The sequence below is a fragment of the Ptychodera flava genome, chromosome 9 (assembly GCF_041260155.1).
Source record: "Ptychodera flava strain L36383 chromosome 9, AS_Pfla_20210202, whole genome shotgun sequence".
Lineage (NCBI taxonomy): Eukaryota > Metazoa > Hemichordata > Enteropneusta > Ptychoderidae > Ptychodera > Ptychodera flava.
This window is the reverse complement of record NC_091936.1, coordinates 36,830,771-36,974,949: the sequence shown is the minus strand read 5'-3', so window position 1 is coordinate 36,974,949 and position 144,179 is coordinate 36,830,771. Positions and strand designations below refer to the sequence as shown.

At 37.4% G+C, this 144,179-nt stretch overlaps 1 protein-coding gene and 2 long non-coding RNA genes across 5 annotated transcripts in view; 2 read left to right on the top strand and 1 right to left on the bottom strand.

Moving 5' to 3' along the window:
- LOC139140868 (uncharacterized) overlaps positions 1–2,595 on the top strand; it is a 4,973-nt gene extending 2,378 nt beyond the window's left edge. For both annotated transcript variants that reach the window (XR_011554085.1, XR_011554084.1), the window contains exon 3: positions 1,366–2,595. This is a non-coding gene — a long non-coding RNA (uncharacterized lncRNA). The remainder of the gene's footprint in view (positions 1–1,365) is intronic.
- Positions 2,596–25,962: 23,367 nt separating this feature from the next.
- LOC139139709 (zinc finger protein 432-like) lies at positions 25,963–27,866 on the top strand. The gene is made up of 2 exons (XM_070708569.1): positions 25,963–26,980; positions 27,146–27,866. The coding sequence occupies exons 1-2, from the start codon at positions 25,963–25,965 to the stop codon at positions 27,388–27,390; spliced, it is 1,263 nt and encodes a 420-aa protein (XP_070564670.1). The 3' UTR covers positions 27,391–27,866.
- Positions 27,867–66,268: 38,402 nt separating this feature from the next.
- LOC139140896 (uncharacterized) lies at positions 66,269–117,748 on the bottom strand. Of its 2 annotated transcripts, XR_011554090.1 has the most exons (4): positions 117,629–117,748; positions 108,726–108,844; positions 72,187–72,343; positions 66,269–70,997 (listed from the first exon to the last, which is right to left on the bottom strand). It is a non-coding gene; the product is annotated as an uncharacterized lncRNA (long non-coding RNA). The 2 variants fall into 2 exon arrangements; XR_011554091.1 differs by lacking the exon at positions 72,187–72,343.
- Between the last annotated feature and the right edge of the window lie 26,431 nt (positions 117,749–144,179).

Below are 144,179 nucleotides of genomic sequence, written 5' to 3'. Positions count from 1 at the left end.
CACCCTCTGTTGAAGCATAGACATCAGAGGGGTCTTCCCCTCTACTGTCTATGGTTTAAATCCCGGCTCGATGAGGCCCGGGATCCAGATTAACTAAGGTGTTAAGAAGATTATGAGGTGTTTTTGTCTTTTGTTCTCCTTTGAAATTGCAATCGTTACATAAATATGTTGCTAGATTTTTGGATTAAGTCCGCACTGGGATGTTACATTGCCGGCTGGCATCAGAGCCACACGTTCGTCAAGGCAATTAAAATAAATCCATCCATAGTGTTGGATGACCCTTGAGTTAATTAAGCTAGGATTGGCAAAGCACAGTACAAAATAATAAAAACAAACCGACCGACCAGAATTAGAGCCAGTTATGTGTAATATGATCTGATTAAATTCACAATACATCGGTCCCACCAAGAACGTTTACTTTACATGCGCAAACCCTACATTAGCATCAACAACTTTACACAAACCGTACATTAGCATTAACAATTTCAATAAATCAACCAATTATAAACCCGCATTTGGTTGTTCAGTTTCTTTTCTCCGTCCATCTTGTTGAATGGGTCCGTCTAGGCAATTATGTAACGTTAGAGACTGTAGTATTTTGGCTTCCATTGTGGCCTAAAATGAAATGATTAATCTAAGGGCCTTCTACCAAATCGTGAGTGACGATGATTATGATGGCAATGGTGACAACGACGGTTAGGAAGTGATGGTGATACTAGCGGTGAAGTGACTTTGATTTTGACGATGATGACGACGACGACGACGACGACGACGACGATGATGATGATGGTGATGATAATGATGATGATGATGATGATGATGACGACGACGACGATGATGATGATGATGATGATGATGATGATGATGATGATGACGACGATACGACTATAATGATGACGATGATAATGATATTTATGATTACTTTAACGACGATTAAGATGTTGTTGTTGCTTTTGTTGTTGTCTTGTCGTCATCGTTGTTTTTGTTATGATAGTGATGGTAGTGGTAACAATGATGATGATAATGATGATAGTGAGATAACTTTAATGATAACAATGATAATGATATTTATGATTACGACAACGACGATTACGATGCTGATGTTGTTGTTGTTGTTGTTGTTGTCGTCGTCGTCGTCATCATCGTAGCCGTTGTTGTTGCTATGGTGATGGTGGTGGTGGTGGTGACGATGATTATGATGGTAATGAGGACGTCGACAGTTACTTCAAGTGATTGTGTCGTTTTGTCTTGCAACTTGGAGGTACTTTGCGGCTCTTTTCCTGTTAGGTACTTATTTTAACCGATCAATTCTAGCATCACCCTTGTTGACACGGTTGCCCGTTTTCCTATTTTTGTCGTTCACAGATAACAGAAGAACCATGGGTAATGTTTTGTGGACAATCCTATGGCTGTTGTGTCTCATTTTTGTGTCGTGGCCGGTGGCGATTTTCGTAGCCTGGTTCTACATCATCTGTCTGCCTTTCGGAGTCTGCATAGAGTTCTGCAAGCGACTCTGTGACCTGCTTCTCAAGGTTGTCCAGTTCCCGGAATGGACAGCACAGAAGATGGTGAAAGGAGAGGGCTGCTAGACTTTTGCTGTCGTTTCGTATCCGAATAATTACCCGTAATTAAGTATTTAATATCATGTATTTGTATGAGTTAGTTGAATACCCCAAAAAGAAGAACCTGCATGCTTGTAATACTGCATCGTCCCTTCCGCACAGCTGACTATTATCGGCTTTGTATACTCTCCCTAACCAAGCCTTGGGTGAACATCCTTCAGTTTCGTGTGTAGCATTTCGTCGATGGAGATCAATTCGAAGAATTCGGATGTGGTGATACAACTAGTTCTGTCTTGGTTGGTTCGGTATTACGCGAAGAAACTTGCTACTTTCAATTCTGCTTGTATCAAAGGATTTATTAAAATCGACTGTTGGCCTACTACCCTATTCTGATTGGATGCAAAAATTCTAAATACGCTCTTCCACAGAGTCATAGGCAGGCCCTGTGGGCGTTGCCATCTTAAAGCACGGAGTAGTTGCATGCTTGGCTTCTTTGTGGCCATTTAGGCGCATATTAATCACACGAATTGCTGATCCGTTCCCCCAAAGATTGTTTTGATTGAACGTCCCTGCCGAATAATCACCGTTTGGCCGACATGGTAGTACAGCGAAACTGACGTAGACATATTGTAGTCATCTATCTAGTGTTCCTGGCCCGATTTTACCGAAAGAGTCATATTTCTGGTATTGAGGTGACTGTCGGGTTGCAGGACAAGCATCCTGACGTTAAAACCTGGAAATAGCAAGGTGGTTGACGTCTATACGTGTTGTCACAATATTATCGATCAAACGGTGAACTGAAGAGGCAATAAAGCAATATCGCAAAAACAAGGAATCCAACAGTTACCATTGGACGCCGAGTCAATGCCGACCTTCTCGCCGAGATCGACTGCACCATTCTGTGCCCCATGGAACAATTGCAACCTATTTTACCCCCTTTCAACGATACTTTTTGTATTTTATTCTTGTTAGGTACAAATCTTCGACCTGAAATATTCCAATAAAATAATTGATTTTTTGAATTTTCTCTTAATTTTTAGCTTTTGCAATACTTCAATCATAAAAAGCATATTTCTTTTTCAGAGTGTTCTATCTGCTTGTGGTCTCGATTTTACTTTCTGATCGTTGAGGGCGTATTTGTGCATGACGTGATATAAACTCTGGAAGCGACAGACTGGCAAAATCTTAAAAAAACTCTAGAAGCATCACAGCTTAAAGATACAGTAGAGTACGACAGTTTGAAGTCTGGTGCCCTGACTCATTTCTATCCCTGGCTGCGCTGCTAACGAGAATTTTGTCAGCTATGGGCTATTGTAATCATTGGCCGAAAGTACGAGTGCAGTGGTTGTGTTGTATTTATTTCAAACTTAGATTTACCTTCGAATTTAGATTTCGTATGCCCATGGAGTCATTTTAAATCCATAGTTCCTGAACCAAGCATCCTGTGTCGATATTGAATGCCAAAGGTCACAATGGTCACCAGGTCAGGTCTGAGGAAAAAAAATCATAGACGATAATCGCCCGGTGGTGGCAGTCCCCGGTTGGTGGGTACCCAAGCGCGTTACCAAATTCACGGAAAAGGGGGTGTTTTTCTTCAGTCATCTCGGAGATTCTAGGTCCGTGAAATCGAGAAAAAGGGGTACTTTTTCAGAGTAACCTCCGAGATTTAAAGGGGTAGTCACTAAAAGAATTTGTGAAAAACATAAATGCAAAATCCAGAAAAAAGACTGACAATGTGAAGAATAAGCAAAGAATCCTAGAAACACTAGGGACAGTAGATGATGGGAGGTGTATTTTCACACAGGAGCCAGCAGAGAACTCCAGATCCAAACGGATAAGGAAGATGATTGTGTATGAATGTGACTAAAATCAGGTGAGGACAAACATTTGTGATGTATGTACATGTATACAAAGTCAACCTCCAGGGTCAACCCTGGAAGTCAACATATACTAACCTCCCAGATTTCGAAATTAAGGGTATGTTTTTTAACAGCTAATTTCTCCCAGATTTGCCACAAATAGGGGGTGTTTTTCTCAGAAATATTCTAGGAAAGGGGGTACTTTTCAAACTTGGGTTACAAGCATGGGTACCCACCAACCCGGGGACTGCCACCGCCGGGGATAATCGTCATTTCACCACTAAATGGCATCATAGAAGAACAGAGTCGGAGACTTAAAAATGAAGCTGTGCAAACAACTTCAACGTTAGATGTTTCGTCACCTAATTTCAGCTGTACAGGTGTGCTGATCACATGATCTTGCCAGGTGACTGTGCTCATTAATATGTAGTCAAAATTCTGATTGAAACATTGCATAAGCCCATACCTGACCTATTTTCGTTAGCAGCGCAGCGAGCGGTAGAAATGGGTCACGGAATTAGACTGGCGACTTTGATCTCAGCATACTTTCCACACGTTGAGGGCGTATCTCAAAATGTGTTCTTGCAAAAAATGGGAAATTATCACAGATAGCAGACGTGTTTATTTACAATCTTTAATTCCGTTCCTTCTGTGGTTGGATGTTTGCAAAAGCAGCTTAGAAGGTAGAAGATTTTACAAAGGCAAAATCTTAACACCCCCAAAATTAAGTGGTCCACCCCTTTTATGACTCTGCCATCTAGTGTACTGGTGGCCAATTTTTGTTATTTTCTCGACTTTGATTTCTGCAAAAATAGTGGAAGACTTGTATCCCATCGGAGGGGGTACATTTAGTGAAAATAATTTGGAATGATTTGGAAATAAATATACCATGGGATCGCCTATCTCTTTGACTGAAAAATCGAAACGCAAATTAGTCGGAAAATTGTTGAAGAAGATCAATCAACGAAACCCAAATACTGAATGAAAGTGTTGTTTGGTTGCAATCGCCCTTTGTAATTAGCAGGAATTAATCAAAATACTTACCGCAGTCAGTATATCTTTCCCATCAAACACAGTGTGAACTATTAGGACGACGACTAGACTTCTAGATTGTCCCTATGCAACCAACTACCCTTTGCCCCTCAAAAAGTCAAGAAAATTACCCTGAACAACAACATAGGACTTCACGACTTCTCACACTGGTCCATGTTCTCCGCCGTGACTTACGGTGGAGCTGCACGTTGCAAACAGTCTTTTTTCAAAGAATATTTTTTCATCTAAGATGAAAAGGAAACCCCCTTATACTATAGATTTTCAAAAAGCAGGGAATCTAAAGTTTAGTATGGTGGCAATGGTTTACTCGAATGATGAAGGGAGTGTATATTTGGGATTAAAAGTCACCTTTGTATTAATGACAAAAATTAATAAAGTTAAATACTTGACGCTGTTTTCTGAAATGTAATATTTCACTTGACACAAAAGTATCTATAGAAATAAATGACTATTTTATATTTCTATCCTCATTTTAAAAGGCATGGGTTAAAAGACTAAAAAAATTGATTAAAAACATAATCAGCAAAAAAATGCCTCCTATTCAAAATGTAAGACTGTTGCCAAACAAATATTTTTTTGTTATATACCATTTACAGAACATTATGTGAAAATTTCAGAAAATTTGACCCAGCCAGAGTGGAGTTAAATTCTTTGGAAATCTTGAAATTGGGAGAAAAGAGAAGCCAGGAAATCTAGTGATTTGCATATATTTGCATAAATTAACTGCTTGACAAGCTAAAAGGTGAACCCAACAATGTTTTAATCTTTGGTTAACAAATTAATTAAAATTGAATGAATATTAGTCAAAAAAGTTATTTTGAGCAAAATACGCTGTGTTGGGTGCAGGGCTCCCTAAAATCACAGATGGAGAAGAAAACGGAAAGTACATTGCTACTCTAATGAGGGTGATGTGTGTTATAGGAATTCTTTAGAATGACAGCAGCAGTGAAACTGACAACTCAGAAAGCATCTCCGCTTACAGTAACAGTGACACTAAACATTTACGAGGACAGCTCGACAGATTACATTCAATTTGACAAATTGCAGGATTAAAAGGCAGTTTTGGTTTTTGTAATTCCACCCTAATTTCTCATGTGCTAAATTGATGTCCTCCCTGAAACTCCTGCCCGGTCAAATCTGAACACTCCCTAATGGCGTTAGTGCGCTGACCTCCGTATGCCTTGGCGACCTACTTTCATTTCGACGACATTAGCATACAGTCTGGGTCATGTACTTCTAAAGGAGATCTAGAGGGCACAGGTTACGAACCAGCGTCTCAATCACTAAACGCGTTGTAGGCCTAACTGCAAAAACAACCCGGGGCTGGACGACATCCTGACATGCCGTGGTTGACCTTTAATCATCTCGAGGCTATTAGTATTAGAATAGAGGCTGGGTCATACAGAGCCACGGGAGATAAGGGATGGACAAGCATTTGATATCCTGTGGAACTGCAAGAGCTTATAAAAAAATATTCTGAGACGCTGCCCCTGGAAAAAAAGCCGAGTCGGACCAAGAATAGCTGAACAATATAAAAAGATTGCCACCAGACATGAAGTAAAAAAATCATTCACCGATCGAAAGTTACTTTTTAGGGGCCCCTAAGTGTGTTCCCAATCTTAAGCCCCACTAGCTTTATCTTTTAGCATTATTTTTATGATTTTACTTTCAAACTAAAATAAGTTGGTGACAATGTAGTCATTTAGGTCAGTGTACATATTTATAACTACCTGCCGGGGCTATATATGCAATTTGAACAAGATAAAGATTACACTGCGATTAAATGTTCGCCCAAACATTAAATCACAGCCCCATGCAGAAAAGTTAAAACCTTGATACTATGCATATCTGCACTGAAATCTTCATATAAACTGCACAGAGTAGTCCAAATTGTAATGCACAAGGGTGAATGTTTTTCAACTATTACATTGTATGTTCTGATTCCTTTTAATATTACCAATTTTTGAAAATGGCGGGAAATCAAAATGACCGTTAAAATTTTTATTTACACGTGAAATGTTTCTGAAAGGAATGTTTTCCTAATGCAGTAAATGTTCATATCTCTTCACAGGGTGGAATTCAGAGAGGAGAGAATAGGTAGATAATTTGAGGTCAACAAATTTCAAGAGTTACAGCTAGTTGGGCTTTAACGATGCATTACTTTATTTCACCCCTAAATTGACTGATCCTTAGCTTTGCTTTACATAGAAAGAGCCTGGCAACATGTTCAATATAAGTCAATTAAGTTTGTAGGGGGGATGGGGGGGGGGGGTTTGGGGAGAAACTAAGGGAATTAAGTTTTTTTATCCTACATTGAACTTTTGACGTCGCCCCTAACCATCCTCAATATTGAATGTTTCTAAAACCTTCATTTTAAGTTCCCAACGACTTTGGGCACAACATCTGCAATGCAATTTGATCAGGGTTAGACAAGCGTGCAAGTATTTGCCCCAAAATTAGACCTGCGTGTATGTCTTAATATGTTTATTAAATAATTTATTTTAGCCAAATAGAAGCTCCGTCAGAAAAGGAAAAACCTTACCCTGAATTTGAACCAATATTAGAAATCCCAAGCATTTTCGCAGTATATATATGCCGAAACGGCATTTTAGCTTCTTTGCATTAAAAAACAGTGTTGAAAAGGCTAAAGGGCACAGGTTACGAACTAGCGTCTCAATCACTGGACGCGTTGTATGTTTAACTGCAAAAAGCAACCCGAGGCTGGACGACATCCTGACATAGCGTTGGTTGACCTTTGCTCGAGGCTATCAGAATTTAGCATACATTCTGGGTCATGCATAGCAATGCATGCATAAGGGGTGGATCATTTGATATTCTGTGGTCCTGCAAGAGTTTTACCCATCCTCAATATTGAGTGTTTCCACAACTCTTCATTTTAAGTTTCCAACAACTTTGAGCACAATATCTGCAATGCAATTTGATCAGGGTTAGACAAGCGTGCAAGTATTTGCCCTCAAAATAGACCTACTTGCATGTCTTAATATGCTTATTCAATTATTTATTTTATCTTTCAAAGCATGTTATGGATATACCTGTTAATAGCCAAATATAATTTGAACCAATGTAACATTAGAAATCTCAAGCATTTTCGCAGTATAAATTATATGCATAACGGCATTTTAGTTTCTTTGCGTTAACAAAGAGTGTTGAAAAGGCTGCCTTATTCAAGCTGCAGTGCCAAAAAGGAATATTTCCTATTGGGATATTCGCCTGTCTTTGTTGACAAGGTAATAATGGGAAATCATTTTCTGTCTACTATGATTGTAGTTTTGATGAAAACTATGTTTAAAATACTCAAAATGCCCACTACCTAGAACAAGCTTATTCTCTAAACAGTAGTTGTGGGGGCTTTTGACAGACGAGTCAACGATGTTTTGTTTCAGTCCTCCATCAGTAATCCAGCTGCAGTACAGGTTGCTTCACTATTCTCGCTCCAACTTTCCAGCATTGTGGAGCAGATGTTTGCTTTCAGTTCTATGTCAACTTAAGCTGCTGATCATGAACACTTGTCATTGTCATGTCATGTGAAGGAAAATATCTTCACGAAGATAGCGTTGAACGTTGGCATATAACTCCTCTGAGACATGAAATGAATAAAAAATTATCAGGATTCACACAGTTGAAAAAATATTCTGAGTGAAGCAGGGAGAAAAATGCTCCAAAGTAAATCTTACAGAACCGCGCCCCGAATACCAAATGGTCCACCCTAAAGGGCATAGTTTACGAACTTGCATCTCATCACTGACCGCGTTGCAGACCTGACTGCAAAATCTACCCTGGGCTGGACGACAGCGCAATAGGACGTAGTTGACGTGAGGTGGAAGACATGCATAGCTGATAACCATTCTGACTCCCGACTTTGTTGCATTCACGGTGGGTATAAACGATTCTAGCCACGTGTTAGACCGAAAAGTAATGAACCTATTATAGCGGCTGAAGGCCTAGCATTTTTCTTTCCACATTGTAAAGATCAAATTTAGGTCATTTATTTACCTGGCAAACTCCGTCGAGCTTGCATTATGTTATACATAAACATCGACAGTGATCTTTGACCAAACTACTTTATATGAACTTAAATAGTCCATACAATATCAAAGATGGTTTACAGCTCATAATAGTACTTTTTAAAACTGAATGGGGGCATTAGGGACTGGTCAGTTTCTTCAGCCTGGGGTGGATCCATGGGGGTCAACCTCTTTTTGATTAGGTTATAGGGAATCATTGTGTTTTTGAATTAAGACACGTGGCTCATACTCGCTTAAAATACATCGTACCAGCCACGAATTACCTCATTCAGTCGCAGTTTAGCAGTGCTTTTACGGTTTCAGGGATAAAGAAAAGTCCTCTCAGACACTGTGAACATCAGATTTGGTCACAACTGGTAAAAATAGCTCTCTAGGGCTTTTCAGGACATGTTATGGAAACAAGCAAACACCCATTTTTCTTTGCTTTCGTACATTGTTTTGTATGGCGTGATTGTACTTTGTTACATATAATATTATTGGTAGTGATAGATTCCTGTATAAAATTCTGAGCCTGTCATTAAAAAGGTGACACGAAAAGCCAAAATTCATATTCAATATCTTGGAAGGTAGTACAAGGACAATTTTAAGGTAGAGTTTCAGAGAATTACAATACTGCAATGTTACTGAAAATAAACTTTTATACCTAAATGAAAACACAGAGTTAAATTTAGTTCTCCTTTAAGGAAGAGTAGTATAATTACTTTGTTATTCTTATTCTGTATATCAACCACAGGGTCATCACTCTCTGAACCTTTTCACTCCCATTTTCCTCTGTAGAGGTCCACCGTGATGTAGGTTAAAAGTATACATTGCAATGCCCAGTGTTAAGTTTGTCGCGTCGAAATAGCCTGCAAAAAGGGGAATGTATTAGTCCAAACCAAAATTTGTTTACCTTGAATGATATTTATTTAATTTATTTACCTTGAATGATACTGATTATTGGACCTATGTGTATGTTTTATCCATATATATATGCTATGTTGACAAACTGAAGTCTGGACATATCTGTCGTTAATATACAGAATAACCACTAAAATTGTCAAAAGATACAGCTAACTGTCCCTTTAAAATGTTAATCTTTACCCGTCAATGGGGAAAACCAGTTTTAGTGAGCAAAGCATGGGTTCATTGATACTTAACATGATGGGACGGAAGCCACTTACCCACTGAAGTATTTGATTTACTGCTGTTCTCTCTTGGATATTAGTGATTGACATCAATTTATGTAAAACAGTTCTTGACATCTTGTATGCATAGGAAGTGCTAAAGACATTCACATCTTTGTTAAATACTGTGTCCATACTTAGAAATTGAACAACTGAAATTCCTATACTACAAGCATCTCACCAATTTCACCAGAACAGAATGACTGTACATATAATATATATATATATATATATATATATATATATATATATATATATATATATATATATATATATATATATATATATATATATACATATGTACATATGTACATATATATATATACAATATATATATATATATAATATATATATATATATATATATATATATATATATATATATATATATATATATATATATATTGTCACCCTATTTTCGAAAGTTGGAATAGGAGGTCAGCCACTTTTTGATGTCTGCAAAAAATTTCCATCGCCCGCCCCAGGCTGAAGAAACTGACCAGTGCCTTATTGTGTGTGTGTTTTTCACCCTTCTGTACGCATTTTTATGCAACTATACGAGTCCATATGTGTTGCAGTTGTATCGTTGCACATATGCTATATAAAAAATGGAATGGACGCGTTTGTGACGTCGACCTTATTGCACTTGGCACCTATATTAAGAAATGTTATTTTACTCATTTCCTGCATTTCAATGTGAGCCATCTGTAGTATTGCTATCAGTTAACATCGTGGCAGAGTTCTGGGTCATGTAGGGCAGGTTGAAAAATCAAGACCTCCGCAGATTTTTATCAATCTAGACTAGATCGCTGTGCAGCCAACAGTGTGATTAGTCATTGTAGTTGGGCTAAATTCACTATTTCCCTCGATGAGTCCCTTCAAAATAGTCGGGATATTCTAAGTTATCATACCTGGTATTAGAGATTTGATGCAAAACTAGCTCTTTAAGAGCTAATATTTTAAAAATTAGATTCAGAGACATACAGGCTCCTTTAACCTTTCAAAGTACAGACTCCCATCGTTATAGGGCAAATGACACATTGACACTGGGCTGATTATATAAGAAGACACATACATAGACGATTTAAAACGATTGGAATTAATGTACGATAATTGAAAGGTTAAGAAAGGTCGTTTTAATCTGCAAATGTAAGCCCTTTGCTTTTCTTTTTTACTTATACACTTGCTTTTATGAGTATTTTGTAATATTGCAGCATTCAGCTATAGGGAACCTAACAGTTTTGAAAAATTTGAAAAAATGTGAAGAATTATCCCAAATAAGTTTCAATCGTGTCATCTGTTATTATCGTCTTAGGGCGAAAATATTATGTTGTCAGATATCCACAGGTCATTTAATTGAGCTCGTCATATCTTGAGATTTAAATACAGTAAGTAAAATAGTCGACATAACTTAATAGGGAGGGTATTTGTGCGCATGTATGTTGAGGTAAGGGTCTGACACTTTTATCATTTTAGCGTAGGTAAGGATCAAATTTTAGAAAGTTCTAATCGAAACTACTTTTAAGTCGGCGGCAATATATTTCTCATTGTGTACAAACAAATGTTTTGCAAATCTTTGTGTAACCCCAGTGAATGTGACAGTGCTTTAATTTGTTCAGAAGAGAAGTGGATTTTGTGACGATGTCTTTCCGAGAGTAAGCTTCAGACTTAAGATTGATGATTCCTCTTCCATACGAGCTTGTTATGCTGACCGGGAGAGTGCTATGCAATGGCTTGCCATGAAATCTACCACAGCAAGCAGAACGCGATATGAAAAAGCGTTAGAACAGGCTACAGTTCCCTATGACTGTATGGCTCCGATTACATGCTCTTCGAAAATAGCGTAGTCAAGATTTTTTTTTGAATTTGGCAATTTTTTTTATTTCTTGATTCTTATGTTTTACAGTTATTCAAGAAATATGAAGCGATGAATAGTTATGTCATAAAACGTTTTAAGTTTGGGTAGTGTGGTAATATCACATACTTGTGGCAGCAAGACTAGTTTATGTTGGTGTGTGCATGAAATTTGAACTGGCTAATCGCAATTCTTCTTGAAGAAACTGATATGTTTCTTTATGACCACGTCCAGGATTTAATAGATAAAACTATGATTCACTCATGATCACATACATGTAAATAAGAATTAACGAAATTTCTTCTCATCAACAACCGTATTCGTCCAAACATGAACCCTTGGTCTTAGTATAAGCCCCTTCCCTACATTGAGAAGTGATGATGAACACCAAAAGCAGTTTGGTCAAATCACAGAAAACATCTACAAATTAATCGGACTTGACAAATTGTGGTACTTGTAGTATATTTCTCATTTGCTTCCAATATCCCATGCTCAAACATCACCTTCTTATTTCGCATGTTGTTCTTTAACAGCGGATACAATGGCAGAGGGTCAGGACTATGAAGTGTGTCAAGATGGTTGGCAAATTTCCCCCGAGTCCGGAACTACTAACAGAAGAAAAGGTCCCCGCTGTGCCACCAGAGGGGGCTCTTGTCGAGGTTTGAGACTGTTTGAGAAAATAACATTTCATTGCGACCAATTTTGGTCAACTTCAAGAGTGAAAGTCTATTTGTGAGATAAATCTAGGTGTCTGTATGTAAAGCGACTTTCAACATTACGCGAACATAGTAAGATGCCAACTATTCATCGCTGTTTCCCAGGGAATATTTTCACAAAATGCTTCCGTAAAGTGGGAAGAAAAAACGTAAAAACACGATGACATAATCATTTTGAATTGGATTACTTATGAAACGTTTTTGAATCGAAATTTCGTTGAATTCAGAAGGCAAAACGTAACGGTGACAATTCAATTGCTCCTGATGGAACAACCATATTGGCTGCTACTAAGGTCGGAATACCTCATGGGATATTTTATATACCTCACTCCTTCAGGTATTGTTCGCCGGAATGTGTCATAGCGACGCGCTAGTCTGGGAAAAAGCGCCCGTTTTGCCGATAAACCTTGGTAAGATTTGTTATTATTTTCGATCGCATAGCATGACCTACACATTGCTTGTCCTGGTATCAGAACGATAGGTGGGAATCACACTCATGCTATAAGCAATCACGAGACGTAGAAACTAAATTGTGCAAAAACTGTAACACAGTTGTCATGGTCATTTAATTTCTGGAATTTCTCGATAATTTTTTCATTTCCCATATGATATGACATCCAAAGAATCTATCACACACGTTACCACAGCCTGCGTTCAAAAATGCATACTATAGTTAGTGAAATTTTGCATTTTTAATTTCGTGAGTCAATTTCCTGGTTCCTTCATGCCCCAGTGCTCTTTAGATTTATTAAAAAACTTTACGACCAGTAAAATATATTCTGTTTGAAAGGATTTTATAAAATTTCGGACGGACACTTTTTTGTCTGTTCAAGTTTGGACAAAAAGAATGAGTTAGCATATGTAACGTAGGTCTTTGCAGACCATGTGTACGCTGTAAGTGTGCATTTCATTTGTATATTACATATTACAAGTGGTGGATGGGAGGCCGGTAACACACAGACCTGCCATGCTACTGTCGCTTGTGGTTCGAATCAATGTATGTACAGTTAAAACATAACAGATTTCCTGGACCCAGGGCGATTGGCTGCATTTCTAATGCTACTCAAACCATAGCTGCAGTACAGTAGCTCTAGGTTTTGCCTGGGTATTTGGGTCGGACGGCAAAACCATAGCTCTGCATGGCAGGGCTGTGTTTTACCGGCGTTATACGGCCTCCCACCACAGCCCTGCAGACTGATATAGAAAAAACCGCTGGTCCTCCTGCAGAAATACGGCAGGCAGTTTCTCCGCCGAAAAACAGCCGATTTTGAATCCAAAACTTGCATTGATCTTCGTTTTCGAGCACACCCACCTCGCCTAGGTACACGATGTGCCCAGCCGCGCTTGTAAACTTACGCAAAGCCTACTTTTCTCTCTCTATGCGAGGGAAGCGTTCGTATCCGCCGCCATTGTTAATCTCATTCAACCCATGAGCACTCGGGCGAAAACCAGCCTTGCTAACAAAAGAGCATCGCGCGATATAGAGCTTCTAAAGTCGACGTTCTGAGAGGAGTGGAACAAGAGAAAATTGTGAAATATATAAAACTCCTGAAGAGAAAAAAAGAAAATTATTTTGTCAACAGAAAATGATCATCGTAGATTGTACATAGCTGAGTGGTGGTTAGAAATTGTATTTATTTCAGAGTGCAACATCGCGATGCTCTTTTGTCAGCATGGCTGGTTTCGCCCGAGTGCTCATGGGTTGAATGAGATTAACGATGGCGGCGAATACGAAGGTTTCCTTCGTATAGAGAGAGAAAAGTAGGCTTTGCGTAAGTTTACAAGCGCGGCTGGGCACATCGTGTACCTAGGCGAGGTGGGTGTGCTCGAAAACGAAGATCAATGCAAGTTTTGGATTCAAAATCGGTTTTCGGCGGAGAAACTGCCTGCCGTATTTCTGCAGGAGGACCAGCAGTTTTTCTATATCAGTCTGCAGGACTGTGGTGGGAGGCCGTATAACGCCGGTAACACACAGCCCTGCCATGCAGAGCTAGCAAAACCAGTGCCATCCGACCCAAATCAGGCAAAACCTCGAGCCACTGTACTGCAGCTACTCAAACCATAGAGGAACATGCCATGGTGTGTAGATGTTGTTGCTTGTATTGCTTTTTATATTTATATTAGTAATGTTGTTGCTGTCTTTGACCAGTAAAATTCAACGAATGTAACTATGTTTGTTCATGCTGTTTCTAAAGTGTTGTTTCTTAAGTAATGTAGATGTCATAAGAAACACTACAACAAGGACAGATCAATGTTTGACTCAATGAAATTCTCCCAACATACATGTTACACTCTTTTGCTGTGTACGTTGGGAGAGAGTTGCATTTATAGGAGTCGAGAGAGCATAACGTTGGGAGAGTTGGTCAGATTCAATCATCCTTCTAGTCTACTCTAGGGGTAATTCTTATGACATCTACATTACTTTTGAAACAACAACAACGACAACAATAGTTATGTTCGTGGAATTTTATTGGTCACCACCACCACCAACAATAACACGACCAGTGTAAGCATAAAACAATTAAACAACAATCAGATTTCTGGGTCCCCTTACAGTGCTCTGTCCTTGCGTCCGTGCAGATTTCTTGGAGATGCCTAGAGCAATTATTTCATTCAAATTTGGTAGAAGGATTACTCCCTATACAATACATATGCACTCAGCAGGATGATATGTTTTGTGATATGATCCAATATGGCTGCGTGGTACCCATTTTGTTTCTTGTATTTGATGTCCATGTGTCCATTCACTCAAATTTCACAGGATGTTTTGAGCGATTTCATTAAAACTTTGTACAAGGATTACTCCCTATATCATCAAGCAAGCTGGTAGATAAATACAATATCTCTCTTTCGACAAATGATCGCTGATGGCATCGGTGACATTGGGCCTTAGTTAGCGACCACTACCTATCTGACTTATAGATTGATATATGGCGGGTGCCACATGTGGGGCAGGATGCGCTTACTATTTTTGAAACACCTGAAATCACTTCTTGGTCTTTTGGCCAGAGGTCCATATATCTTTCTTTCATGAATTTGACTTTGTTTGTGTACCGTCTATTTACTGTCTGTTCTGTGCTGTTTTGTGTCTATGTTTACAACTATTGTCTTACAAATTTTGACCTAGTGTTATTGGATTATGGATTGGTATGATTGCGATTATTATACATATGCACATTGATTGGTTTTGTGATAGCCCATTCAATATGACCCCGTGTTGGCCGTTTATTTCCTCAGTTTGATATTTGTACACAATAGCTGTCTGTTGAACAGCCCCTCTTGAGTGATCTAGTGAGCACATGATATGCTGGCAGCTCTATATAAATTGGTTGGGTATTTGTTTGCCACAACACTTTTAGTCACATTTTGTGAACATGGGGACCTCTACAGTGAACCCTGGTGCACTGAACATAAGTGTTTAAAAGATATAAAAACAGCTAAAAACTCAGAAACCAACAATTACAAGTAAAAGTTATTAAAAAGTAGGGTCTTCAAACAACACTTAAAAGATGTTACATTTCTTGCGCTACAAATTTCTGAAGGCAGTGCATTCCACAGCAAAGGAGTACATACTGAAAACGCTCTCTGGCTGTAGGACTCATTAAAATAGCCACAATGAGGAGTTACACGCAATTTCTCAGAAAATCGCAGATTTCTTATAGGTACATACAGATCAATTAAATTGGTCAGATAAAGTAGTGCATCGTCTTTCACAGGTAACAGTGTAAATCAATGAAAACCGGAGTTATGTGGTCATTACGCGTGTACCTGTGACGAGACGGGCTGCTGCATTCTGAACAGACTGCAAACGGTTCGGTTGTCGTTTGAAATGCCATAGAACAGGACTGTTACAATAGTCGATTCTAGAGGTAACAAATGCATGGATGAGTTTCTCAGCAGTGGGGTTGTTGAGTAATTTACAAATTTTACCTATTTTTGAGAAAGAGAAGTATGCGTTCCTACAAAGCTGAATGATATGTTCACACATGAAACCACATCCCTGTTGAGAATGTTCACTACGACTCCAAACGAAAGGAGAGGAGTGATATTAAGTTCACCAATCCTGAGGCTATTCAGTTCTGCCATATCCTCTGTGTTAAGCATGATGAAAAGTGAATAACTTACGTCTTGTTATCGTTCAGCACCAGCATGTTACCTCTCATCCATATATATATATATATATATATATATATATATATATATATATATATATATATATATATATATATATATATATATATATATATATATATATATATATATATATATATATTATATATATATATATATATGCACGTACACAGAATGAAAAGCCCCATCTAAGAGTCAGGACCGCTCACATTGAGCCGACTGATCATTAGCTCAGTGGTAGACTGCAGGGTCGCACTAGCGCTCGCCACATTCGCAAATGTGACAGAAAGTGCTGGGTGGCGAATAAAATGTCTTCTTGGTTCGCCACGCTCATGAAAGTGTGGCGAACTGGCCTCAAACTCAAAGACCCCCGTCAAATGTTCACGGTGAACAATGCGGTACTATCAGGTGATGAAATCAATGTGAGTGACTATACTCTCGCTCTCAGCGCCCACGTCAGTGCAGTGGTTGCGTACTATGAGTTCTGTCCAGCTACGCATTGCCGAACTCGGCAAGCCATAAAGCTTTTTCTTTTCCCTTTGAAGCCAGTTTAGTACCTTATAAGGACTAAAATAATGACACATCCACGCTAACAATAGAGAGTTCCGGTAATTTATGCGAACTTTCCGGAAGGGGTCAGTGGTTTACGTGAATATTTAATTAGGTCGGCTGCCCCGCTGCCGTGCACTCAACGAGAGTCGAGAGACCTTATGATTACCGTGGCCGAAAACGACACAAACCTCTTCAGTTTGTAATTGCGTCGTTCTTTGAGCTGCGTCGTTCTGTTTTGATCTGCGCTCTTCAGTTTGTAATTGCGTCGTTCTGTTTGAGCTGCGTCGTTCTGTTTTGATCTGCACTCTTCAGTTTGTAATTGCGTAGTTCTGTTTGAGTTGCGTCGTTCTGTTTGATCTGCAATCTTCAGTTTGTAATTGCGTCGTTCTGTTTGAGTTGCGTCGTTCTGTTTTGATCTGCGCTCTTCAGTTTGTAATTGCGTCGTTCTGTTTGAGCTGCGTCGTTCTGTTTTGATCTGCGCTCTTCAGTTTGTAATTGCGTCGTTCTGTTTGAGCTGCGTCGTTCTGTTTTGATCTGCACTCTTCAGTTTGTAATTGCGTCGTTCTGTTTGAGTTGCGTCGTTCTGTTTTGACCTGCGCTCTTCAGTTTGTAATTGCGTCGTTCTGTTTGAGCTGCGCCGTTCTGTATGACTCTACGCTCTTCAGTTTGTTTTGAGCATAACACGGAAGTACTGGAGCAAACATTTTGCAACAAACATTGAACGGTCCTTTGGAGAATACCATAGCAACATGGCATCTTGCGCCTGGAGTCATAGTTAGGGGAGAACCATTTGATTTTTTTTTGGGGGGGGGTATGGAGGAAATGGGTATGGGAGCAAATTTTTTTTTTCCTGTCACAGTGACAGCAATTTTTTTTTTCTACTGTCAGAGCTGCATCAATTTTTTTCTTCAAATGGAGTAGCAATGCAATTTTTTTCATTGTCATCAAGTTTGTGATGCGTTGTATAAGGGAGTCGTCATTATTTACGGCCTGAAACTCAGAAATTTCGAGTGACACCCCCCGTAACCATGATGAATTTGAGTAACTCCCCTCTCTAACTCTGAAATTTTGACTGATCCCCCACTTAGAAAAGTTAAATACAAATACATGTATTTGTAAAATTTACAAAATACAGCAACAGTAAAGACCTTTGAAATCCTGATGTACTCTGCTAGACTATCATCAGTTATCTCATGATGGTTCAAAAAAGGTGAACCCATCAAAATAAAATTGCAAGTCACAATAAAATAAAGATATAAATTGTTTAATTTGGATGGGTATTATGACAGGGTTTTCACTAGGATATCTGACCGGGCAGAATTTGAAAGTACAGAGGGAGAACACGCGAGAGGCTTAGGGGGAAAGTGTCACAGGGGCTTTGCCCTATCTTGCATGGAAATTTTAAGATATTGATGTGTGCAATGGTGCAGTCTGGTGCAATCTGAGAGGTGTTTTTTAATTTTTTTATTAAGTGAAACTGTTAGAACACCCCAAGGGGGAGAGCACGAGAGGGGGTTTCCCCCTCTCGTATTGGAAATTTTGGGAAATTGATGTGTTTAATGGTGCAATCTGAGAGGAGTTTCAGGATAATTTTGCATCCGGTATGACTGTTTGAAAATGACATTGAACACTGCAATATTTTTACATTTTATGCATGATCAGTGTTTGTGTCACAATATTCAACAACCAAACAATGACAATACAATTTGTGAAAAACAGTTCTGTTTGCCAGAGACTGAAGATAAATAAATATACAGGAACGGAAAATCTGTGACCTTCTTGTGTCATTTCTCCAGCTGCCAGCTTCTAATGAAAAGCATGAATATGGTATGTTTAACTGTCAAAATGGTCATTGAACTGAGGTAAATGAAAACATATTTCTGTGATATAAAGGATGAATTCACAACAGTTCAGTTTTGTCCTAGATCCTGTGAAAATTTTGAGAAATTGATGTGCGCCACGGTGCAGTGTAGTGCAATCCGATAGGTATTTTAAATTTGTCTTTTACCAGTAAAACTGTTAGAAGACCCAGGGGGGAGAGCACGAGAGGGGGTGCCCCCCTCTCTCATTTAAAATTTCGAGAAATGGATGTGTGCAATGGTGCAATCTGAGATGTGTTTCAATTTATTTCGCCAAAAAAAATTGAGTAACCCCATCCCCTTCTTGACCCTCCTCTCCACATTTTGAGTAACGCCCCCCTGAAGTTTTCAATTTTTTTAGTGACCCCCTCCCTTGTATTTCATTATATTTGTTGTTCCTCAATTTTTCATTGTCAACTTGTACATCTTCCTAATATATTTATATTGAGAGAATAATATATTGATTTTAACACTAGTTTATTGACTCCTGTCTTGTGTTTTAAAACTTTCACAATTTACAGAAGTCAAAAAGTCCCCCAATAGATAATGCCTATGCCATTGAGATATTGCAACAGAAATCCTGAAATATGATTTCTTGGGTCAGAAAAGGGAAGGAAAACATCGAGTACACTGAGGTGTAAAGTAGTGAATGCTTATATCGTAAGTGCTGGGAAAAAAACATAAGAATTGCTGTGGCAAAAACATTTGCGCCGCCTATGGCGGCGCGCCGGCAAAGAATACATGAGAATAGGGTTTCCAAATTTTGCTAATTTCTGGTGCATTGTGACAATTTTTTTTTTCACTTCTGTCTGTTATGACAATTTTTTTCTCAGGCCATGACAGGATCAATTTTTTCTTTCTTCTATCTCACCTGGCGACAATTTTTTTTTCTCAAAATCCTCCATAAACCCCCCCCCCCCGAAATCAAATGGTGTTCCCCTTAGTAGAGGGAGAGCGACTCCACACATCGTTCATACAGGCCTATTGGTTGTTTGCTTTTAATTCAGTATTGTGTATTTTTTGTTTCACTGTCTTGTGTACAGAACTAAATTGGTACGGCGAGACATAGCCCGGCGTAGAGGTCTGTGTGTTCCCGGCATTATACGGCCTCCACCACAGGAGGCCGTATAACACCGGGAACACACGGACCGGTACGCAGGGCTAGGCGAGACACAGCTGTATTAGGAATGTCAGTGCAGTCTGCACTACAGAGTGGAGAGACTGCGTATGACACAACTATCTTTTAACGCTATATTTCGAAAGTTTGCCAGACTTTCTTCATCAGTCGCCTAAAGTTCAGGTTCAGTGGATAAATTGCGAGGTATAATGGCATATTGTAGGCCTACATATTTCTATGTTGTCCCACGGGAAGTTTGCTCTTTCATTCTGGAAGTTAGGACGTCTAATTTTGTTCCATTGTGTTCATGGTGGTGTTCGTATTGTATTCAATACTAGATTGAGAGATATATATATTATATATATATATATATATATATATATATATATATATATATATATATATATATATATATATATATATATATATATTATTTACATACAAGAGAAAAAGGTAAAAAACGACAAAGAACAAGGATGGTACTTACATAAAAAGAGACATTCTCAATCTCTGATTCAAAGTACATTACCAGAGTATTCCAGCTACTCCTATACTTTACAGTTGTACTATTTTTGTAGGCAATATTTCTCTCAACTTTGTGTTTTTGTTTGACCTCCGTTATAAATAAATAGAACGGAAGAAATTTCTCTTTTCGTCTACACTTAGAAAGAAACTGATGTGCAGAGTAACAACATGTTTTTACTGTAATTTAATAACAGGGAGAGAGGTTATGCCTCCACTGTTACACTTGGACGAGGCTACCTTGTGGTCGTCATCATCACTTGCCGTACGTGGTAGAGCAGACAGTTTACATCCTGAGCATTTTTTAGCCATTTTATATACATGAAAGAGAAGGCAACTTCACACATCGTTTCTACTTTGTTAAATGATGCGGTACATTGAGTCGATTAATGTGTGTATATACAATCTCTCTTACTAACTATCCAAAGTGCTTCACTCTTTTCCTTGTTCATCTTCTGGCCAGGGATGTTGCCGAATGAGTCAACCATTCTGAGAAATTCTTCATATTCATCATACTAATAAGATTCCTATTATAATAAAAAGCTTATCCATTCTCGTGGTTTGTAGCATATATATTGAAATGAAAAAGACCGACTCACTCAATCTGTTCGGATAATTTCAAACTCGCCATCAATATGATTTTAGCAAGTATCAAAACACCTCGGCTGTTACTGGTTCCATGACGATGCATTATACATCGAAACGACAAGAATCAAACAAGACGTAATAGAAAGCTGGAGTGAACTTGAAAAAGATGAAACACTAAAAAACATGTTCCAAAGGCAAACAATAATCGCATACAGAAGGAACAGAAGTATGCGATACACTTATAAATGCCAGACTTCACAAAAGCTACAATAGCTCGCATTCTGACACATGTGCATACACAAACACAGCAAGACCAAACAGTAGAAGTAGCTTCCGTACTTGAACCACAAACTTTAGTGGAACAACATATTAACACATACAGTCATTCAACACGTCTCATCAATAAAAAATGAATTTTAAGCAAATGATGAAGAAAACTCTGTTTTCGAAACGTAATTTCAAAGGATCGCAAGGGTAACGTTAGTCTCTCCGCTCCAATGCGGATTAACAGCAAGACACGTAAATTACGGGTACGTCTCGCCATGGCTAATCAACCATTCACATAAAACAGCTAAATATGATACACACATACACAAAATCATACACAAAACGCAAACAATTCAGGTATGAACGATGTGTGGAGCTGCTTTCCCTTTATTACTTTCGCCATGGCTAATCAACACTTTACATAAAACAAAATCAAACATGATACACACTCACAAGATACACAATATATATCATACTGAAAACGCAAAAAACTCAGATATGAACAATGTGTAGAGCCTTGCTTTCCCTTTATTACATCAAAGCAAACTGAAGAGCGACGACCAAACAGAACAATGCAGTTCAAACAGAACGACGCAATTACAAAATGAAGAGCGTAGAGTCAAACAGAACGACGCAGCTCAAACAGAACGACGCAATTACAAACTGAAGAGCGCAGTCAAAACAGAACGACGCAGCTCAAACAGAACGACGCAATTACAAACTGAAGAGCGCAGATCAAAACAGAACGACGCAGCTCAAACAGAACGACGCAATCACAAACTGAAGAGCGCAGAGTCAAACAGAACGACGCAGCTCAAACAGAACGACGCAATCACAAACTGAAGAGCGCAGATCAAAACAGAACGACGCAGCTCAAACAGAACGACGCAATTACAAACTGAAGAGGGTTGGTGTCGTTTTCGGCCACGGTATATGTATGATAGCTTTCCGCAACTCAGACACAGAAGACGATCATATCATGTACAGCCATTGCTCTCTGAGTGATAGAAACGGTAGATTTTACCACTTTTTGATGATATTCTATGGAAAAAGGTGCGATTTGCTAGCCAAGTTGATTGCAATTGAACGTAGCGTTGGATGGCGCTTGGCCATCATTGCGTGACGCTGAACGCTCCAGATGGTCCCCGTGGTTTAGGTTTTCTTTCAATGTGCATGATGAAGAAATATGTACGATTTTAGTTAAACTGAAATGTATTGATTTTCAAGCGACTTACAATCGATAAAGCTCATGCAAACTGTTGATATCGTGGCCTTATCCAGCCTGTAGCGAGAGAGCCATGATGGTCGACCTAGTTTGTTTACAAATTTATGTGTTGTTACTGTTAACATCGTGACATATTTCCTACATCGCGTCGCGTCTGACATTTGTCTGTTGCATCTCCACAAGGTGACTGGAAACCGTATTTTGTGAGTTCGAAGCCAACTGAAAACACTGAATTTTTCAACTGAAATATACCGGGCATTAAACTTTTATCTCAGTACTTTGTGATTTCTTTCTATAAAGACCGCTTTTGGTATGCTAGTCAAAATACGCGATCCAACTTTGAAAACAGAAACACAGTATTACTACGAGACCGGATTTAATCAAGGCACAGAAATGAACTGCACCCGTCTTTGTAAAGAAGTGTAACAAGCAGGTTGCATTCAAAAAGTCCTTGTCTGAGAAGAGGGGGGGGGGGGGGGTAGGGGTGGATTGCATGTGAAGTCTATGGCACTTCAAACAAGATGCACATTATTAAAATATTTTTAAAAATATTTGGTTTTGATTGTATTGTATTGTACAAAATTTTGTGTGGCTAAAGAAAGTTGTGTGTGGCTAACAAGATGTATGATCCATTTCGCTGAATGAGACTTCATTCGTGTTCGGACTGTAGTTGACCGCCACACGTTGTTGTTACGTCTGAATTTGGCCAATCACGACGCAAAATGGGTCGATTTGGCCAGAAATGTGCTCGTTTTGTAAAGGTTAGTACATGTCACATGAGTATTAATTTGATCGCCAACATTCGACGTGGTGGCAAACAGGTAGTTCCAGAGACGCTATTCAGTGCAGTGTTTGTCCTGATATTACGTTCGGCGATTTGTTCAACAAGATCGTGACAGCAGATGGACGGTGCATCCGATTGAATGAAAATTGCATCGAAAGTAAAAAATTTACGGCAATGATAACACACATGGTTGCGTCGATGTTAAAGTACGATTGAATGATGACTATAACTTCACTCCGATCACAGTACAGTGTTGTTAGAACATGTATCTATGTAAAATGTGTTATATAGACAGTAGTAAGAGGCCAAAACATGGGGCCAAAGTAAATGAAAAAACTCAGATGCTAGGTCCCACCAGGACAATATTAAAGGACAATACTGAATTGTTGAATTTCAGTGATTTGCTGTACATTCAGTTTTATTCTGAGAGAATGTTGAAATGCTCAGAATATGTTGTGCAAACACTAACTGTGAATGTAAATGGCCTATGTTATTGTTGGGAAATATAGGATTGAATGCAGTTACCAGTATCAATGTTTCTTGTCTGAGATATTTCTGGTAAAAGGGAAACAATTATCTTCCTTGTCTGCATCTGTGCAAAAATTCCACCGCGTTTACCTTCGGCCTAAAAAAAAAAAAAAAAAAAAAAAAAAAAAAAAAAAAAAAAAAAAAAAAAAAAAAAAAAAAATTTCGTTCGCCGCTCCTGGGACTTGGTCCAAAAAAATCGATGAAAAGATTTGTTTTGTTCTCTGGGCCTAATGTGCGTTTTTTTCAAATGGGAATTTTGAATACCTACATATGAATAGTCCAAAACTGGGAAAAAAAGATGGGGTCACCGCGCTTATTTTTTTAACAAAATGACTTTAAAAATTCACGGTTTTTCACAAAATCACTAAAAATCAATAAAAACAGGTCATCATTTTCATATTTATATCATGATTGCATTTTTCACGTTTACACTGTAAAAGAATAAAGAAATTATAAACCTAAGCTACTTTGAAGATTTTACTTACATTAAAATTGAGTTAAAAAGTCATGATATTTATTTTTTAACCAAAATTGCAACAAATATGCCCCAAATTTTAGGAATGGGAGAGGGTAATTTATTAATTATTGATAGTTTCTACTAATGTCAATTTTCTTTGCTAAATAATAGCTCTTTTTGTGAATTTTTCAAAAACACATTTTGTTTAGTAGGTCACCGAGCTCGATTTTTCACAATTTTGCAAAATCTAACTAGGATTTACAGGTTCTGGCGATAAACCATGCTCTCCCGGGTTCGTCGCACGAGGGCGCTCTTCAAATGCTGCTGACCTGCAGTGGCTACCTGCAGTGGCCTTGTCCAGGCATGGTCATGATTCAAGCCTACCTGTAAACTTTAATGAGAGGGAAATGACAGAACAAAGCAAAGACTTTTAGGTTCTTCTACTTTTTAGAGTCTATATATTAATACAGCATACAAAAAATCACGTAATATTTATTGCCGTGACGCTTATCGGTGGGGATTAGGTTGACTTCGCTGCAGGCTAAGTTGTCACACACTACGTGGAGCCGCTGCCGAGGCCGTGAACTTGGCGTTTCTCCAATACACGATGACAATCGTAAAGGCAAGCCCGCAACTGACACAAGTGTCAAGATTTTCGGCTAGTTCACTCAAATCGACAATGCGACGGCCATTCTTCCATTCTCCGGTAGGTCTACTAGCGACACTATCATTGGAATTATAACCACGACCTGCTCTTGTATAGCGAATCAGACGGTAGACGTCACACTTCTGACTTACGCTGTACAGGCTACGGTCATGTTGCATTTTTTATCTCTTTGCTGAATTCTCGTACCTTCCAGCGTGTTTTGAGGGCACGCTGAACATTTTCTCGACGCGATTTCCTTTACTGCAGACGACATTTTGTACAACGCAAAACGTTCGGAACGTCACTATGCGCGCGTGGTTACTATGGATACATCTCTGCGCGGAAATCGGCGCAGTCGCTTATATTTTCCGATCGTACAGCCTTAGTAGCTATAGCAGATTGTCCATCGCCATCCGTCGTTGGTGGTAGTGCCCCTTAACTTTACCATTCCAAGCTTCTTCTCCTAAACAACTGGTACGATTACTTACAGGCACATAGGGTGATTAACTCAGATTTATTAAAATTGTGTAAAATGTTGCACATTTGTACTTTTGGGGAATTTTTCCATTTTCAGTCTAGCATTGTTCTCTGAAACTTTGTTCATTTGCTTTCAGGTATTGCACTGAGAAGTTAATGTAATATTGCAGCAGAAACTGACAGAGACCATAGGTGTAGCAAAAATATACCATATGAAGATGAGACCATTCACTGGCAAAATACGTGGAAAGAGTTTCACAAGGCAGGATCATCAACAAAAGCATCTAGGGATTCACACGGAGAAAAACACCAACTTTTCATAAAGTATGCAGTAAGAGTTTTACAGAGGATGAAAATGTGCATTGTCACATCAACACACATCAAGATCAAAGGCCTTTTGTCTGCAAAGTGTGTGGCAAGGGTTCAAATGATAATGGACATCTACAAGTTCATGAAAGAAAACATACAGATGAGAAACCTTTTCTGTGCAAAGTGTATGGCAAGGGTTTAACATGTGAAAGATATCTAAAAGATCATATGTGGACACATACAGATGAGAAGCCTTTTGTTTGCAAAGTGTGTGGCAAGGGAGTTCACACGTAATGGAAATCTCAAAGATCATAGTCGGATACATGCAAGTGAAAAACCATTCATCTGCAAAGTCTGTGGCAAGGGGTTCCCACGTAATGAAGCTTTGAAAGTTCATATGATGACACATACAGATGAGGCACCTTTTGTCTGCAATGTGTGTGGCAAGGGATTCAGGCAAAAGGTACATCTGAAATATCATACGTGGACACATACAAGTGAGAAGCCTTTTGTCTGTAAAGTGTGCGGCAAGGTTTCACACGCAGCGACGTTTCTGAAAGATCACAGTAGCATACATGCAAACGATAAATCATTTGTCTGCACAGTCTGTGGCAGGGGTTTCACCCGTAAAAGAGATGTGAAAGTTCATATGTTGACGCATACAGATGAGAAAGCTTTTGTGTGCAATGTGTGTGGCAAGGGTTTCACCGGTATAAGAGATGTGAAAGATCATATGTGGACACATACAGATGAGAAGCCTTTTGTCTGCAAAGTGTGTGGCAAGGGGTTCACACGTAATGCACATCTCACAGATCATAGTTGGATACATACAGATGAGAGGCCTTTTGTTTGCAAAGTGTGTGACAAGGGGTTCAAATCTACCAGAAATCTGAAACAACATATGTTGACACATACAGATGAGAAGTGTTTTATCTGCAAAGTGTGTGGCAAGGGGTTCACACGTAATGGAGATCTGCAACTTCATGAAAGAAAACATACAGATGAGAAAACATTTGTCTGCAAAGTGTGTGGGAAGGGTTTAACATGTGAAAGATATCTGAAAGATCATATGTTGACACATACAGATGAGAAGCCTTTTGTCTGCAAAGTGTGCGGCAAGGGATTCACACGTAATGGAAATCTCAAAGATCATAGTCTGATACATGCAAGTGAAAAACCATTCATCTGCAAAGTCTGTGGCAAGGGGTTCCCACGTAATGAAGCTTTGAAAGTTCATATGATGACACATACAGATGAGGCACCTTTTGTTTGCAAAGTGTGCGGCAAGGGGTTCAAATCTAACGGAAATCTTAAAAACATATGTCAACACATACAGATGAGAAGTGTTTTGTCTGCAAAGTGTGTGCAAGGGGTTCACACATAAAGGAACTCTGCAGTGTCATGAAAGAACACATACAGATGAGAACCTTTTGTCTGCAAAGTGTGCGGCAAGGATTTCAAATCTAACGGAAATCTTAAACAACATATGTCAACACATACAGATGAGAAGTGTTTTGTCTGCAAAGTGTGTGGCAAGGGGTTCACACGTAAAGGAACTCTGCAGTGTCATGAAAGAACACATACAGATGAGAAACCTTTTGTCTGCAAAGTGTGTGGCAAGGGTTTCAAATCTAACGGAAATCTTAAACAACATATGTCAACATACAGATGAGAAGTGTTTTGTCTGCAAAGTGTGCGGCAAGGGGTTCACACTAAAGAACTCTGCAACGTCATGAAAGAACACATACAGATGAGAAACCTTTTGTCTGCAAAGTGTGTGGCAAGGGTTTAACATGTAATAGAAATCTGAAACAACATATGTGGACACATACAGATGAGAAGCCTTTTATCTGCAAAGTGTGTGGCAAGGGGTTCACATGTAATAGAAATCTGCAAGCTCATGAAAGAAAACATACAGATGAGAAGCCTTTTGTCTGCAAAGTGTGTGGCGAGGGTTTCACATCTAACAGAAATCTGAAAAAACATATGTCGACACATACAGTTTACAGATGAGAACATTGGTCCCTCTAAGGTTTTTAGTGGTTGAGCAACTTGTTGTTGACTGTATTGTGAAATTTTCAGCAAATCAAAATGCCTGAATTGGAAAAATACTGTTACTGTCACTTTTGGAGAGGTAAAAGCGCTACATTGTTTTATTTTGAAATATTCGGCACAATAACAACTGTGCGGCAATCTTCACATCCTCCAAACAACTTTTATGTTACAGTCAAGAATTTTGTGTATGCCAAACAATGAAACTCTAAACTCAAATGACAAGTGCTGTCATCATTCTGTAGGAATGCAATGTCATGTGTGTCTAGTATTGAGTATATCTGTTGAATGGGAGCACAGTGTCATTGACACTATTTTTAGTGTCCAATACACAAAAAATACAAATATGTATGTCCTTTAGCATACAGCATCAACAGATTTTGTTTTCACTAGACCTACAATCAATTTAATAATAATATTAACATAAATGTGTATTTGATGATTTATTTTCTTTAAAATAGTTGCATGTTGTCTGCTGCAGGGGTAACAAGGTAATTTATAACACACAGAAATCCACTGGAGAATACAGTACTCTTTGCATTGAGAGAGTATGCGAAGGTAGTGCAAGGCTCAAACTGTTGCTGTCTCACCTATATGGGCATTGCTAGAAGTGTGGATCACAGTATTTGTCACCAACTGCCATTAAGGTAGTATGCTCCATGAAATTGAACAACTGTAAACTTTTGCCTAGACTCTCCTTAATAAAACATTCAACCATCCTCTTCACAAATCAAGAATAGCAATGAGGAGTCACGGTGCAAAATTTGTTTCAGAGAACAAATTGTCTAACATTTACCAATGTTAGAAATGAAAAATAGCCACATCCCTGTGTTAACTCTATGGGGAAAATAAAATTTTGATTTTCAAGAAACCAATATTGTGAGTTTTTTATGACAAGAGATTTTAAATGAGCCCCTTAAACATGTACAAGTGGTAGATCAGAAAAGAATTGTAAAAATGTAGGTTAGAATCTGTTCCTGAGGTGTGTTTGCCTTACTACGCCTGCAGCAGACAATATGTAACTATTTTTTTCATGTCCTTTAGGATAAGTGTATTGATTAAAATGTCAGCTACTGTATAATATGTGTGAATGTTGTCCAAGAGAGGGAGTGAGTGAGAGGAAAACTATACAGTGTATTGTTCTATTTACCATGTTGTTTGTTTTTCTTGATTAGAGAGAAACATGAAATCATGACTAACTTTATTAGCTTTTTTCGTAGTGAAAACACTAGAAAATATAGCATGGTTCCAAGACAGTGCATGCGATCTTTACACAGTATTCAGCAGACACTAGAACGTTTACATGTTGATTTCATAGATGGAATGTCAAGTCTAATATGGAGACATTATGAACCTGCCTTTTACACAGGTTGCTTAATGGTGGTTTTTTCTATAAATAGTACCTTTATACAGATAGATTCTTTTATGAATCATTACAATGTGACGACTTCTTAAAATTTGGTATAGCTTGTGTCTTTTTACCTACATTCTTTTGACCTATGAATATTCAATTTGAATAAATTGCATGCATGTTTATTGGACGAAAGTGTGCCCCTTTGTGATGGTGTTTTGTTTCTTCCCATTAGTTACATGTACAGATACCAGTCGTTGAGACGTGATGAAAATGTGAAAGAAAAGTTGAATCTTGACGTACATATATTTGATTTTCGATTTGCATACAATCTTAATATACCTTTAATTAAGAACAAAACTCTTGGTTTTTGAACATTCACTATACTTTCAAGTCTCTGCGCTCCCCCACTGAGTTCTTGATAGTTTGTTCGAGACAACACAAGCTGCGGTACATATTCAGCTAATGTACAATCACAAAAAGAATGCTGAGTATGAAGTTGTGTACCATATTGTGGATCTTGGTGCTCGCCCGGTGGTTTAAGACATTTTGATGCACGTTTAGATCACTTCACATTCAACTAAGGATAAGACCTTTATTGTAGAAAGGGTACTTCCAGAAGTAGGAGATAGTGTATCTTTTAAGATATCAATATAATGGGAGATCACTTAGGCTATACGTGTTTTATAACACGCCACATGCTCCATCTTGTATCGTTATATAGTTTTTAATGTGTTTGATATTTTGTACCACAACAATCCATTGTGACAAGTTTACTGGGCGATGTTTCCACAGCGGTTTTCAGTTGTACGTGGTACCACTTTCTTTCAAAAATATTCTAAGCATACCTTGCGACATCCTTAGTTGCACTTCAATCTTTTCCCGTCGATGAGCTGTTCAAGTTCCTACGCTGTTGGAATGTTGGAAAACGTCGGAAAATCTGTTTTAGAGAATGTGTCGTAACCATCCCGGACGCACATCACGTTCAAGTCACTCGCCATTTTTTCAAAGCTGCAGACAACACACACGGTCACGTGACCGTGCAATTTTTCCAAACTTGGTCAAATCTATTCCCTAGGGAAATAGCTTTTCAAAAAATACCCTCTGACGTCACTTTTGTCAACCCCGGTGGGGACTAGACGTATCTATGTTCTCGTCACGTGACGTATTCTGTCCAATCGCGACACGGAATAAGCATGTGGCGTTTTATAATATTAAATGCTGAACTATAGTCAATGAATAAAAGCCGACAATAATTTGGAATTTTCTTATCCAGGAACTGATAAACTTTGAAAAGTGCCCAAGATACAGCATCATCAACCGATCTATTTGTTTAAAAGGGAACTGATATGGATCTAAAGATGCAGGAATATTCGACTGAATGTATTTCCTAACAATTGTTTCTAGATATTTCAGTAGATGTAAGAACTATTGGACGATAATAGTTGAGTGCGTTTTGGTACGGGAATATAATGGATTTTTTAACACATTTGGAACGTGATTCGTTTTCAATAACCTGTTAAATATCACACATTAGATTATTGGCATAGTGGGGTTTTGAAACTATGTTAAGCTCCAGGTAAAAATGTAGAACACATTAAATTCAATACATAATTAGCAGCCTGTTTAGCGTCAGAAGTTTGAGCCAATAATGTGTGATCAATATGTTCATGTTTCAATAGTTTTGGATATAAAATCTGAACTTAGAACCTTGTTTTGCAGTATGAATTCGGTCACTTAGAATCATAAGGCCAGAGAAAAAAAAATCTTGTTCATCGGATTTTTGGACCAAGTTCCAGGAGCGGCGAGCGAAATATTTTTTTTTTTTTTTTTAGGCCGAAGGTAAACGCAGTTCTCTGGCATTTTTGCACAGATGCAGACAAGGCAAGATAATTGTTTCCCTTTTTACCAGAAATATCTCAGACAAGAAACACTGATACTGGTAACCGAATTCAATAATATTTTCCAACAATAACATAGGCCATTACATTCACAGTTAGTGTTTGCACAACATATTCTGAGTATTTCAACATTCTCTCAGAATAAAACTGAAATGTACAGCAAATCACTGAAATCCAACAATTCAGTATTGTCCTTTAATATTGTCCTGGTGGGACCTAGCATCTGAGTTTTTTCATTTTACTTTGGCCCCATGTTTTTGGCCTCTTTACCACTGTCTCTACACAGTTTACACAATGGTCTAACAACACTGTACTGTGATCGGAGTGAAGTTATATAGTCATCATTCAGATCGTAATTTAACATCGACGCAACCATGTGTTTTGTCATTGCCGTAATTTTTTATACTTTCGATGCAATTTTCATTCAATCGGATGCACCGTCCATCTGCTGTCACGATCTTGTTGAACAAATCGCCGAACGTAATATCAGGACAAACACTGAATAGCGTCTTTAAACTAACTGTTGGCCATCACGTCGAATGTTGGCGATCAAATTAATACTCATGATGTGACATGTACTAACCTAACAAATCGACCCACTTTGCGTCGTGATTCGCCAAATTCAGACGTCACAACAACGTGTTGGCGGTCAACTAAGTCCGTACAAACACGTAGGATTAAGTCTCATTAAAAATCCCGTGCCCGCGAAAACCCGACAAAGTGTAGGGAGCCACCAGCGGCAGTACTAAACATATTGTAATGCGGAAGTAAGAATTTGCTCGCGATCAAAAAAAAATTCAAATATGCCAAAGTAGAAGCGGCGATTCCGATGAACATTTATTTTTTCTTCCTGGCCTAGAGCTTTTTTGAAAGTTAAAAATAGTACTTCATAATTAATAAGAATTAAATACAGTAATTTTTTCCATATTTTGGACATAGAAACCAAGAACTTTGATCTCATTTTACTGTGTGGATAAGAACTTCAATAACTTAAAAGTAAGAACGTTAACCATGATATGGATAAATTAAAGAACCTTGCTGTTTGATATGAAAATGGTACATTAAGAACCTTGAATGCTTTTTCGGACGTAAAATATAATAATTCATCATCAATAGAGTGATTAATATATAAAGTTTACCGTATTTTGGACCTGGAGATAATTTGACTATGTTGCTATATGAAATGAACCTTGCCGTGTGGTATGAAAATCGGTATCGTAGTTCCTATGTAAATATGAAATTCGTGATGAAAATGATTAAAAATTGTAATGTAATGCTCACCATGTTTTGGATGGAGAAACCGGATGCATTAAACTTACTTTTCAATGAGGATAAAACAGTCGACGAGTTTAGGTAGAGACACACGTTAGATGATTACTTTTTTAAACTCACATTTTTCTCAATAAATTTCACTTTTAGACCCCACACATTATATATTTTCTGTTAGCCCTATATCTCAACATTATGAAAATATGTTTATTATCCGAAATCACAGTGTTTGTGACCATTTCTCTCAAAAATATGCGTTTTTGAGTTTTTTTTACCTAAAAAAAATTAGGTGTTACAGGACTATGGCGACTTGAGATCTTTGTACAGAAATCAACAATAGAGTAGTCTTGGGAAAAAACGTGTCCAGATTTTTTCTATTCCCTTTTGTTTCAGCACAATAACGGTGTGAAAGTAACAACTCTGGGGTTTTTAAAATAACCGTTTCATTCACTTCGCAGAATTTCTCTTTTTTATCAATTTTACTGAAAATCGGGGACACCTTTTTTTTTCCCCCAGACTACTCCATTGTTGATTTCTTTTAAAGATCTCAATCAGCCATAGTCCTGTAACACCTAATTTTTTTAGGTAAAAAAAACTCAAAAACGCATATTTTTGAGAGACATTGTCACAAAACACTGTGATTTCGGATAATAAACATATTTTTTCATAATGTTGAGATATAGGGCTAACAGAAAATATATAATGTGTGGGGTCTAAAAGTGAAATTTATTGTGAAAAAGTGAATTTAAAATAAGTATCATCTAACGTGTGTCTCTACCTTAAATTTCATGATATAAAATGATTAAAGATGTATGAGTGAACATAGTCTGGATAAAAACCTTGAGATTATTTCACTGTCGATGAGAACCTGGATGACTTCAAAGTAATTTAGACCTGTGAGATGGGTATAAAGTAAGAGCCTTGATTTGGGCTAATGAAAACTAGTACGGTAAGAAGCTTAAAGTATTAGGGAGTTAAATATGGTAATTCATAATAAGTAATTATTGAAAATGATGGAAAATGTAAGAACCATTCATTAGGTGACGTAAGAAGCTTGATGTGGGGTATATGCATATATGTTCAAAATTCGAAAATTCGAAGGTTTTCATAGTCAATCAAATTTTTTTTTACCGGATCAAGTCCTGATGACCTTGAAGTCCTGATGAACCTTGAAGCTTTCGATAAATTACTTGAGATTACTCATTGAAAGACTCACTCTAAAAATTTGTTATTCCACTGCGTCAAAAGTCAACATTCAGAGAAGAGAAAGTTATACGGGAAAATTGTCAAATTTTGCCCAGTAGACTCCTATGCAAACGGGAGATATATTGTGTGATTAAAAAATTAACGATCTTCTACGTTATGCAATGTCAATCACCTTTTGTCTTACATTTTCTGACTCAAAGCCATGGTTTGGACAATGTTGGCCACACTTTGCCTTCGAATAGTTGTGCAGACAATTATGACGCCCCAAAGGCATGCATGGAATTTGATGAGACGCAAAAAAATTGGAAACTCACCCTAAATAACCTTTACTCTATATTAGGTAGGTAAAACATGATAAGAGCTCATTATTCAAAATAACCCCAAATACACCCGTAGCTTACAGTTGATTAAGTCCACTTGATGCAGTCAGAAATTCTGTTCGTAAAAAGGCAAAACCAACTCTATCGGGGATTGTACATGGGAGTTTACGTTGGCACCATGTGTTCAAGATTGAGATAAAGTTTAACATTACTATACACTGGTCCATGTACAAGCCTAATTTATGTCAATTTCCCCGTACATACCGTCTGCATGAGACAAACAAGTTTGCATGATTCTATAGCAGTGATCTCATAAAAATGTGTTGCATCAATAAACCAATTATCACGTAGACGCTTTAATGAATGGAAGTGGTATCTTGTGTCTCAATTTTTAACACAGTGTGCCAATCGTTAGCACTAATTTACAACTACTGGCATGCCTGGCAGGGCATGTTTTGTCTTACAGAAGTAGAATTTCCGATAGTATACAGTCACCTGTAATGTAAATATGCCCATATATGGTCAAAGGGGCGTTCCTTGGTATCCAAAATGCCTATGTGAGGGCGCTGGTTTTAAAAAGCGGCCACCCGCTTAAAATCTGTGGTTGGTAAGATTTTCTCTTTCCATGGTAACTTTGACAAAATTGGAACAGGTGACAGTATACCTTTAAATCAACTGTAACGCTGCCACGGGTGTATAAATTAAGTTGACGGTATAACACGATTGGAACTAATTTCGGAAATTGGATGGTGAAGTAATGCCGATTAATCCACAATTGTAACCTCATCTGATTTTCTTGTTAGTTACACACTTGTTTTTATGAATAATTTGTAATATCTCGACATTCAGCTATAGTGCACCTAATATAGTGCACTTTGAGAAATTTGAAATAAAACTATCCAATTATCCCAAATTAGTTCCAATCTTGTTACATAAAAAGCTAAACCTTGATGCTTATTTCGCTATATGGATTATAAGTTTGAAAGCAAACGCCGAAATATGTTACGTTAAGAACCTTATTGTTTCTAGGAATGTAAAATATGATAATTAGTTATAAATAATGGACGGACATAAAAAAAGGACCTTGAGCTTGTTTCACTTCATGGATAAGAACCTCAATTGTAAAGTAGGACCTTGCTGTTGTGTCTGAAGATCAGTATGTTACGAACCTTTATCCCATTAGGATGTAAATTATGATAATTATTATTATTGAAATTCATTGTAAAACGATTTTACGATAATTTGACTTTAAACCTTTAGATACAGTGTTGCTTGACTTTGTCTTTACGTTAAAGTAAGAACCTTACTATATGGGTATGAAAATCGATGGTAAACATGAAACGTCACTAATTAAATGATTAAAGATGGTCATTTTAACCAATATCTTGTATATAGAAACAGGGACCTTGAGATTTTTTAAGAATCTTGATGTACCTCAGTGATTTGGTAGTAAAACGCTAAGGCATAGATAAATTAAGAACCTTGATGTGGGTATGAAAAACGATACGTTAAGAATATAAAAAGAACTCAGCGGGAGAGAAACTATAAAATTCATAATAAGTAGTGATTGAAAATGATAATTTAACAATATTTTGGAAGTAGTAAATATATGTGTATAACTGTGATAAATTTTGTTTTATTTAACTACAGGGAACTCCCCCCTTACGCGTTTGCCTATTGTGCAAGCGTGGAAGAGGGAATTCCCCACTGAGTCAGATATAGTACAAGAAGGGGTATATCCCCGAAGGGTATTCCCGGCCTCTTACGCGTTTGCCTATTGTGGGAATTCCCCCCCCCCACTACATGTCTATACACGCAGCCACGCTATTTATAAACACACAACATGTATAGACATGTACGTGAGGGAATTCCATGTGAGTCATCATCATCAACTAGTCTATAAAAGGCTAGGGAAACGAGTGTTGTCAGTCAGTCGACGTACGTACACTAACGGAAGCAGAACCGGAGTCCAGCTCATGTAAGTATGTGAAGATATGATTTCCTACGGCATGACTGAGGTATATGTCGAGGGATTCCCGTTCCGATAGGCTTCGAGTGTTGCTTAGCAGCCTGTGATGTCATGACAGAGGTCTGTCATTCTACAGTTTGTCGGAACGGTTTTCATGAAAATTCTACAGAAATTTTTTCTGAACTCGGAGTTAACTAAGATAGTAAAGACTTTAATCTACTATTTTCAACAGAGACCTGGGCATCGCTAATAACATAAACATGGGCAAATATATTATCATCATGAGCGTCGTCTCCAACCTTAAATGAAGTATTTGTTTTCAGAATTTCAAGCTGTATTCCATCTTTTGTGTTCATTACTCTTAGTCCATTTCCATGAAATTCAATATCTTTAAAACTACGCAGATCGATAAACAGACAGAATTTATTCTTCAAATAATCAACTTCATCTATATCAATTTCACACCAATCTTTATCTTCAGCAAAATACCGTCGTACCTCTTGCCAAAATTGTCTTGGCAACATCTTCTGAGCGTATATTTTGTTCGCAATACCCTCAATCATTACAGACACAGATTCAATGGATGGGTTAAAGAAAAGTTCGCTATTAAGTTCTGACTGATTCTGATTTTTAGTGAAGAGTATTAAGATACCTCTCATGCTACGTCGTGGTACATTTATATTTTCATTGATAACCGTGGTTGATTCTTTAATGGGATTGTTCTAAAATAATGTATATGCTCGTAAAGGTAACTTTTACCGTTGTTGTAATAACCAGCAGTTTGTCTCGCGAGGTCGGGATCAGATATTGTTTCGTATTCCATTTGAATGTTTTTTAATTTATAACCAGATGTAGCGGTTGTGACAATTAACTGGGAAACGGGTGCAAGCGTAATTTCCCATTCGATATGACTCCCTAACGCTGATGGATATGCAACCCCATGACCTGTTATGAGGGGATGAGTCAAACGAATAGCATATTTTGTTTTATACGTGTCGGAAAGTAAAAGATCGCCCCATTTTGAAAGCCTGTCGGTATTTGCATCGGCCGCGCCACTTCTCAATTTTCTTAGATTTTCGTTCTGAATTCCGTACAGTGTCATGTTCGTTCTCTCCTTTTTATGTTTGAAGAGATCGCGATAACATTCAATAAGATTATATTTATTCAAATTGAAAAGTGCCTGCCCCTCAAATGTGAGAACCATACGCTCCACCAAATTTTTTGCAACATTTTGTACTACTCGGTTTTCTTTGTGACCCATTACTTCGAGATCAAAAACCAGGTCGAAAGTATCTGGAACTAGTACTACTCCGCTTTCTAACTTTGGACATCGTATGATAAGTGTCTGACCTGGATCTGCCTCACTTGGATTATGAGCAATCACATGATGAGTTCTTTCTGACTTCGTTCCCTGCGGTATTCGGTTGCTGAAAGTCGGTAATAATGATCTATCGTATCCCATTTTCGTGTAATGTATATAGTAACTAAGAAGAAAAAAATTACAGTTAAAAAGAAAATTAATCACATCTTAAGTTTCACTTCGTGTATATAATAACTCAGAAGAAAAAATTCAAAGTAAATCACATCTTCGTGTATTGTATGTTGTAACTCAGAAGAAAAAAATTCACATCTTTACATAAATATTTCCATCTGATTGAAAGATAAATCGATTACCTGTGTCGCGAATTAATCGAAAGAATATTCTTGTAAATATATGACCTCCTGGTCATCATTATCTATCTCTTGGAATACGTTTATGAATTCTAGTCGCTTAAAGAAGTTAGTCTTTTGACATTCCTTCACGAAAGCTAATATGTTATGATATAGATTATCATCTTTGAGTCGGACACCTGGATTTGCTCGAAGGATATGTCGATTTACTCGTCGGAGTTTGCACCATTCCAATTCGACAGAGAAACCAAACAGGTCTTTATTTTTAGAAAGAAACTTTGTAATATTCTTTTCACCAAACATGCTTGGTCATATATTAATATTTATATTATTTATTATTCTTACGGAGTCGTTATTAGACTCTGTATCAATACATAATTTTATTTATTATGACTAATGTTAAACCAGTTAAAAATATCCATAGCTGTTCTCCAACAAATCCGACCACCGATCCTGCTGTTTTTAATAGAAAACTAACAAGTGAACCGATTAAACCTGGTATTGCAGCAGCACTTTTTGCGGCCAATGTTTTTAACCATTCACCAAATTGCTTTACAATTTCTTTCGCTTTTGTGTATACTTTGGGCGGACCTGAACCCCCTGTGTTTGCGCCAGTTCCTGCTCCCCTCCTCCTCCTTTAGTCACAGCCAGGGCAATTGTTGATATTGTCATTCCAAGGGCAGTCAGTATTGCAGCGATTGTAATACCATTTCGTTTAAATAACTCTGTCAGCTTCAGCCTGAGTGACAATTCTGGATCGGAAATTACATCACGAAGAGACCTAGTCGACGCCAGTCTTTCACGTGCCCCACTGATCATATCATGTTGTACTTCAATTCGATTATTAATTTTAGCTAGTCTTGTTCTGAGTTCGGGTGTAAGTTCTGTCTGCTCTGACATAATTTTATCTCTTTCACTGTAAAGCTCATTAAGACGCATATTCGCCATCTTTAATTCATCAACAAAAGCTCTGTAGTCAGGGTTTAGATTATTCCATTCATCGATTTTATTTTCTATAGTATGTATTTCATCGGCATTATCGCTAAAATTTACTCGTAAATCTGTTATTCTATCTCTGAGTCGTCCAATGTCGTAGGGTTTCAGTTTATCGGCCTGCCTTTTCAATAATATTTTAACTTCATTATCAGTCAATTCTGATATAAGATCTGGATCTGTTGCAAATATATCTCTTTTAAATTCTGCAGCTCCCTTACCTTTTATTGAGGAGATCATTAAAGACTTCTTGCCTTTATTTGATGTCAGCCTGGCGTCTCGATAATACAGCTCTCCATTCCTAATACTAGCATTATTATGCATTAATATTCGTTTATGCTCATCAGTAATACTATTAGCATCTAAGTATTGGTCAGCCATTTGCTTTGTAATTTCTACTCTCTGTCCAGTCAAACAATCCACCTGCGGGCTCCGCGCGCTTGAGCTGACCTGGAAAGGGTCGGGGTTTGCAGAGATTTCATCATCTAAAAAGAATGTTTCAGCAGCAGTAGCAGCATCATCATTCAAATTTGCATCATCGAAATCCGTGAGTGGTATATCTTCTCCTCCTTCTGCCATATTGTCTCTCTATATTACTACAATTATTTTTATCATCCCTTACATATACAGTAAAAAGAAATGCACGTCTCAGTTGTTGAAAGTGTTGAACAATTGGCCGACTATATCGAAAGAACCAGCGCCGCATATCGTCGCAGTTATAAATTAATGGGTCGAATTGATATGGCTCTTAATGTGACTAAGGGAATTCTTGTAAGTTCAGCTGTCATAGCAGCAATTCCGACAGTTCCAGTTCTTTTAGCTTTAACTCCTATACCAGGTGTTATTATTGATGTAATACAAGGAAAAACAGGAGTATCAAAAAGGCGAGAGAAATATAAACATTATTACGTTCAATATAAACAGCTGCTTACACAAATACAAGAAAAAGGCGCAACAACAGAAAATGCCTCAGAACTTATTCAAACATATTTCATCAGGCACTAGAAATACAAAAACAAGAAGGATTTAGTCCGCCTTAGAAAGATACATGCAACATTATGGATTAAATGGATATGAAAATTAACTCCGTTTCTATTCCGAAGGGGAACTCCGTTTCTATTCCGAAGGGGAACTCCGTCCTATCGGCCATGTTTCTGCCAGCCATTCGCCCGTGTCTGGATTGTATAACTGCACACGTTTGATATCATTTGGCGCCATCATGATTTTACTGCGCTTTTCACTACGGATTTCTCCAGGTTTTTTCCGTACAAACTGTACAAAATGTGCCTGCTCGGGCTCCTTCCCAGTTTCAAACAGATCCTTATAGTCTTCAAAGTTCAAATGTTTTCTAACACAAACATCTTTTATCCCTTTATTTTTTTTCGTCTCGGAAGTTGGAGTTCGAAAAGCATACACTTTCGAGCGTATGCCGACAAAATCAAGAATAGGTTCTCCATTCAACTCATCTTTAAATTTACCTATCACCTTTTTATTAATCTTTGGAACTCCCATCACATCTTTCATACCACTAGTTAGTATCATATATAGACTTCTCACCATTCTGTTCTACATCTTCTCGGACTATATCATTGAAAGTGCTGATGCTGGCGGTATCTGCAGAAGGAAGAGGCACACTGTAAACAAAACTGTCAGTATCTATGTAGGCTAATCGTATTGTAATGCGTCTCATACATAAGCAGCTTAGAAAGTTCCGGTACTGCCGCACCAATGAAAACTGGCTTTTTATATTCATATTGATCCCTTTTCAGTTCCAGTAGGACACTGTCGCAGGAATCGCCATCTTCTTCGGAAGTTATGAGAGTTATATGTTTCATCTTTGGATTATACTTCTGAATCTTTTTACGACCACTATCGGTACCTGTTCCGGCCCGAAACAAATTTAAAGTCTCTGTACTTTCGAACGTCTTCTATTGTCTTGCCGAACATTGCATTATTCATCAGCTTATAGAAATTCTTTTCAAAATCTGTCTTTCCCTTTGCCCTCATTTTAGTGTTAAAGTCAATATATTTCGCGAGACACGGAGCCTCTTCGAAGGCAAGCGCCCGATGAATCTTTTTCAGTCGCATTCCCATCCGAAGATAGAATTCAAGCAACTTATAATGTAAGACGTATCTCTCTCTGTCCATAAGACTTGTAATCAGTCGACTCCCTCCGGCGGTAGCTCCCTGCCTCGGAAATTCGTAGTGATGTGGCGCGAGTGGTAGATCGGAATGTTCTTCATGTAATTCAGTCTGATATTCTAAGTCTACTTCTAGAAAACTTGGCGGAAATCTAGCGCCGGGTCCCCAATCCAAGCCTGCTCCGCCATTCTGAGCAGACCATTCTAACAATTCTTCCATCGTCATCCAATGAAGTCCGCCCATTGGCATTGCCTGACTCATTGCCCAGCCATAAAGATTGTTAGCATCGAGATATTTTATTTCGGTTAACGGTTTCTCCAGATCGTAATCCCCGTAAGCCGGATGATTTGTCTGTAAATAATGAATATTACACTGGCTGATACCACCTCTAATTCCCCTCTGAATGAAATTCATCTGCTCAGCATCTTGAATGAGTTTAAATTTATTACCTGTGTAAAGTAACATAGCATCCCATGTCAAGCCGGGCGCTGACATATAGTGGGCTGGATCTAACTTATATGCTTCTAAACATGTGTCACGGAAATTTTCGAATATATTCGCAAGAAGGAGAACGTCCGTCTCACAATAGAATTCCATATAATCACGAATCGTCTTACATTCAACTTCGTCCCATACTCGCAATGCATGTTCGTAATCAGACTCAGAAATCCCCTCTTCCGTTAATTCGCTATAAAATTTGTGTCGCACGTTGGAGCTGGTCCTCTTCCAATCGCTCTGGAGAATCTAAATATTCATACGGAAAGAAACCTTTCGCCCGCTGAATGTCCGGGTACGAAAGTGGTACTGCCGTCCATCCATTCTCTGGTACAGTCTTTGCCAACTTCGCGAGCGACCCAGACATCAACTGAGCACTGTCCATAAACTTTATAGAAAAGAAACGTTTCTTTGTCTCCCTCCCCCCATCGACAACAATTGAGGCGTGAAAAATAAATGTTTTCATAAGACACATAATTCCTCCATTGCCCGTCTTAGCTATGATATTTGGCTCTGGTTCGTCAACATCCCTGATTTCATGTATTTTTTTTAAATAAAAGAACCATCGTATCCCTTGAGGTTGTGAAAGTATATAGGAATGGTTCTTGATGGGCGGCACTTTTCACAATAAAAAGTCGTTCCGATAGGATCCTTCACTATTCGGTATCCGGCAATTCGTATCCGGCTTGATCTCCACATGCAATACAGTCTGGATCGTTGTAATTAGAAGTATCTTTCATCGGTTTTATTTTCCAATAATATGATTTCGAATAATTCTCAGCCCTTTTCTTCATATCCTTTAGAAATTCTGTAACACAATCTGTACCTGTGAATGTTCTTTTACTAAAAACTTTCGGCCCCCTACCGAACGGTTCCGGCCTGGCCATCGTTCAATCATAACATACGAAATACAAATTGGAATGTGTCGGCCGGTGTCCTTCTCAATAATTGCCTCAGTATCTGCGTAGATAACGTAGGGACAAGGAACCTTCTTCTTATGTCCTTCGAATTGACACACTTCCTTAGGAAAAACTGGCTGAGCAGTGTCTGTTCCACAGTACACCTGATGTATTTCTAATTCTTCTGTTGATGCAAAACCTTGCTTACAAACCATACAAATACACTTCTGCCTGCACTCATTCTTTCGATTACTGTTAGAATTAAGAAGGCGATTTAATGCAGTAATGGTACATAGTGGCCACTTCCGTTCAGTGAGGGACCCTTGAACCGTTCCGAAAGGGCGTCTTTGCTGACTATCAGTAAAATATTTGCTATTTGATCCCTATCGCCTTCGGAACGGGCTTCGCTGTTGGCTCCGCTACAGCTACTATATAGCACAGTTATGTCGGACGGGGCGGATCATTCTCGTAGATCTGAAATACTTGGAGTTTGATGCCTGGATTTTGATGCTCTAAGCGCTTAAAGGTATGGAAATCGATCCCAGGGCCTAGGAGTGGCACATGTAAAACAGTGTGTATCTTTGCGTCAGAGGCGGAATAAACTATGAGTGTATCTATTTATCCAGGAAATCTTAATCCCGACTGCTATGTTTGTACGCATATAGAGCCAGCCAACGTTAGGGACACAAAAAACAACACGGGGAACAAACAGGCAGTGGCTTTGACCAAAATCAATGTACCCGGTACTTTACCGATATTCGTAGCTTGACGCACTTTGAACATAGCTCGTAACAGGGGACAGAGGAAAGCCCATGGAACTACGTGTACAACTATAACAGCCACTCATGTAGTTGGTGCACAGTGGAGATTTTTTGGATCAACAACTTTGACGGATGATGGACTGACCTTTCCCACTGCAAGCCAATTATTATCTTACTCGATTCAGCACAAAATTTTCGTATTGACTGTTGACGCGGTGTTTACAGTTGTTACGTGGTGGCAAATCCTAGTCGAATCGACAACTGCTGCGTAAACAGTCACTGAATAAACTATGCACGCATTTACGAGCACTGGATATTTTTACCGTTTTTAATCGAAAACCGTCCGTATACGCGTATGACGGTGACAAAACAACACAAGGAAATCTGGCGTACATTGTTACTGAATTACTTTGACCAAAAAATTCACCTAAATTCCGAACGATGATCATAGAGAACTCTGCAGGTTTCCAGACTAAACGACCCCAAACCGACCGGATCTCAGTCAACTGTACCGGGCTCGACGTCTACTCTGTCAGCGTCAACTCAAACTTTCATTTCAGACAACTTTACCCTACAAACTGGCAATATACTAAATTTACGTTGAAAAAATTCAAACTGTGTATCTTAGTGAAAAAAATCTTACCGGGGCCACGGAGCAAATTAAAAAGCCAACAAACCCCAACAGAAACAGTGGAATGATCATTAGTGTGCAAAGTCGCTGTATTATATGTCAAGGTAAAAAAATTCTAGCTTTGAAATTTCAGGACGGTACAAAAGGCGGGGCAGAATTAGACAAGATTACGGCCAATGTGTTACCGCCGATGGTACATAACGTACTGTTGATAGCAGGTAGTTCGGTGTCCAGTGAGAACACGATTCCGAATATATCACGGCTGTTGATTTGAGCTGCCTCCGATCGAAAATTTTCAATACAAAGACATGATGTCAATAATTTTGCGCGATTATAAGTACCCGCTGTCTTCTCGCCAAATAGCTGCGATCAAGATTATTATGATAGATGCAATTGACCGCCGAACACCTGCTTGCTCTTCTTATACACAACGTGTAAAATGGGTTATTCCTGCTGAGAAATACGACAGCAAATATTGCAATGTGAATTTCTTACTATCTTCCTCGCAATGCATTTTTCATCTGTGTCTATTTTACCATGGTTACTGGACCATTTCTGACGATTTTTACTGACAAAGAATCAGTTCACACTTATCGTGGGAACACATTGCAAACACGTTCAAAAAATTTTCATCACATGAAAAATTACCGTAATCCCCGTTCCAAAGGTGTAGGAATGTATAATTGGTTGTTTATCATGAACAATCCCCAACTGCAGCCTCTAAATACAAAATGATTTTTCTTCTGAACAACAACTGTTCCCGACAACTTTACAATCGCACTCCGGTCATCACATGACGGTTGTCACCGTACATGTGCTGTCGCCAATGGAGAATCAAAAAATCAAAAGTCAAAAAGTATAGAAAAAATATCAATATCCAAGCAATGTAAAACAGAGTAATTTTGATAGGGTCAATTTATTGTATATTATAAAAAATCTCCAGGCCACTCGGAACATCGTAAGATTATGATCTCACTCGTTCGAATACTACACTCACACGGTAGGGTAAAACTGGGAACTCAGATCGTTATATACTGCTTCCGCCAAGCGAATCCGCTTAGCTATAAAAGATGGTAAAATGACCATAATTATTATTGCTAGTCTCTGTAAATTTTGCCGACTATTCGTTAGTAGTTGTCGAATTTCTTGAGTTTGTCCGAAAACTATTTCAGTGAATGACGTAAGGTTCAAGACATGTGAGTGCGAACGCAATATCGATATCGGGAAAGCAAAATCAGTCACAGACAATCGAGGAAGAACATAAGAGTCTATTACATGTAATCTGCGAATTAAATGAATCCTAGTTTACTATGAAGGTAAAAAAGGTAATGTTGTGCCCTGGTTGGGAAAGAAAAATTGATCAAACAAGCGACCTAGCGGGCCGATACGCTCCGCTGGTTTTATGTACAGAATAACTATTTTTGACACATGTTGATGAAGAAGGTGGAAATCTTTGATAACTCAATGCAGTGGCCAGAAAAAAGTGGCTAAAAAAGCTGCAAAAATACAAAATTGAAGATTTCATCATACTTTGAATATATCACATCCGATCATCCCTAAGAACATGTCAACCAAAGCTATCTGATGAGTAGTTTTTTGAGAATAAAATATTCTGACCAAAAATGGCAACAATTGCCCCCAAAATAAAAATTGCAGATTTCATCATAATTTCAAAATATCACACTTAGTTCATATATAGAAACCTGTATACCAAATTTCAAAGCTGTTAGACCAGTACTTTTTGAGAAACGCATTTTTTGACCAAAAATGGGAAAAATTGCCCCAAAAATTAAAAATTGCAGATGTCATCATTATTTCTATAAATATCATTTAGTTCATCTATGGAAACCTGTATACCAAATTTCAAAGCTATCAGATAAGTAGTTTTGGAAATACACATTTTTTGACCAAAAATGGCAAAAATTGCCCAAAAAATACAAAATTACAGATCTCATCAGAAATTCAATATATATTACTAAGCTTATCTGTAGAAACCTGTATACCAAATTTCAAATCTATCAGACCAGTACTTTTTGAGAAACACATTTTTTGACCAAAAATGGCAAAAATTGCCCCAAAATTACAAAATTGCAGATTTCATCATTATTTCAATAAATATCATTTAGTTCATCTGTAGAAACCTCTATACCAAATTTCAAAGCTATCAGATGAGTAGTTTTGGAAATACACATTTTTTGACCAAAACTGGCAAAATTGCCCCAAAAATACAAAATTACAGATTTCATCAGAAATTCAATATATATTACTTAGTTCATCTATAGAAACCTGTATACCAAATTTCAAAACTATCAGACCAGTACTTTTTGAGAAATACATTTTTTGACCAAAAATGGCAAAAATTGCCTTAAAAATGCAAATTTGCATATTTCTGCACAATTTGAACAAATCTGAAATAGATCATCCCTAGGGACATATGTACCAAATATAAAAGCTATCTGACCAGTAGTTTTGAAGAAGAAGATTTTTAAAGATTTTTTACCAAAAATGACAAAAATTGCCTTAAAAATACAAATATGCAAATTTCACCACCATTTGAACAAATCTGATTTAAGTCACCCTAAGCAAACTGCATATCAAATTTCAAAGCAATCGGACAAGCGGTTTCAGAGAAGAAGATTTTTTTAACCAAAAACACCAAAAAATGCCCCAAAAATAGAAATATGCAAATTTCACCATGATTTGAACAAACTGAAGTGAGGTCACCCCAAGTGAACTGCATAAAAAATTTCAAAGCAATTGGACTGGTGGTTTCAGAGGAGAAGGCAATTGTTGACGGACGACGACGGACGACGGACGACGGACGACGACGACGGACGCGACGACGGACAACGACGGATAATCAACTATTTGATAAGCCCGCGTCGCTGACAGCGGAGCTAAAAAAAGTCAGATAATATTTAGAGCAATTTAGTAAAAAACAAGCTCAGAAAAACGTGTAGAGAAGAATGACATCACGGCGATCTTCAGACCTTTCATCATGTTTCAGTCTGAACGGTCAACATTTGATGCTATAATCTATTTCAAGTGCCTCTTTTTGGTCAAATCCGACAGAGATGAGTCAATCGCGATTTAGTTTCATCGCCCCGACCCGACAGGAAATAATGCAGCTCGTGGGCACCTGCATAATCGTGGCGTGAACGTATCCAATGGGCGTCCACTGCCTCGGCCATTGACCATGCATCGCCAGCAAACAACGGTTTTAGACGTCACGAGAGCATTCTTTCGCACTCTGTGAGCGGTTGAGTGATTTGATAGGCAATTGGATTTGGATCGGACTCGAGTTGATTTCGGCCGAAAACAGTCAGAAAAGTAGTTTTTCGTGCTCCGTCCAAATTGGCATTGGCAATCAGCAGAGCCGCGGTGGGAGGCCGTATAACGCCGGGAACACACGGCATCGTACGCAGGGCTAGGCCACTATATACTTCCAAAAGAGATCTATCATAAACTATCGTACTGCAGGTCAACATACACATCACCCATTCGTAGGCCTACAGGTACACAGATCAACAAACAAACAGGGAGAGGCAATCTGCTTGAAACCATGAAGCAGTCCGTTTGTGTCTGAACTCATCTGAGTCTCGTGTTCAGTAACCGTTGGTCAAGTATTTTGCTAAGTGGTAAGAATCGTTTATTCATTGTTGACATCGTAATCGATCCGATGTACACAACAAATGTTTGATCGTTTGCACCTTTTCGCGTCCCCTGGTGATTGGCAGCTGTTTGAATGCTTTCATCTATTGTTCTGTGGACGCTTTGAACACAACATCGAAGCAGTTTTGGCATCAAAAATCAACTTAAAATGGAAAAAAATGAGAGAATTTCACCAACAAGGTGATGCAACAAGTATTCACAAAACGTAATATGTTGGAACAGTGCTTTAATTTACACCATGGTTGTTGAAAGCTCCAGATTTTCGGGAGCATTCGTTGACGCTGTTACCTTACGCCACTCATGCAGGATTATGAATGCCCAGGGAGATAGGGGGTATTTATAGGCTCCCCCTGCCTTTAAATACAGTCTCATCGGCGGGCGTAGGAAATGGTATTCCATCAAAACAGTAATTGGCCATAAATGGAGTGTACGTATTCCATTTTTTTCTAGTCTGTCCACATTTCTTTTCACGAAAGTGGGGGTCACCTAACTTTATACTTGCTACAACTGCGTATTGAAAACAATTCTCGCTGCCGAAAGGAAGAATAAGATCGCTCACACAATGCTTATTTTTTAACCATCGAGGAAGTTGAATCCGTTCCGAAAGGGGGCGGCCGGCCCCGAGTAAAACTTCTACTAGAATTACTTCAAAATTAAGTATCTCCTCGAGAACGAGACCAGAACCCTCAACATTTTCAATTGTATCAAGCATATGGTCGTAGCGATCTATTAATTGTTGTTTCACATCCGATCCCGCTGTGCCTCTTACATCTTTTGTGTATGTATCTTTTAATTTAACAGGCAATGTACGATTTTGTGTATTACTGTTTTTCGGATCCACTAATTTGACTTCCATTTCTGTATAAACAGAGTACATCTTTCTTATTTTGGTCATACCTTCGATATCCACCAGCGTTTCGATATCCTCGACTCGCTTGACTTCAGGAAATTCTTTTCGTAAAACTGCCCCGTCGAATACTTCGGTTACGGCTTTTCGTAAGCGGCGTCTAACATCAATATTCTCATCCATAATAATCTTTATAATATATACTGTCCTAAAAATGTTTTAAAAAAGAAAAAATAAGTATTCTATGATAGGTCATCAAAACTTACTATAATATTTTTGACAGCATTTATGTGTATATATCTCGCCCTAATTATGATTATCATTATTATTATTAGACTTTATTTAAACTCGATAGACTGTTGAGCCGAAGGCTCTTCTCACACAGTGTCGAGATGCAAGAAATATACAATATGTACATTAAAGAATATAAAAAACAGACAGAGAAAAACAAAACATTAAGACAGCAAGAAACAGACGACAAAATATAAGAAAAAGCCAAAAATTGCTTAAAAATAACATTTTGCCCAAAGATGAGACTTACATTTCGTTTAAAAGAGTGAAGAGTGGAGCAAAATTTGACATCTGCTGGTAAACTATTCCATATTTTGACACCGCTATACGTAAAACTCCTCTTAAAAAATTGAGTTGCTGTGTCTTGGAATATATAATTCGTTTCTGTCTACAGATCTTGTACTACGACTGTGGACGTTCTGGACACTTCTAAAAACATTCAAATAATTAGGAGCCAAATTATTTGGACTTTGTACATCAAGACTGATTCATTAAAAACAATCCTTTCTCTAATGGTAACCAGTTTAAAACGTCGAATAAATTACGAATAGGAGTGCTAAAATCTGGGTCTAAAAGTACTCTGGCTACAGCTTTCTGTAGTCTTTCAACACGAAGTAAAGTTTGTTGGAACAATGACCCCATATGTTAGAACAATAGTCAAAATGGGGTAATATAAAACAATTGTAAAATATCATCTTAGCTCTCTGAGTTAAAAAGGGACGAATACGTTTCAGATGCAGCAATTTAAAGGCTACCTTACTACAAACTGTGATTTTTCGTTCTGGCTTTTTTTCTGCGTTGTACCAATGACAATAACCTTAGTTTTCTGTGAATTAACACACATGCTATTTTGATCGCACCAGCGTGTGATCAGATTCATATCTCTGCTCAGCTTGGTTTCAATTTCGTTAATTTTGGGACTGATCACCTGAGCTGCTGTGTCATCAGCATACATATACATATCAGAATTTTCAGAAGCCAGAGGGAGGTCATTTATAAAAAGTAGGAACAACAGGGGCCCTAAAATAGATCCCTGCGGTACACCTGTACTGACAGGAAGAGAATCACTCAGGGTTCCATTAAGGACACCAACTGAGTTCTGTTTGCGAGGTATGAAGTGAAAAAGCCCATTGTCTGCTCTGAACAACCATAAAGTCTGAGTTTCTTAAGTAAAGTACCATGATGAACTAGGTCAAAGGCTTTTCTAAAATCAACGAGTAAAACACCTATTAGATTTCCACTATCGATTGCCTGGTACCATGAGTTGGTAATGTTAGTCAAAGCTGTTTGACAAGAGTGGAACGTACGAAAACCGGATTGTTTATCTGACAGTAAATTGTGAATGAAAGAAAATTGTAAAAATGACTATGTACATGTCTTTCTAACAATTTTGACAGAACAGGAAGGACTGAAATAGGTCTGTAGTTTGAGATGTTATCTTTGATACCCTTTTTGAACAGAGGAGTTACTTTAGCTGACTTCCATTGACTTGGAAAAGTACTTGTTGTGATTACATAATTAAAAGAGCTGTGAGACTCGTGTGATTTGACCTGCGCCAATTTTCAAAAATCTTGAACTGATGCCGTCTAAACCAGTGGATTTGTTACAATTTAAATTCATAAGATATTTCAAAATGTCTGAGTCTTTTAGCAATGGTATATTGAATTTTGCATCATCGGAAGGTGTTTTGTTATAAAATTTGTCAATTTGTTGAGAAGGTCATCGTTGTTGTTTGCTTGTTTTATGTATTCTGAAGCTACATTTGTGAAAAAGTTGTTAAAAGTGTCAGCAATGTCTTTATTGTCAGAAATTCATTACCTTCTCTGATAAGAAATGTAGGATTCTGTGATTGTGAGCGTGGAACGAGATGTTTGAAAACTTTCCAAAAATCGTTTGAGCAATTATTCAACATACCATTGTAAAAATCACGTTTAGCTGCCCTGATTAAACCTGTGACTTTATTTCTCCATTTCTTGTATAATTCAAATGATTTATTTTGTTTGTGATTATCTCTAATCTTGATTGAGAGTTCAATATCCTCATTCCACCATTCTGGAATTTTTGGATATTTTACACGTTTTTCTTTGATTGGTGCATGTTTGTTCACAACACCTAGAAATAACTTATTCCATGTGTCTGACATATCAGTGATATTATCAGAACTGCTGACAATTGACCATGGAACTTCTGCAAGATCTCTACAAAATGTTTCCGACTCAAATTTCTTTGTACATCTGTATTTAATTGTGTGTTTACCTTTACCAATAGATTTGCTAGAAATTTGTCTAATAATATAAGCAGGGAAGTGATCGCTTAATCAATACACGCTACGCCAGTATGAATTATCTTTTCAGGACTGCTGTCTGTCGTCAAAATATGATCAATACAAGTACTAGAATTATTCATCACCCTTGTGGGAGAGTTTATCATATTTACCAACCCAAATGAACTACAAATTGATGTCCATTCTTTACAATTTCTACTTTCCGTTAAAATGTCTTCATTAAAGTCACCCATGATAAAATTTTCGCTGATCACTCGGTCCAACGTAGATTCAAAAGTAGTAAACCATGCGGCGGTGGAATCTGGAGGCCTGTATATGGTACCGAGGAGAATTGGTTTTGAGTTTGCGAAGTTGAGTTGTATCCATAGATCTTCGATACCACTGGTTTGAAGGTCAGGCCTCTCTATATATTTCAGGGTTGACGATAAGTACATCGCAACACCACCGGCGGATTTAGTGTGCCGATCTCTTCTGATAAGAGTATAACCGTGAATATTGCAGGTTACATTACTGTGGCTGTCATTAAGCCAAGTTGCGATAATGCCACAGACTTGTAAATTTGACTCAGTATGCATTTGAGTTCGTCGAAATGTTTGTAAATACTCCTTATATTCCATGTGCATATCTGTAAGCCTTTCGGAGAGTTACAAGGAATAATTATCGGACAAGGCGAGATGTTTGATGCATGCACAGGTGATTCTGTGTCGGCAAGGCATGAATCACAATACCATTTTAATAGCGTTGCGTCACTGCCTTCCAACAGCTAATCTTTCTATCCCGGCGAAATGTCAACCATGATGTACCATGATCAACAGGTTATTTGATGGTTTTTGATGTTTGACCATGAACTACCTTGGTTGGCTATGATATGAGACCACAGTAAGCAGTCAAATACCTTGGTCTATCACAGTTGACCACGGTCTATCATCGCTGATCTGTTCATGATTGTCGGCAACCATGGTCAACCATGTTATTTGATGACTGATTATATTTCTGACCATCGTTATCAATGCGACCATCGTCCTAGAATGACAAATTTTCTTGATGACCATGTTTTAAATTTTTATTTTGGTTAAATTGTAATATTGCAAAATTCTCTTCAACAAATCATAAAGAATATTTTCAGGCAGAATTTAACACGTGTCCAATGATGAACAGGATACCAAATATCATAATCACTCAATAAAAAACAAAATCGAAGTAAGTTATAGGTGGTATGTACTGTAAATACCACATAATCCTTAAGAAAAAGAAAAGTCAAAGGATTAATGATTTGAGAAATACTATTTTTTGAAAAAAAAATTAGATAGGTCAATTTGTGGAATGCACAAATTTATCAAACCATTACCTTGGAATATGAAATAAATGTACTGAAAAACATCAATGCATGAAGGTTATTTCTCTGGACATTAATGTTTTTAAATGATAAGTTTCAAAAAAGCCGTGACAAATTTCAGGAAAAGAAACTACAATTTTTTTGTTTGGTTTACAAGTCATACCACTGAATAGCTGCAAATTAGCCCATGGGCCCTGTTCAAGGTTTTTCTGTGTTGCCGTGTGGCATTGCCTCAGTCATGTGTCGATCAGAAAGTGTTACTGTCCTACGTTGATACATGCAAACACATTTAGAAAGGTAATTGGCTTAAAATCTGACTACTCACGATAGTTACTTGCATAATCATACATGTCGGAAGGCCATAGAGGTACACTGACTGATTTATAGTGTATAAAAGTTGGCATAAAAGTAATATACTCTCCCATTCTCGCAAAACTAATGTTTGAACTGGCAGCGGCAGCAGCCAGGAGGTCACAGGTCAAACAGATCATCATGTATTCGAACTTTGACCTTACAACATCACGTGTTGTAAAACAAGACTTCTGATTGGCCAATTTTGCCAAGGTTGCCATTTTGAATTCCAGTGTTGGAATATGTGAGTCTGGATAATCATTCACTCCATTAAGCCACGGTTTTTGGGAGAAATCGTCGATTACTTCTCTCAGTCGACAATGAAGGGAACACAGAAGAGGTTTAGGAGAACAACTGTAATGATTGAAGGACGTTGCCTGCGTTAGAGACTTAGAGTTTATGTAAGTTAAACTTCGATCAGTGGATGTCCGTTATTTACAGTGTATGGCCGGCCGTGGACATGTTGAATTTTCCAGCCTTTTTGTGACGTTTCAACTGAGAGTTTGCTACATCAACACTTTCCACACCTTAGGGGACTATTTCAAACCAACCACTGTTCTTTGAGAAGTTGAGAACATATTGCAACAAGAAGTGATCTCTGTTCATATCGATTATGATTGGTATGGTACTTATGGTAGCAACTCTACTGCATGCAGTGCATAGGAATAACATAGTATAAATCGGACATGATACAGTTTTATTCTCGTCTCAGGTGCTGATCCTTCGATGTCTTAATGATGGAAGAAATGTTTTCGGACTTGATACAACTACTCTCTCTCCAAGTAGTGCGGGTGGTGGCATGGTTTGTACTGTGATTCATTTCTTGTGCAAGTTTTACTGTCATCAGCTCTTACCATGAAGGACACCACAGACTCAGCTGATCCCGATTTTTACATGTAGCAATTGAACATTGTTTTACCATGATGCCTTGTTTATTTTGGCTGAAACTCAACATCTAATGATAAAACATCAAATCAAAGTTCTCATGTTTTCCATGTACACTTCATTTTCAGGAAAGGCATTTTGAAATATATAAAGTGAAATTTATTTCTCAACAAATACATGTAGCAAAATTGCAAAGTTTTTGAATAAGTTTTTCATAGTTAAATTATATATATATATATATATATATATATATATATATATATATATATATATATATATATATATATATAATATATATATATATATATATATATATATATGTGTGTGTGAATTTAACATAACATTTTTTAACTGATCAGTTTCCATTTGATACACATTTTAAATATTGCGATCTGTTGATCTTACCGTTCCAGGTCTTTCAAAGGACAGATTTTGCATTTTTTTGTATATTCCATTATCAGATTGCACTTAGTATGTGTAATCCAAAAAAGATATCAACAAAAGTACCAAGAATTTATAATCATTATTCTTCTAACACTAAATTCAATATTGATATATTTTTATAAACAGTTACATGTACTCGTTAAAAATTTGTGATGTTTCACTTTGTGATGACGTATCTGTATAATCTGTCAAGCATTTTTAAACAGACAGAATTTATCAACAGACTTTCATGTATAATTCATTTCCTAAAATGTTGGTTATTCTTCCAACATATATAGATATGTTTTCTACTAACATTAATATTTTGCATTCAGTATCCAGTATAATAGATCAAAGTACAAACGTTTTTATTTTGTATCTAACTAATATTTACAATGAAAACATATATTTAACAGCTCATTTCATGTTGAAACTACAATTATTGTATGTTCATAATAGAAGAGATATTTGTTTATTGTACAGTAATATATTGTTTTTAGCTCACGTGTGTAAACACGTGGGCTATTGTCATAGCGATGTCTGTCTGTCTGTCCGTGTGTGTGTGTGTGTGTGTGTGTGTTAGTGTGTGTGTGTGTGTGTGTGTCTGTCTGTCTGTTTACACGATAACTCAAAAACGCCTGAACGGATTCAAGTCAGATTTGGTAGACAGGTACCATATGCTACTTGCAAGAACTGATTAGATTTTGGTTAGTGTGGCTTGCATATTAATGAAGTTATGCAATATCGTTTTTTTCCGTACAATGGTTTCCCTATGGAGACGGTAATGACAGTGTGGACATATATCAAGAAATACTGCACAAAATTTCATGAAACTTTTCACAGATGACAATCTCAGAACATTATGATGATACTGTGAGTGTCATGTCAATTATCTTCTCATTTGCAAATTTAATGAACTTTTGTTATTAGTGACATAACTCTGAAATTCCTGCACCAAACTTGATGATACTTGCAACAAATATTGATCTGATATATATCTAATTATACTTAGAAGCATTGGGCAGTGTCAAGTTAATAAATAGGTCATTTGCATATTTTATGAAGTTTTGTAATTAGTCATATAACTCCGATATAACTTCACCAAATGTGATGAAATCTGCTGCAGATACTGATCCGACTGATATCTAACTGTAGTGTAAAGCATTAAGTAGTGTGAAATTAATTAAGGGTTCATTTGCATATTTAATGAACTTTGTAATTAGATATATAATTCTGAAATTACGGCACCCAAGTCTTTGAAATTTGGTACAGATACTGTTTTGATAAATATCTAATTGTACTGAGAAGCATTTGGCAGTGTCAAGTTAACAAATAGGTCATTTGCATATTTTATGAAGTTTTGTAATTAGTGATATAACTCCAAAATAACTGCACCAAATGTGATGAAATCTGTTGCAGATACTGATCCGACAGATATCTAATTGTGGTGTAGAGCATTTACTTGTGTGAAGTTAATTAAGGGTTTATTTGCATATTTAATGAACTTTGTAATTAGTGAGATAACTCCGAAAGTACTGCACCAAACTTGATGATACTTGCAACAAATATTGATCTGATATATATCTAATTATACTTAGAAGCATTGGGCAGTGTCAAGTTAATAAATAGGTCATTTGCATATTTTATGAAGTTTTGTAATTAGTCATATAACTCCGATATAACTTCACCAAATGTGATGAAATCTGCTGCAGATACTGATCCGACTGATATCTAACTGTGGTGTAAAGCATTAAGTAGTGTGAAGTTAATTAAGGGTTCATTTGCATATTTAATGAACTTTGTAATTAGATGTATAATTCTGAAGGTACGGCACCCAAGTCTTTGAACTTTGGTACAGATACTGTTTTGATAAATATCTAATTGTACTGAGAAGCATTTGGCAGTGTCAAGTTAACAAATAAGTCATTTGCATATTTTACGAAGTTTTGTAATTAGTGACATAACTCCAAAATAACTGCACCAAATGTGATGAAATCTGTTGCAGATACTGATCCGACAATTATCTAATTGTGGTGTAGAGCATTTACTTGTGTGAAGTTAATTAAGGGTTTATTTGCATATTTAATGAACTTTGTAATTAGTGATATTACTCCAAAATTACAGCGTTAAATTTGATGAAACTTGCTACAGATGTTGATCTGATGGATATCTAATTGTCCCATGAAGCATTTAGCAGTGTCAAGTTAATTAACACTCATTTGCATATTAAATAAAGTTTTGTAATTAGTGATTAAAATCTGAGAGTACTGTGCGATGTTGAAAAAAACCTGCTTCATTTAGTGATAACATATATCTTATTGTTCTGTGAAGCGTACTACTATTAATGAACCTGTTGTAAAACACGTGAGCATATTCAGTTCATATCTGGTTTTTATTGAAACATTTATTGCCTGAGGTTTTTCTTTTACAGTCAAGTGTGATTGAATGTGTCCACTGGAATGAAGGCGTGTTGGATGTATATCCTCTCAACTTTTTCATGGCTGTTCAGACCTTCTGGCATCTGTATACATGACTTCAAGGTGAATTTTAGAAACTGCTGCTCACAAGGTAAACGTATCAAAAGAGTTACTGGGTACATTTATATGTCACTTTAGAAAACTATCATTTGTATACAATACAGGGGAAGAAGCAGCACAATGATGTCATGTACCACATGCTGACTGTCAGAATTGCTTCGGAAAAGACATTGTCAGGATTTACAATCATCTGAATCCCGTGAAATGTTACAGGTAGTGTGTATGCTGTTGTTTAGCCAGCAGTTACCATGCCTTTCATATGAACCCCGCCCCCTAATCTTCATGCACACTCCATACAAACAAACACAATTTAACTTCTACTTCCCTGTGCAAATATATATTTTTTACTATTGCCCAAACTTGGTGCAAAGATCATAACACTCTTAAAACCATGGTCACCTGTCATTGACCACGGTGGTGGCTGTGGTTGATCATGATTGACCATGAGTTTGGCCATGTTTGACCATGTTAGACCATAGTAATTTGTGCCATTTAACAAACATGGTCGTCTATGGTTGACCGCGGTCATATAGCCATGGCTGACCATGGTTTTTTTGGCAATGGTTGACGATGGTAGACCATAGTAATTTTTGCCATTTAACAAACATGGTCGTCAATGGTTGACCATGAATTAACATGGTACACCATGGTCATATGACCATGAACTAACATGTTAATTCCTGGTTGACCATGTTCACTTTCGCCTGGGTAAGTCGACTAGTTCTTCTGCATCTTGAATTTCTGGTTTATTAGCGATGACACAAAATAACCTCTCTATAGTGAAAGAAAGGGTACGCTTATTTAAGCGCGGTTTAAATGCTAAGAATTCTATCTTACTACCCCTTCGGATATTACGAGGTACAATAGCAGGATTTTCTCTGGCTGGCAATGGGCTCACTGCTTTAAAACCACAGTCGATTTCTTGAACTATATCAATACATGTAGTGAAATCGGCATTATTATTTCCCCCTCTTTTAAACCGAAATTTAAAATACTTTGTCTGTGTGTCGCTCCCTTGCTTCTGATACACTTTAGATGGATTGTAAAATCCGATAGGATTCTTGGAGTGAGCGGCCAGGCTTGCAGCATAGCTTTTAGCAGTGCTTGCATCGAAACTTTCACCTAAGGTACAGAATACTATCAGATCGGTAAACTTTTGAAGACTCGGTAGCCAACGGACACACATTTCATCACATGTAGCAGGATCTTTTGAACCATATTTAGGCCCCATGTTGGAAACCACTTCTAGCTCACTGTCTACATATATAATAGGATCTACATATTCACCAAATATGAGTTTGCCGTCACTGATTTGAATATTGTTTTCTCCACTTTCAAGTATTTTTATTGCATCTGAAATAGAAAGGATTGCCATTGTCTTATCGTAATATATCTTACGAAAATAATTTTTTAAAAAAGTTTCTATGATATAGATAGCACAAAATGCCATACATATTCATAAATGGGCTAACTGGAAGTGGTAAGAGTTACGATGCAGTAAATTTGGTGGGCGCCACCGACCACATTATTTGTGAATCTTCCATATTCAACATCTGACTTTTTCTCGAATCCGTTCCACGTTTCCATGGCAGCGGAAGAAAAAAAGATTGTTTCTTGAGCATTTGACCATTTACATAGTTTCATTATCATATTCAAAGATATGCCTTTTGATTATTGCAGGCGGAATATTCTGACTCGAGCCAGACAATATGAAATAGCTACCTTAAAAGAACTAGAAGAGATTCATAAGCAGTTCAAACAGACTTTCTTAGAAATTTGCAATAACTACAGACTTCCATGTTTGATCATTAGTTATCCTCTTACGCCTGAAGTTCTTAAGAATATACTTAATCCAACAATTGACACAGAGACAGTCGGGCCAGTAGATTTTCCACGAGCTTTTGACTTTGGAATTGCATCGGCAGCCAGGGATTTTTAATAGACGGTTTTGGCGAGGAGGAACTTGAAAAAGCTTACTATCCACCTAATCAAGAACAACTAGAACAACCTCGAGTCTCACTCAAGAACCTACACAAACTTCTTAATGCTTTTGAATCTGTGCACGCTTATAATGCTTCTTTTGACTTACAGGCACTTGACATGATGCCGAAGGAACTCTACAGTTACGGGCAAGACTTTGAAGTTACTTGTCTATGGCTCATGTCAGTTGTGTACATTATACTTCAACCAGAACTTATCGATAAAGATGAACGAGGAGGACTGGTAAAAACGGACCATGGCAACATGAGAAGTCGCTTTGAAGATCTTGCAAACTTAATATGCTGTGCATCCCGGAGGGCCCCTTCGGAACCCTACGGTTACAGCTCCGGATCCTCCCCTGTACCACCTCATCCACATACAGCCAAAAAAGATGCAATAAGTGAACATTACTTACGACAATACATGATAAATACTTGGCCAGGTGGTTGGAAGCGGGGTGCGTTCCGAAGGGGTAAACTGACACTTTTGGCTTTCAAGAAATTAAGGCTTGCTCCATGGTACTTATTGAATAACTTTCGTAATTACTTGCGTTAGTACCAACTACAGAGCCCTACAGAACCCCTACGGTTACGGTTCCGATAGGGATTCCAAGGGTACTTACGAAGTTCTAATAACATTTTCCTCTGGCTCCCAACTATTGAAAGTTTCTGGATAGCCGCGCCATTTTATCAGATAATATTTCTTTCCTCTAATTTTTTTTCGTCTTCAAAATTCGTTCTACTTTGTGCAGCTCATCGGCGCCAGCACATTCCAAAAGGGCGCTCTGAAGTTCATAGAATAGAAAGTGCCAAGTATTTCCTCTCCATTCAGATCTTTTATTTTGTAAACTGGCGGAGTACCCAGTCCAGCTGCGTACACCACTTTTGAAACTGAAAATCTCCTCGGTCCAATTTGGTAAATATCCTTTCTTGAAAGTGGTCTTGTATTTTGTAATTCGAACCCGTTCTCCCGGCTTGAATTCAGGGTTAGCTCCCATGGCTGCCAACTCAGGGTAGAGTGTATAAAATGCCTGCCAATCGTTGTCCTCTGTTACGTCGACGGGTTTCATTTTGATACTTCCGTGTACGGTGTTATTGTAATTCTCGAGAAGTTGTGGTAAAATGGGGAGCCAGGAACGTGTCTGTCTGTATGTGAAGTATTTCCACATCATCGTTTTAAGAGTATGATTAAAACGTTCAACGACGCTAGCTTTTTTGTCACTGTAGGTGTGAAACCAGTGAATTCCCGCCTCCTCCAACCATTTCTGCATTTTTCGGTTTGTAAATTCCCGCCCCTCATCTGTCTGAAGTTTGTCGGGTTGCCTCCCGGATTTCTTAATTATGTCTTGTAGCGCCTGTAACGTATCATCAGCCATTTTTGACTGTATCGGCCTGGCCCATGCATATTTGCTTAGCACATCGATTACTGTTAGCATGTATCGAATGTTTTTATTCTCTTTTGCGAATGGTGAAGGGAATTCCACGAGATCCTCCTGCCAAAACTCGTCTATCGATGTTACGAAAACGCGCCTCCCGCCCGTAGCATGAGTACGAGGTACCGGTTTATGTAGATTATAAGTTAGCTGAGTTTTTAACCAGTCCTGCACCTCTTTCTTAGTAACGTTTAGTCCGCTGGCGCGTGCTGCGTCATATAATTTTTGTACACCTCCAAAACCAGTTTTCGGGTTGTAATATAATTCTCTAAGAGTACCTTCGGTGTTGTCTTCAGGTTCCATGATTAGCTTAGCAGCTGTTTATATTGAACATAATAATGTTTATATTTCTCTCGCCTTTTTGATACTCCTGTTTTTTCCTATTATACGAAAAATTGAATGTCGTACGGATGCCGTAAATGAAATACTAGTTTACTGAATGGTGTATTTTTCAATTGCCTGATTAGGTCCGATGCCTCCCGTTCTGACACCTCCATTCCATATTCTTTTATAATAGTCTTGTTGTCTGTCTTGCTGGGTGTGTAAAATAGTACTAACATCAGTATATTTTCCCTAAATGGTTTACAAATACTAGTATATTGTTGAGTCAGAACCCAGACAGATAATCTGTCGTGTCTTGCGCTGAAACCAAGTTTGACTAAAAGTCACTGCGCTTCTTCATATCTTTGGATGAGGCGCAGTCGTCAGGGTTATTAAAGTGTTCGTGCCGGCCCATACCTTATGTACGTAGGCTAGTGTATCATCCACAGCATCGAGTCCGACCGGAAACACAAACACATTATCATCGGTGAAAATGAATCTTTTATTATACGTTTTATTGTTCATGATGTCAGACAATGCGATGGGATATCTAATGATCTCCAGCAAATTTCTGAAAATGGATATGGGCAATCCAAGTGGACCAAATTTGACTAGGTGGATAAAATTAGGTGGAGCGACTGCTGCTGCGGTTGCGACCAAAGATCTCCTTGAACAGAAAAATATTATTCCTGCAGAACCTTATACTTTGTAATGGACACCTTCGGAATGGACAGTCGAATAATAATATTCATCGAACACTTATACTTAGTAATATATACATACAGTAAGTATGATCATTTGGATTGAAAGCAAAACAGGCAAACCGGTTACTGTTAATTTTAACCCTTGCATTGACATATCACAGTTTACTCAAATAAGACTATTACAGTGTTCACTCTTTAACTCATGGTATAACATAACGGGGACAAATAGTATATTAAAATATCAAGAAGGTGACCAACTGAAGAAGATTAAATCAATATGTCCAGGTAACTACAATATCAATACGTTGGACAAAGCAATCGGGTTGAAACGAAAATTAAATTTGAAAAACATCTGCCGACATATCGCGTTCTTCTGACTTCGGCTAAAGATATTAAAGTATTTTTTAATGCTACAGGTAACTTCGCTAACCTCGTCGGCTTTTCAGATAAAAATGAGGACAACCCCATGATAAAAAGTACTATGAGTCCAGGTCGAGCGGATTTCTTAACAGTCACTAAATATATAGTTCATTCAGATGCTGTCGATGTGACTGGAAATTATATTTCGTTTGGCTCGGGTGAATACATACAGGGGGAAGTATCTGACTGTTTACAAATACTTCCCGTCCAGGATACAAAAGAAATAAGTGAAAAGGTCACCTATGATTTTAAAAACAGCTCAATTTCCATGCCATTGAGAAAGGGCTCAGATTACATGATTTCAATGCGTATTTGGATAACAGATCAGGATGGAAACATAGTCAATTTCAATAACTGGCCAACTAGCTTTTGTATTGAATTATTGTAGCTAACGCAGCCCTACTGGTGTAACCCTATCGGAACGTAAACCATCCCACGACCAATCCTCCAGCAATATAAATCATTTCATATTTCTTTTGCTCAGGACTGGGCTGATAATAATCTGAGAATTGCGCTAACGCTTGCGCTGCTTGCGCTGCTTGCGCTGCTTCGCCTTCGGAACGGGCTGACGCAGAGTTGGCTTGTGCCGCTGCTTCTTCCAGGATTTCTGCATCTGTATCTCTTAACTCAGCTGCAGCATGCGCGTCCTTTGCTTGATTTTCTCTTTCCCAATCAGCTTGGAGTAATCTTTTTTCTGACCAGATGGCACGATCATGTTCAAATTTTTCTAATGCTTTATCATGTCTAATTTTCTCTTCAATAAGAGCCTCACCATTCCCGGAAAGCTTTTGTCCAATAATATTTCCTCCTGTGAATGCCGTTGCATTTAATACAGCACCGAGAACTGTCATTCCTATAGCTGAAGCCATGATTGTATATTTATATTGTACGTAATAATGTTTATATTTCTCCTGTTTTTCCTTGTTATTACAAGGTATTATTTATTTTTACTGTATATAGGATAATCATGTCTGGTCCAAGTAACTTCAGTCTAGGTACAATTCACGTACAAAATCTCGAGCTCGAAGATCTGAGTGATGTTAAAGTTAACAATAATACTAAGATAGCAGGTATAACAATAATACTAAGATAGCAGGTAATCATAATAAGGATTACGTCCTTCGTTACAAGGACCGTGAGAAACAGTTCGTTTTATCGCCAGCAACAGCCCAGAAACACGAACATGCTGTAGAATTTTCCGAACTTAAAGACATTGATGAGTCCATAATAGACGCTACAAAGGCTTCAAATGATCCTACTCCTTTTGCTCTGACGTGGGATGGGGATAGTCAGAAATTCATGCCTTATAATGTACCACGTAACATCTTAGATATATTGGATAGTGAAATTGCAGGTGGAGTTGCTGAACTGCCTGGGACTCCGAATGTGATTTATTTTGATAGCAATGTAAACAAATATAAATTGTCCGATTTTCGCCTTTATCTTAAGCCTAATAACCCATACATTACACTACTCGGTATACCGGTTCACCTTAAAATTAGTCCTCTTAATACAATAATGAAGGCAGATAATACACTGCGAAGGTGGATAAATAATGGGGAGAATTATTGTTCATATACAGCTAGCAGGGTTCCAATAAGATTATTTTGGGACACAATTTTAAAGAAACTGGGTCTGAAAAGTGTGGGGGAGGAGACAGCTGAATTAACTTTACAGACAGCCAATCAACAGATGACTGATAATATGAAAATAATTGAGCATGGTACAGTTGTTATCAAATGTATAAAATTAGGTACAGGAGACGAGTTTGATGATTTAGTTGGAAATATTGCTTTAAAAACAGATTCAAGAACACCTTGCACTATTTTCATAACTATTGATAAAGATCGAAAAGATTTAGATATTTTTACTCATACTCAGGAAGAAAGTAGTTCCAACAACATTTCATTTGTTAAAGGAGGCATCATGGGCCAGTGGCTAGAGCAGTGGACTCACAATCAAAGGATGGTGAGTTCGAGCCCCGGCATGGCTGTGGTGTTGTGTCCTTGGGCAAGGCACTTTATTCCTCATTGCTTCTCCCACCCAGGAGTGATGGGTACCTGGTAGGACAGAGGTTGTTATGTGTGCCTTTAGCTCTGCTGCGCTTATTGGCTGCACATGTGAGCTGTTGTCTGCTCCCCAGGGAGTTGAGTGGTATCATATTAGGTCCAGTGACCAGGGGTAATAATTGTAAAGCGCCTTGATCACATCTACTTGTGGATATGTGCGCTATATAAGAACCAAATATTATTATTATTATTATTAAAAAAGATACAACTACTTACACTTTAGATATCAGTACCATTTATCTAAAACGTCTCATATTGTTTGAAGTAATGGTCTTCCGACATATTTTAAGTTCAGAGGAAATTTCTAAAATTTTATCTATCGTGTGAGAAAGTTCGTACCGATAGGAACTCCGAGTTCAGAAAAAATTCTGTAGAAAATTTTCATGAAAACCGTTCCGAAAAACTGTAGAATGACAGACCTCTGTCATGACATCACAGGCTGCTAAGCAACACTCGAAGCCTATCGGAACGGGAAGCCCCTCGACATATACCTCAGTCATGCAGTAGGAAAAAAATCATATCTTCACATACTCACATCAGCTGGACTCCAGTTCTGCTTCCGTTAGTGTACTTACGTCGACTGACTGACAACACTCGTTCCCCTAATCCTTTATATAGACTAGTTTGATGATGATGACTCACATGGAATTCCCCTCATGTACATGTCTATACATGTTGTGTGTTTATAAATAGCGCGGCTGCGTGTATAGACATGTCAGTGGGGGGGGGAATTCCCACAATAGGCAAACGCATAAGAGGGGATTACCCCTTCGGGGATTACCCTTCTGTACTATATCTGACTCAGTGGGGAATTCCCTCTTCCACGCATGCACAATAGGCAAACGCGTAAGGGGGAGTTCCCTGTAGTTAAATAAAACAAATTTATCACAGTTATACACATTATATATACTACTTTGGGACATAGAAACCTAGAATATTGAGACAATTTGACTTTGTTGGTAAGTACAGTAAGAACTTTGCTGTTTGACGTGGAAATCAGTTAAGTTTGATCATGTTAAGGATCATGATGCTCATAGAGCGGTTTGATGTAAAAATCATAATTAATATTCATAATTAAAACTGATATCGACTGTATTTTGGACAGAAAAACCTTAAACACCGAGGTTTTATATTGTGTGAAAATGCGTAGTAAGACATAGAATATTAAAATATGCAAGAGAATCTCACAATTAACCCTGGACAAATGATTATAGTTATGAAGTGAGCTGGCGGGTGTGATCGCATCCTCAGCCAATCAGGGCGATGTTCTAATTGATGTAGATAGACCGAAAAGCAGTACATATCACAGTCCCCTAAGTGGCTAACCTAAGATACACTTCACATGTCGATCATTTCCTCCGTGGACAAAATGATAACGACAATTGACAAAAGTCTCTCTGCTGGGAGACAACAATTTTCCGTTCTGACAAAAGTTTTCCCGTTCTGACAAAATCAGCGCTAGGAGACTAGTTTCCGTTCTAACAAAAATTTATCTGCTAGGAGACCATTCTCCATTGCATAAAAGATACCTGACATTGACAGTTGAGGGGCCAAAGTGAGGGTGTCTCACAATCGAAGTGAGCTCTGGCTCTAATAATCTAAGTGAGGGTGATAAGGTAGGGAAGTGAAGTGGGGGCCATCACTCGCAAAGAGTAAGTGATAGTGAGGATGTGTAATGAGGGTCTGTAGATTATTAATGCTGGTTAAAGTGAGGGCAGGAGTAAAGAGCACCAGAACTGATCAAATTCAAGCTCACACATGCGAAAATCTTGAGTCACCACTGTCTTCAGCATTTATTTCACCTTGATCGAATGCAAACTTACAATCAATGTCACTCCTAAAACCGCGATACGATCTCCATCAAAGTACACGGCTCAGCGGTGTGAGCGAATGGCTGTGTGAATTCATCAGGTGACGTTCCCGATGGAAATTATTGACGCAAGCATATTTCCAAACACCGAGATATTTGAAAATATGCGTGCGTCAGTAATTTCCTTTAACTTAAATGTACAATATATTACGCAGCTAACCGCTAACTCGTACTTATAACATGGAGAACGTCACAGAATTAGAACAAGACCCGATCTTTAAAATGCATTTATTCTATTACTAACAAAGTTTACCCCTCGATGCGTCCACAATCTGCCTTAGAAGAATAGTATTTAATTTTCACGATGTCCACTAATCTGTTGCACAATGCAATATTAACCGTAAGAAGAAATCTGCTGCGGCAGCGAAGTTTTTGAACACAGGTGCATGTGGGCTGTAATCCAAGTCGGTTTCAACCTAGTAAATGAACTAGGCCGAGTTAGTTTTGAACTGAGGCGACCCTATCCTGTGCTGAGTAACAAGCTTATCGTATATATTTTCAGCATAAGAGGTATGTAAAATTGTCCTGGTATTTGTTTCCATCGCCGTATTGTGTAATAATTATTTTTCCTACTGTTTTTCTTCATTGCTACGCTACTAATCCATAAAATGTAAAACAGTTGTGTTTTGTGACCCACCTTTATTGAGGAATAAAATACAACAACTGCTAAAACAACAATGATAATCCAACAGAAAGAGGAGATAACTGAAGTTGAATACAACACTAGATAAAGAAAATATACCAGTATGAGAAATATATATTCAGATATTATACCCCAATACTATTATTCATTCGGCGAAAGTAAATACGAGTGACGTATTTAGTCAGATTTTGAAAATAATGACTGATTTTGACAAATTTTCACTTCTGACAAATTTTGATCGCGGGAGAAATACGGGTCACCATGTTGTTTGTTTACATTGATGAGCATGTCGGAGATCGACGCAAAAAAAATCCGAAGCACCAGAATTATTGACATAGACATGGGTTGTCATGTGGTGGAAGATCAACGTATAAATCCCGGCATTTTCTGTTGAGAAACGACTTGGATTGTGTATGTGGTAATGGAAGAAAACTGAGGTATACGTGTATCAGGTTAAAGAAATTACTATGGTCTCCGTGTACAAAAAGACTTAGTCTATCAACAGATACATAAAATTATTCAATTCACCTGTCAAACTTATAAAAGTACCTTTGACTACCCTTAAACGTCTAAAAACTAAGAAATCAATATTATGTCTGACAAAATTTTTACACAACTTTCAATTGCAAACTCTGGAAAAGATAAAAGAGAAATCTCAGTGAGAAAGGTACATTCTGTAAATAGAAAACTCGTACCAGCTGAGAAAGCTTTATCTGTAACCCAATGTTACATGACTTTTTCCCGAGTCGAACGAAGTATGCAAAGCTGTAAGAAACGAAATGACAGAGCTGCACCAAAATGAACTTCAATATATTCATCAATCTGTTCCGACTTATTGCACCGAATTGGCAACAAGGCTTATGAATGCCGTTTTTTTCAACATGTTTCATTGCCTTCGGTCACAGAAGCCTCTGACGATTGCATACAACACTAGCACCTCGAAATAATAGAAAACCAATCACTGGTAATACGTTGTAGACAAGTAAATGGGAAAAGTTTAAAAGTTATTATTCAATAGTGAAGTAAAATATTTATGTGCAAACACAATGCTTTCAAATGTTAGACCAACCTACATCCTGAACAGTGACATTTGAAGCCAGCGTTACTCTGCCTGTCTCTTCTTCAATACACGTTCAGAAAATAGAACTACAATGTTCAACGTGGAATAAAATCAGTGTGTAATTTTCTACAAAATTACGTCCATGATATATTGTTAATCTATTATCTTTACACTAAAATTGTGAAAGTGGCACCAAGTTTCAAAATAGCCTCAGAGTTGCACCTTGAAAATATTGTGCAATCTCTGTTGATACTCTAAGTAGTAAAATTCAGGACAAGAAAAGAGCTAATGAAATTTTAAAATAGGTACTTCCTGCTTTGTAAGCACTAATATGCTTTATTCCTCATAAACTCACAAATAATTTAATTCAAAAAATCAATCAAAGAAATTTAATCATTGGAATTTTTATCGACTTAACGAAGGCATTTGCTAGATATCATAGATAGGATAAATAGGATAGGATAAATAATTTATATAGGACCTATTATCCATCAGCAATGTTCACTGGCGCTTTTCTATAGTTTAAAGGTAAGCTCGCTTGAAGAAATGAGTCTTATGCATAGATCTGAAGGTACGAATGTCGGGAGCTGATCGAGTATGAGCTCGAACATTATGCATGTAGTTAGAGGAACCCCCCATTCTCTGATTTACAGACTCTCTGAATATAAAATTACAATATGTATTTGCAGTTTGAGCAGCACCTGGAAACTACTGGTGTTCAGTGGTGTCCCGTAGGGCTCGGTACTCCTACCGACTCTGTTCCTGATGAGTCTTATGCATAGATCTGAAGGTATGAATGTCGGGAGCTGATCGAGTATGAGCTCCAACATTATGCATGTAGTTAGAGGAACCCCCATTCTCTGATTTACAGACTCTCTGAATATAAAATTACAATATGTATTTGCAGTTTGAGCAGCACCTGGAAACTACTGGTGTTCAGTGGTGTCCCGCAGGGCTCGGTACTCCTACGAATCTGTTCCTGATCTACATATAAATATTGATTAATGATTTACCGAATTCTTCCAATTATTTTGACTACTGCCTTTTTTTCAGCAGATGACTCAAACCTGTTTCACATGTTTCCAGCAGAAACAAGTTATATATATATTTTTTGTCTGCATACGACAGAGTCATCATGCTAAGAATTATATTGACTGTAAATATTTCAAAAGGAAGTTATGTTATTTTCCCCAGCAAGTTCAAATTCTTATCAACCAAAGGTGGTCTGTTACAATAGTATAATACACGAGACCTTCCGTGCAGCACCTGCTGGAGTAATAATTGATACACACCTTACATGGGAACACACACAACTGAAGTAAATAAACGTGGAAAAAGTTGGAATGTATTTTTGATTTAGAGGTTATGTAACAAGAACTATTATAGTATTGTATAAAACTTTCATTTCAACTACATAATAGATGGTCTGGAATTCTGGGGTCGGTCATTTTCATTGTACCTAAACCGTATTCATGTTACTCAAAAGTAGGTTCCACGAGCCATCCTCACCTGTATTTCTAAACTTGAAAGTTATAGCAGGTGTCATTTTTCTGAAATAGAGCGAAGCACATACACGACATGCCGTGCCCTTATTTCGCTTCTTGTACTAAATTTTCGTCTATATACTGACATTAACATCGAAACTTTATCTTGTCTTTTAAACATGAAATTTGAAATTGGAGCTCTTGCAAATTATACTTCCTATCAGTGGTTCGCTCAAAGTTACTGGAATTCTCCATTCTGCCCTTGTCATTTTTGTCAATGTGGCTAGCACTGAAAATTTGCTTAATTCTGATCGCGGCCGAGGTCGTACAAAATAAAAAACCAAGTGTTTCAATTTCTCTCCGAATGTACTTAAAGACGATTAGTAATCCAAGCGAGAATTGCTACATCTAAATGAAAGTACATACCTTATAGAATGCATACTTCAGTATTTTTGTAGGTTTTCCTCGAAGTCAGCATTCGAAGGTGTTATCCTTCAAAAACATGAAGCTTTATGCATAAGTTACCAGAGAGCCTTGTCTTGTGAAAGATTCCCTACTGCTAATGTTATCGTTTTCTTCTTTTCTGGCGTGCACTGGCATTTAACATGTGCATTTTGTATCAACAATTATAACTACGGTTTTGTGAAATCAATATACCTTCCTCCACTTGGTTTAAAATGTTGTCGTTACCTCTTGATTGATATTGTGATACAATCAACCGTATTCGCCTATTAATTTCTTGGTCGTTGCGTTCTACGCTTATGCTTTTGGAATACACATAAACACTAACAAGTTTTGGCAACGAGCCAAAAGCTGCTGTAAGTATGAATTCGTTAGTTCCCTGGAATTGTTTCATCACGGCAACAAACAAGAGCAGAAAAAGCGTGATTAGTATGAGTTTCAGAATTTGTTTTGTGAAATGTTTGTACACTGGACAGATCTGATCACATACTAGTCGAAAAAGTTCAACAGGGATGTAATAAATTATTGATCGGTGCGTAAATTTGGCACATCTTTAAACAGGATTATTTCTCTCTGGTTTGGGCGTTCACTTGCAAGAAAACTGCCATGTTCGCAGTCGGACACATACGTAGCGCATTGATTAACATCGAGGACTGAACAAATTTTAAATGTCATACACTTCAACTTGTAGTAGATGCTGATGAACGAATAATATGTATCAATGACGTAGAATACAAAAATTATGACAGCTATAAAAACAGACATATATGTATCACTGTTAAGAATTACAGTTGTAGCAATCTGAATTGCGTATTCAAACAAGAACCATATAATGTACAAGAGAACACCAAAGATCGAGAAAACATAAATCAACAATAAAGCCAAAGACCTGGGGTATTGAGATATCCATTTTGGTTGCGAAACACCGAAACAAAAGCAGAAGAGCCAATAAACAAGTATGTTAGGCCCGGTAAATATCACATAAATACAGGGAAGATAAAAGATCGTCAATAGAATCAAAAGAGGTGTTTTCCAGCCAATTCCGAACTTCAACCAGGTATTTTTATCCAGTAACTTCCAAACACACGAAATATGCTGTTCAACTAACATTTCAATACGACCTTTGTATAATTTTGTATGAGTAGAAATCCCCTGTCTGGAAACAAAATCTCCGTAAATTTCTCTCACGGAACTGTAAAGACTGAAAGTTTGTTTTCGTCCGATGAGCATTCCTCCACCACATCAATGAGATAATCGTTATGACAAAAGGTGAATAGAACAGAACATACTATATAAAGCAAAACACAAAACAAGTACATTGAATTAATTATGATTTTTGGGAGAAGAGGCAACGGAAAGAATACGTCAGGCCAATGGTAACCTAGATGTGGATCGTACGAATCGTACACTGTTACTGGAGAACATATAATTGCAAAAATAATTGCAATGGGAATACAGAGACACAAACTTCGCAAAAACTTAACTATGTATTTACAACAGTTTCTTCTTGCATGTTTCAAGTCTTTCCTGGTGTTCTTTATATTGCCAATAGGAAAATATCGTTCCAAAGCACACCGGATACTTGTCATCGTCGGGTAATAAATCATTTTCACTGTAAACCTTCTCTTCGTCTCTACTGACTAGCCTGAAAACTTTAAGGGTGTTTGTGTCTTTTGAAAGTATGTACCATGGTAACAGGGGAACGAAAAATACCCCTAAAAACATCTCCAAATAATACTTAATTGTCTTGAAAACAATTACCCAATGCCTTTCGATGCTTGCTATATTCGAACACGTGGAAAGATTAAGCTTTTTTTCATAACAAGTGTTATCGAAACATTGATTGGGCTGGAAGCTGTCAAAAAATGAATATGTACTATCCCTGCTCAGATATTTCTTGGTGCAGAGCTTGCTCTGTTCATTTTCAGAAATATATACCAAAATTTGAAATATGGCCTCCTGGTAACATGAGCAGATTTTATTATAGGGTACCGAACACAAAGATATGTCAATTGGCTTGGACGCATGCTCGAATGGTATGTCTGCAGCCATAAACGTTAAGATAGACTCTCCTTCCTGACCATTAACCCAAGCCCATTCATTCGTATAATCGCACGGGCACCCATATGGGTCATCCATGTCTTGAAATATTATGACAATGGATCCAGAATTTAAGTATTTCTCAAATGTTTTCCTGTAAAATTGTATCGGCTTTTCTGTGCTCAACTCGTACATTACTGTTTCATTTGATGAGATGTGACATGTTATGTTTAGGTGGTCTGATAGCGTTTCATCGGTATTTGACATTGAGAAAGAAAAGGTGCCGGAGGAAACACTAAGAAATATGACTGTCATTCTAAAGACATGGAGTATCAATGGAAATGACATCATCGGAATAGCTATCGCTGCATCACGCAGTACTTTAAGGTCGCTTCGTAATCTGGATTTTAAGATCTTCCAACTAAGGACAGACCAAGATTCATTGAAGACATCTATGACAGACTGTCTGCAAGTTTCCGTCGGATGCAACCGGTCCTTGTTATTGTACCTGGAGGTCGTAAAAATAAAGTTAAATCGTCAGAATAAACATATGAGCATATTGAATATTCACAGGTTTAACTGTTATTGCTCTAGAACACGAACAGAATATCTGTAAAACGTCAGTACATATCGGCACAAAAATTGTCTCGTAGATAACCTTAGACTTGGATAAATCGGCGAATAAAGATTAAATCGTTTAAAATAGCTTTCCGTGTCTCTTTTTTTTCAGTAAAACCGATTTACCTTTATGTAAGAAAATTACACGTAGCTCATGATTAAAGACTCAGAGACAATTCTGCAAAATAATGCTGTACGTGCTCCAGCTAGTTATCGCGCTAAACCTCTTAAACATTTCCACATAACAGATCACAAACATTCACAAGCAATTGTTTTCGTGAGTGTTCTTTTACTTTGTTACAATATTACGAACTTTCGTATTCTTACTATCTTTGCTTTTATATGGTATTGCTGTGAACGTGTTCGTGGTCAATTATTGACAAAGCATCAAGTTACTCTAACATAAGCAAGCGATGTAATCTTTGTATATCAGAAAAACTAACATTATCAGTGCTGATTATCAGTGCTGTACGCTGTTTAACAAACGCTCTGAGCTGGTTTCAAAATGTTGCCACCAAACAAATATTATTTATCAAAATTTAACACCACCTACAAATAGAATGGTACGCCCTGATCATACATATATAAGACTGTCGAGCTAAGAGTCCTTTCACTACCTCTTCTGTCTGATGATTGCGGGATGCATGAAACTTAAGTTACAGATATCATTACGTTGTACTTGAAGTAATTTTGTGTTATTTTGTAATATATATATATATATATATATATATATATATATATATATATATATATATATATATATATATATATATATATAAGCGACAGGCCTTTATTACATTGAAAGACCACAAGGACAACTTCTTTTAAAGGGAGAGGTCCTACAGCTCCTCCTAGGCAACGTCATAGTGACGTTTGTTGTTGGCAAGGGCAGGGCGGGATTTTAAACACATGCCTAGTCTTTGGCTTCTCAGAGAAACATCAACTATCTGTATTTGCCTGAATATTACGGAAGTGTGGGTTCTTATTATTCGATCATAGCTCTGAACCAGGGTTTATGAAATGGAGTGGCGTCACTTGTCTGAACAGTCCCCACAAGTGCTCTAATAAAAAAATCTCACCGACGACAGGCCTTTCTCGACTGTGATATCTTTGCTAGATGACTAGGTATCGTACGTTGTGAGTTCGAATCCGAACGACAATAGTCCGTGGGCTAGAGGGGTCTACTTGCATCTCAACAGGATAACAAACCTGTATTTTTCATAAGCCTTGGGAGTCCTAGAATACGAAATGGAATTTTAAGAGAAAAAATATAGGGATGCAATAGCTGTTACGGTTATGTTTTCAATTAGTTCCGCCAAATCATGATTTTGCGACCCACATGCATTTCCGACAAATCTGTCTTCTTGTAAGTCATCGGCTTAGCTTATTTTTTAACATAACCTCACTTATTTGGTAACATTCAAAAGGAAATGTATTCCAATTTAAGATGACATATTGTAATATGTAAAATCTTGTACAATTTTCATCGAAATTACCAAAACTCACCCCATACCCCAAAGTTAAACATCGCAAATTACAGTTAATCTCAAGTTCTACCAATTTTTAGTTAGACATAATAAAAAATGCAATGCTTTGTATGAAATATGTTTCATTTGGTACAGGGACATGTTAGAAATATGAAATAGACTTTTAAGAGAAACAATATTTGGATCTATAGCTGTAACAGTCATATTTAAGGGTACTGAAAAATCACAGTAATGCAGACTGATATGCGGTTTGTTAAATCTGTCTTATTTTAGGTCATCTGCTAAGTTTATCTTATTACATAACCTGGTTTATTAGGTATCATTAGAAGATTTATTAACTAGTCTTTAAAATGGCATATTGTTATATGCAATATCTTGTATAATTTTCATGAAATAGGACCAAAGCTTACCCTATACGTGTACACAGCAAATTACAGCGAATCTCAAATTCTACCATTTTAGCTCACGTGTGTAAACACGTGGGCTAATGTCATAGCGATGTCTGTCAGTCTGTCCGCGCGTGTGTGTGTGGTGTGTGTGTGTGTGTGTGTGTGTGTGTGTGTGTGTGTGTGTGTGTGTCTGTCTGTCTGTCTGTCTGTTTACACGATAACTCAAAAACGCCTGAACGGATTCAAGTCAGATTTGGTACACAGGTACCATATGCTACTTGCAAGAACTGATTAGATTTTGGTTAGTGTGGCTTGCATATTAATGAAGTTCTGCAATATCATTTTTTTCCGTACAATGATTTCCCTATGGAGACGGTAATGACAGTGTAGACATATATCAAGAAATACTGCACAAACTTTCATGAAACTTTTCACAGATGACAATCTAAGAACATTATGATGATACTGTGAGTGAGTTTCATGTCAATTATCTTCTCATTTGCATATTTAATGAACTTTTGTTATTAGTGAGATAACTCTGAAATTCCTACACAAAACTTGATGATACTTGCAACAAATATTGATCTGATATATGTCTAATTATACTTAGAAGTATAAGGCAGTGTCAAGTTAACAAATAGGTCATTTGCATATTTTATGAAGTTTTGTAATTAGTGATATAAATCCAAAATAACTGCACCAAATGTGATGAAATCTTCTGCAGCTACTGATCCGACAGATATCTAATTGTAGTGTAGAACATTTAGTTGTGTGAAGTTAATTAAGGGTTCAATTGCATATTTAATGAACTTTGTAATTAGTGATATTACTCCAAAATTACAATGTTAAATTTGATGAAACTTGCTACAGATGTTGATCTAACTGTAGTGTAAAGCATTTGGTAGTGTGAAATTAATTAAGGGTTGATTTGCATATTTAATGAACTTTGTAATTAGGTATATAACTCTGAAATTACGGCACCCAAGTCAGTGAAATTGGGTACAGATATTGTTTTGATAAATATCTAATTGTACTGAGAAGCATTGAAAATGTGTCAAGTTAATAATTAGCTCATTTGCATATTTCATGAAGTCTTATAATTAGTCATATAACTCCGAAATAACTGCATCAAATGTGATGAAAACTGCTGCACATACTGATACGACAGATATCTAACTGTATTGTAAAGCATTTAGTAGTGTAAAGTTAATTAAGGGTTCATTAATAAACTTTATAATTAGGTATATAACTCTGAAATTTCGGCACCAAAATTTTGTGAAACGTGCTACAGATATTGATTTGATAAATATTTAATTGTGCTATGAATCATTGAACAGTGTCAAGTTAATTTAGGGTTTATTTGCATATTTAATGAAATTTGTAATTAGTAACATTACTCTAAAATTACAGCATTTAATTAAATAAAACGTGCTACAAATGTTGATCAGATGGATAACTAATTGCCCCATAAAGCATTGAGCAGTGTCAAGTTAATGAACAGCTCATTTGCATATTAAATAAAGTTTTGTAATTAGTGATTAAACTCTGAGAGTACTGTGCGAAGTTGAAAAAAACCCTGCTACATATAGTGATAACATATATCTTATTGTTCTGTGAAGGGTACTACTATTAATGAACCTGTTGTAAAACACGTGAGCATATTCAGTTCATATCTGGTTTACAATTAATTAACTTTTTATACCAAAGGCAATGCTTGTATGAAATCTGTGTTTTTGTTACAGAAGTATGTCACAAATATGAAATAAACGTTTAACAGGAATATAATATGATTTAGTAGCCATTTGGATCATATTTGGAGGGGTACCTAGGTTTCATGGCAAATTTGCTGAAACACATACATTTGCCATATCTGGGTTCTCCTCCAAAAATGATCCAAATGGCTACTAAATCATATTATCTTCCCGTTAAAAGTTTATTTCATATTTGTGACATACTTTTGTAACAAACAAATCAGATTTCATACAAGCATTGCCTTTTGTATTATTTATAGCGAAAGTGGTAGAAGTTAAGCTGTAATTTGCGATTTGAACTTTTGGGGTATGGGGTAAAGTTTGACCCTATTTAGTGAAAATTATAAAGGACATTGTATATTACGATATGTCACCTTAAAGATGAATGGAATAAATCGTCCTACTAATGATACCCCACAAGCCAGGTTATGTATAAGTTAGGCTAAGTAGATGACTGACAAGAAGACTGGTTTAACAAAAATGCTCGTGGGTCGCAAATCGTGACTTTACAGTACCCTTCAAAACATGACTGTAACAGCTATTGCATCCCAATATTTTTTCTGTTAAAAGTCTATATCATATTTGTGACATGTCCTCGTAGCAAATGAAATAGATTTCATACAAAGCATTGCAATTTGTATAATGTCTAGGTGAAAAACTGGTAGAATTTGAGATTAACTGTAATTTGCTATGTAAACTTTGGGGTATGGGGTAAGTTTTGCCCTATTCAATGAAAGGTATGAATATATACAACTTAACCGGCTATTGAACCACTCTTTTTGGGAGTGGAGATTTAGCCGAGCGGTTCTGTCTATGGCCTCTCAGCTAGGCGACTGATGCCGTATGTTGTGGGTTCGAATCCGATTGAAAACTAGCCGTATTTTCTACCCTGGGTTGGTAACACTGCTGGTGGACAGAATTGTCGATAAAGTGTGAATGTGCGATGTATGATAGTGAGCATGCGTGCGTGAGTGCTTCACGAACTCTACAACGTGTTGAGCGGTCTCAGTCAGAAAAATGTAACAACTTAGCCGGCTATTGAACCACTCTTTTTTGGGAGTGGAAATTTAGCCGAGCGGTTCTGTCTATGGCCTCTCAGCTAGGCGACTGATGCCGTATGTTGTGGGTTCGAATCCGATTGAAAACTAGCCGTATATTGCATATTGCAATATGTCATTGTAAAGACTAATAAATTGCCTTTCTAATGATACCAGAGAAGCCAGGTTATGTTACAAAATAAGCTCAGCAGATGACCTATTAGAAGACAGGTTTAACAAAAACACATGCAAGTCGGCAATACTGTGATTTTGCGGTATCCTTCAAAATTGACCGTAACAGCCATTGCATAGCAAAGTTTTTTGCTATTAAAAGTCTTTATATATTTATGACATTTACCTGCAGCAAATAAAGCAGATTTCATACAAAGTATTGCATTTTGTAATATGTCTAGGTAAACCTTTGTAATTAGTTACATTACTCTAAAATTACAGCACTAAATTAAATAAAACGTGCTACAAATGTTGATCTGATGGATATGTAATTGCCCCATGAAGCATTGAGCAGTGTCAAGTGAATTAACAGCTCATTTGCATATTAAATAAAGTTTTGTAATTAGTGATTAACTCTGAGAGTACTGTGCGAGGTTAAAAAAAACCTGCTACATATAGTGATAATATATATCTTATTGTTCTGTGAAGGGTACTACTATTAATGAATGTGTTGTAAAACACGTGAGCATATTCAGTTCATATCTGGTAAAGACTAATCAATTGCCTTTCAATCTTACCAAACAAGCCAGGTTATGTTAAAAGATAAGCTCAGCAGATGACGTACAAGAAGAATATTTTAACAAAAAAGGTGCCAGTTTGCAGTACTGTAATTTTGCGTTACCCTTCAAAATATGGCTGTTACAGCTATACAGTCACCAATATTTTTTTCTGCTAAAAGTCTTTTTTAAAATTCTTTTATGTCTCTGTAGCAAATAAAACAGATTTCATACAAAACATTGCCCTTTTTATTATGTCTAACTAAAACATTGGCAGAATTTGATCACGTTAGCTTAGACAGTACTTTCTATATAAACTTTTGGGCATGGGTTAGTTTTGGTCATCATAATGACAACATTAAAGATATTGCATGTTACAAGATGTCATTTTAAAGACTAGTTAATTACCTTTCTAATGATACCTGACAAGCCAGGTTATGTTAAAATTTTATGTTAACATTATGTTATGTTAAGGTGGGTTTTACTCACAAAAAGCCATAATGTACTCTCTAGTCAAACATCGTCGGCTTCTAATACATTCCGAATTCACACCTGCTATCGTCTTTGGGTCAAAAACGATTTTCTGTGCACATTTACGTGCAATTTTCGACGGGGTCCGCGCTTTCATAAAACAACCACTTTCTTTCAACAGAAGCGGGTGATTCGAATGTAGTGGCACTGAGATGGAAGCCAATCGTTGAATAGACATATTACGAGCTTTGAAAGGAAAGTAAAATAAAAATCTACGGCTCGTATGAGACAAAAACATCCCATCTCGTGTGAGAAATTTGATTCCAAGTCCTTGGGGTGTGAGATTCTTTTTCTCACATGGTCAAAAAAATGCATGAAATTCACACTGGAAACATTGAATGCTAATAACTGTATCAATGACTATCCTACTTCGTGGCCGTCTATAGTATTCCGTGTCACCAACGCGAACTCCGCTGCGAGTTCCACTGCCGATACTTCAACTTCTGCTACGGACGAGATGTCCAACAGAAAAAATATGGCTATATGTTTCAAGTTGCCTACATTCACCAATTATTCGGAAAATCCGGGTGAAGAGAGAAAATCGAAAATGTACCCTAGTGTTATGGTTGAGCAACAACACTGCTGCCCTCGCAGCGATGATATTCGTAGGACACCAGGCTGCCAAAACGTCAACAACTTAACATTGATAAGCATTCAACTCCTCACATCGGTTAGGGTAAACATCACACATAATGTTTTTTTAACGGAGAATGCGAGGGTGAATTCCTGAATGGTCAACACTCGAGCTATTGTAGAATAGGGTAATGGTTATGACGTTAAAGCTTCATCGCCAACTATGACGTGACGTTTGGCGTCGGTAAAATTATACCCGGTGTAAGCTTAAGGAGACATGCGAATATCGACATGGATTTCTAAACAGACTAGACTTCTGTTTTGGTAACGTGGCGAATGTGGCCTAACAATGGTAACCAGTCCTGCATTTATTTTACCATGTGGTTCGATACTCGATCGATGCTATGGCTATGGTCGTGACACAGATGACAGAAAAGGTGGCAAGGTTCACAATTCAACCAAGTTCTTCAACAACCGGCATCAAAATAAATCCTGTGAGATAATAAAAATCAGGCTATTCGGAAATGTGAATTGCGGGTCTCCCATAGCCTATTTCTAGCGATGCCAGACAGTTTTAGTTCTCAAGCGTAGAGAAAATGATGTCTACCTTTCGTGGAGGTTCAGAGGCAAGAGGGCGAGGTACATGTGCGATGAGCAGAAGAGGATGCACATAATACCAACGCTGGGTCAACCATCATAATACAGGGGAGTTCTACGACATATCCAACTATGTCCAAGCATTAAACACTACAATGAAAAAAGTAGAACGACCATCCCAACTGAAGGACCAAAAACGTCTAAGCATCTTGGCCTCCTTATCATACCGATAAGAGCCACTGTCTGTTAGTCTCTCGGTCTGACTGTAAAACACAAAAACTAGTCAAAGTGTCTACTTTCTAGACTTAGCTTTTTCTTAAATGTCTTTTCATTGGGTACCAATGTCAATGTACAAAGTGTTATGTCCGGGTGTGCATTTTCTATTAAATCTAAATTGATCATGTCTTTTGACATCTTATGGTGAACCTCTCTCGAACCAGAAAAATATCTTTCTATTATTAATATAAATATTCACATGAAGATGTTGGCTCGTCTACGTTGCTCCTCCCATTGTTTAAGAATCGAGATAGGTAGAAGACAAAATATCGATAGAATAGAACGACTTTGTATACTGTGTGAGAGAAATGAGATTGAAAATGAGTATCATTTTGTCCTACTTTGCCCCTTTTTGACAACATAAGATATAATTACATTCCACCGTTTTACTTCAATCCACCATCTGAAAGAAAATTTATCTTTTAATGTCTTCAGAGGACACTTCTACACTACAGCGCTTAGCAACATTTGTATTTCATGCGATGACATTAAGAAAAGAGATATTGATAGCTAAATTAAGTACTTTGTCAGATTGTTTTTCCTGTCAGTTTTTGTAAAGTTTAATTTATTGTGAAGTGTATTGGGCCGATGGCCTAGAATCACAAAATAAAGACCACCATATATATATATATATATATATATATATATATATATATATATATATATATATATATATATATATATATATATATATATATTATAAATTGATCATGTCTTTTGACATCTTATGGTGACCAATATTTAACTATCTAAAACTCTAGAACTTGAAATAACAATTTTGCTGGAAAAAGACTGACACCTTTGATGTCCCAGCGTTAAACACTACAATCCAAAAAAGTAGAACGACCAACCCAACTGAAGGACTGAAAAGTACTTCTGTAAAACTACGAAATTATCCAAACTAAAAATTCTTTGTGGCAAAATCTATGTTTGTTTACCCTTTTTTATCTAAATACTTAAATTCTTACTGTTAAGTTCTGTTTGCAACACTTATCAAAGCTATAGGCTTGTAAGATATTATCAACTAGTTAAAGATATACAGTCACCTGTACTCTAAATATGCCCATATATGGTCAAAGGGGCGTCCCTTGGTATTCAAAATGCCCATGTGAGGACGCTATTTTAAAAAGCGGCCACCCGCTTGAAATCTGTGATTGGTCAGGTTTTCTCTTTCCATGGTAACTGGCAAAATTGGAACAGGTGACAGTATACCTTTAACTATCACTAACTTTTACAATCTGTCTGTCGAGAGAGTAGAAAGCCATAAATAAAAGTGAAGTGACATAAAAACAAGATTAATTCTTGTCCTTGATCACAATTACTTAACCTGATTTTTTAACTAAACACATTGTATTTCAGACACTGAGACTTCATTACTTCCTACATCTTGTCATATCATTTCTAATTGTATTGGCAAAGCCTAAATATTTCGGTTGCTTTCATAAATACTTTGGATAACGACTTGTCTCAGTCTTTTTCTTTAACTCTTCAATTCCCTGCATATTTTCTATATCCTCTTGACTTGTACTATCCTCACTAGTATCCAACAGTTGGTCAGTGCTATCTGCCACTGCATCTTTGTACAATTATCGTCATCTGAATTAGTTTCACCACTTCTCTCTGAAGTGTCCACTTAACTTTAATTAACTTCTGGCCTTACTTCCTGTTTGATTCTTGCAAAAATCTCCCCCTCTCTCCTAACTTGAGGATCATTCTGAACATTGTCTGACTTTCCATCCTGTTCAATCTGTTTTATTTGATCAACAGGTGTTTGATCAATGTTATCAAGCCCAGAATTTGATTTAATTTCTTTGTAGTGCTTTAACTTCTCAAAATGAATAATTTACTCTTACATCTTGGGGAGCGTTGTACATGAACCACAACATGTGTGATCTTATCAATTATCAAATAAGTACCCTCATATGCCGATTGTAATTTTGGAGAAAAACCTTTATGAACATTTTCATCTTTAACACATACAAATTCACCATTATTACAACCAGGCTTGCAGCAAATCGGTCATAATGCCGTTTCTGTCTGCAAATAAAAGTAATGAGGCTGATGAGTCCCTCGGGGACAGCTGTGCCAGCCGCGGCCATCACGGTCGACAATGAGTGTGAATGATAAACAACGTAATGTTGATGTAGCAGTGAGATTGGTAACGATGTAATCGACAATGAAATTTCAATCCAGTTAACTGATATAAACAATGATCAAACCAGACACAATGCCAAATGTCATTCCTCAACATTTGAGAGAAAATATTCAGTTTCGACGTCCGAAGTAATGAAGTAAGAAAGGAAATTTTGAACGCCTTCCAAACAATGTTGCAGACTCTGAATGTGGCAGTATTCATAACTCTTACAGGACCACAAATTAAAAACGGTTCTTTTCAGGACCGTCAATCATTTCAAAAAGAGAACACCCTTTCTTCGCTTGTTTATTACATGTCTCTGATGGTGCTGTATGTTATTGTATGTGCATAAGTTTAGGTAACACTAACTATCAGTGGTTCAGGATGGTCCTACTTAAATTTGTAAATCTCAAATGTCCCATGGACCTGGTAATGTATTACCTTCAATGAAAGTGATTATTGGACCCGTTTAATGTCATATTAGGTACATAATGGTTATTTAAGTGTTAAGTCAGTACACTCTGTCAGTTGCGTTCAGCGGGGTCGCGATTGCTCAGGCCGCAATTTGAATTTGAATGATCATGATTGAGGGCATACCAGTGCACTAACATTTAGAACCGAGGTCAAATGGACATTCTGGGACCACGCTTTGTAAAAATATGCATTCTTTGAATTAATAGCAGTTTGTTTGCGTACATATTCTCGACATAAACGCAGTCACTAGACATTCACAAGATGTCTTACTTGACATTGGATGGAAATAAACGTCATTCAACCATCGATTTTTTGAAATTCTGGAGCTCAAGTACATTTTTCTTAGTCGTACCATAATCCACCTTTTATACTGAATAATTGCAAATGTAGATTCACAGTTGTGATATATCGGCTCAAAGGCACGAAGGGTATCTACACAGACCAGATAGAAAAATAATCACAATTATATCCATCCATAATCAGATGACACTAGGTCAAAATTCATAATACATAGCCAATCGTTATAAACATATACAAAAACAGCAAAGAACAGACTGTAAAGCACTAGTACACACAACATAGTCAAATTCACGAAAGAAAGATATATAAACCTCTGGCCAACAGATTAAGAAGTGATATCAGGTGTTTCGAAAATAGTAAGCGCATCCTGCCCCATATATGGCACCCGCCATATATCAGTCTGTAAGTCAAATAGGTAGTGGTCACTAACTATAGGGCCATCAGCGATCAATTGTAAAGGTGAGATATCATATTTATCTACCAGCTTGTGATACCTGCCAAAATGCAGCGACAAGTCTTTCTCTGGTGTAACCTAGATTTAAAAGTTTGTACGAGAGATGATTATGTCTCTCCGCAAAATCACCATATGAACTGCATACATGCATGAACTTTACAACACAACCTGTTATTCATTGACATCTGCCATTGTTACAATATAATTACCCATGAGCCCCAGGTGAACACCTAACTTCTGCTAATAACAGGAGGCGGTGTATATGAGATCATAACAACATCCCTCTTTTTCTTCCATGTGAGATGGATTTTCGAAAGTCTGTGTTGAGAACGCATACAAGTGTCTCAACACAACAGTGCTGCCGCCCCCGTTCTTTGGAACAATCTTCCATGAGGTCCGATGCGATGCTCCCCTACTCTCTCTTCTTTCAAATGAACCTTAAACGCACCTTTGTAAATTAGCCTTTAGTTAATATTTTATGTACTTCTTTTTGTTGAATTTTAAATTTTGATTACCTGCACATTTTTCTTTTAGTTGTGAACTTTTCTGATTTTACTTGCATATTTTACATTTTTGAAATAGTCATGTAATTTTACAGCGTCTTTGATCACTTTTTATCTCAGTGGCTAGAGACGCTTTATAAATAAATAAATTATTGTACTTGGGCCTCAGCCCAAGTACATTTGTTTTCATTCCGTGGGAAAAAACTCTGTAAGGTATAACCATTTCTGGCTGAGACCAGGGAGGGCAAAATGTCTTGGCTTCATCTTTCTTGGCATAATAAATGGCGTAATGATGTTAACTGAATGGAAGTGCTGCTCTAAGCCAGTCTTGAATAAGTGAGATGTGAATATTAATGCTTCTCTATCTGAGTTTTTGCCACAACATCTTCTGAATATAATCAAAATGTGCATCGAAATGCAACAATTAATGCACCCTCCGTTTCCTAGGCGATGGCACGACCCTTGCTACACCCACTGGACGAGCCAAAGTGGGAGGGGTTATTTCAGTTTGGTTGAACAGGAGGGCTCGAGACCAGAATTTAACATTTAAACTTGAAACATGTTTAATCACTGACAAGATGTGGACTAGTCTTAATCAAAGTGAAAGAGTGAAAAGGAAAGGTTTTATATCCCGGACACAATGAAAAACATTACGACTGGAAACTGTACCCCCAGTTGAGAATAGTAATGCCCACAGCGATGGAGAACACTTATCCTTGAGCTGAGAAAACCAGACCATCATTTCGAAATAGAGCTGCAGATTCGAGAAGCTCATTCAAAATAGCTAGGTACACCCCATAAAGGGGTGGTTTCGAGTTTTGAGGGCAAATTTCGCCTCCTTCATATAGAAATCGTACGTTTGTTTTTCCAGGAGAACACACACCATTTACACAAATTTTGCATGTAAAGGGGTCGCCAGTAAGCACGTGGTCAAATCTGGCATAAGAAACAATATGAAATGTTGGGTAAAGCCAGTCCAAAATAAACTGATTTGAACTTTTGTGTTTTGTAATTTATACCACTGCAGTAACATTACCTTTTTTGACAACATCACACAATGTAATACGTTTTGAAACTGAATACTCCGACGTATTCTGTGTCTCCTTTGCTAAAAAATACGGTATGCCGATTACCATGTAAGGAGATGATGACGTCAAGACAGATTTGCAGTGCGTTTGGTCCTGGATGGTGCACGAAGTTTTGTCAAGGTGGCTTGTGTATTTATTTCCTAAATGGGAGAGATTAGGGTCGATCTAAACGAAGGCCGAAGAATGTTATGATACTCTAAGCGAGCTGAACTCTAACGCGAATGGTTGGATAATTTAGAGGATGTCTAGAATGATCTCGTCTGATTAAGATTATTTGGCGGTCAGTATTGAATTTCAACTGCGTCACAAGTTTGCGAAATGAGTATTCCGTCGAACGGTCAACGAACGATATTTTAGAAATCTGGAGACATGGCACATCGCATTTTTATTTTAGTATTTTATATTTTACAAAAGATTTAAGAAGCAATGATTTTGTCGAAAATTCTGAAAAAAATACAGGAAAATTTGATCGCGAACACATTTTCACGTGGGGTCAACTAGCCCTGCGTACGATGCTGTGTGTTCCGCTACAGCTAATCGCCCCGCTCACCACAGCCCTGCAAAGACCCGTACGTAGTAGGTCGGTGACTTCAAATCCATTTTGGGACTTGACGTAAAAAGCCAAATTACTGCCGAAATTCAGCATTCTTGGGCCCAGGTCGTATCCCAGCCTACCTCAGCTACTCGATCGCTTCCAAAAATGACAGTCTTTTATTCACTTCTCGTAAATAACCGTCGATGTCGGCAACTCTCTCGCTAGCCCTGCGTACGATGCTGTGTGTTAGCTGTAGCACATAGCATCGTACGCAGGGCTAGGGGTCAACATGGGGTCGCAGCCATGTTGCCTCAAAACTTATTTCTGTCTGCACTCAAAACTCAAAAATGTCGGATATGAACCTGAAAAATCGATGCAATTTTGTCAAACTTCGGCGAAATTTCAGCCTTTAGACAAAATTTCATCTAGGTAAGGTAAATTTACTGAAATTTGATCGACAAATAATCCTGAGCTTAACAGCTCAACTTCTCCGAGAAGTCAAGCATCCAGCTGCCCATGCACAGTTGTCCATATGGCCAGGTTTATGAGATCAGTTCACGCAGATATCTTAGACATTTTGACAAAATATCATGTGACCTTGGTGACCTTCGACCTCAAATATACATTATTGTCCATAACTCAGAAACCACAAGTGCTAAACCTTTCATATTTGGTATGATGGGACACCTTATGACGCCACATATTGTACCCCATTAATTATGCGCATATCTAATTTTGAGCGAGCCAATAGAGCTAGAGGTCTGATTTTTGGTATATAGGGATAAGTTAACAATATAATTTGTTTGACAAAACATCACGTGACCTCAATGACCTTTGACCTCAAATATACATATTTGTCCACAACTCAGTAACCACAAGTGCTACACCCTTCATATTTGGTATGATAGGACACCTTATGACACCATATATTGTACCTCATTAATTATGCGCATATCTTATTTTGAGCGAGCCAATAGAGCTAGAGGTCTGATTTTTGGTATATAGGAATAACTTAGCAATACAATTATTATGACAAAATGTGACGTGACCTCAATGACCTTTGACCTCAAATATATATATTTGTCCACAACTCAGTAACCACAAGTGCTACATCCTTCATATTTGGTATGATAAGACACCTTATGACACCACATATTGTACCTCATTAATTATGTGCATATCTAATTTTGAGCGAGCCAATAGAGCTAGAGGTCTGATTTTTGGTATATAGGAATAACTTAGCAATACAATTATTATGACAAAATGTGACGTGACCTCAATGACCTTTGACCTCAAATATATATATTTGTCCACAACTCAGTAACCACAAGTGCTACACCCTTCATATTTGGTATGATGGGACACCTTATGACACCACATATTGTACCTCATTAATTATGCACATATCTAATTCTGAGCAAGCCAATAGAGCTGGATGTCCGATTTTTGTATATAGGGATAACTATAGGGTAGAAATCTAAATGTGCCCATCTAAATATTAGACATCTACCATCGAGAACAAAAGAAATTTGTTGTAATTTGAATATTTAAGGAGTTTAAGCAATTTCTACTATAAATAAAGAACCCCTGCCTCAAACTCCACAAAATTGCTAGACATATTTGCCGTTGTCATGCCATTGCTTTGTTTAATGACCAGTTAATCAAATGCCTAATTGACAGGAGGAAATTCAAGACCATACTGGTACGGTATTGTGACAAAATTTATGAAACTAGTGGGGTCAATCAAATGTGGATATTAAAGAACTCCAAAGAATTGTTACATATTTTACAAAATAACAAAAACATGTACAATTCAATCCACACATTTGATTTTCAACGTTGTACACAACCATCCCACATAACAAACTTAAAGACAGGCTATCATCTCTCGTGAAGAAAGCCTTCTTTTACAAGAATGGTAGTCGTAGGTATGAATACATTGCCATCATGCGCAACTTAGGCTATTTCACCAACAACAGTGATGCCAAACTCAATACAGTGATGTTGAGGTGATTCAAATGCTACATTTCCTAATTGACAACATATTTATCAAGTTTGCTGGCATGACATTCAGGCACACCATAGGCATTCCATGGGCACAAACTGCGCCCCACTTCTTGCAGACTTATTTTATATTCGTATGAAGCAGAGTTCATGCAATCACTTCAGAAATCTGGGTGTAAAAGGATTGCCAAGCGATTTAACAACACCCACAGATATATTGATGATCTCATCAGTTTAAACAATCCTGGTATATCCAATTATCTACACCACATCTACCCAGATGATTTAGAAATAAAAGAAAGTGTGGACTCGGCATCATACCTAGATGTTGTTTGAAATTAGACATAATACTCTATATACTAAGCTGTATGACAAGAGAGACGATTTCAATTTTGAAATCATAAACTTTCCCTTTTTGTCGAGCAATATACCATCATCTCCAGCTTATGGTGTGTATATTTCACAACTCCTCAGATACAGTAGAGCATGCCATTCATATGAAGACTTTCGAGTTAGACACAGCCTATTAGCTCAAAAGTTAGTGAGGCAAGGATTCTCAGAAAGTAGATTAGTGAAATCATTTAAGAAGTTCTACGGTAGATACGGAGATGTTGTATCCAAATATGACCTGTCTGTTACTCAATGATGAGTGACAGCATACCAAATTTTGACTCACAAAAGTAATTTGGTGAATTCACCAAATAACAATGAATTTGTCGCTTTGGGTCAATCTTGACGGGTGCGGCTAGCTGGCAGGGTACGTTTACCCATTCCGGACACCTGGTACCACCACTATTTCGTGGTTCAAGATGGCCCCATTGCCTTAAATTGTCATCATCTATATGTTCCTTGACCTGGTAAATTTCATAGTTTACCTTGAATGATAACGATTATTGGACCTGATTTGATGTCTATTGAATAGCAGTATATATTGTCCTCAAAATTACTCTATCACGGCCCAAGTACTCATTGCCTTCAGCAATACTGCCTTGTTATTATTATTATTATTATTATTATTATTATTATTATTATTATTATTATTACAAGTTTAGGGGCTATAAGTATTATATAGAAATCTAATAACAGTTCATTGAAGCTGTGGGAATTCTGAAAAAGAGGTGTTGTTTATTTTAATTTTGTCAATAGGGGTGACTTCTAATTGTCGTACGTATATTCTCTCCGCCCAGTTAGGTGTTCCTTTTGACATCACTACCCTTATGAATATTCATATACTTGCAAAAACTGACAGTCGGTGTGTCTGGCAGCGCCTGCTCACAGTTTCTGAACTGCACAGCGTAGCCTTCGAATGCAGGCCCATCGTGGCAGTCGTGGGCGTGTAGAAAACAAGGCACAGCGACTGTGGAGAGTCTATGCCAGTGTAATTGGCCTTGTAAACGTATCTTCAGAGTGGCATTTGTAGTTGTGGCGAAACCATAAACCCTCTCCCTATGCTGACGCTGTTGGTTTTATTTTGATCAAGTGCATTAAATGTAAGCATTCAAGGAAGTTTTGGGATGGAAATAGAGCAAAGGCATGAGTTTCCACGAGATCTGTGCTACAAATATTACTTTACTCATGCGCACTCTTTTGCCAGTGTAATCTGCCAATATGAGCATGCGCAATTGAGTGAACGTGCGCGTGAATGTGTAGTCTGCACACTACGTCTCGTGTCATTCAGCTTTGCATGTTGACAGAAACTGGAATTACTGCAGAGAATACTTTTCAGGACATCACATGTGAGTCTCTAAGGTAACAAGTAGGACGTTTAGGAAATCATTTCATAGCGTTCACGCCGCCTGTGGCCATTTTGTGGAGTATAAGCTTATAGTTATACGTACCTGGAGCATATACAGTATTTCTACTGTACAGTGTACTATATTGCCGGATAATATGCGATGGAATTTTGCGTTTCACGTCGTTCAATCATTCAGATGGAAATGCTGCCCTTCTCCAAACTTTGAAAAAAAACAGGGTGAAAGATTTGAAATGCTAACAATTGTATATCAAGAATGACGTAATTTAATGAGAAGACATTGTATTCGAGCACGGCAACAGTTTTTGATTCGAGAACTCTCATCATGATGGACCGTGGTTGTATTCAACAATCGAGAGGGCAAGGGTGAGTCGAACTTTTTCCTATGTCCATGTAGCACTTGTGCAAAAATAAGCGAACCACAGGCCTTTTGCGAATCAATAAATGCGTTTTTCACCATGCTGAAAGGTTGAAAGATCCGTCCGTCACTTTGGACGAGGTAGATAAATGCAGTCAAACCCAGCTGGGCACATAATTTGACTTTTGTTCTGGAAATTACGAAGACTACCGGCCGTGCGGTGGAACTTTGCAACAAAGTTTCAATATCTGAACTGACGTACTTGAATGACAGGCACAGGAAACAATGGCCAATAAAAACGCATTCTCGTTGCATTTTGATAATAATGTATCAATCACAATGACACAGAAATTATGCCTCCTCCCGGCAGAAGGGCCATGGCCAATTTTTAGCCCTGCTACAGTATGTCTCAGTGCTGAAAAGGCCATGTTGTTGTCAGGTTGTCATGGCTACTTTTAAATTTACATACAACTCTGAGAGTGAAACGGGTTGTTAAAGGTATACTGTCACCTGTTCCAATTTTGCCGTAGTTACCATGGAAAAAGAAAATCTAACCAATCACAGATTTTAAGCGGGTGGCCGCTTTTTAAAAACAGCGCCCTCACATGGGCATTTTGAATACAAAGGAACGCCCCTTTGACTATATGTGGGCATATTTAGATTACAGGTGACTGTACACCTTTAATAGGTCACAGAACTTTTGAGTCCTACTGTCGTCCATTATACCTGTTTCCTTGGGTATTAAATATGACATTAAACTGGTCCAATAATCATTTTCATTCAAGGTAATACATTACCAGGTCCATGGGACATTTGAGATTTACAAATTAAGTAGGACCATCCTGAACCACTGATAGTTAGTGGTGGTACCAGGTGTCCGGAATGGGTAAGCGTACCCTGCTAGCATGCTACACCAGTCAGGATTGGTCCCAAAATTGTCTAATATTGTATGAAGTGATACAGTATATGAATCACTGTTATAAGTCAAAGCCGGGAATGCTGTCGCTAATCATTTGAGTGACCGAGGTGTCATATTTGGCCACAATGTCATCATATCGACCGTAGAACTTTTTGAAAGTCTTCACGAGTCTTTTGGATGTGTATCCCTGTCTCACTAGTTTTGATACTAATAAGCTGTGTCTCATTTGAAAATCAGCGTAGGAATCACAAGCCCTACAATATCTGAGAAGTTGAGACACATACACACCATAAGCAGGTGCAGATGGAATATTACTTGATAAGTGTGGATAATTTATGATTTCAAAATCAAAATCATCCCTTTTGTCATGAAGCTTGGTGTGTAGCCCATTAGTATCCACTTGTAGGAACAGATCAAGATATGAAGCTGAGTTCTAACTCTCAGTGGTTTCTTTGATTTCCAATTCATCAGGGTAGATATGATGTAAGTAATTTGATATGTCTGGATTGTCTAGACTAATCAGATCATCGAGATATCTGTGCGTGTTGTTAAAACGCCTTGCAAGTTTTTCAGACCCTGCTTTGTAGAGAGATTGTAGGAACTCTGCTTCATATGAACAGAGAAATAAGCCAGCAAGACGTGGTGCACAATTTGTACCCATTGGTATGCCGATAGATTGTTGAAAGGTCATACCACCAAACTTAACAAATATGTTGTCGATTATGAAATTAAGCATGTTAACAATTTCTTAATCTGTGTATTTGTGCAGGGCGTCCATGTTGTTACTAAAATAACCTGACCTATGTTTGATGATAACGTATTGGTACCTTGTACTGCCATTTTTATGCAGGAAAGCTTGTTTAACAAGGGATGACAGCCTTGTTTTAAGTTTATCGTGGGGAATTGTGGTGTATAGTGTGGAAAACTCAAATGTTCGGATTGACCTGTACTTGTTTTTCTTGACTTTTAAATCAAGCAACAATTCCTTGGAATTTTTTAATATCCACATTTGATTCAACCCACTCGTTTCATACACTTTGTCACAATATCGAAAAAGACCATTTTTGATGGTTGTTAAAATTATAGTCAATAATTGTGACAGATGTTTAGTAGTGCATTTGCTTGATCCTGCAATAAACCGATGTTTGTAAGGGTTCTTGTGCAGTTTAGGTATCCAATACAACATAGGCAGTGTTTTGTCCTTCTCTTTCAAAGGAATGCCAAATTCACTGAGCATAGATGAATGGTTTGAAAAAATATCTTCATCAGAGAGGGAGGAAAGAGTATAGGTTGTATTACTCTTATCTGAATGAAGATTTAATTCATCTATTATACACTGGATATAATAATTCCTACAGACAAAGATAATGTTGTTGAAGCTTTGCCTGCAGGAACTACAACATATTCGTTGTGTAAAGCATCGAGGCATGCTTTGACAGATGGGTCATCTGATACTGAGGAAGAATTTACTCCTTTAGTAGGAGAACGGAGATGTGAAATACGTGATTTTAATTTGTCTCTGACTTTGCTCACCCAGTCAGAGAGGCATTCCACATCAACTTCCTCAACTGCAGCCCACTGTCTCGCATATTTTTCAGCGGCATCCATAATAATTTTGAAATTAAATTTCCAATTAATATTTTGTGGCTCCTGATATTTTGGGCCATATTGAAAGAGTTGCCGGAGTTTGCTGTTGGTAATGATGGACAGGTCACCAGTTATTATGTGACCAAGTGGTTTATAGCAAAAGGGGGATGCCAAACATTAATACTTATATTAATTATATTAATTATATTATTATTGTACTTGGGCCTCAGCCCAAGTACATTTGTTTTCATTCCGTGGAAAAAACTCTGTAAGGTATAACCATTCTGGCTGAGACCAGGGAGGGCAAAATGTCTTGGCTTCATCTTTCTTGGCATAATAAATGGCGTAATGATGTTAACTGAATGGAAGTGCTGCTCTCAGCCAGTCTTGAATAAGTGAGATGTGAATATTAATGCTTCTCTATCTGAGTTTTTGCCACAAAATCTTCTGAATATAATCAAAATGTGCATCGAAATGCAACAATTAATGCACCCTCCGTTTCCTAGGCGATGGCACGACCCTTGCTACACCCACTGGACGAGCCAAAGTGGGAGGGGTAATTTCAGTTTGGTCGAACAAGAGGGCTCGAGACCAGAATGTAACATTTAAACTTGAAAAATGTTTAATCGCTGACAAGATGTGGACTAGTGTTAATCGAAGTAAAATTGTGAAAAGGAAAGGTTTTATATCCCGGACACAATGAAAAACATTACGACTGGAAACTGTACCCCCAGTTGAGAATAGTAATGCCCACAGCGATGGAGAACTCTTATCCTTGAGCTGAGAAAACCAGACTATCATTTCGAAATAGAGCTGCAGATTCGAGAAGCTCGTTCAAAATAGCTAGGTACACCCCAAAGGGGTGGTTTCAAGTTTTGAGGGCAAATTTCGCCTCCTTCATATAGAAATCGTACGTTTGTTTTTCCAGGAGAACACACCATTTGACACAAAATTTGCATGTAAAGGGGTCGCCAGTAAGCACGTGGTCAAATCTGGCATAAGAAACAATATGAAATGTTGGGTAAAGCCAGTCCAAAATAAACTGATTTGAACTTTTGTGTTTTGTAATTTATACCACTGCAGTAACATTACCTTTTTTTGACAACATCACACAATGTAATACGTTTTGAAACTGAATACTCCGACGTATTCTGTGTCTCCTTTGCTAAAAAATACGGTATGCCGATTACCATGTAAGGAGATGATGACGTCAAGACAGATTTGTAGTGTGTTTGGTCCTGGATGGTGCACGAAGTTTTGTCAAGGTAGCTTGTGTATTTATTTCCTAAATGGGAGAGATTAGGGTCGATCTAAACGAAGGCCGAAGAATGTTATGATCCTCTAAGCGAGCTGAACTCTAACGCGAATGGTTGGATAATTTGGAGGATGTCTAGAATGATCTCGTCTCATTAAGATTATTTGGCGGTCAGTATTGAATTTCAACTGCGTCACAAGTTTGCGAAATGAGTATTCCGTCGAACGGTCAACGAACGATATTTTAGAAATCAGGAGACATGGCACATCGCATTTTTATTTTAATATTTTATATTTTACAAAAGATGTAAGAAGCAATGAATTTGTCGAAATTTCTGAAAAAAATATAGGAAGATTTGATCGCGAACACATTTTCACTTGGGGTCAACTAGCTCTGCGTACGATGCTGTGTGTTCCGCTACAGCTAATCGCCCCGCTCACCACAGCCCTGCAAAGACCCGTACGCGTACGTAGGGTCGGTGACTTCAAATCCATTTTGGGACTTGACGTAAAAAGCCAAATTACTGCCGAAATTCAGCGTTCTTGGGCCCAAGTCGTATCCCAGCCTACCTCAGCTACTCGATCGCTTCCAAAAATGACAGTCTCTTATTCACTTCTCGTAAATAACCGTCGATGTCGGCAACTCTCTTGCTAGCCCTGCGTACGATGCTGTGTGTTAGCTGTAGCACATAGCATCGTACGCAGGGCTAGGGGTCAACATAGGGTCGCAGCCATGTTGCCTCAAAACTTATTTCTGTCTGCACTCAAAACTCAAAAATGTCGGATATGAACCTGAAAAATCGATACAATTTTGTCAAACTTCGGCGAAATTTCACCATATAGACAAAATTTCATCTAGGTAAGGTAAATTTACTGAAATTTGATCGACAAATAATCCTGAGCTTGAACGTGACAGCTCGCCTTCTCCGGAAAGTCAAGCATCCAGTTGCTGCGAATCCGTAGCCCTGCCACTCGGGTAGGTTGGTCATTGGAGTGGACTCCCAGTTGAACACGTCAAGGAGTGGCAGAGGCTACGGATTCGCAGCAAGCATCCAGCTGCTCATACACAGTTGCCCATATGGCCAGGTTTATGAGATTGTTTTCAAGCGACGGCGGCAGACCGTACGGGGCTCTGGATATGAACCTACCGCCGGTGTAGCTGTAATAACTGTTGCGTTGTTTTTAGTGCCCACGGACGAAGTCCTGGGGGAGTTATAGGTTTGGTCATGTCAGTCCGTCCGTCCGTCCGTTCACGCAGATATCTCAGACATGCCCTTGTCAATTTCTTTCAAACTTTGCACAAGAATAGTACCCAACCCCATACAGATGCACGTCGATTTGTTGCACAATGCGATCGAATTTGGCCGTGTTAGAGGACTTTTTAGTTTACACCTCCATAGACTCCCATGTATAAGGCAGTTCTCCATAGACTTTCATGTATAAGGCCAAGAAAAATAAAATTTAGTTTCTCATCGTATTCATATTGCCTAAAGGATGCAGTGACACAGTTTTTTGTCCCCACGGATAAAGTCCAGGGGGCTTATAGATTGGGTCATATCCGTCCGTGAGTCCATCAGTGAGTCCATCGGTTCACGCAGATATCTCAGACATTTTGACAAAATATCATGTGACCTTGGTGACCTTTGACCTCAAATATACATTATTGTCTATAACTCAGTAACCACAAGTGCTAAACCTTTCATATTTGGTATGATGGGACACCTTATGACGCCACATATTGTACCTCATTAATTATGCGCATATCTAATTTTGAGCGAGCCAATAGAGCTAGAGGTCTGATTTTTGGTATATAGGGATAAGTTAACGATATAATTTGTTTGACAAAACGTCACGTGACCTCAATGACCTTTGACCTCAAATATACATATTTGTCCACAACTCAGTAACCACAAGTGCTACATCCTTCATATTTGGTATGATAGGACACCTTATGACGCCACATATTGTACCTCATTAATTATGCGCATATCTAATTTTGAGCGAGCCAATAGAGCTAGAGGTCTGATTTTTGGTATATAGGAATAACTTAGCAATACAATTATTTTGACAAAATGTCATGTGACCTCAATGACCTTTGACCTCAAATATATATATTTGTCCACAACACAGTAACCACAAGTGCTACACCCTTCATATTTGGTATGATGGGACACCTTATGACACCACATATTGTACCTCATTAATTATTTGCATATCTAATTCTGAGCAAGCCAATAGAGCTAGATGTCCGATTTTTGGTATATAGGGATAACTATAGGTAGAAATCTAAATATGCCCATCTAAATATTAGACATCTACCATCGAGAACAAAAGAAATTTGCTGTAATTTGAATATTTAAGGAGTTTAAGCAATTTCACTATAAATAAAGAACCCTGCCTCAAACTCCACAAAAGTTGCTAGACATATTTTGCCGTTGTCATGCGATTGCTTCGTTTAATAACCAGTTAATCAAATGCCTAATTGACAGGAGGAAATTCAAGACCATATTTGAATAGTAGTATATATTGTCCTCAAAATTACTCTATCTCAGCCCAAGTACTCATTGCCTTCAGCAATACTGCCTTGTTATTATTATTATTATTATTATTATTATTATTATTATTATTATTATTATTATTATTATTGTTAAGCAAAGGTGTGCAAGTATACACATCAAAAGACTAGAGAATTCACTTCATGGGCAGAATCTCTTAAAGTAGCCTTTTCTTGTCTGGTTAACGAAAAAAGATACCCCTGATCTAAAATATGCATGGTTTTAAATAAAAAAACTGTGGTTACCTAAATGGTTACCACGGCAACATGAAACAAAAATGAACATGGAGTTCATGCTGTGATAAATACACTTAGGAGAGCATTTGCATAGTATCTGGGATTACTTTTAATGGAATTTGGAAAAACTTTGAAATTTTAAAATGCAAATAGGTTACTATGGAAACACAGGGCAGTAAAAATGGATATCATATTTTGTCTTTCTAACCCAAAATAACCCTTTGGTATAATATTTCTGTTGATTACTGGATTTTTACACTGAATATTTGGTCTTTCTAACCCAAAATATCCCTTTGATATAACATATTCTGTTGGTTACTGGATTTTAGGTGGAATCTTTGAATAACTGGTAATTTTTACTCCTGAATGGTTACCATGGAAAAATCTCACATTAAAATGAGTGTGATTTTTTTGGTGTGCTAACAAGAAAAACCCTCATTATCAATTTTTTTTCATCAATCAATAGTTCTTTAATAGGAAAAAGGGAAAAAGTAACGTTTTCAATCCCAAAATTGCTACCATTGTAACTCGAAACATTAAGATAAGTCTTGTTTTGTGTTCTCTGGCCCGAACTCCCCCACTAGGTAATGTTCATATCAATCAAAGTAACTTTCCATGGGATATTAGAAAACTGAAATTTTTAACCCCTAAAATGGTTACCATGGAAACATGGGGCACTGAAATCGATATCATATTTGGTCTTTTCGACCCAAAATACCCTTACGGTGAAATTTTCACGGAAATTGAACCTATTATTATTCGCGTTATTATTTCTATATAATACTTATATTAATTATATTATTATTATTATTATTATTGTACTTGGGCCTCAGCCAAGTACATTTGTTTTCATTCCTTGGGAAAAAACTCTGTAAGGTATAACCATTTCTGGCTGAGACCAGGGAGGGCAAAATGTCTTGGCTTCATCTTTCTTGGCATAATAAATGGCGTAATGATGTTAACTGAATGGAAGTGCTGCTCTCAGCCAGTCTTGAATAAGTGAGATGTGAATATTAATGCTTCTCTATCTGAGTTTTTGCCACAACATCTTCTGAATATAATCAAAATGTGCATCGAAATGCAACAATTAATGCACCCTCCGTTTCCTAGGCGATGGCACGACCCTTGCTACACCCACTGGACGAGCCAAAGTGGGAGGGGTTATTTCAGTTTGGTTGAACAGGAGGGCTCGAGACCAGAATTTAACGTTAAACTTGAAACATGTTTAAGGTAGCTAAATACCTTTTAGACACTTTCAGATTTTTATTTTTTTCTCAATTGAACACGTCCCAAACCCCAATAAAGTATACATTTTCTGAAAGCTCTGATATAGAGCTATCCGACCAAGCACAGTACACGGTCATTATTTGCATAAAAGTCACGTGACAAGCGTTTTGCTGAACCTTCCAAAACCCGGTTTTTCCCGCCTTATGCGAACACGCTGCAAGATTTCCGGTTGGAATTTCTTCATTGACAAGCCTTGACAATATCCTTCAAAACCGTGTCTGGGATTTTCTTTATATGCCTTTGTTTTTTTTAATGCGCTCTTAAAGGTGTTAGATGAAGGTGCTTTTCAAGGAATTTTAATTATCACGCCATATAATTTGAATGGAGCCTTCGGGAAAAAATCGCAGACACGGTTTTGAAGGATATTGTCAAGGCTTGTCAATGAAGAAATTCCAACCGGAAATCTTGCAGCGTGTTCGCATAAGGCGGGAAAAACCGGTTTTTGGAAGGTTCAGCAAAACGCTTGTCACGTGACTCTTATGCAAATAATGACCGTGTACTGTGCTTGGTCGGATAGCTCTATATCAGGGCTTTCAGAAAATGTATACTTTATTGGGGTTGGGGACGTGTTCAATTGAAAAAAATAAAAATCTGAAAGTGGCTAAAAGGTATATAGTTACCTTAATCACTGACAAGATGTGGACTAGTAATACGATGGTATCAACCGGGACTCGAACCCACAACGCACGGCACCCAATCACCTAGCGCAGAGGACAACAGACAACCTCTTATCAAAGTGAAAGAGTGAAAAGGAAAGGTTTTATATCCCGGACACAATGAAAAACATTACGACTGGAAACTGTACCCCCAGTTGAGAATAGTAATGCCCACAGCGATGGAGAACACTTATCCTTGAGCTGAGAAAACCAGACCATCATTTCGAAATAGAGCTGCAGATTCGAGAAGCTCATTCAAAATAGCTAGGTACACCCCATAAAGGGGTGGTTTCGAGTTTTGAGGGCAAATTTCGCCTCCTTCATATAGAAATCGTACGTTTGTTTTTCCAGGAGAACACACCATTTGACACAAATTTTTGCATGTAAAGGGGTCGCCAGTAAGCACGTGGTCAAATCTGGCATAAGAAACAATATGAAATGTGGGGTAAAGCCAGTCCAAAATAAACTGATTTGAACTTTGTGTTTTGTAATTTATACCACTGCAGTAACATTACCTTTTTGACAACATCACACAATGTAATACGTTTTGAAACTGAATACTCCGACGTATTCTGTGTCTTCTTTGCTAAAAAATACGGTATGCCGATTACCATGTAAGGAGATGATGACGTCAAGAGAGATTTGCAGTGCGTTTGGTCCTGGATGGTGCACGAAGTTTTGTCAAGGTGGCTTGTGTATTTATTTCCTAAATGGGAGAGATTAGGTTCGATCTAAACGAAGGCCGACGAATGTTATGATAGTCTAAGCGAGCTGAACTCTAACACGAATGGTTGGATAATTTAGAGGATGTCTAGAATGATCTCGTCTGATTAAGATTATTTGGCGGTCAGTATTGAATTTCAACTGCGTCACAAGTTTGCGAAATGAGTATTCCGTCAAACGGTCAACGAACGATATTTTAGAAATCTGGAGACATGGCACATCGCATTTTTATTTTAGTATTTTATATTTTACAAAAGATTTAAGAAGCAATGATTTTGTCGAAAATTCTGAAAAAAATATATGAAAATTTGATCGCGAACACATTTTCACGTTGGGGTCAACTAGCCCTGCGTACGATGCTGTGTGTTCCGCTACAGCTAATCGCCCCGCTCACCACAGCCCTGCAAAGACCCGTACGTAGTAGGGTCGGTGACTTCAAATCCATTTTGGGACTTGACGTAAAAAGCCAAATTACTGCCGAAATTCAGCGTTCTTGGGCCCAGGTCGTATCCCAGCCTACCTCAGCTACTCGATCGCTTCCAAAAATGACAGTCTTTTATTCACTTCTCGTAAATAACCGTCGATGTCGGCAACTCTCTCGCTAGCCCTGCATACGATGCTGTGTGTTAGCTGTAGCACATAGCATCGTACGCAGGGCTAGGGGTCAACATGGGGTCGCAGCCATGTTGCCTCAAAACTTATTTCTGTCTGCACTCAAAACTCAAAAATGTCGCATATGAACCTGAAAAATCGATGTAATTTTGTCAAACTTCGGCGAAATTTCAGCCTATAGACAAAATTTCATCTAGGTAAGGTAAATTTACTGAAATTTGATCGACAAATAATCCTGAGCTTGAACGTGACAGCTCGCCTTCTCCGGAAAGTTAAGTATCCAGCTGCACATACACAGTTGCCCATATGGCCAGGTTTATGAGATTGTTTTCAAGCAACGGCGGCAGACCGTACAAGGCTCTGGATATGAACCTACCTCCAGTGTAGCTGTGATAACTGTGGCGTTGTTTTTAGTGCCCACGGACGAAGTCCTGGGGGAGTTAAGGTTTGGTCATGTCAGTCCGTCGGCCATCCGTCCGTCCGTTCACGCAGATATCTCAGACATAGTACCCAACCCCATACAGATGCACGTCGATTTGTTTCACAATGCGATCGAATTTGGCCGTGTTAGAGGACTTAGTTTACACCTCCATAGACTCCCATGTAGAAGGCCAAGAAAAATAAAAATTTAGTTTCTCATCGTATTCATATTGCCTAAAGGATGCAGTGACACAGTTTTTTGTCCCCACGGATAAAGTCCAGGGGACTTATAGATTGGGTCATATCCGTCCGTGAGTCCATCAGTAAGTCCATCGGTTCACGCAGATATCTCAGACATTTTGACAAAATATCATGTGACCTTGGTGACCTTTGACCTCAAATATACATTATTGTCCATAACTCAGTAACCACAAGTGCTAAACCTTTCATATTTGGTATGATGGGACACCTTATGACGCCACATATTGTACCATTAATTATGTGCATATCTTGTATTGAGCGAGCCAATAGAGCTAGAGGTCTGATTTTTGGTATATAGGGATAACTTAGCAATATAATTTGTTTGACAAAACGTCACGTGACCTCAATGACCTTTGACCTCAACTCAGTAACCACAAGTGCTACACCATTCATATTTTAAGCGAGCCAATAGAGCTAGAGGTCTGATTTTTGGTATATAGGGATAACTTAGCAATATAATTTGTTTGACAAAACGTCACGTGACCTCAATGACCTTTGACCTCAACTCAGTAACCACAAGTGCTACACCATTCATATTTGGTAAGATAGGACACCTTATGACACCATATATTGTACCTCATTAATTATGCGCATATCTTATTTTGAGCGAGCCAATAGAGCTAGAGGTCTTATTTTTGGTATATAGGAATAACTTAGCAATACAATTATTTTGACAAAATGTCACGTGACCTCAATGACCTTTGACCTCAAATATATATATTTGTCCACAACTCAGTAACCACAAGTGCTACACCCTTCATATTTGGTATGATGGGACACCTTATGACACCACATATTGTACTTCATTAATTATGCACATATCTAATTCTGAGCAAGCCAATAGAGCTGGATGTCGATTTTGGGTATATAGGGATAACTATAGGGTAGAAATCTAAATATGCCCATCTAAATATTAGACATCTACCATCGAGAAAAAAGAAATTTGCTGTAATTTGAATATTTAAGGAGTTTAAGCAATTTCCACTATAAATAAAGAACCCCTGCCTCAAACTCCACAAAAGTTGCTGGACATATTTTGCCGTTGTCATGCCATTGCTTCGTTTAATAACCAGTTAATCAAATGCCTAATTGACAGGAGGAAATTCAAGACCATATTTGAATAGTAGTATATATTGTCCTCAAAATTACTCTATCACGGCCAAAGTACTCATTGCCTTCAGCAATACTGCCTTGTTATTATTATTATTATTATTATTATTATTATTATTATTATTATTGTTATTATTATTATGATGATGATGATGATGATGATGATGATGATGATTATTATTATTATTATTAATTAACAGTGTTTTTTCTCATTTTTATTTTAACAAAAGTTGAACATAGCAATGATTTAACCATTGAACTAAAAATTTAAGTAACACAATATTGGGAAAAATTTAACCCACAGGCTGGGGTGGACTACCAACTGTATGCCTGTTATTGGGGATTATTCTACCCCTTGACAGTACTAGTGTCATTTCATGACAATTAAGTCGTCATATTTTGCAGGTAGCTTCCTAGTGCGAGTTGGTCTAAAGGGAGTTTGTGACATGCTAGACTCAAAGCGTTTGTAAATAGGTGTTTAAACACATTATTCTGCCGTATTGTCAGTTTAAGGACTAGAAAGCAACTTCACATGCGATGTGGTTCGCTTATAATCAACACCTTCAGGTGATTGAACGGTTACCTGGTTACCATCTTTGTGCACAACAGTGTATGGAGTGTCATTGAAGTTAGTCATGAACTTGTTCTTCTTCTCATGTTGAATCAGGACTTCGTCTCCTACACTAATGCTGATGGTTTTGCAACACGTCTCAAATCAGCAGTCAGCTTTGATTTTGCTTTCAACTCAGCATCAAGGTCTCGAACCTTAGGGAGCCGTTATTATTTACGGCCTGGGGTCGGAGGAATGGGAGGGGCAGCACTAAAATTTGAAAACTACAAGGGGGTTGCTCAAAATATGGAGAGGAAGAAGGGGGTTACTCAATGTTTGGTGCAAAATAAATTGAAACACCTCTCAAATTGCACCATTGCACACATCAATTTCTCAAAATTTTCGATGCGAGGGGGACACCCCCTCTCGTGCTCTCCCCTCTTGGGGTGTTCTAACAGTTTTACTAGTAAAAAGCAAATTGAAAACACCTCTCAGATTGCACCAGACTGCACCATTGCAGACTCAAATTTTTCACAGCATCTAGGACAAAACTGAACTGTTGTGAATTCAACATTTATTATCACAGAAACATATTTAATTGACTTCAGGCTTTTCATTGGAAGGTGGCAGCTGCATGGAGAAATGATAGAAGAAGGTCACAGATTTTCCATTCCTGTATATTGTTTGGTCTGCAATTTCTAACAAACTGAGACCTGTTTTTTACAAAATGTGTTGTCATCGTTCGGTTGCTAAATATAGTGAGTCAAACACACTGATCATGCAAAAATGTCATAAAAATACAGTGTTCAATATTACTTTCAAACAACTTTACCAAGTGCAAAATAAATTGAAACACCTCTCAGATTGCACCATTACACACACCAATTTCTCGAAATTTTCTATGCGAGAGGGGGACACCCCTCTCGTGCTCTCCCTTTTGGGTGTTCTGACAGTTTTACTTCGTAAAAAAGCAAATTAAAAACACCTCTTAGATTGCACCAGACTGCACCATTGCACACATCAATTTCTCAAATTTTTGCACGCAAGATAGGGACACCCCCTCTGACACTTTCCCCTCAGCCTCTTGTGTGTTCTCCCCATGCACTTTCAAATTCTGCCCAGTCAGATATCCTAGTGAAAACCCTGTCATGATACCCATCCAAATGAAACAATATTATATGGTTGGATACTGGTTTTAGCGTGAGCTTTTATATCTGTATTTTGTTGTCACTTTGAATTTCATTTTGGTCGGTTTCACCTTATTCAACCTTCATGAGATAAGCAGGGTACAAAAGGTTTGAAAGGTCTTTACTATTGCTGTATTTTTTGCAAATACATGCCTTGGTATTTAACTCTTCTACGGGGGGGGGGGGGTCAGTAAAATTTCTGAGTTAGAGACGGAGCTCGAGGTTACTCAAATTCATCATGGTTGGCGAGGGGGTTGCTCGAAATTTCGGAGTTTCCGATGAAATTCCTCCGACCCCAAGGCCGTAAATAATGACGGCTCCCTTAGTATCCTCGTGATTAGGTGTCGACAGGTCTGGTAATTTGTCAAGTTATTCACGTCCGAACATTTGCCCAGTTGTAAGGTTAGTGCCCTGTATGATGTTAGATATTTTCGTATCTCTCTCTTCCAGTCTTGCTTTTCAGTTTGAGCAATTTGGAGATGTTTCAACGAGGACGAGTTCTAGCTCTCAACATCTCCATTGACCTGTGCCAACTTTGGAGTAGTCTTGAAAGCATTGATGCCATTGAGCTTACAAAACTTTGTGTACTCTTCTGATTTGAATTGGAGTCCATTGTCAGATAGAACAATCAAGGGAATACTAGTGCCGACAAAAGTGTTCCTCTAGATCTTTTCTACAGTGGAAGATATCAGGATGTCAACTTCGTAGTACCGACTATAGTAGTCGACCAGCACTAGTGACGAATAACCAGATGGGAGGGGTGCAATCAAATCGATTGCCAAGTCTTGCAAGGGACCATCTGGTAACTCTGTATGGTCTGGTCTGGTTACAAGTGTAATCTGTGTCTTTGACACGAATGATTTTTTTTTTGCATTGTGGACTCGTCACACGCTCCTTTCGGCCTCCAGACACTACTAGACGTAGCATGTCCCTTGCGACAAATTTTTCTCTCTGCCTCTCAACTCCTTCTCTGCACATGGCACGCAGCCTCAGTCAGCCTTTGTTGTTGTCACGATTCATTCATTTAGTTCTCATTGTTCGCTGTGTGCAGACTGCTACCAGTCTCGTATCATGTCACCATGATCCCCTGGCCCGGGTACCTTGTCATACCAATACATGCTTCGGCTGTCCTGTTCGCCCCCCGATTGGCTCGTACCATGCTTCCATGATCCCCTGGCTTGAATCACCTGTCTATACTAGTGCATTTTGTCTGTTCCTTTATCCACCTGTCTGATTACCCCAGGCTCGTATCATATGATAATGTTCCCCTTGGACAGTCACCCGTCATACTCAATGTATGTTCTGTTGTCTGTTCTGTTCCCACCTGTCGGACCTCCCTTGCTCGTATCACATCACATTGATCCCCTTTCCCGAGTCACCTGTCTTTGTCAGTGCAAGTTCTCTACCTGGGCTCAAAAATTGACTGTTCCCCGGGTCCGACTCCCCTATGATCGTATCATGCTACCATGATCCCCTAGGCTTTAGGCACCTGCCTTCATCATTTCATGTTTACCACCCTACTCCTTTGTCAATACATGTTTCTCACCCAGGCTCGTGCAGTCAACCTGTCCCCTAGGATCCTACTCCCCCAAGGGGGCTCGTATGATACTTGCTTATCCTTCCCTGGGTTTAAGTTCCATCATCTCATGTCTCGTTATTCGAAATTTCATTCGGGGCTCATACAGTCGATCTGTCCCAAAGGAAACTACTCCCCGAGGCTCGTATCATAACACCCATGATCAACAGGGTTCGAGTTTCCCTGTGTATATCATTGCCATATCGCACCATCACGCCTGCACCATTGTGATACCATCCTTGCATGGTAACCACCTATCAACACACAACTTGTTACCCTTTACATCTCCACTCATTCCCTCTTTTTAGGGACACTTTGGTCATTCTTCCCTCGCTTGAGCGTTGGATTCCATGCTGACCCCATTCCTCGGGAATTCTGCTATTTCCCACACTATTGGCCTTGCAAGATGTGTCCAACTTGGGGCAGTTGCCTGACCAAGGCTCTAGGTCATCAACTGCTTCCTCCCTTCACTTTGCACTCCACTTGTATGACTGAAGGGGCCCTCACCAATTTTGTAGTGGTAGTTTTTATACTATTGTTTTATAGCACCTCTGCTGTTGTTAGTAAGTATAAAAATATAGGAATACATTGTTAGCTGTTCTCAGGAACGCTAAAAGATATACTACAGTAATACTTTTACTGAATACAAAAATGATAGCAATACGATACGGAAACTGTCAACAAAGTACTTGGAAGTCAGAGTAAAAATGCATTTAGATCTCTGCCAGAGAGTCTGTGCACATCCACAAATGGTGTAGAACACATTGTTTCAGGAGAAAATAATATCATTAAAGCATTGTATAACTATTTTGTCAAAATAGGGCCTGATCAAGCCAATAACATCACCAAAACAAGTAGCAGTTATACAGATTCTCTTCAAGAACCCAGTTCAATGTCCTTTTTAATGACGCGTACAACGGAATCAGAGGTTAAGGCAATGATTAGCACACTTGATCCAAAAAGCTTGTGGTCATGATGGAATGCCAGCCAGACTTTTAATTGATGCATCAACTGTGATAGCCAAACCACTTTCTTATATTTCTAATCAGTCTTTTCTCTCAGGTACTTGCCCTAATTTACTAAAAAAAGCAAAAGTGATACCGGTCTTTAAAAAGGGTCCACCGAACATCCAAGTAATACCGACCTATTTCAGTTTTGCCTCTACGAAGTAAAGTGCTGGAAAAAATAGTCAACGCTTGCTTGATAAATTTTCTTGAAAAAAACAATGTATTTTATGAACATCAATATGCATTTCGCAAGATATATAGCACAAAACTTTCTCTAATTAATCTCATATATTATATAATCAAACAATGGATGAGAGCAGAGTAACTCTTGGCATTTTTCTCGACTTCTCCAAAACCTTTGATACTATTATTTACGATATACTTCTTCCAAAATTAGCATAGAATGGTATACGAGGAATTCCACTTCAGTGGTTTACCAACTATTTACAGCAAAGGTACAAATACGTGTCTGTCAATAATAACACTTCACCAAGTCTTAGTATTGAATGTGGAGTACCACAGGGGTCAGTTTTGGGCCCTAAATTGTTTTTCCTATTTATCAATGACTTAGCCAGCGCATCAAACTTCTTCAATTTTCGTTTGTTCGCTGATGACTTAAATATTATACACACATTCCCTGAAAACTACTTTAATATAAATCTACATGATGTCGACTTGCAATCTAAAAAAGTTATAGATTGGTGTAATGTTAATAAACTCACCGTAAATCGTGCTAAGACTAAGTATATTTTCTTTAGAAGTAATAAGAGAAAAATAACTCAGCTAGGTTCACTCCATATCAATGGTGATATTATTGAAGAAGTGGAAGCCACATCATTTGTAGGTGTTGTTATTGACAGACATTTGGCATGGTCAAAACATGTTGAACAGGTTAAATCTACAGTCAGGAAAAAAGTTGGCATTCTTTTCAAACTAAGAAAGTACCTTCCCAAACACATTCTTGTATTAATCTACAAAGCTTTCATTCAACCTCATATAACATATGGACTCGAGGTCTGGGGAACCACATATCAGTCTCATTTGACATGTATTCACCTATAAATGGCAGTTAGAGCAATGACCATTAGTCATTTCACAGCACATTTATCCGTTTCATTTCGACAGTTACACATTCTTGATATTTCAAACTTCACAAAATTACAAGTTTGTTCTTTTATGTACGAGTTCATTAACGATATCTTGCTCACCATTTTTCAAATTACTGTTCCATTCCATCACACTGCTATAGTACTTGACATAAAGAGATAGGAAACCTTTTTGTTCCAACTATCAACACAACTATGGGCAAACATGCAATATCCTACACAGGGTAGTACTTTATGGAATACCCTACCACATGATATTAGATCAAAACCGTCTCTTAGCTCCTTCCGACAATCCCTCAAAATAATGTTGACATATACATAAAAAAGATGCGTCCATAGACATGACGGAGTATTATTTCCTGATGCACAAGAATTGATGTACTATCGCCCTCAAATATATGTTTATTAGATTAATCATAATTGTATTCATTAAGGAAATGGACTTTGACTAGCAGTTTTGCTATTTTTTCCATTTCCTATTTACCCTGTAACTTATATATGAATATAAAAAAAGTTCTGTATATTTACATTTATTTGAAAAAAAAAGGGTAAATAAAAGTATTATTATTATTATTATTATTATTATTATTATTATTATGATTATAATTATTATATAACACACTTTTGAGTGAAATCTTTAAGTTTTTTGTATCTACATGTACATTTCTACTGGTTCCCTTTCATTTGCAATAAACACTGTTAGTTTAGTCATAAAGCAGTGTCGTGTGTTTCGGAAAGAGTACTCTGTGTTTTTGACTCAGAAGTGTTTTGAGGACTCGCCACACTGCTTCCTTCCGGCCTCCAGACACTACCAGACGTAGGATGGCCCTCGAGACAATTTTTTTCTCTCTGCCTGTCAGCTCCTCTGTAAACGGCACACAGTCTCGGTCAGCCTTTGTTCTTGTCATGTTTCATTCGTTCAATGCTCATTGTTCACTGTAAGCAGCCTGCAATCAATCCCACCTCAACCCCATTCTCCACCTTTCTCTCTTCCTCTGCTCTCAAGCAAGGGCGTTGGAATCCATCCTGACCCCTATTACTCGAGAATTCTACAATTTCCGACATTTGGCCTTGCAGGATGGATCCAACTTTGGACAGTTGCCTGACCATAGCTCTAGGTCATCAACTGCCCCCTTGCACTCCGCTTGTCTGGCTTAAGCGACCCTCGCCAATTTTGTAGTGGTAGTTTCTTATTTTCATTTGTCGATGCCTTCTATTCAGGGCTTTGTCTGATTTTACAAGCTAGTGTTTCTACACAAAGTATGAATAGTTGTGCGCTTAAAGGACATCCTTGTCGAACACCTCTATATAAGTGTACAAAATTTGTCAGCCATCCATTATTTTTGACACTACTAAAAATACCATTGTACAGGACATTGAACAATTTTTGAAAGTTTTCTCCAAAATTAAAATTTTTTAATACATCACGTATATAATTCCAGTGAACTGGACAGAAGTCTTTTCAAAATCAATATATTAAACTGCTCCTTGTAAATTATATTTCAGAGTATAATAATAAATATCTTGAATCAATCTTAGTACTTCCCGAGCTTGTCTTTCTTTCATATAAGCAACCTGATCACAGTCTATCAAAGATGGTAAAACACATTTTAATCTATTGGCTAAAAGTTGAGTTAATATCTTATAATCTGTATTCAAGAGACTTACAGGACGCCAGTTTTTCAATAATTCTGGTTCATTCTTTTTATGTAGTAAAGTAATTACTCCGGACATCATTTCTGAGAAATTGTGAGTGAACCTTCTTGAAAACATTCAGTGTAGAGTTCTACAAGTAGATTGCCAATGATTGGCCAACACTTCTTATAAAATTCCATCATTAAACCATCATAACCAGGTGACTTATTCATTTTCATACCCTTCAGGACGTTAACACACTCTGTTTCTGTAACTAATCTATCACATAACTGCTTTTGTTGTTTCCTTTTTAATTTGCAATAAACACTGTTAGTTTTATCATAAAGCAGTGTGGTGTGTTTCATAACTTGACAATCATGACATGATCGAGCGAATCGTTTGATCCAAACTTGGTACTCAGCTTCTGTTTGGTGCCAACTTCTTAATGATCAGTCTACCTTATTATGGTTAACCCCAAACTGTAAAACAGTTTGTTAAGGCCAAAAACGAATGAGCTAACGCAAATTCTACATCAAAATGTTTTGGCTTGGTCCGATTGTATAACTCCCTAATGCCCTTGAATTCATAAGAACCGAATACATTCAGCATATAGGTACAACAGTTGATATAATTAAGTTCTTATGTATTTACGTACATGAACGTATATGGAACACCTCATTAATGATATACGTGGCGTATATCTAATGTGGTGTTCCACATACGTTCATTAGGTATATACACGGGAATGTATAACAAGTAAATGACGCAACCTTTACAAGTATGATAACAATAACACAATACATATTTGGGTTACACTTCGAGTATTTAAAAACTTTGACTCCGGATGTCCTTAATTCTTCTTTGTATAATATCCCCTTTTCAACATATCTGTTTTCAAACTCAGAAATGACCATATTACACCGGTGGGAAAGCAACTTCATCAAAAAAATTAGGATTTTTTTGATTTATTATGCATTGCACTTTTGAAGTCTCCCTACTATACCATGTATTTCGTAACCGTTGTTCACAAATCCTCACAATCTCATTTGTAATTGAATGTTTCATGGTGGGAAATCCAGTTGATATATAATCACACGCCAAATAAAGTAAAATAAAACTCATGCAAATCGAAGAAAATAATACTCATGAAAATGAAATTACTGAAACAGGGACTGCTACAAAATAAAAGCTCGAAAATAAAAGCTACTAAAATAGTGACAAAACAAAAGTACACTCCCGAAAAAATAAAAGAACATGGGTGAAAACGAAATGAAAGATAAAGCATTAGTATGAAAGTCACTAAAAAGTAACGAAATACAAGAACACGCGGACAAAGGAAATAGAAGAAAACTCATGTAAACGAAGAAAATGAGAATTTGCATGAATATTGCATAAAAAGAAACTCTTAACAATTGATATTACTACAAAATTGTAAAAATAAAGAAAACGTGCGAAACTGATATAAAATAGAACGTCTGAAACCAAATAAAAAGAAAACAGATATCAAAGCCCTAATAACATTTCGTACAAGTTTGAGTGTACCCGAAAATAACATTTGGTGATAAATTACAAGATGTTGATTTTCAAGTATCTTGTGTTTGTGCTTAGACAAAGAGATTAGGCTGCTGGGTTTATTAGTAGAAAAAATCATGGACGTTTTATGACGTGTTTTTGAAACACTTAAATTTGGAAAACAAAAGTTAGAAATTAGTATTTATACAAAACTAAATGCTGAGTATGAAGAAGAATAAAATGATAACGTCTTCGAGTCATTCGACTTAGAGTACGCCTTTGATTGACGTACTGCATTGTTTAATTTATTAAAAGACCAAGCAATGAATCGAGTGAGAGTGAAAGCAGGCAGGTCAATCGCAAACAAAACAAAAATAGTTAAAATGTTAATGACCGAAGTTGCAAATACGATGCATAATCCCCGATTAAAATTATGTAAAACTATAGTCATACCTAGTGGAATGGCAGACTTCTCAAAATCTTCACGTATCTGCAATAATATTGCTTGTTGGTGTGGGAACAACACTTACTTATCATTTAAGAAAGTCATGGAGTATCACCACTCGTTGCAACTGAAATGAATTATACGGAGAATAACTGATTCAGGTTTAAGTTTAAATTTTAGTTCTAACAAGATACTTCTTCACAAACCTTGAGTAACTCCTGCAATTTGGATATCAATGTTGACACAATAAAATATGAATAATTATAAAGGATAGAACGATTTCGGAAAGTACGAGAACAACGCAACACTGTGTTTATTGAATTTTGGGAAAATATCTACGAGTAAACCTTCCTTGATGTAGATTAAGAGATGCCAGTGTGTATGAAAACAATCCTGCTTAATAACTCTCTTAACAAAATGTGTTACTAATATACTTTTATTGGTAAAACACAATGAAATGAGCTGCTCTCACAAGAATATATCTTTGTCTTGCCCGCTTATGATCACCTTGATACCTTTCCAAACAAAAAATCGACATAATCACACTAACTAGTCAATAAAAAAATAAATTGCGTCAGCCAAATCAGTGTGAAAATTTGGCTCTTAGCCAAGATTGTCACTAAGTTTAAGTCGTCACTGAAAGCAGTGGGATGAAGCACTAAACGTAAAGGCCATGTTCTTACCTAGGGCAGATGACTGCGTTAGGCATTCAATCATTGCGTCTTAAGAAATTGTTGTCAGTCAATTTAGGGCATGGAGCATGTCGAATTTGGGGTTAAGGCCTTTCAAACAGGAGAAGAAGTCATAAGAAGCGTAAACTGGCCTTTGTAACCTTTGTAGTATAGATTAAATGCACCGACTCGAAACGAAGCAGACCTTTGTAAAAGAACTAAAAATCTATATCAGGGTAAAACATAAACATAAAGCGTACAAAGAAGACCTGCGTAATATTCCGTTCGAAAGCTTGTGCATATTTCGAATGCCAGCTGGAAAACTTAACGTGCATCACAGGGACGCGTTATTTTCCGAGATGTGTCTTCGCTGATCACTGCGTCTCACGTGACCAGACAAGCAGCACGTAGTAAGATGCTGATACAGGCAACCCGCCATTTGAAATGAGCTAGTTTTTGTCTCCCGGAAGTTGTTAATTGCGCATTTCCGCACGTAGTGCATCCTTTTTTTGTTGCGTGCTTTTTAGTCTAGTCTGGTAGCTGCCAATATTTCAAACACTTTTAAGTATGGTTATTAAATGCTTTGGTTAAATTCTAGTCAAGTTCGCATCATGAAACTGTGATAATTTTAGCATTACCCAAGTAAAATTGAACAGCAATGACATCGCCCCATGGTTCAACCAATTAGATTTCATAATTCCATATAATGGCGGATTCCCATTACCTGCCTCATTGTGCTTGTCACTGAGGCGGGGACCAGCCAAAGTTGTGTCATGCCCATGCTGCAACGTACCACTGGCGAAATTGGGTACTATGAACTTGTACAGACACTCTTACTCATAAGAAAGTGCAAGGAGGGACACTGAACCAGACCTTTTTGGAAAATCTACAATGTAACACCTTATTTACCAACAAAACCAATAGTTATGGCTATTTCTTACGTCAAATAAATAATTTCCCCTGTATCTTTACCAAATAGTGCGTCTGTCATTTGAAATTGAGTGTAATTGCGCCGCTTGAGCGAAGGGAAAACCCCGGAGAACTGTTCTGTATGCAAATTACAGGTCGATGACGTCGCAATAGATTTCTCGAGTGCTGATTGGCTATGAAGTACAGGCTTTCCTATGACGTAAGCATGTAACATTGCAAACGACATCCCAGTGTTTCAACCAGGATGTATGAATCTCGCACTGTTTCGACAGTTTCATGGTATTAAAGTAAGACGCATGTGTACAAGTAATTAAACCCAGTGCCTGTCTAACAATAAAGTGTGGAATATCTTTTGGTCATTTTTATTAAGGTTGAAGCGCGAGTCGTACTTGATAACGTACAGACCGTACGCGTTCTGATGTACATGTGTCTAAGACATAAATGGTAGTTTATTTGGAAACAGGACTAATAATTTATGGCCTAGACATATATACCGGCCAAAAATATTGGTCTTTGTAGTCCTATAAGGTCCGCTTACAGCTCACTGATTGGTTGTACCCTTTCTCTTAGGTCTAATTACCATGTATTGTTCATCTGATGGCATTGTGATTGGCTACATTATGTCCGTGTGTTAGCATCGTTCTGTAGTGTTCGCTGCCTCGTAAAAGAGTATACCATGTACTTCCTGGATACCGTTGTGGTAACCAGTCGTTTAAAGGGTTTTACACCTGGTACCCAGTTCGATCAAAACTAAAGAGACAAAGACAGAAGGCCGAGTTCGCCCGAGAAACAATAAATACTCAAACAATGCGTGTCTGCTCGGAATCGAATGCCGGCTAGTTATTATTCAGTTTTAAGGTGATATTGTGATGGTCGCTTGTGTATACTGAAGTCTCTTCTACAGAAAATTTGTTCTGAGCACAAACATTCTGAACACTATAGAAACTGTCGACTGTTCACCAATATGGTTTGTGAACCATTTAACACTTATGCATTACTAAGGACCGTTTTCAATTTCTTAGAACGCACAGCACGCACTGAATTATTCTATACTAGTTTGCGCATGCAAATCAGCACTCTGATTGGCCAAGATGCGAAAAGACCTATTGTGTTATTCGTGATGCACAATAGTTGATACATCACGGTTGGTTCGCTGCTAGCTGGCCTTGGATCCATAGCTGAAGTGTCAGGCGGTCGGACGCTTTTGATTGGGAGAGCAAAAATTGTAAATTATTAGCAGAGAGTACACAAGATGTAATAATTCATATTCTCATTGCAATATTTCAATCCATTTTTGTGAAACCGTTGTGTACTATAATTATTTCTACGTCATCATCGCCAACTGACTCAAAACAGTAAGTTTATGCCTGTTCAATTTACCCATTTTCCTTGTCTTAAATGCTATCGACATTTGTCAAAATTGAATCAAAATATCAGAAAATCGACCGAATCAATATTTCTCCTTCAAAATATTGATATTTACAACATCACTGACAGTTGAACGTCCCATTTTCTTGATGGTTTAACGGTAACATTAGTCGATATTCAAAATATCGCCAGTGTCTTTGTTATACGGGCATCAGGTGCAAGGGTTTCAGGTGCATGTACATTGCAATTAATAATGCAATCGGTTCGCACTAGATTTCTTTTCACATTGTACAGGATTTCATCACCGGGCCAAACGTTTCGAAATTTACGCAAGGAAATGCATAAATGTGCACCGATCACATCAAAATAATACCGATCACATCAAATTAGATTAATGAAATCAATAAGGACAAAACACAAACTATTCACGAAAGTCAAAAACAACCCAAGTATAATATATATAGAAACATCCTTACAAAACTCCTGAAGTCAGCCAAGAAGAAATATTTTGCAGTTTCAGTGCCCAATGCCGAAGGGAACACAAACAAAAATTAGGGAGTGATCAGAGGAATTCTTAACAAAAGTCAGAAAAAAAATTCCTTACTACTTTAAATCGCAACGATCCCGACAAAACGCCCTCTCAAATAGTATTTACATTGCAGAAGAATTCAATAATTTTTTCACCAATATTGGTCCACAACCTTGCTGCTAATTGTGCGAATGTTAATTTTTACCACTATTTACACGGACAATATACAAACTCGTATTTTTTTCAGCCTTTCCGTCAGCAAGAAATCATCAGCGAAATTTGACGTCTGGACCCCGATGAAATCAATAGGTCATGACGAATTTTTTAACATGCTGCACCTGTTATTAGTCATCCACTTGCTCATATTATGAATTGTTCATATAGCCATGGCATTTTCCCTCACCAATTAAAAATAGCGAAAATGATTCCGGTCTACAAAAAAGGTTCCACCTCAGATGCGTGCAAGCCCTCATTTCCATTCTACCCATTTTCAGTGCAATCTTTGAGTCAATTGTTAACAAACAGCTCATCAATAAACTTGACAGACATGATATTCTTTCAAAATGTCAATATAGATTTCATAAGAATACAACACAAAACTTGCTGTGGCAGGTCTTATCTCTGATATTGCTGAAAAACTAGACAATTGTCTGATAACCTTCGGTATTTTCATCGATCTTCGCAAGGCGTTTGACACTTTAAATCAGAGCATTTTTCTTCAAAAGCTTGAACACTATAGAATAAGAGGTTTACCACTTCTTTGGTTTACGAGTTACCTGTCAAATCGTCAACAGACAGTCTCCGTCGGTAACAAGTCCTCCTCGTACAAGCCAATCAAATGCGGAGTCAAACAAAGGTCAATTTGGGCCTATTCTTTTCTTGTTGTACATAAATGATATTGTGAACCCAACTAGTAACCTTCACTTTACACTGTTTGCTGATGACACCAACTTATTTAAATATCTCAACAACTCTGTCATAGATATTAATGATATTGATATGATTTTCAGAAGGTTTGTAAGCGGTGCAATGCCAATAGTTAATTAACTATAAACTCAGATAAGACAAATTATATGATAATTAAGTCAGCTAGGAAATTTGTAAATACTGTTTAGTACTGGAAAAGTTTAGTGTTGATGGATCCCCAATTCAATGCGTCTTATTAACCATCTATTTAGGAGTTCCACAGACCTCCACATGATGTGGAAAACACATATTGATAAAGTGAGCAAATAAATCGCGCCCCTTTTAGGTGTTATTTCCCAAATTTGTCATTTTGTTCCCAGCCCCTCTCATCCTAATTTACAACTCAATGATTCTTCCTCGAATTTGCTACTGCATTGAAATATGGGGCACATACTCAGCATGTCTCCAATCCATTCTCAATTTACAAAAAAAGTTGGTACGGCTTATCACCTTTTAGATTTCCGTATTCATACTGTCCCCCTTTTCAGAAACTCAACATTCTTGACATCAACAAGCAATGTAAATTAAATACTTGCCTACTAATTTTTTACTTTAGGAAAAATCGCTGTGTTCATGAAGAATATCTCTACCTCGACAGATTGCCCCACAATTACCCAGCACGGCTAGCAAAGAATGGCAATTTCTACATCCCTAAAGTAAATATCTCTATTAAGCAACGCAGTCTCAAATACGCTGCAACCAAGCATTGGAATTCGCTACCTGGCTCATTTAAAAATGATAAAAGAACCACATTTAAGGTACAATTGAAGCAATATCTTCTTTCTACTTGATCTCTTTATTCATTCTGTTCTGTCACCTTACTTTCACCAGTCTGATTTATATTTATTTATTGATTTTTTCGTATTTAAACTTCAAATGTCAGCCTGATGCAAATACAACGCATTTCGCCAGAACTTCGTTTTGGGGCCACATGCTCGACTAGTTTCTTAAGAACTATTTTTGTGGCTCCAGCCAGAATCATGATCTTTCTTGAGTTGAATAGCTAACATTATGAATGTTTTGTTGTTTTGGCGAAGAAAGATTGATTGATTGATTGATTGATTGATTGATTTATTTATTTATTTATTTATTTATTTATTTATTACGATAAAAAGGTGGAATCGCTTAACAACAAATATGCATTTGACACTTTAAATCACAGAGGGAGTTTTCCTGACAAAGTGGAAGAAAGCTTTGGTTTTACCTATACACAAGAAGGGTATAAAACTAACGTTAGAAATTATCGCTCAGTGTCCTTTTTATCAATTGTTTCGAAAATGTGTGAGAAAATGATATCAAGATGTATATCATGCATGTATATAATCTGTAAAGATGTTTTTTTCTGAATAACAGCATGGTTATTTGCCTGGGCGACCATGTGAGTCTAATTTATCTGTCTTGCTTAATGAAGCTCGTATTGCTGTTAATGAGGCAAGACAGTTGGATGTTATATATACAGATTTTTCCACAGAATTCGACAAAGTAAATCATAAATACTTAGTTTACAAACTTAGTAAGTTTGGAATACAAGACACCCTCCTTGACTGGTTCAGTAGCTACCTTACTGATAGATCCAAGGTAGTTAATGTTAAAGGGTGTAGATCAGACCCTGTTTTAGTTAAGTTAGGGGTTCCGCAGGCATCACAACTGGGACCACTGTGTTTCATTCTTTATTTAAATGATATATTTGGTAATTTTAAATGTGGCTCCTTAGGCTTTGCCGACGATCTGAAGTTGTTTAAGATAATACGTAGTGTGAATGACTGTTCAATGTTACAAGAGGATATCAATTACTTGTCCACATGGTCTGCGAAATGGAAAATTCACCTTAATTACGCCAAGTACATAGTACTTCGTCTTCCTTTGAAAAGATTGCCAATTGAAAGAGCTTATAAGATTGATGTACACAATTTGGAGACAGTTTATAGTTACAGTGATCTAGGAGTGACACCAAGTAAACTTTTTCAACTAACGTTGTTTCCATTGTCACTGATGCTTGAAGACTACTTGGCATGCTAAAAGGGTTGACAAAAGGTTGTCGGTGGATGTATTGCTCGTGGTTTACAAAATGTTCATTAGAACTAAACTCAAGTATGCATCAGTTGCTTGGAACAGCATTGACAAAGTGTTCTCAGACAAACTAGAAGCTGAACAGCGTAACTTTGTTAATATTTGTGTTATCTTGTAAAGGTAAGGTTTGATGATTATTCATATGATGATCTGTGTGTTATGTTTAATTTACCGATGCTGTCTAAAAGGCGCACTTATTTTGACCTTGTTTTTCTTCAGAAATCAATTAATGCCTTCTTGATTGCAAACCAATTGTTAATTTACACATTCCTGGACGATCAACTAGACAGAAAAGGACATTTCATGAACCTGATGGTAGAGTTAAATCTACTAGCAATTCACTTTTTAATCATATTCCAAGGCTATATAATAGTTTTTTATCAATGTCTTCTAGTTTTTTATATTTCTGTTTCGAGTTATGAAAACAAGCTAAAAGCGTTTGTTTTTGATTTTTTCTCGTTGTGCATGTAATATTTTTTTAACTAGCTCTCTTGTCCAGTAACATCTCATGATTGTTTTTTACTAAAATCCTCCTGTAAGTGCGGATGTATATGGTTTTTAACTGTATCATATCTGTGTTGGAGTTCGAAATAAATAAATAAATAAATAAATAAATAAATAAATAAATAAATAAATAAATGCAGAGTAAAATAAAACCATTAAGTTGAATGGCTTAATGTTTCTTAGAGGATTATGGGCACTAGTTGTATCTGTCTTCACGTCGTGGCCGACCCAGGTGCTGACATCAGGAATGACTGGTTACTACAACGGTTTCCAGGAAGTACATGGGACACTCCATTACGAGGCGGCGAACACTACAGAACGAGGATAACACAAGGACAAAGGGGAACCAATCTCAGTGCCATAAGGTGATCACTACATGATAACGAGACCTAAGAGAAGGGTCCGGCTAATCAGTGAGCTGTAAGCGGACCTTATATGACCGCAAAGACCAATCACCGTGCCCGGTACATGTCTTGGACCTTATTTATGAAAAATGAAGATTAGGACCTATAAAGTCCAACTCACACAAAATTTAAACGTGTTCATTTATGTCACACATGACGATCTATAAATACAGTGTCAGATTTTTGTCCCTATGCATAAGTGAGTATCTTTATGCATCTCTTGTGTCCTGTCTAAAGTGATTAAATTTGGTGTGCCATTAAACTCTTTTATGCACAAACATAAAGGTGCATGAAGTTACAGCTCTATGTTGCATAAAGTTGATTAAAGATCATCTTTATGCAACTTTATGCCACCATTAAAGAGGCACTCCCACTTGGTAACACTTTAAAAAAACATTTTTTAATGCCAACTGTCGATATTAGACGTGGCGACTGCGAATAAATATTTTTTGTTGTCATTTATTGCTACCTCGAACAGATCAAAGGCTTTATAATAAAGCTTTACACTTTCTCTCAGTGTTAATTTTTATGATTTTTAAGAGTATTAAAATGTTCTACAAACACCTCCAGGACTAATAAAACAATACCTGCAGTTTTTTAGATATCGAAATTAAGACGATAATTCGTTCCTGATTTTTGCTTGTCTACCCTTCACAAGTTAACTGACATAATAATGCGAGACTGTTCATGCCAGATGAACATGAAAACTGGACACAGTTTCTATACATCTGTGACAACGGTGTAAAGGAGCAATGCAACAGCACTCTAAGTACTTTACCTGTTTTCCCCTTCAGTTTGCAAACTGTCGAGTGCATATATCGTACTACTGCGTCTACCTAGGGGTGTATTTCTGTTTAAGTGGATGTTTGGTACGCGAAATACGTAAGCGCATGAACAGTGTCACGTGATCATTTTTCTTTGCTACGATACAAGAAATGCGCCATCATGAGTTGCGGTACTAGTTAATCATTGATAATACAAAGTTCAATTGATCAACTATATCAAGAAAAGGACAAACACCACACCCTTATTATTTCCTGTTCTTTAAAAAGAAAGTCCAGTATGTTTAAAGAAAAATAAGCCGTCAATTTCAGCATTGGCTTCACACTTAGCATAAACGCTGATAATTTCATATGTCTACGACATACTCATTACAGATGGTTTAATAAACACGGTCTATTACGTATTTGGTCAAACAGTGAAACCATGCAAAGAGTTCACCATTTAAGGTGCTGGAAATTCAGCTCAATATATTCATGTAGCTTCTAATGTTTTTGTGAACTTGTGGTTTGTACATGATCTTTGCTTTAAACTTTTGCTACCTCGAGTCAGGTCAAAGGCCCTCAACATGTTAGCTGAGATAATAACGGAGACTGTTGATGCTAGATGAACATGAAAACTGGACACGGTTTCTTTCTACCTGCGATACAGTTGTACAGGAGCAGTGCAACAACGCTCAAAGTACTTACCTGTTTCGCCATTCATTCTGCAAACTGTCGAGTGCATATAAGGTTCTACTGCGTCTACCCGGGGTGTATTTCTGTTTCAGTGGGTGTTTGGTACGCGAAATAAATAAGCGCTTGACCAGTGTCACGTGATCATTTTTCTTGGCTACGATACAAACAAATGCAATTCAGATGCTAGTTAATGATTGATAAAACAAAGGTCAATTGATCAACTCTATCAAGAAAAAGGACAAACACTACACCCTTTTCATTTAAAAAGAAAGTCCAGAATGTTTTAAAGCAATTTAGAGAAATAAGTCGTCAATTATAGCATTGGCTTCACACTTTGCAAAACTCTGATAATGTCATATGTCTACGACATACTCATTACAGATGACATGTTACAAAGGCACAGTCTCTTACGTACTTGGCCAAACAGTGAAACCATGCAAAGAGTTCACCATTTAAGGTGCTGGAAATTCAGCTCAATATATTCATGTAGCTTCTAATGTTTTGTTGAACTTGTTTTCCACAGTAGCTCTTACTTACAGTCCATAGTTTATCGACCCCGTCCCCCTATGTTTTACACCGAAATCATTTTTGCCCTAAAACACAAGCTCTATTTTTAGGAATACACAAAAGATGTAGATAAACTAAAAAATATAATGAGTGTTGTAGCTTATAGTATATACCAAGGAACATTTATCTTTCGTAAGTATCATTAGTGTCTAAATAAAAAAAAACTATCATGACATTTTCGTGCCATTAAACTGGAAGGCACTTCATTTCAAGGAGAGTGTTTGAAAAAGTACAGTGGTTTGTACATGATCTTTGTTTTAAACTTTTGCTACCTCGAGTCGGGTCAAAGGCCATGTAATAAATCTCTACCCTTTGCCCGAGTGTAGATTTCTTCTGATTTTCAGTTTTGATTTAAAACGCTCCACAAAACTTACACGACTGATGGAAAAGCAGCATTTTTAGATCGTCAAATTAAGACGCTGTGTTACAGATTTTGCTTTGTCTTCCCTCAACATGTTAGCTGAGATAATAACGGAGACTGTTGATGCTAGATGAACATGAAAACTGGACACGGTTTCTTTCTACCTGCGATATAGTTGTACAGGAGCAGTGCAACAACGCTCAAAGTACTTTACCTGTTTCGCCATTCATTCTGCAAACTGTCGAGTGCATATAAGTTTCTACTGCGTCTACCCGGGGTGCTTCAATTTAATTTAAGCTTTGGCTTCACACTTTGCATAAACTCTGATAATTTCATATGTCGACGACATACTCATTAACAGATTGCATGTTACAAAAGGCAGAGTCCCTTGCGTATTTGGCCAGACAGTGAAATCATGCAAAGAATTCACCATTTAAGGTGCTGTAAATTCAGCTCAATGTATTCATGTAGTTTCTAATGTTTTATTGAACTTGTCTTTCACAGTAGCCCTTAATTACAGTCCTAATTACTGTACAGTCTTATTTCGATGAAGAGTGCCAGAACGCTCGTAATTCAGTTTACAAGTCTTTGAATGTGTACAAGAAAAACGGAATGTGGAGGATTTGAAGCAGTACAAACAAAAGAAAAAAGAGTGTCGCAATTTAATAAAAGAAAAGAAATCGAAGTTTAAGATAGATAGATTTTATAGAATTGATTTAGCACTAAGGAGAAAGGATTCAAAGAAGTTTTGGTCTTTTTTTAATTTAAAATAAGCAAAAAATCCACACATCACCATGCATTAATAATGAAGCATGGTTTAACTACTTTCAGAATCTTTACAACCCTCAGGATAGCAAGGAACAAGAAAAATTTAGAGATCTGCCGACATATATGCATGAGTCTATTGACATTTTTACGAATACAGAGATCTTCGAGGTGAACGAAACCGTCATTGACACTTTAGATCAACCGATTACTGATGAAGAAATTGTAGCAAGTATCAATTGTTTAAAAAGTGACAAATCACCTGGGATGACGGAATCCCGCCAATGTTTTTCAAGGCATGTAGTTCTGTACTTATTCCCATGTTACGTGAACTTTTCAATGCTATTTTCAATTCGAGCAATTTTCCCTCGATTTTGGCTGAAGGTATTATTGTACAAATCTTTAAGAAGAGCGACAAACAGAGCCCAAACAATTATAGATGGGTAACACTTTTATCCGTTTACCAGACTTTTGTATAACAAGTTGCAATTTTGGCGAGACAATTGTGTACAGTTAGAGAAGAATAAGCTGGCTTCCGTCAAGGGTATACTACGGTAGACAATATTTTTATTTTACAGACACTTGTTGAAAAATATTGAAGTGTGAGCTATGGTAGATTGTATTGCACCTTTGTTGATTTCGAGAAGGCGTTTGACCGAGTTCATAGAACAACCCTCTTCCTTAAGTTGTGGGAAGCGGTAATTGAGGGGAAAATGCTTAAAATGTTGTACGCCATTTACTCCGAGGGGAAAACATGTGTTCTCGGAAGGGAAGGGCTTTCAGAGTTTTTTTTTGCAATTGTCCACACGGGGTCAGACAGGGTTGTATACTTTCCCATTTTTTCCTTTTTTCTAAATGATCTTCATAAAGAATTTACTATGAAGACTTGGTTGAGTGGCTGTTCTATGGGATTGGTGCAAATTTTCTATCTCCTCTTTGCGAATGACATTGCTCTGACTGCTGAAACGAGAATCAAACCGCAGAGATTACTCAACGAGTTAGACTCTTATTTTGTAAAATGTAAACTCACTGTGAATCTTGAAAAAACAAATATTGTTGTTTTTAGAAGAGGTGGGCGTTTGCGAAACTATGAAAGATGGTTTTATGGGGGCCAGCCAGTCAAAGTCGTTACTTATTTCAAGTATCTTGGTATAGTATTTTCATGTAGTGGCATAGGGTCCAAGGCACAAAAAGTGTTAGCGGATCAAGCCCTCCGCGAAAGTTTTATACTATGTAACCTCTCAACTCAAAGCTTTAGGTGATGTTCCAGTCAGAACATGCTTGAAGATTTTGGTGCAAAAATATCACCAATTTTGAATATTGCTCAGAGGCGTGGAGGTATATTCAGCGCCTGATATAGAAAGAATTCATTTTAAGTTTTGTAAATTTCTCTTTCGTCAACATGGCTCAGTTGTTAATATTGCTGTGAGAGGAGAACCGGGAAGATTTAGTGTGAGAGCGTTAAGACTTCCAAAAATAATTAAGTTCTGGCTACGTTTAACAAACGCTGATGTTAACAGATATATTTTCATGCGTACCAGGAACAATGTAAACTGGCTGAAAGAAACTGAGTGTTAAGCAAACTCTGTGAGATCTCTACTGTTTCAATATGGGTTTGCCGAGGCATGGTACAATCAGGGAGTTGGTAACGAAACAAAATTTCTTTCTGAGTTTAGACAGCGATGTTTAGATATAGACCTACAACATTGGAACGTGGAAATTAGTACATACAGCAGGCTACAATCTTTTAGACTTTTAAAACTGCTCTACTGATATGTAAAGTTAAGTGTTCAAGGATAGAACACCAATTAAACGCCTTTTTGTAACACTTTTTGAACACCTCTAGACGTTCAGAAATTTAACACTACGTGTTCAACCAACGTATAATTTTGAACACACGTGTGCAGATTTTGAACGCAACGTGTTCATGAGACATTATATTGAACACATTGTGTTCCATATCTGAACACACGTTGCACAGGAAATGTGTTCAAAAAATTGAACGCTTTTACGCGTTCAAAGGGCTGTAACACTTTTTGAACGCATGGACGCCGTTCAACGATAAGCGTGTTAAAGGCTAGAACACATGATGCGCGCTTGTTGAACACCTTTAATTTTGGGCGTTCACGGGGTGTTCAAGCCTTGAAATAACATTACAGACCATTGATATCCAGTAAAATTATTTTATTCTAAAAATACCCGGAACATTTCTAGAGTAAAATACAATAATTTACTGTAAAATGGGCAAACAAACATTGCAACTTTGTATGTAAAGTTTGTCAGAGGAAAAAACCAACAGTGTTAACACCTTCCTATCAAAAACATAAGCAATAAAAATCACCATATTGTGGATTACGTTTTATGTTCATACTTGTTTAAAATGTATAAAAAATCATCTAAAAAGCTCACAATTTGGCATACTTATTGTGTTGAAAAGACGCATATGTATGAAATGCATACTCCATTTTTGTAAGATGGTTTCTTAAAGACATTTCCTCTTGTATAGACAATTGTAAATTTTGAAGAAAAAAGAAGTTAGTCAAGGCTTCTCTGATTCACATGGTATATAGTTGTCCACACTAAAGTAAACACAACATGTCAAGTTGCCAAAGTGTCACAGTAAGGCACAACATGCAGAAAGTGGGGAAAGTGGGTCCTTGGCAGGGTAAAACCTATTTCCTTGTCCAACAAAGTCCTTCATAAACAAAAAGGTTTGTTTGTTTGTAATATCTTTAAATAAACCCTGAAATAAATGGGTGACATTTCAAAAATATACTTCTCAGAAATTTAAAACATATTCGTAAAGACCTTCCAAATTCTGGTGTACCCTGCTATTAATTTTTATACAATTTTTTTTACCAAAAATTGTAAAAATCACGATTAAAATGAAAAAGATGTACATTTCATCATAACTTGAATATATCACATTCTGGTAATCCATAATGTCTTAAAAATATCTGAAATGTCTTTAATGTCCTAAAAATACAAAGTTGCAAATTTATGCATAATTTGAACAATCTGAAAAAGACTATCAGTAGAGATCTATGTCCTAAATATCAAAGCTGTTTGATTAGCAGTTTTGAAAAAGATCTTTTAAAGATTGTTTGACAAAAAATGACAAAAATTGCCATGAAATATAAAAATTTGAATATTTCATCACAACTAGCACAAATTTGACTAAGGTCATTTTTAGGGACATGTTTACCAAATATTGAAGACGTCAGTAAAAGAGAAGAAATTTTTGCCAAAAAATAGCAAAATTAGCCTTAAAAATATAAATTTGCATATTTCATCATAATTTGAACATATCTGATTAGGGTAATCCCTTGGGACCTGTAATCCAAATATTAAAGGATTCGTACAGGCTGTTTTGAAGAAAAATAGCGCCATGGCACTTGATCACAACTGGCACATTGTGAAACTACTCATAATTAATGAGGTACAATATGTGGCGTCATGCGGTGTCCCATCATACCATATATGAAGGGTGTAGCACTTGTGGTTACTGAGTTATGGACAAATATGTATATTTCAGGTCAAATGTCACTGAGGTCATGTGACATTTTGTCAAACAAATTGAATTGCTAAGTCATCCCTATATACCAAAAATCAGACCTAGCTCTATTGGCTCGCTCAAAATTAGATATGCACATAATTAATGAGGTACAATATGTGGCGTCATAAGGTGTCCCATCATACCATATATGAAGGGTGTAGCACTTGTGGTTACTGAGTTATGGACAAATATGTATATTTGAGGTCAAAGGTCACCGAGGTCACGGGATATTTTGTCAAAATATTTGATACATCTGCGTGAACGGAGGGACATGACCCTATCTATAAGGCCCTGGACTTCATCCATGGGGACTAAAAACTGTGTCACTGAATCCTTTTTGCAATATCAATATGATGAGAAACTAAATTTTTATTTTACTTGGCCTTATACATGGGATTCTATAGACAGCTGACTTATACATGGTAGTCTATGGTGGTGTAAACTAAAAAGTCCTCTAACATGGCCAAATCGACGTGCATCTGTATGGGGTAGGGTACTATCCTTGTGCAAAGTTTGAAAGAAATTGACCAGGGCATGTCTGAGATATCTGCGTGAACAGACGGACAGATGCACACACGGACGCAGGCACGCACACACGGACATGACCAAACCTATAAGTCCCCCCGGACGGTGTCCGTTGGGACTAATTAGACAGACCACGAAGTCAATGAGCAACATACAGCTGAAAGACTATTTTTCACATTGCGATTTTAAGTCCATTTTTATGAGAAAAGGGACATGTATATGTATATGGAGAAAAAAGCAGAAGACATATTTGTAAATTGTTTGTTAAGTGACAATCATATATGCATCTCTTGAAATTTTGTGGTTATAAGGTATAACAGTAGTGTAAGAATAATGAGGTTAGAATAAGTTAGTAAAGCTAAGTTGACAGTAATTAAGATTACAAAATTATACACTAAGCTGAGGAAATCTGAATGAAATAAATGTTGAAAAGTAGCAAAGTCATGGTCATCTTTTGTCTAATACCTTGTGTAAGTTCATGAACTTTACATAATCTTGCTATAGATTTGTTGCTAATGGGCAATAACGGTGTTTCAGATCATTTGAGAGCAATCCATCCATGACAGGTTTAAATTGTAATATACTTCTATTTAAAGGAGAGAAACTTCTCAAATAATTTTTTTCCCTGTAATTTCCTGTGAGAACACATGGACATGCTTTGGACTCTATGCTGGTGCTACCTTGATAACTAACCTACAACTTGTAACGGCATTGTCTAACCTGTTCACCCCAATTTCCTGTAGACAGGTCCACACTCACCATTGATAACAATGGGTTTGGGCCATACCATGGTAGTGAAAGACTGTAACATGTGAGGTCGTTGATACTTAATCTCAGGAATGTCAAAGTCTGCATATTGACTCAAGGATTTTTACATAACAAATGCCTAGGGTCATCTCAAAAGTGAGAATCTAAACTATGAAATATGTTTTTTTTATTGCTTTTGATACCCAAAAGAGCATAGAAATCTATTATACTTTGAATCAGCCATCCTGCATATTTCTAGCATTCATCAAAACCTCATTTCTGTTCCACAACTCATAAAACAGTCCACAATGCAGGATTGGTGTACATTCCAAAACTACATATATGAAAGACCCCTTAAATCAATTAGTTAAAAAGGGGGGTTAGAAATTTCCCAAAACTATATAACCTCTGCTCTGTTTGGCTCCATTTTTCGAATTGGAACCTTGGAACCAGTCTATGTATTGGTACCAAATATCAACGCAGTCTGTTCAGCAGTTTTTGACTTTTTGTCGTTTACGGAAATGGACGACATCAAACACCGGTTGAAACCACCTCTATATTACAACTTCCAGTTGTGATAAAAACCTTTGGATGTACAAATTTTAGGACAATGCTACATATCCACATATTTAGCTGACAGCAAAGCTAAAAACCAGTTGCTAAGTACAAGAGACGTGTTGAGCTACAATACAAAATAATCTACGGTTTTGTAGCAGGCTATGATCAACTAAATGTTAGAGGGGCATAAGCTTTCAAAGACGTGAAGTCTCCTTCATCAGATGCAAGGGGGATGAAAAATTGAAGCAGGAAGTGACAGAAAATTCAGAGTGAAAATTTCAGAAAAATCAGTAATTCAGAGTGGACATTTTTACTCTGAATGGTCTGTCGCTTTCAGCTTTAATTTAAATAAGGGAGACTACACGTCTGTGAAAGCTTATTCTTCGGCAACATTTAGTTGATCATAGCATGCTACCAAAGCTTAGATTAATTCAGAACAAAATACAGAAATTTATCAAAATTCAGTTACTGACCCTTGGAAGTTTAAATCTATATTAGAGATGAACTGAGGTTCTCAAGCTTGTTGCCAGACAGCTACCTGTACACTCATCTTCTTCGTTATCTGTACCACCAGCTTCTATAACAACTCTTCAATTTTCAGTTAAATCCAACTTTTTACATCCTGAAAAAATGCAACAATAGGTAATATGGCGAGATGAAACTTTAAATGAAAGACAAGGGGCTGATTAGGTTAAGGAAAAGGGGAGATTTTCATATACAGTGCCTCTCTTGAATACTGTTACAAAATATTTGCTGCTTCTTGTCATCAACTGATTAAAATAAAAAAGCCAAACTCTCATATGCTGAAACAATACATTGTGTAATCTACGATGTTTAATTGATGTTTCACATGCGATTGTGTTTACTAAAAGACATGTGTTAGCTGCGATTACGCAGCGGTACTATGCAAGGCGTATCGATCGCGCTCAGGTCAAGGGTTATCGCTACAGTTGTGTTGCGATGACCCTTGACCCGAGTGAGATCGATCGATAGTCTATGGCAAAAAGTACCACTGCGTAGTCACAGCTCGTTGTTGGTATAGCAGCCACTGATGAAAGAAAAAAGGTTTCTTCACGTAGTAAAGCTATTTCAAGGTACAATATAATTAATTTCAAAGGACGATAATATAGATGCTTCAAAAATCTAATACCTTTTACTATTTTGGAGAGGAAACTTACCCTTTCTGGTCTTGCTTCCGCACGATCACGACTTCAGGGTGCGCTTACAAGAAAAATGTCGCAACTTCCGTTTTGATGCATCATGGGATAGGAAAAGACACCAAACTTGAACACCAAGTGTTTAGAAGTAGAACGCCTCTTGCACGCCGATGTTAAAATTAAAACGTTCATGGTGGTTTTCACTGCATGAAAACCCAATAATTCAGATGAATTCACATTAATGAGTTGCCTGTATTATAGTATAATACACGTGAATTCACATGAATCCACATGAATACAGGCTTGTTGAATACAAAAAATGGATTCTTGACTGTATTCATCTGTATATGCACTCTTCAGCTAAAATACAGGCAATAATCCATGTTAATACAGTAAGTATTATAGGGTTTTTATGCAGTGTTTCAGATTTTCTTTTCAAATTTTTAAACTTTCAACCCGTAATAAACGTGTAAAATTATTTTGCATACTTCCTTTTTTAGAAAAAACATGCTTTCAGCAATTGTAGGCCGGAAATATTTTTCACTTAGTGTGAAATTCGTTACACCAAAATCCGTGTACGTTTGCCGGACAGTGAAGCAATAGTAAATTTAATATAGCAATTGTAAAGTAAAAAACACAAAAGACTGTTAATTGTTTCACAGTATTGTAAAATTTCTGTGATGCTGAGTTTTTGAACACTTGAAGGAGATCGTTGTTAACACTACGTGTTCAGGTTTAGAACATCATTGTTAATAATATGAACACTAGTGTTAACAATATGAACACTAGCCGTTCAAATTTGAACACCTACATGTACATTTTGAACGCGTAAAGACGCGTCTAGCGTCCGCTATTTTTACAGTGTATAGAACCATACCTTCTCACCACCTTGAAGCCCATTTTAGAGCCACTTTAACATCCTTTTCGTTATCTAACCACTCACTTCATATTGAACAAGGTCGACGAAAGAATACTCCACGTGAAAATAGATTGTGTATTTGTAACAATGGATGCATCGAAAACAAATTTCATTTTTTATTACAATGTAAGTTATATGACTCCATCAGGGTAAAATACTTACCTGCTCAATTTCTTGTCAACCCTTCTATGGATAAATTTATACAACTTATGTCAACAAAAAATACGAATAACCTAAGAAAGTTAAGCTTGTACTTATTTTATGCATTAAGAAAAGAAAGGAGTTTGTTAACTGATTTGTTTTTTCTATATTGGCATCCGGAAATGCTGGTTACTATTCCCTGATACAAATTAATGCACTACCATGAATTCAAGTACTTATTTTATGCATTTAAGAAAAGAAAGGAGTTTGTTAACTGATTTGTTTTTTCTATATTGGCATCCGGAAATGCTGGTTACTGTTCCCTAATACAAATTAATGCACTACCATGAATTCAAGTACTTATTTTATGCATTTAAGAAAAGAAAGGAGTTTGTTAACTGATTTGTTTTTTCTATATTGGCATCCGGAAATGCTGGTTACTATTCCTGATACAAATTAATGCACTACCATGAATTCAAGTCCTAGTTAATGATTTATAAAACAAAGTTCAATCGATCAACTCTATCAAGAAGAGGACAAACACCACATTTCTTTTTATTTCCTGTTCTTTAAAAAAGGTCAGTCTGTTCAAAGCAATTAAGAGAAATAAGTCGTCAATTTCAGCATTGGCTTCACACTTAGCATAAACGCTAATAATTTCTTATGTCGACGACATACTCATTAACAGAGGATTTAAAAACACATATTGACGTAAGGGACAATCCTTTACGTATTTGGCCAGACAGTGAATTCATGCAAAGAATTCACCATTTAAAGGTGCTTTAAATTCAGCTCGATGTATGCTTTGTTGAACTTGTCTTCCACAGTACCCTTAATTACAGTCCATAGTTTTATCGACCCCGTCCCCCTATGTTTTACCGAAATCATTTTTCGCCCTAAAACATAAACTCCATTTTTTAGAAATACACAAAAGAAGATAAACTAAAAACACAATGAGTGTTGTAGGTAATAGTATATACCAAAGAACATTTATCTTTCGGCTTAGCCCACCTAGTGGGCGTCTGTAATAGGGTGGTGTTTGTTTGTCTGTATGTGTGTCTCTAATATGTCTCTCTGTCTGTCTGTCTGTCTGTCTGTGTGTTATGGTCATATCTCTTAAACTCCTTCATCAAATGTCATGAAATTAGGTACACTGAATCTTTAGGATGGGAAATAGATCTGAATAGGTTTTGTGGGGTTGTTGGTTACATAGTTCAGCAGAAATTAATTTTTGAAGTAATATTTTGACTTATTTGTGCTCATTTACATAGCAAGGGAGGATGCACTAAATTATGTGGAGTGGGGCACACAGGACTTGGATAAATAGTATTTACTGTGACTACGATGTTTAGCTTGTGTGTTCATTCGAATGGTTTTGATGTTTTTAAATTCTCTGTGTATGTCTGTATTAGTGTTTGTCTGTTTGTTTGTCTGTTTAAGAATTTTGACAATGTTACTGTTTGTTTGTATATGTAATGAACTTTCTTTATTACAGATACACATCTGGATTGACTGACCAAAGTTGACAAAACTTGCTATATAAATTGAAAATACTCTGATATAACATAAGTGAAAGTCATTTAGCATTTTTACAAACCTAATAAGTAACTAAGGTATTTAAGAGACTTTTCTAATTTGGAATATATATCTGTATAGATGACCAAAGTCGACAAAATGACATGTATATTGACGATTCTATGATACGACACTAATATGTTCATGTAACAGTTTTAAATCTGCATTTTAGTAGTTTGCATATTAAATGCTTTTACCAATTAGGGACAAGAAGGAATGAAGGAAGAATATAACAAAAGTTTAAGAATTTTGCTATTTTGATGATATGATTACGTACCGTGGTGAAAGACATTTAGCATTGTGATATCACCTATATATGCCGATTTGCACATATAACTACCTTAACTGGACGGACTGTTATGGTAGAAGTGAAAGAAATTAGTTAATAAAGGGAAAGCAACTCCACACATCGTTCATATATTGGTGATTTGCGTTTAATGTATAGTAGTGTGTATTTTTTGTTTCACTGTCTTGTGTATGGAACAGATTAGGCACGGCAATTTCACATCTAATTTGTATTTCACATATTTTCCGATCTTTCACATTTAGATATTAAATTGAAGCTATACACAATGGATATTGCTAGTGATGTTAAACATAAGCATTTCAATCAAGTTAAAATCTAATGGCATAACCTTGGAGAAAAGTGTCAAATTACAGACAACAGCAACATATACAATAACACAGGAGCACTTTCATTTCAGATCTAGTGTAAATACCACAAATACCGTAATGTGAATATGTCAGACAAAATTACCAACGGTCAAAACCTTCACAAACTTTAGGAATTTTTCTAATGTGTCTTTTATTGCTCATAATAGCGTGTTCATGTCTATTTTGTGACAGCACACCTAAATCATAAAAAGAGTAATTGCCTAAAGAAATCACATATGTTTTAGCTGGAAGGGTGAGAATTATATTATGACTAGAAAAAATTGGTGTTGTCATTCTGCTTTTTGAGATAATTTACATTAAATCACAAATTACCCCATGATTTTGAGTAACAAATACCAAACACGACATTATTGCAAATTTGACCGTTATAAAGAAAAAAATAACCATGGTGGATAAAAATATTGTTATTTAATCACTACATGTAGTATTTCCGATATAGACAACAGATATGAAGTTACTGATCCAATAACAAAGATGCCACCTATTTGATATATTAAAACTTGTGGAAAAAGTGCTAAGTCAGCATTTTTGCATCAGCGGCTATTCAAAGGAAAACCTACTACCATCACGTTCTCTAAAAATAAAGCATGATGGGATGGTATTTTTTCAATAAAGCATCTTTCAGTGAATCATTTGTGGAAGTTTCAGGAAACTGACTAGATTCCAAGTATGTTTTCTGACATTTCTACATGTAATCCTATGCCATGGCTACTTTTGAATAATCCCTGGGTTGTCTACTACCTCGGTGGCAATGTCCTATAGAGACAAAAAGTTATACAGTATTCAAAACCCCTTATAGTACAAAACCCTTATAGTACAAAACGACCCAGCCCTAGATCACGTGCACCATCAAGTGCGCAAGCGCATACAGTCAGCGTTCTGGTGAACAGAACAGGTGGAGAGAGTTGATCCAACGCTGACATGGCATGGTTACGTGCTAGCCGTGATCGATATGACTATGACAGTGCATTACGTAGCTTTCTTTGAGGGCAGTACAGTGATATGTTGTGAACATACATACAGCAGGTAAGTTATTTTATGGCTTTTTCAGAGTGTGAGGTGTCACGTCTGATCACAGGACTACAAATAACGTAAGCATAGATAGGTCCGATAACTTCTGACACATGCGATATTTATACCGTTGCCGTTTCCGAGTTGATGTTTTCCGTAGAACGAAAATATCTCTATACCGCTTTTCTCAATACAGATTTTGCTTTATGCCGCTTTATAGATTGCCCCAGGCTCCAAAAATAAAAGTGAGTTTGTGTTATTTCGTTTGAATGTTAACGTGTCAGTGTTCAGTGGAAAAAGTCGATCGGCTTTTTTGTGGCATCTTTGTGGTATGTAAATCAACGTGAGAAAGATACGATAGAGTTACCAGTTCATCCACATCTCTCTCTCTCTCTCTCTCTCTCTCTCTCTCTCTCTCTCTCTCTCTCTCGTCCAGCTTACCACTTTAAATGATATCATTTTATATTATTTTACAAGGAGCTGTGTGCTCGCTTCGCGTTCACCAGCTCGCGCTCAATGTTCGACTGTTATCGTGTTTGTAATTCGATGTTTTGTTCCTGCCATGTGTTATGTGACCCGCAGAATTTGAGTCGCTAAATCTCAGCGGACTTTATAAAACAGTGATTCGAATGAATAAAATGTTAGATGGTCGCATTGGTGAAGTGATCGTGAAATTGAAGCAATATACTTTGGCAGTTTGTCCCGTACAGGGCGTGTAATTAACGTGAATCCCACATTGGCAAACCAGCTACATGTAGCAACAACCGCGTAGGCCAAAACAAATTCCTTTCATAGCTGTGTACAAGACAGTAAAAACACGATCGAGCGATGGTGTCGAATGCGGAAAATCAACACACACGGTACTTTTTGTGATTGCTCGGGTAGCGAGAGAAAGTTCAATTCATAGCCTCTGTCTCTCAAAGACCGCGGATTGGAATACTGAACACGTCAAGGCCGAAATTTGCATTGTAACTATGGAGACAAGTGGTCTTTTTCTGAGTAAAGCAGACTGAATTCCGAGAACCCGGACAGACTTTTTGCTCTGACCGTTATTATAATCTAAAATCTGCCGATCACAGCGATTTGTCAGCAACATGAATTTGACTGTGATACATTCATGTGACATCTGTCAAACATCACAGTCACGGATAGCGGCCCGGGGTCATGAACATTCACGAATAAACCATAACTCTGTAGCGGATCGATATTTTTGGACACCATGCATGGCCATGGGCCGGAGGCCTGAACGGTGTCGTATATCGTATATGACTTCACCAGTTCTATACTTCACCCGATTCGGATTTTACATGTACACAAATGTAAATGTATAGCCCTTCATTCTCCGTTTCCTGGGCTTTCATTTTCATTTGTAGCGTTCAACTCATAAACGGTTCACGGACAGTGAGATTCTTGATTCAAGCTCATTTACTTGTTTAATTAATTTCTGTAATTAGGCTATGTATCAATTTCAGTGCAACAATTAAAATGGGTCCCTTGCCATTTGTTGATCATATGTAGTGTGGTTGCAGTAATCTATGATATTTTAATCCATAGATTATTTGCATATGTAAAGCAATTTTTTAATAAGGAAGTGTATCAAAAGATATTTTATTAAACTAATCGGGTACATTGGTTATACTTAGATTTATGAAATTCTGTACTTCGGCTATATGACGAAAGTGAATCTGATATTTGAAACTTAATTCGATAGGACTTCTTAACTTCAGCAGCTATACTTTTATTCATGCTTCAATTTCATGAGTGTCTCATATTATAATGAACCCATTTACACATTTAATGCCTTTTAGTAATTAGGCCATAAACAAAACTTAGTGGAGTGGATTTGATCCAAGTTGTATTTAACATACTTTTGCATAATGAACATGCTATGTTTACACCATACTTACATTTTGTAATATTCATTGAATAAAATTTTTGAAGTTTGATGAGCTTCACATAATTAGTTATTATTTTATTATACATCCCTTTTTCTCTCCACAGATTTCTGAACGGCTGATCATAATTAATAACGAATTATATCTTGCGGCATTCACCTCCAGGGAGCATAAAAACTACAGTGAAAGATGCCTTTTCAGACAAAATAACTGGAAAATTTGACACACAGGCATAGAATTGACAAACCTTTGCTGTCAATGATACCAAATTCACTTACTTTGATCTGATCATGTCATTACCCCTACACAATTCACGATGCATAACAGTCCAACAAAACAACTAATCTGGAATCATTCATATCACAATTACACAAAATTTCAAAGTTACACTTCACAAGTTTAGATTTCTCTAACTTTATTGTAGTTGTTGTGTAACTTATTAAGTTTGTTCTTTCTATAGCATTGTATGGTGTTACTTGAATAATGCATATTATTTGTCCATTCTAAGAATAATGTCTTGCTTTGTTTACTCTAATACTTTTATGTGTCATGTAATGTTAATAGAAATATTTTGGTCTAGATCTTTCATTGAGCTCATGAAACTTCAGAGATCCCATGCCTGTTTTTATATCATAGGTACACAAATCCTTTTCGTTTGGTAAATTTGTATTGTTCAATTTATCTTGCATTTTTCAACTATTTGGGCAACTTAAGTTTTACTTTGATTTTTACCTCTTGCTACCTAGAGCCAGGTCAAAGGCTTTGTATTAAACCTCTATCCTTTTCTTTTGGTGTGCATTTCTGATTTTCAGTTTTCATTACCGAAGATCCTCAAAACAACGACCAATGAAACAAAATCTGCAATTTTAAAATCATCAAAGGCCTTGTAATAAACCAATATACAGAAGCTGGCACATCCCAGTACTAGGATCAGGTGCAGCCAACGGAGCCATTCATTGAAAAAGCTATTCTGGGAGCAATTTTTGAGGGCAGGGGAAATTTTAATTTGCTTGGGCAGGGGACATATTTTTAGGTGGCAGGGGAGCAAATTTTAGGGGGTTTTGTCGGCAGGGCCGGGCAGATATCGGTTGATTGTCCCGGGGACAGAGCTTGGCGAAAAACAAGGAGAGAGGGGAAGCTACAGGGGAAGTTGAGCCATGGTGTTTCCGGTAGAAGGCCACTGCAGTATGTGTTTGCATGGGAATGTTAATTTTCAGGGAAAATTTTTTTTCACAGGGCAGTGGAAAATCGACAGCTAGGTTTTTTCATCTCAGGGTAGGGTAGCTTCATGTCTGCAGGGGAAATGGAATGAGAAATATTGTGGGGGATTTTTTCGAGGGCAGGGGAAATCGGCAAGTTTTTCTCGCCACTTGGCAGGGCCGGGGAGCTTCAAAATTGACAGTGGGGAGGGGAAACAGGCAAAAATAAGTGGGGAGTGGGTAAAAATGAAGTCTGGGTGCGGGAGGGTAAGTCGAAAAAATGTTCAGTGGGAGGGCAAATTATGAACAGCTAATCAATTACCCTCATGACTTAAAATTAGTCAATTCACATTACTTGTCATGCACAATATATCTTGTCGTAGTAAAGACCCCTTTAAAAGAGCATTGTTCGTTGGCTGCACCTGTAGGATGTACACTTCCCTGTAACAGGGCTGTGCCAGATTCCTAGTATAGCCTAGAAAGCACAATCCTGTAATAGGTTTACATAGCACAGTCTTGTAGCATACACAACTTTTACATAGTCCTTCATGTTCCTAAAATGTACCTGTATGTACTGTGACTGTGCAAAATTCACCCCTGTTGCGTGGTCCCTCCTAAGACTCAATATGGATAGAAGCAGGTCATGATTTTTCCAACTAGAAAATGTTCTACGTTTGAGCTTAAACTACGTAAACAGAGCGGCTGTTGGTGCCTGGCAGAATTACTTTGAAACCTTCAGGGTTCCCAACCCTCCCCAAACCCGCTTCCTGCCGACGCCAGGCAATATGACCTCGATATTCGCAATTTAAGGTAGGGACTTTAGTCACATATATAACCAATAGCAACCATTCTCAGCTGAAAATAACTAGGCATTGACGAAGATGGTGCCGATAGAAAAGTCTTTCAGGGCTGATTCGTGAAATCTGTTTGACTAAAAGTTTTTAAATATTGTACTGAGTAGTGCATTGCGCTTAGGTCTTTAACTCTTAAATTGGCCAATTCAATTAGGTCGTTTTTTTTGAGTGAATCAAACGTGTCCTGATCAAGGTCTTCCATAATTCGTCTGGCTTTAATTCTGCCGTGATGAAAAATTCGATGAGTGTATAATATACATTAGTTTGGCAAAGGCTGGCAAAATGTTGTCAAACAACACGAAATGTTCAAATCCCGGACGAGCCCTCAAATTTTGTTACGTCGGAAAAAATGGTGAGAAGTCAGCGATTTTCTTTAAAATAAATTTATCAAAACTAATCAGTAAATTAATGATAAATTACGAAGTGTAAAAAGTTTACAGGCTACTTATCTCAACTGGGACGGCACAAAGCTCCAGAGTTGAGTCAGACAGACTGATGAGTGAGAAATCCTTTGGCTTGCAGGCTTGAGGTTGATCCGTGCAAAGTCTATAGAATAAATCCAGCGTGTGAGTGTTAAGGTCTTCAAAATGTCTTGAAAAAAAGACACTGCTAAAGTGATCCCCCTAGTCTATCTGAAAATCTGTAAAATCTGTAAATCTGTAAAAGTCCACCCAAAATAAGCCATTTACTCTCTTAAAGGTGGTATGCGCCCCGAAAGTGAAAGATTTAAACTCTTGATAAAATTTTACTTAATTTTTCAACGATATTCTTACCAAATCAAGAATTACAATCAGGGGTCATATTGCAAAGTTTGGTACTAGAGAAACAATATCTGACATTTACCGATATTTTTTCTGCTATCCCCGTGTTAACTCTGCAGAAAAATAAAACATTTCTATTTTCGAAAGACTATAAGACGGTAAAAGTTTTTTCTTTCTCCAAAACCTTTCAAATGAGCCAACACATGTACAAATGGTAGATCAGAAAAGAATTGTAAAATTTGAGAGTCCGAATGTCCGTCCAGGAGGCACATTCTACCTTAAGTTATTTGCTAGGAGCCCTTCCATCTTAAATCCATTTTGGTGTTTGTTCTGTTGCTCTCAAGTTGTTCCCTGAACTGAGTAAAATTATTCTCCTAAACTCATTAATTCCACTAACGTTGAAAAGAAAACAACAACAATACTATGAACTGGATAATAAATTGTGCCGTGTACAACTAAGTTTTTGAAAACGACTTTAATCTTATGCATGATATCAAAATATGTACATAAATTATATTCGCAGATGTTAAATTACGTGTTAGTACTTAACAGGAAAAAGGTGACTTTTTTGGTGCTTTGAAATGTTTATAACATTACATAACGAATATTCCATTTGAGTTTGAAGAAACCATAAGTATTCAAGCACCAACACTGCAGTGTTTACATCATGTATAATTTTTACCAAAACAGCCAATACTGCCACCTTGACGATAGATTATGATTACAAAAGTGCAGTTACGATGTCTGTTACACAGGAGATACAAGACTTGTCAAGACGGCAGCAATACGATAGTAGGCGCTTCGGAAAACATTGAAACCAGTCCCTCTACAAACTGCAGAGGACCTCCAAATTACCAGTATGTGTTCACATGTATGCATGTGTAAACATATTCACAATAATTAAGAAACATAGCTTAACCTCATGTAATTATATGGTTTTAGAAAAGTCGACATATATAACAATAATAATAATAATAATAATAATAATAATAATAATAATAATAATAATAATAATAAAATTAATAAATTATTATTATTATTATTATTATTATTATTATTATTATTATTATTATTGTTGTTGTTATTATTATTATTATTATTATTATTATTATTATTATTATTATTATTACAAGTTTAGGGGCTATAAGTATTATATAGAAATCTAATAACAGTTCATTGAAGCTGTGTGGGAATTCTGAAAAAGAGGTGTTGTATATTTTAATTTTGTCAATAGGGGTGACTTCCAATTGTTTTACGTGCAGCGCAGAATTATGTATCATACTGTACGGAGAGAGGGGGATATCATTAAGCCAAGGGGTAATTAAATGCTTGTCGGAAAAGTGACACCAAGACGTTTACGCGATACAAGCAGGCCTAGACTTTTAACTTTTGTGCGAACTTTACGGATACACGTTCAATCGGTTCAATTTAATTTTGTTTTTAGTTTTCTTCCATCAAAAGTCACGACTATGAAAAAGATTTCCAATATAAATTAAAAATCTCTCTCTCTCTCTCTGCAGTGAAATTGCTATGCTGCGACCACCGAACGAATATTTTCCATACAGTAGGGGTAATATTAAAAGTTCATTTCATAAATCTAACTTAATTGCTTAAGTTAGGTCTCAGAACCCCCACCCCCAACCCCAACTCTAATAACTGACCTAAAATTGAAAAACATCTCAGACACGTATCCTGTACTAATTCTTTCATAAACGTACCAATGTACAATGGATTCATTCTGATGTATAATTTAAAACTTATTCAGACTTACTTCGTGAGCATCATATTGGCATTGCAGAATAAACATTTTTTCTGCATTTCGCATGTTTCGCCCTGGCAGTGTAGTCTGGCAGAAACCCTGCGATTCGCGTTCTTCTCTGTCGGAACACGCGCGCGCCCTTCAGAGACGCGACGCGAATCCCAGAGCATGCGCAATTGAGAGTGCGTGGCGTGACAGTAGAATGTCTCCGATCTCGCGCTATCGTGTCGTTGTGACCTTTAAAAATGATGGAATGTTGGCAGAAACTGGAATTACTGCAGAGAATACTTTTCAGGATATCACATGTGAGTGTCTAAGGTACCAAGTAGGACGTTTAGGAAATCCTTTCAGAAAGTTCACGCCGCCTGTGGCCATTTTATGGAGTATAAGCTTATAAGCTTATGTAACTCAGCAGCGTGTACAGTATTTCTACTAACAGTGCTGTACATATTGCCGGAACATATGCGATAGAATTTTGCGTTTCACGTCGTTCAATCATTCAGATGGAAATGCCGCCCTTCTCCAAACTTTGAAAAAAACAGGGTGACAGACTTTGGAATGCTAACTCTGTATAACAATGACGTAATTTAATGAGAAGATATTTGTATTCGAGCACGGCTACACTACAGTTTTTGATTCGAGAACTCTCATCATGGACCGTGGTTGTATTCAACAATCGAGAGGGCTAGGGTGAGTCGAACTTTTCCTATGTCCATGTAGCACTTGTGCAAAAATATGCGAATCCACAGGCCTTTGGCGAATCAATAAATGCGTTTTTCACCAAGCTGAAAGGTTGAAAGATGCGTCCGTCACTTTGGGACGAGCTAGATAAATGCAGTCAAACCCAGCTGGGCACAGAAATTTGCCATAATATGACTTTGTTCTGGAAATTACGAAGACAACCGGCCGTGCGGTGGAACTTTGCAACAAAGTTTCAATATCTGAACTGGCATACTTGAATGACAGACAACCCAACTGAAATTTGGGCTGACGCAAAATAATTGTCCTTTTGGAATTAAATTTGGTCCGTGTCCACACCTACTGGTACCAGAATTAGGGCCGACGTAACTTTACCTTCCTTTGTGACCTCTGACCTGTCAAAGTTCAAAATGGCGCATTTGAATATGGCACGCTGTTTCTACTGTTCATGATTTTCCTGTGTTTTTACGCACAAGAAGGGCAAATATGACTACCACTCAACCTTTTAATCATCGGAGAGATCGTCACTATTTATTGGATGAGCATATGGTATATTTAAGACTGCGGTGGAAAAATAACCAGTGCGCGGCATTTTTGACATGCCTCTCTAGTCTATTACGTGCACTGTGGAATCGAATGACATGGTCTCGTTTGCGGAACAAAGGTTGGTGGGAAGTTCTGCGTACATGGGATGATATTAAAATGTAAAGACTGGATTGAAAACTTTCGATAGGTGTAAACTTTAGTTTCAAACGTCGTTTGTTTTGTGCGAATAGGGTGACTAGTTCAACTTTGATCCATGGCGGAGGCCTGGTCAACTGGGACCAGGGCCGACGTAACGTGTCCCCACTGGCGATTTGCGTCAGACCAAATTTTGCGTCGGCCCTGAGTCGGCCCTGAACCCCCCTTCTAACCGGGACCAAACTGAGTCGGCCCAGGGCCGACTCAGCGTGTCCACATTGGTTTTTTACGTCGGCCCCGGCCCAGGTCCGGACATGGGCCGACGCAAAGTCGTCAATCTGAACGTGCCATGATGGCCGTGAATGCCATGATGGCCGTGATGGCCAATAAAAACGCATTCTCGTCGCATTTTGATAATAATGTATCAATCACAATGACACAGAAATTATGCCTCCTCCCGACAGAAGGGACATGGCCTATTTTTAGCCCTGCTACACTATGTCTTAGTGCTGGAAAGGCCATGTTGTTGTCAGGTCGTCATGGCGACTTTTAAAATTTGCATACAACCCTGAGGATTAAACGGGTTGTTAATAGGTCACAAAACTTTTGAGTCCCACTGTCGTCTATTATACCTGTTTCCTTGGGTATTAAAGGTGTGCAAGTATACACATCAAAAGACTAGAAAATTCACTTCATAGGCAGAATCTTGTAAAATAGCCTTTTCTTCTCTGGTTAACGAAAAAAATAATTATTAATTAATTATTAATATTATAAATTAAAATTAATTAATTTGAGATACTAGTAGAATTAATTTTAGCACATAAAATTAATTTGAAGGCATAAACATAATTCGATGCATAATGAGTTAGTACTGTACTATATAACACTTATTTGGGATGACTGCATGAAACAAAATTAAAAATACTTCAAAAATTATTTCTGGTCTATATAAAATTAATTCTAACACACTAAAATTAACGGAAAACATAATTTTGACCAGAATGGCCCCAATATACATTATGTTTACTATTCATCCAAGAATGAAGGCAAAGAAATTACAATTATTTTTATTATAGAACAAATTTCTAAGTTGTTACTTAGACATCCATAAAATAAATAAAAAACAGAGAATTATGTTTTAGCATAGACCCTCTCGAGGGTCTATGGTTTTAAATAAAAAAATTGTGGTTACCAAAATTTTTTACCAAGGCAACATAAAACAAAAATTAACATGGAGTTCATGCTGTGATAAATACTCTTAGGAGAGCATTTGCATAGTAACTAGGATTACTTTTAATGGATTTTGGAAAAAAATGAAATTTTAAAATGCAAATAGGTTACTATGGAAACACAGGGCAGTAAAAATGGATATCATATTTTGTCTTTCTAACCCAAAATAACCCTTTGGTATAATATTTCTGTTGATTACTGGATTTTTACACTGGATATTTGGTCTTTCTAACCCAATATATCCCTTTGATATTACACATTCTATTGATTACTGGATTTTAGGTGAAATCTTTAAAAAACTGGTAATTTTTACTCCTGAATGGTTGCCATGGAAACATCTGACATTACAATGAGTGTGATATTTTTGGTGTGCTAACCAGACAAACCCTTATGATCAAATTTTTACATCAATCAATCGTTCTTTAATAGGAATTAGGGAAAAAGTAACATTTTCAATCCCAAAATAGTTACCATGGCAACTCGAAACATTAAGATAAGTCTGGTTTTTGTGTTTTCTGACCCAAACTCCCCCACTAGGTAATTTTCATATCAATCAAAGTAACTTTTCATGGGATATTAGAAAAACTGAATTTTTCAACCCCTAAAATGGTTACCATGGAAACACGGGGCAGTGAAATCGATATCATATTTGGTCTTTTCGACCCAAAATACCCTTATGGTGAAAATTTCACGGAAATTGAACCTATTATTATTCGCGTTATTATTTCTATATAATACTTATATTAATTATTATTATTATTACTTATTATTATTATTATTATTATTATTATTATTATTATTACAAGTTTAGGGGCTATAAGTATTATATAGAAATCTAATAACAGTTCATTGAAGCTGTGGGAATTCTGAAAAAGAGGTGTTGTTTATTTTAATTTTGTCAATAGGGGTGACTTCTAATTGTCGTACGTATATTCTCTCCGCCCAGTTAGGTGTTCCTTTTGACATCACTACCCTTATGAATATTCATATACTTGCAAAAACTGACAGTCGCTGTGTCTGGCAGCGCGTGCTCGAGTCACAACTGCTGAGCTGCACAGCATAGCCTTCGAATGCAGGCCCATCGTGGCAGTCGTGGGCGTGTGTAGAAAACAAGGCACAGCGACTGTGGACAGTCTATGCCAGTGTAATTGGCCTTGTAGACGTATCTTCAGCGTGGCATTTGTAGTTGTGGCGAAAAAAATAAACCCTCTCCGTATACTGACGTTGTTTGTTTTATTTTGTTCATGTGCATTAACTATAAGCAATCAAGGAAGTTTTGGGATGGAAATAGAGCAAAGGCATGAGTTTCCACGAGATCTGTGCTACAAATATAACTTTACGCATGCGCACTCTTTTGCCAGTGGTGCGTGAATTTGGTGCGTGTAGCCTGCCAATATGAGCATGCGCAATTGAGTGAACGTGCGCGTGAATGTGTCGTCTGCACACTACGTCCCGTGTTATAATCATGTCATTCAGCTTTGCATGTTGACAGAAACTGGAATTACTGCAGAGAATAATTTTCAGGACATCACATGTGAGTCTCTAAGGTAACAAGTAGGACGTTTAGGAAATCCTTTCAGAAAGTTCACGCCGCCTGTGGCCATTTTGTGGAGTATATAAGCTTATAGTTATACGTACCTGGAGCGTATACAGTATTTCTACTGTACAGTGTACATATTGCCGAATAATATGCGATGGAATTTGCGTTTCACGTCGTTCAATCATTCAGATGGAAATGCTGCCCTTCTCCTGACAGATTTGGAATGCTAACAATTGTAATATATCAAGAATGACGTAATTTAATGAGAAGACATTGTATTCGAGCACGGCTACAGTTTTTGATTCGAGAACTCTCATCATGATGGACCGTGGTTGTATTCAACAATCGAGAGGGCAAGGGTGAGTCGAACTTTTTCGTATGTCCATGTAGCACTTGTGCAAAAATAAGCGAATCCACAGGCCTTTGGCGAATCAATAAATGCGTTTTTCACCATGCTGAAAGGTTGTAAGATCCGTCCGTCACTTTGGGACAAGGTAGATTAATGCAGTCAAACCCAGCTGGGCTCATAATGTGACTTTGTTCTGGAAATTACGAAGATGACGGGCCGTGCGGTGGAACTTTGCAACAAAGTTTCAATATCTGAACTGACGTACTTGAATGACAGGCACAGGAAACGATGGCCAATAAAAACGCATTCTCGTTGCATTTTGATAATAATGTATCAATCACAATGACACAGAAATTATGCCTCCTCTCGGCAGAAGGGCCATGGCCAATTTTTAGCCCTGCTACAGTATGTCTCAGTGCTGAAAAGGCCATGTTGTTGTCAGGTTGTCATGGCTACTTTTAAATACGGATAGTTTTAAATCGGATTCGAACCCACAACATACGGCATCAAAATAAATTTGCATACAACTCTGAGAGTGAAACGGGTTGTTAATAGGTCACAGAACTTTTGAGTCCCACTGTCGTCCATTATACCTGTTTCCTTGGGTATTAAAGGTGTGCAAGTATACACATCAAAAGACCAGAAAATTCACTTCATGGGCAGAATCTCGTAAAGTATCCTTTTCTTGTCTGGTTAACGAAAACAGATACCCGTGATCTAAAATATGCATGGTTTTAAATAAAAAAAACTGTGGTTACTTAATGGTTACCATGGCAACATGAAACAAAAATGAACATGGAGTTCATGCTGTGATAAATACACTTAGGAGAGCATTTGCATAGTAACTGGGATTACTTTTAATGGAATTTGGAAAAACTTTGAAATTTTAAAATGCAAATAGGTTACTATGTAAACACAGGGCAGTAAAAATGGATATCATGTTTTGTCTTTCTAACCCAAAATAACCTTTGGTATAATATTTCTGTTGATTACTGGATTTTTACACTGAATATTTGGTCTTTCTAACCCAAAATATCCCTTTGATATAACATATTCTGTTGTTACTGGATTTTAGGTGGAATCTTTGAAAAACTGGTAATTTTTACTCCTGAATGTTACCATGGAAACATCTCACATTAAAATGAGTGTGATTTTTTTGGTGTGCTAACAAGAAAAACCCTTATTATCAATTTTTTACATCAATCAATAGTTCTTTAATAGGAATTAGGGAAAACGTAACATTTTCAATCCCAAATAGTTACCATGGCAACTCGAAACATTAAATAAGTCTTGTTTTTGTGTTCTCTGACCCGAACTCCCCCATTAGGTAATTTAATATCAATCAAAGTAACTTTTCATGGGATATTAGAAAAACTGAAATTTTCAACCCCTAAAATGGTTACCATGGAAACATGGGGCAGTGAAATCGATATCATATTTGGTCTTTTCAATCCAAAGTACTCTTATGGTAAAATTTTCATGGAAATTGAACCTATTATTATTCGCGTTATTATTTCTATATAATACTTATATTAATTAGGGTTTCGACACCATGGGTGCGAAACCCTCTTGTAATCGTTCTGTTTTTTATTATTAGGGTTTCGACACCATGGGTGCGAAACCCTCTTGTAATCGTTCTGTTTTTTATTATTAGGGTTTCGACACCATTGGTGCGAAACCCTATTGTAATCGTTCTGTTTTTTATTATTATTATTATTATTATTCTTCTTCTTCTTCTTCTGTCGCGCTTTTGCAACTACCACGCAAACACCGTTGCACCTAGAGACTTCATATTTGGTACACAGGTACAACTCAGCAAAAGTAATTTTTTGGTCACATGACCATAACAATAGGTCACATGACCTGGCGGCCATTTGAAAATAAACTTTAAAATTGACTTCATTTGCATAAAAGGTGGTAAATCAAAATTCTGCTCCAGTCACTTTTTAGACCTTATAGCCTTGCTCCTTCATGCCAAATATCAAGGTAACAGGTATTGCTGATTTTGAGAAGAAGATTTTTAAAGTATTATTTTCATATTTTTCAGTGACCTTTGACCTCCCCTATAGATTTTCAAATGCCAATTATAGGCTAGCCAATAGAGCTAGGAGTCTGGTTCTTTTTCAACATAGACGATCATTGGCTGTTAATGTTCACCGAAATATTTTGGGTCAGGTCATGTGACCTTGACCTCATTAATTATGCGCATATCTAATTCTAGGCTAACCAATAGGGCTAGAGATCCGAATTTGGTACACAGGGACTACTATGGGATAGAAATCTATTGCAAATATGTCACGTGACCAGACCTCATTAATTATGCGCATATCTAATTCTAGGCTAACCAATAGGGCTAGAGATCCCAATTTTGGTACATAGGGACTACAATGGGATAGAAATCTATTGCAAATATGTCACATGACCAGACCTCATTAATTATGCGCATATCTAATTCTAGGCTAACCAATAGGGCTAGAGATCCAAATTTTGGTACACAGGGAACACTATGGGATAGAAATCTATTGCAAATATGTCACGTGACCAGACCTCATTAATTATGCGCATATCTAATTCTGAGCCAGCCAATAGAGCTAGATGTCTGATTTTTGGTATATAGGGATAACATAGCAGTACAATTTTATTGACAAAATGTCATGTGACCTTCATGACCTTTGACCTTATATATACATATATGGGCATAACTAAGTAACCCCAAGTGCCAGACCCTTCATATTTGGTATGATGGGAGACCTAATGACACCACATCCTGTACCTAATTAATTATGCGCATATCCAATTCTGAGCCAGCCAATAGAGCTAGAGCTCAGATTTTTGGTATATAGGGATAGCTTAGCAATAAAATTTTTTGACAAAATGTCATGTGACCTCGATGACCTTTGACCTTAAATATACCTATATGTCCACAACTTGATAACCACAAGTGCTACAGACTTCATATGTGGTATGATGGGAGACCTAATGACACTGCATCCTGTACTTCATTAATTATGCGCACAATCTAATTTTTCTTTTGCTCTT

Coding starts and splice junctions, on each gene's coding strand:
- LOC139139709 (XM_070708569.1), top strand. CDS start 25,963: ATGAGAAGCCTTTTGTTTGCAAAGTGTGTGGCAAGGGAGTTCACACGT. Junction 26,981..27,145: donor GACACATACAGATGAGGCAC/CTTTTGTTTGCA, acceptor ACAGATGAGAAC/CTTTTGTCTGCAAAGTGTGC.